This window comes from Syzygium oleosum, unplaced genomic scaffold (genome assembly GCF_021117445.2).
Source record: "Syzygium oleosum isolate NSW1041296 unplaced genomic scaffold, Sole_v2.1 Sole_v2.21, whole genome shotgun sequence".
NCBI lineage: Eukaryota > Viridiplantae > Streptophyta > Magnoliopsida > Myrtales > Myrtaceae > Syzygium > Syzygium oleosum.
Window position 1 is genome coordinate 4,075,141 of NW_026607505.1, and position 137,784 is coordinate 4,212,924.

Below are 137,784 nucleotides of genomic sequence, written 5' to 3' on the forward strand. Positions count from 1 at the left end.
TGCATCCTGGCGGGCCTGAGCACCTTCACCAGGACCACCACCACGAGCAGGACCGCCGCCAAGAGCACTGCAAGCAGCAGACCAATCCTCTGGGGTTTTCTCAGAAACCACTCTGCGACGGCTGTCGCAGTGCCCATCTTCAAAAAAGCACACGGCCGTCTAGCGCCCCTCTGCGAAAAAAGTTCAGTCCCAGGAGTCCAACGGGAGGCTTTTTATACGTGAACAGGTGGAGAAAATATTGGTTGCAAGTGGGATTCCGCTTGCGAGCTGGCTTTCTCCTCATGGGGGAGTCTTCTTGACGCACTCGAAGATATATTCGGCCGAATCTCCATTCGGCTGTTATCTTTGATTTCCTTATCGGAGTCGTTGAATTGAGTCTCCCTTTCGATTTCCTTGGACTGAACTCTTTTTGCAGAGGGGCGCTAGACGGCCGCGTGCTTTTTCGAAGATGCACTGCGAGAGGGGCGCTAAACGGCCGCGTGGTTTTTTGGTTTTTCGAAGATGCACTGCGAGAGGGGCGCTAAACGGCCGCGTGTTTTTTTCGAAGATGCACTGCGACAGCTCGGTTCAAGTGGTAGTACTTTTTGTTTTTGGTCAGACAAGTGGTAGTACTTCGAAGGGGACAAAGGAAGCGCATTAGTAAAAAAAAGGAAAAATCTATAATAATATCTCAAGGGCTTTTCTTCTTCTTCTTTTCCCTTTTTTTTGTTCCCTTCTTTCTCTAATAGAGTAAAATCTATAATCTTATAGTTCTATAATTAGGATCTGCAATTCAATTTTGAGAATTTAATGTTGGTTTCTTTAATGCAACTGCAAGTAAAACACTATCCTACAACAATAGTGGGCTGATTGATCCAACCAAATTTTAGATTTATGATAGTCATATTTATTGTCTACGTATAAAATTAAATTTCCGAACCGTATATTGAAGTTAAATATGTCATCCAATAGGTTTTGATTAATTATGGATTGGACTTGGTGGAATATTCATGTATTGTGGTAGAGGAACATTGATGAAAAGTTTTTGAAAAGGCTTGAAATGTCTCGATGAATTTCGACATTTGAAGATACGATAACAACAATAGCAATCAAACTTATCACATTATGTAGGGTCGACTATGTGAATCCTATCACGTCACTGCATTGGCCTAGTTATTTTCTTTTCACTAATCTTAATTAATTGCTTTTTTTTTCTTCTTTTAGAGTCGACATTGCCCTTAGGCATGCAAAGTTTTCTTTTGAGGCGGTGAAAACGCACCATTTCAACCATACAAATTTTGTGCTGCGTCACGTTAGAATTGAACTCAATTTCGTAATTTTTTTTTAAGAAATCGAAGGGTCAATCCCAGCCTTTGTCGAGAGATTTATCCTCTCAATTTTGTTGATGATAGAGCAACAATAAGGAATGCGAGGCATCCATGTCTTAAGCCATTCCAACAACTAATAACACAGACAAACACGATTGAGATCTTTCTTCCCTTTTTTGTATTTTTGGCCCACCGTCTCCCATAATAAAGCTTATCAACACATTAGCACGAGAGATAATAATATAAATGGTTACTGAACTTTGAATTAATGTATAATGTTATCCCTAAATTGTTAATTTATTCAACGTGATCCCTCACCTTTAACTCAATATGCAATGTGGTCAATAAATATTTAATTTGTTCAATATAGTCCCAGAACATTTGAATTTAGTCCCTAAACTATATTAAAAAAAAGAAGCCGATGTCATTCTTCTATTAGTTGAAGTAACATTGAACATTTACCTATAGTTTAGAGACTAAATTGAATATATTCAAAAAGTTCAGGAACTCAGATACGACGTTGCATATTAGACTAAAGTTTAGGGACCACATTGAATAAATCAAAAGTTCAAGTACTGCATTGAGTCAAAATTTAGGGGCCATTTGTCTCATTTTTCCAATCATCTGAATATGGATGGGGACGTGTAGTTTCAGATGTGAGTTTCGATTCCCACATCTTGTAAGAGGCTGGGCAAAAGTCTGAGAGTGAGATGAGAGTCAGAGTAAGACAGACAAAACAAAAAATGAGAATGGTACGTGCAATGCGCGCACCCGCAAACTAGTCTACTGAAAATACCTGTTCGTCGTCGTCGTCCTCCTAATCCTCTGCCGCCGCCGTCGTCTTCCGCCTCCGCTTCCTTTCCCATGGGCTATTACAGGCGAGCTTCTTCGCATGCCCTAAAATTACTGGGATGCCCCTCTCTCCTATCTAGGCTCTCCCCGTCACCTGCCAAATTCGACTCGCTCTACCGCCCCCGCCCCCGCCGCCGCCTTCGCCCCTGGTCTCGGCTTCGGCTATGGCTACAGCTACGGCTTCTGTTCCCACTCTCGCTCGAACCTCAGGGAGAACGCCATCGACTTGGGCCAGTACCCTCCGGAGAGGATCAGGAACTTCCCCATAATCGCGCATTAGTAAAAAGAAAAGAAAACTCTATAATAATATCTCCATAAATGGCTTGTCGCAAGGCAGGAGAGGGGTGGGGACAGCCACTCCTGCGTTTTTTCCTGGACAGGCGGGTGGGCCCCGCCTCACGCCACTTTTTCGGTTGGCGTGTGGAGCGGGAGTTCACTGGAGTCCTGCGTGTCGGAATCTGAGCGGTTACATCGGAATCTGAGCAATTACGTCGGCGCGTAGGTAGGTTGAGCTGTTTGGATAACGAAAGTTGTTTGGGACGAGAAAACGCGACGACCAACACGTGAGGAATGATGAATGACGGTGGTCGGTGAGGATCGCCTCTTGAGGACTTGTTCGGGCCAACTTTTCGGCCCTCTGGAAATAAGCAGCAAATCCTTGGGCCGAAGTGCGTTGTTTTCCCTCTTAACAGGCGAGCGTCTCCGAAAGTACGTCTTTATTTCAATTGGGGCTTGGCCCTCTCAGATCATCATCGCTCTCTCTTCAAGCTTCGACCCTTTCTATTCCCTCCTCTGAATTCCAACACCTCATGTTCGATCACCAAGCCTCGCATTCCAACTCGGAATCGCAGTCCTCGGGCCCAAGTTTCAGTCTTTTCTCAGGAGGACGACCCGTTCTTGCCGGTAGTTCGTTTGAGCAAGAGGGCGGCGAGCCTCTCGATTCTTGCAATCCTGCTAAATGGGCGTGGCTCGAGCGCGTCGATGGCGACGTTGCCTCAAGAAGTGGAGCTGGAGAGGTACACTGACTCCGTGGAGGGCGTCACTCTCCTCAAACCTTCTTCTTGGGTTAAGGTACACATCTGTATGTACAATGTACGATGTATAATGAATATCAGACTCGCAAAAATGCCATGGCTGTCCAAGTAATTGGAGTTGTTTATTGTTGGAACTGAAGGTGGATAAAGCAGGAGCACGGTGCTGTTTGAGGAGCCAACCAAGGGGAGCAACAACGTGGGAGTGGTGGTGAGTCCAGTTCGTCTTGCAAGCCTCGGCGAATTTGGGAGTCCTCAGTTTGTTGCGGACAAGCTCGTACAAGCCGAAAAGCGCAAAGTAGGCGCTTGTTCAATTGCTTGCTTCGTTCTAAATGAGGAATGTCTTATGAGCATGGTGTCCGAAGCCTCTTTGTAGAATATATGATGACATGATGATGATGTCCAAGATTTAACTTTACACAACGTAAAAATGAATTTCTTATCTAATCAATCATGCTAAAAAAATCTCTAATTAATTCGAGCATATATATGTACCAATAATTAAGCTAATTATGTCAAAAGAAAGAAATCTACTAGAAAGTTACGAATCAGTCTTTACGAGGTATTGCATGATTGTAGAGCAACACGAGGGAAAGTCATATATGTAATGCGACATTAATTATCAGTGAGAAACGTGAGCATAATACATTAGATTTTTAAAAAAAATCGCATTTAGGTAGTGGGTTATGTAAGCATTTTGATTTACTTAGGTTAAGCTAAAGAAAAGATGGCAACGAGGTCAAGACGTAAGGATTCCGAATTGCCTACCTCAATGATTCTCAAGTAGTTTTAGTCTGAAATTCTGGTGAGTAAAAAAGCAACCTGGACAACTTTGTGCCAGTAATTCTGACCAAAAAAAAAAAAGCTTTGTGCCTGCTACAGATCTCTTCTTTATCGAACGGGAGACTCTACTGTTGGTTTTCTGAGTAGAGAATCCAGATGGAATTCCACTGTGCCCGTCCACATGTTCTTTGACAAACAGTGCAATGAAAAAACCCTCTTTGTCCTCTACGGGATCGGTCCGCAGTAACTTTTCAGCTGCATGACAAGGAACATTGATTTAGCAGGAAAACGGGTAAAACTGGCTTTCAAAGAGCATTGCAAAGAAAGAGTCCTCCTGGAGGTTAAAATCAAATGACACAGCACTTACCGCCTTCGAATACTGGGAGACCCTGGCGAATCCACTGGGGGAAAGGAAGCTTCCAGGCGAAAGCCAAGAGAAGCAGCAAGAGGGAGGATAGACTGTACTACATCTTCGTTTTCGATTTGGTGGACGGAGCATATACTATAGACGGCTCTTTCTACAGCTAGAACTGTACAGAGAAAAATACATGAGATCTTCCGATGCATTACTATTGGTCTAAGAATCGATCAACAATCTTACAAGATAATGCATGTGTCAGGGCCTTCTTCTGAAAAGCTGCAAGTTTATTGAGCCTCGCCATTTCTGTACCATCAGCTGCATGACCTGGATAACCGAGATTGCAAAGGGGTTTGGACATTATGAATATAATGAAATGCAAAAGATGCATATATATATATATAATACAAGACATTGATGGTAGTCCATAACTCCTGAAAAAAGAAAGCCATTGGATACCATTTAAAGAAACACTTAAGAGGTTAATTAAGGCATAAATAATAGATAATTACCAGTCGTGTAAGAAGGCAGCAGATGATCCAATCTCTCGGCAGATGTCCCAGATCCTGAGCAGGACGGATCTAAAAGAATTGCTCGGACATGCAAACATGAACTTTCTCGTGACCATGTGGAGAAACACACATGGAAGATAGATGACCCACCCTACATCCCCGAAGAAAATGGCAAGAATAATTTTCTGGTGGTGAGGTGCCATAAATGACTGTTGCAAAGCACCATGACAAGAACACCACGGAATGCATGTCTCGAAAACTAAGCCGCCATATCTCGAAAACTAAGCCAAGTTTTGATGGATTGAGATTACACGTCATTCTAATCTCGTACTTAACTCCTATACAACATGATCACCTAGAGACGATTCACAAGGATTCTTGATAGATCCCTCAATTCCGGCATGCTTCTTCCTGTCTTTGATAGATTTATGAATAATGCGGAAAATAAAGTTCTGGAATTTCTGTGTATATTTTTATATTTATATTAATGATGAATACATCATTTTTATTAGATAACTAATCTAAGATAATATCATCTTAATCAATATATGCACAATCAAAGAGAGATATATATGCAATATTCGTGCAATGTACGTGCAATGATGTGCAATGTCCGTGCAATTCTCATGTCTCTAGAGGTGCCAATCAATAGAGAAGCACGACATTTTGTATTAGACAACCAATCAGCATCCTGATCCAAATGCCACGTGCACCGAGCTTGAACTTGTATCCAAATAAGGTTCAGATTGGAAGCTTGAAAATATAGTAGTTCACTATGGCAATAAAGAATTGCCAACCTGCACCGACTGCCACCCCTGGACAAGTATTTACGGTTCGCCCAAATGCTCAATCAAGATAAGCAAAAGCCAAATCTTACAATTGTGACATTTCAAATTATGCTAGTAAGGCATTACGAGGAGTACTATGAAGAACCGGTTGGATACTATTGAGGAAGATTGTAAGCGCGAGATGATAATCGACCTTTGACGTTTCTGTCATGACTTCTCTTTGGTTCGTAAGCATCTCGGGAACTCACTCGTTGTTGCAACTAGTACTGCTGTGAAGAGAATTCCTATTGCTGTGGATGTCAAAACCACTAATCGCCACCGAAAAGTTTGCTGCTTTGGCATATTCTGGCGCCTGAGTTCGTTGGACACTCACACGCCGCAGGAATGCAAAAGCATGGGTGAAGCTAACAGGAGTAAGTAAAGAAGACATGTTATCTAAAACTCACCCTGCTTTAGGGAAACATTGCTATTGTCCTGGTCTGTATGTTGCGTTGTCCAACGTTGGTGTAAATAATTAGATTTACGTGTGTTTATCGTATAGATAGGCGTGGATAGGCAAACATATATTTATAAACAGAATAACGTATTATATTGTGTTGACACCCGACAAGGTAACATGTTTGAAAATTATGCTAATTGCGTCACATGACCCGCTTTATGGGAAAATTGTCAAATCAGTCCTAAATCTATTGTACGGCGGCCAATTCAATCCTAAATCTTTTAATGTTACCAATTCAGTCATAAACCTTTTAAATTCTTACCAATTGAGTCCTTCCGGCCAATTTTGGCCGGCCGGCGCTGACGTGGCTGCCGGCCGGCGCCGGCCGTCCTGTCAACGCTGACGTGGCAATTTTTAATTATTTTTTTTCAATTTTTTAATCTTTTTTTTTCTTTTTCTTTTTTTTTTTTCTGCTTTGTCCCTTCTGGCCGGTCCGGCGACTGGCGGCCGGCCAGAGGGGAGGGCCGGCGAGGCCTCTGGCGAAGCTCGCCCTCGCCCTCACCGGCCACCGGCGAGGGCGAGCCTCGCCGGCCACTGGTTGGGCGAGGCGAGGTCGAGCCTCGCCGTCGCCTGGGTCGCGACGGCAAGGATCGCCCTCGCCGGTGGCCAGCGGGGCGAGCTTCGCCAGAGGCCTCGCCGACCCTCCCCTCTGGCCGGCCGCCGGTCGCCGGACCGGCTAGAGGGGACAAAGCAGAAAAAAAAAGATTAAAAAATTGAAAAAAAATAATTAAAAATTACCACGTCAGCGTTGACCGGACGGCTAGCATCGGCCGGCGGCCACGTCAGCGCCGGACGGCCAAAATTGGCCGGAAGGACTCAATTAGCAAGAATTTAAAAGGTTTAGGACTGAATTGACAAAATTAAAAGGTTTAGGACTGAATTGGCTGCCGTACAATCGGTTTAGGACTGATTTGACAATTTTCCCCCCGCTTTATTAGTTCTGTCGTACTTGTGTCGAATCAGTTTGGCATGCTTATAAAATGTGTCGTGCTTAGATTAACCATATCTATACTATGTAGCTATTTTGAAGCATAGATTAACACGATGTAATACGAATTACTAATTCCCAGTCCTAATTAATATCTTGAATGTTTTCTTATGAAACATGCCTAACAGGTACATTTGTGACACTCACTTATAAAAGTGAGAAAACTTGGTTATCCCTAATTAAAGAACCGTATCTATGTATTTAACCAGAAGCATGCCCAACATTATCTAATTATATTATTGAAAGATATATAATTGTTTCTATGCATATACCTGCATAGCTCCTCAACTTGAATTAATGAAATAACTACATTATATATTTTCATATAATTAAGAGATTAAATTGAACATGTACTAAAAGTTAGAAAAAATTAAAAGTTCAGGAACCGTATTAAATAAATTAATAATTTAGGAATCACATTGCATATTGACCCAAAATTATGAGATTATTTGAGTTATTTCCCCTCGCCATTTCGTAAGCAAATCCAGATGGCGGCTAGACGGCGTCGTTAAGCCGAAGCCCACAGGCTCGCTTCCCCACCCCCCCCCCAAGGGGCTCAGCTGCAGCTCGGAGCAGAGCAAAGCAAAGCGGAGCATCTCTTCCCTCTCCGGCAATGGCGATTGCGCTGCGAAGTCGCCTCTTCACCCTGCACTCCACCTCCCTTCTTCTTCTTCCACCGTCGCTCCGGCCATCTCCGAACGCCCCGCTCTTCTCGCTCCCTCTCAGGAGCCCTCCTCTCTCGCACTCCGGCCTGAGCTTCCACGCCTCCGCTTCCAGGAACGCGAGCCCGCCGGCCTCGGCCTCGGACTCGGCCGGGATCTTCCGGAAGGTGTTCTTCGTCCCGCCCGGGGTTGACCCGGCCGAGGTATCCGAAGACATGGTGCTCCCCGGGTCGAACATCGTCGCCGGGCCCTACGCGGGTCACGCCCAGGTCAAGGAGGTGGAGTTCGTGAAGAGCAGCGGGAGGGCCAAGGACTGTCCCAAAGACGGGAGGCCCGAGTTTGCGATTCTGGGTCGGTCGAATGTGGGCAAGTCTTCGCTTATCAATGCTCTGGTGCGGAAGAAGGAAGTTGCGCTTACATCCAAGAAACCAGGTCTTCTTTTTTTCCGTCGTCAAATGATGTTTTGTGTCTTTTTATAGTGGTCGTCAAATGACGTTGTTTCGTGTGGTTTGACTTTGTTGGCGAGGGATGAGCTGATTGATTGATTGATGTGATGATTTATGTTGCAGGCAAGACTCAGCTTATAAATCACTTCTTGGTGAACAAGAGTTGGTATATTGTGGATTTGCCGGGTTATGGGTGAGCTTTAAGCACCTGTCTTTTGACTTGCTCGAACTTCTTATGTCGTGTGGCAGCTTATAAATGCAAAAAAAATCACAGAATGTGAGCTAATATGTAAGTTTTGTTTCTGCAATGCTGCAACTAATTGAGTGAGGTGAGTCGATTCGAAGTTGTTAGAGTGGGAAAGTGAAAAACCATTAGATCGCAACTTTTTGACGAGCTTCTGAAACTTGATTAATCAGGCTTAAATGGTTTGAGCATATTTGATTCGTCGCTTTGGATATGCCGAGGCGGTAATTCTTTTAGCTAAGATGTACATGCTGGGAATTCCGTCTTCAATTTTGGGTCTTTCTGTTCTTCACGTAATGGACCCTTTGACAAGCGGCGAAGGAGTAGTTTCCATCTTTTGCCATGAATCCTGATGCAGAAGAAGTAAATTTGTATATCCATAAAAGTAATCATACCTGGCTTTTCATTTCTGCTTTTGTAACTTGACAGTTTCGTCGAATGCCTGATGTATATCTTTCTAGAAGCGCATAAGTTGTTATGGATGTCTGCAGATATGTGAATATATATAAATGCAAAATATATTGCACTTCCTAGAATTGATCCTGCGTTGTGTCAGATTTTGTGCTATAAACTCTGCTTTTAGCGTTTACAATAGTTCCTTTCATCTTTTGTGATTTTGTTTCTAGGTTATCTGACTAATGGAAACTGCTTAAACGTTGTAGGCTTCCTTTTTGCTTCCTAGAATTCCAGCTTGTCTTTCTAGGGTAGTATCATGTTATGATTTACCTGCAGGCGCTGAGCTATTAACCTTGCAATAGATTTAGCTTTTGGTGTCTTACTGCAGTTTGGGACCTGCCTTTGATATACCCGCTTCCAGTTATAGGTTGTGATCTGCAATCATTAATCACAGTCCTTTGGCAGTAGATTTGTAGATTCCAACCAAGTGTTTATATTGTGTGGTACCCTTGCAATTAGTTAATTCTTATCGTTAATACTCTTGAGATTGACCGTGGTTTAATTTCCACATTTGAGCATGTCGGGGTCGAGGCAAGGTGACCATGGACATGCTATATTATCTGTTTATTAACCATCTTGACCTTGTCTTTGGATGAGATATTCTGATGCGTTAGGTTCTTGAACATGAGATTAAGTCATTTGCTCTGTGGATTTCTTGCTCATTCATAGGTTTGCTAAGGCCCCGGGATCTGTTCGAATGGATTGGTCAGCATTTACAAAGGGCTACTTTTTGAACAGAGATACGCTAGTTGCCGTCTTACTTCTTATCGATGCGAGTGTTCCTCCTCAAAAGATTGACCTTGATTGTGCAAATTGGCTGGGACGCAACAAAGTACACTGCTTTCTTAGTTTCTTAGTTGTAGAATCAACATTCAACAGTGGCTGAACGTACTGATGATGTTACTCTTCTCCACTTGTTCAGATACCTCTAACCTTCGTTTTCACAAAATGCGACAAGATGAAGGGAGGGAAGAGGCCTGATGAGAACATAAGGAGCTTCCAGGAAGTGATTAGGGAAAGCTACCGGGAGCATCCTCCGTGGATCATGACTAGCAGCGTCACCGGTTTAGGAAGAGACGAGCTTCTCTTGCACATGTCCCAGCTCAGGAACTACTGGGACCAATAGAAGGGACGAAGCACTTCCATATAATACCCTCATAAAGTTGAGTTCAACTCTCATTTGCAGGCCTTGGCTATTATCCGCATTCTTGAGATAACAATTGAATTTGTACCTCTCAGTGTGTATAGACAACACATGTACAGAATAAGATGTTTTCTATAATTTTAAACCTCCTTTTTATGGTATTGGTGTACTCTTAATTCTTTTGCTACATATAATTCATTCATTCGTGAATGATCCTTCTTAAGTCCGCTCTCATTCAAGACTTTTATTACTTTGGTCAACACAGATCCAGAGTGGTCAGTTTTTACCCTTCTTAGTGTTCTGCTTAGGCGTCGAGTGATATTTGAAAAGGTGATGTGCAATCAGACCGGTGCTTACAATTTGCTGCTTCTCCCTACTGTTTAAATGCTTAAAATCGGATCGTGGCCAAGACAGATGGAACAGATAAGTGAAGAATAATGCTTGGGTTGCAATTAGCAACCCCTGTTATTCATCGTTTTAAGATAATGACATCATAGGAACTAAATATCACCAGATGTGGAGTGTGCCACATTGGCAACTTATATACATTGAGGGATTGCTTCTTTTTGGCAGAGAGAGAGAGAGATTCTAGGCGGTAGCCGCTGCTTGCTCCTCAACAACTTGTGATGTTGGCTGGAGAGTGCAGATGAGGTTGCGGTCACCATACACATTGTCAATGCGTCCTGGTAGAATGTTGAGCAGCACACAAGAAGAATAATTAGTTTCTTTTGTATTCTTTTCTTTGGCAGGGAAGCACTTGAAACAGACATGAATAAAACATTCTAAATAGCTGCCACCCCAGACTTCACTATACCCAAACTCACACTCTACAAGTTCTATACCCATCTTTGAAAATACCAGTAGTTGAAAATAGATAGCATACATATCATGATCATCAAACAGAATTTCAAATCTAAGCTTTAAACAAAATTTTGGAAAGAAATGTATCCCTTGAATCATGCTTGGAGAAAAGATTAAATGGAAAACTTCTGGGGTTGCAAAGGAGGCGAAATAAGAAGATCATGGTAGCTGTTCACTATGAACATGCAATGCGGTAGCAGCTACATATAGTATCTACTGATATCCACAGCATAAGCTATTATTTTAGTTTAACTTTGTGGTAACACGAAGATGATGTTCCGGGTACGTAACAACGAACCATATTTTAAAATTTGAAAACCCATACTTTCCATTTAAGGAGGTGTCATACTTCAAAATTCAATGGATATGCAATATTTTAAGTCAACATTCCGGAGTATAGCCTAAATCTCATGATGAAAGCAGCATCAGTCGAAACAACCATTTGCATATAACGTTGCACATGGTCGAATAAGATAAGGTAGACATACCCGTGGATGGCCAGAACTTTGCGGTACGGAGCCAGGAAGCTGGAAAAGCTGCATATTCCCGAGAATACGGCTTTGTCCATGAGTCTCCCATAAGCAATGATGGTGGGTGGGGAGCAGACTAAAATATATCCAAAATTAGAAGTTCCACAGAAGATCATCAAGTAAAAAAGTTCAGTCGAAGCATTTATATATCCAACCTTGATTGTGTAAAAGAAATCGATAGGAGAATGGATGAGTGTCCTAAACTTGTCTAAATATATTTCTTGTGCATTTGAACATTAGATCGTTTTGAAGTGACGACTTTTCAACTGATGTGAAAAAAATACTCTGTATTGCACTTGTTGTACTTTTAATTTTTATTCGCCAAAGCTTATTAACAAGTACTCTAGAAGCTCCCCGTAAAGATACCATTCTTCTCATACCTTCAAGACATTGTTGTGGACATCAGCTTTTCCCTTTTCGATTTGTGCAATTTCTTCTCTAATGGAGATGAGAGCATCGCAGAATCTGTCCAACTCAGCCTGCAACAAATGATCCGTTACTGCTAAGTTGTTTCAAAGACCTTGGACAAAAGAAAACTGAAAAGATCGTGTTCTTGCTTGTCATTACCTTGCTTTCACTTTCAGTGGGTTCAATCATCAGTGTGCCAGGGACTGGCCATGACATGGTTGGTCCATGGAATCCATAGTCCATTAGACGTTTTGCGACATCTTCAGGCTCGATTCCAGCAGTATTCTGCAATAGAATAGCTTGCCCAGTTGATTAAAAACCAACAAAAGGCAAACATATAAGACATTAACTGAATACACACTACCTTAAAGCCCCTTAGGTCAACAATGAATTCATGGGCAACTGTCCCATTGGCTCCACGGAACAAGATGGGGTAGTAGTTCTGCAAACCAGAGTACAGACGATGAGATGACAAATTAGGCCATAGTTGTTTCCCACAAGATTACGAGATCCTCATTTCTGCAACTTTGTTACATTCTCTTCCAGTGAGAAGACAACCACTAAAGAAAAAGAAATATTCTTCGGAAGTTTGGCAACAAAGCCAAGATGGAACATGCACCTATTGCACTGCACTACACTGAGATTTATGACGAATCAAGTATACAAAGGAGCAAGAGCAACAAAAAGATAATTAAAGGACAAAAAGGACAAACCTCCAAACGTTTTGCCATGTAGTTTGCATTCAAAATTGCTATCTTTGATGCTTCAGTGAGTCCCTTAGATCCCATCATGGCTATGTAAGTGTATGATATCGGCAAGATAAGTGCCGAGCCCCATGGAGCAGCGGAAATTGTACCCAATGGCTGGGACTTATCTGGGGCTGGTATACCACCCGTAGAAACCTTTAAGACAAAAGTATAAAAGATTAATAACTTAATTAGACAGGCCTCTATGCAGCAGAATTTCGGTAGCATACACCGATGACACAACGTCTATTTGGTCCAATTACCATCACGGAGGATCATAATGTGATGACAGAGAAAAAACAGTAAATTATTTTCATGTCTGAAAAGTACATACTACTGGATGCGAAGGCAGAAAAGGTGCCAAGTGCTTCTTCACACCAATAGGACCCATGCCTGGACCACCGCCTCCATGTGGAATGCAAAATGTTTTGTGGAGATTGAGATGACAAACATCGGCTCCAATAAATCCTGGGCTTGTCAAACCCACCTACAAGAACCAAATATATTAAATTAGATTTAATATGCTGAAAGATACCTCGCACACCAGGCATTGAACTTGAATTTTTCTCAGGACGAAGAACTACTGCACACTAATCAACTACTCCTCTTTCATAACCTGACTGCGCACTAACAATTATAATCTGGATCATATGTCAAGGTGCATCTCTGACTAATTTGAGCATTTCAAGTGTTATCAAGTAAAACGCTAATGATTGGACAGTTGAGAATAGTAGCTATGAACCACACCTCTCAGGTGTCCGAGAAATAGAATCAATATAGCTTGAGTAGAATCAATATTGCTCGAGTGCAGCAAAAAGGAAAAAACAAACCTGTGCATTCATGTTTGCTCCATCCATGTACACTTGACCTCCATTGTCGTGAATTATCTTGCATATCTCATCTATGCCTTCCTCATACACTCCATGGGTTGAAGGATATGTGACCTGAAGTTCGCATTGAAACAAGATAAATAACAAGGTCCTGATTATATCACCAGTCTGAAATCTATGAAAAATTATTTTCCAGTTAATGAGAAATTAGGCTCACCATAAGGGCAGACAAGTTATCTCTATTTGCTTCTGCTGCTTTTCTCAGCTCCTCAATGTTGATATTACCCTTGGCGTCAGTTCCAACAGCAACGATTTTCATACCACACATAGCAGCACTGGCAGGATTTGTCCCATGAGCAGAGACAGGAATGATGCACACATTGCGATCATGGTCCCCTCTCGCCTAAGGCACCAAATCAGTAACCAAAATAAGCAGACTAATTAAAATGCAGCACCAGGATGGGTTTAGTTAAGAAAGTACTGTGAAGGAGAATGCAATTAATTGAATGAACTGCCACACGTGCCAATAATTGGAAGAGTAAGAAACAGACAATCAGCAGGCATATCACAACAGTCTGAAAATCTGAATACTTTGAAGATAAAACATCTGGTCATGCTCTGTAAATGTCAAACTACATTATTCTTCTGCCACATCAGAAACTCTTACAGATCTTTCTATATGAAAGTACTTGAAGAAAAAGTGTTAATAGTAGCCGTTGCCAAAGGCATGTCTGCATTTTTCTTTTCTGTTTCTAGAAAAAGTTCACAACTTAAGCATTTAATGCTGCTTTCACACCAATCATTGACTGAGAGAGGAAGCAACCAGTAAATATATGGCTTTTCTGTCACCATACCAAGTGATACGCGCGGATGACCATGAGACCTGCATATTCTCCAGCTGCACCAGCATTGGGTTGCAAAGAGAAAGAATCAAACCCGGTAATCGTACACAGCAGTTTGCCCAAATCATTGAACATTTCCTGAAAGATTGAGACCAATCTCATTCTTGCATTAGCTTGTATTCAAATGAATCTGGCCTTAACGACATCTACTATATTTGTAAAATTCATATAAAGATTCACAGCAAATTACCTGATAACCCTCAGCCTGCTCAGCTGGGGCGAAAGGATGTATGTCTGTAAAGTTGGGCCATGTCACAGGCATCATCTCCGTGGTAGCGTTCAATTTCATCGTGCAAGATCCCAATGGAATCATACTATGGCACAGAGACAAATCCTTGGACTGCAGCCTATGGATGTATCTGAGCAGCTCGTGCTCGGTGTGATACCTATTAGAACCAATATAAGAGTCAGAGTCGGGCACATTAGCAGACAGATGGAAACCAAATCATCTCAAAGGCAATTACGTGTTAAAGATCGGATGCGTCAGATATGGAGTCTCCCTTATAAGCCCAGTTGGAATCAAGGAAACAACCTCTGGTGCAAGTGATGCGGCAGTGAATGGGACCTGCATATAATTTTTTCCCTGAGGAACCAGTCAAAAAATGGAATTACTGCAGCAGTTAATCAACTCATAGCCCAAGAAAGACTGCTTGCACTCACAGGCTTGCCACATGCAAATACTGAGAAAAGCTTGTCGACATCCTCCAAAGTGGTAGTCTCATCGAATGAGACAGTGATCTGCCAGCAGCAATTAATCTCAAATCATTTCGTGCCAGAAAATTTACATACTTCAACAGAGTGACAAGCAGAACAGATACGAATGATGCTTACGGTGTTTTTGTCCACAACCCTCAAGTTCATCTCTTTCTTGTAAGCAGCATCAGCAATTGCATGTGCATCGGGACACTTAACCTTCACAGTATCAAAGAAAGGAAGCCCCTGGACTTCCACAATCCCAAGTTTCTTCAATCCCAGAGCTAAGGCTCCAGCTAGACCGTGAACACGTTGAGAAACTGTTTTAAGACCTTCAGGGCCATGATAAACAGCAAACATGGCAGCCATGTTTGCAAGTAATGCCTACACAGACAAGAATAAGTCAAAGTCAAAACAAGTCATCACAGGCACTCACTATCAAGAGCTCTGAATAAAAAATCTGCCCTCTCACAAAACTAGAACTAAATCAGTTCCAATCCAATAGTCTTGAGCTCCATGAAATGAGCATAACTACCTCTACTAATTCTATAAAACATACAAAATAAAAAGCAAAAAAGGAAAAAGGATAACGCACTGAACCTATGAGTGAGGTTATATACCTGTGCAGTGCAGATGTTGCTTGTAGCCTTGTCTCTGCGGATATGTTGCTCTCTCGTTTGCATTGCCATACGCAGAGCAGGCTTCCCTGAGGAATCAACACTCACGCCAATAATCCGTCCGGGCATCAACCTCTTGTACTCTTGAGAGGTTGCAAGGAAAGCGGCATGAGGACCTCCATATCCCATTGGCACACCAAACCTCTGTGCGGAACCCACAACAATATCTGCCCCAAATTCACCCGGAGGCTTCAACATTGTCAATGCCAACAAATCGGTCGCCATAACAACCTTAACCCCATGAGAATGTGCATTCTTGACAAACTCCCCATAATCCAACACCTCACCTTCAGTTCCAGGGTACTGTACAAGGACCCCACAAACGTCGCCGGACTTGTAATCAATATCCTTAAGATCGGCTGTAATAACCTTAAGATCGAAACCGTCTGCTCTAGTCTTGCATATGTCAATGGTTTGTGGGTGACAATTGTTCGCGATCACAAAAGTCTTCTTCTTTCCGTTCAGAATATTGTTACACATTGCCATCGCCTCAGCGGCAGCGGTTCCCTCATCGAGCAAGGAAGCATTTGACATGGGCAGGCCGGTGAGATCGGTGATCATGGTCTGGAAATTGAGCAGAGACTCCAAACGGCCCTGCGATATCTCAGCTTGGTAGGGCGTGTACTGAGTATACCAACCTGGGTTTTCCATGATGTTCCTCAATATAACCGGTGGAACAGAGGTGTTATGGTACCCCATACCAATAAATGACTTAAAGACCTTGTTTTTCGATGCCAGATTCTTCATGTGCTCAATCATTTGGCTCTCTGTCAACCCTCCATCAAACTTAGAGAACCTCATGGATTCTATACGGATCGATTTAGGCACGGTGGCATTGATCAGAGCATCAAGACTACCGAACCCACAGGACTCGGCCATTTTCGCCTGCTCTTCCGGAGTCGCTGAGTTGTGTCGGCGAGCGAAAGTATCACTCGGTTTCAATGCCTCGAGAGAGATCGTTCTTATTTGTGACCCAATACCATGACCAACATTATACGACACATTTCTACCCAGCAACATCCCTGATCTCGAGTTCTTGTGCATTGAGCTACATGCAGACAGCGAAGATACATACCTTGAAGGGGCATACATTGCAGGGGATGAAGAATCCAACACAGATTCATGGTGGCGATGTTGCTTCGACTCCGAGACGATCCGTTTCAAGATCGCCCGGTTCGCCAAACGCCTTGCACGTTCCATAGCGCCCAAAACCGAAAGAAAGAGAGAAGGGAAGGAGTTTTGGTAAGGAAAAGGAAGGAGATTTAGCAGAAGCTAATGTTGCTGTTGAAGAAGAAGAACAACAATGGTTTCAAGTTGCAGTTTTTTTTGACATTCCATTGGAGTAAGTGGGGTGGTGGGTTGTTGAGGCGTAGTGTCGTTTATTTTCACAACCCAAAAGGGACGAGGATTCATATATTTCTGGGTATCTGGGAAACAGTATCTTTGAATAAAAAAAAAACCAAGAATTTGTGACTTCGAGATCTGGTGGAAATGGTTGGTGGCTGGTGGCTGCACTCCAATGGAAGAAAAGGACAGCTTTTTAACTGTTCTTTTTTCCTGAATGACATGAACAAAGATCCAAAGCCTCGACCGAACGAATGGAAGGAATTGAAGGGAACAAGATTGAGTTCTAATGGATCAAAATGGTTAGCAGAAGTTCCTTCCCAATTTCTGGATCCCCAAAGAAGGACTGATCTTTCCCTGTTTTCCTTGTTGGGAAATCTGTGAATCTTTGTTGGCAGATTCTCTTTCACAATGGGCTCATCTCTTTTAAGGAATGAAGATGTTCCTCACATTAGATCCTAAAAAATATAGTGATTATATTTCAAGACAAGTAATGATTCTCCCAAAGAAGGGTGATTTCTGATCTAATTGAGAATTGTAACCAAAAAAAAAAAGTGAACTTTTAGAGGTGGACAGAATATAGTGATGTTCCAACTCATCAACCTAATAAGGTTAAACCAACCTTCGTTTTGCTTGTTTCTTTGTAGGGATGCAATGAGTGGGGGAAACCAAAAAGAAATTCTCTGTGGAATCAATTCATAGAATCTACTATGTGGGATATTCATCTTCAAATTGACATGGCAATTGCCTTGGATTGTGGATGTAGCACAGTTTGGGGAACAAATTTAATTTAGGCTCCATTTGTTTTTGTAAAAAATGAATAATTTAAAAAAATATATTTTCTTAAAAATGATCGATTGCATTACTTATAGAAATGAATGACCGAAAAATATTTTCATCGCCTACAAAAATATTTAGACATAAATTGTTGTTTTTTGCCGTCCGGAAATTTTTTTGGCAGCATTTAGAAACATTAAAAAAAATTAAGAGAAACTGATTTCAAAACACTAAAAAGATTTTTTTTTTGTTAGCAAAAAGTTCTGGAAAATAAGCCTCTTCTATAGATCCATTGAGATATAAATCCCTATAATAACAATAGAAGTCGTCACCTCCTCTCCTCTTTTCAATTTTATCTCCACATTTTTTAGATTATCAACATAAATTATAAGAAAGTATATTTCAGTATCCATATTGCCCTTATCAGCATTACGTTTTTGCAAAGTTCCCATAAAGGCCAAAATTTCTATGAAAGAAAAAGCGATAATTTTTAATATTCTATTCATTTAGATAATCTTACAATAACTCTGATAAACAAAAATGATCTATATAAAGCCGGATATATTCCGATTTAAAAGATAAAATCAAAAAAAGAGTGGAAGGAAATTACAAAAACTAACCGTACGAGTAAAATTGGAATTTGATAGGAAATCCAATGAAATATTCCCTCTGACAAATAGTGTTGAAGGACAGAGGGTAGATTTGAAACAAACTTAAAAGGCTAAGTACTTTTCCGATAAGATCATGAGGTCACGATAAAATTGAAAGATCATGAAATTTGATGCGATTTATATTTACTGGTCGAATTAATTTTCGAGTAAATACAAAATCAAAAAACTATTTTCGCTTTCATTTTTAATGAAAATTGGGAACTCTTCTATAAGATCAAAGACCACATATTTTGTCAGATAAAAAAACTTTTTTCTGATGAAAATCTAAAAAATAGGACAGAGAAATAGAAGTGACCTGGATTTAAGCTCGCGTGTTGGCGACTTGGTCTTTGTCAACATCTGGTTTGGGTCCTCACATGTTTGGTATCTGCTAAGAAAATCCGACGTGGTCCCCCATAAAATCACTGTATTCACGCTGTCACCTCCCTGTCACCAACTCTGATTCATGGACTGATTCAGACACAGATACCAAAAGATTCAAGAGGGTTCATATAAGTTTCTCAAATTACTTACAGTCCTTATTCATCCTGCTCTTAGCTGTAATTACAATTATTTTCCTCACTTTGGATCACCTGCAAACCATGCCCATTTTTCCGGGCTCACCCGAAGCTAGCCGACGTCGGGACCAACGAATTCGTCGCGAATGACTGCCTCGATACCTGGTCCCGAGAAGTTTGGTCAAGCGAAAACCAAACTCCGAGATTCAGAATTTAATTAACTCGCTAATTACCTAATCATGACTAGAACCTAACAGGGTTCACTTGCTCATGCACAAGGTCAAGTCTTTTCTACTTACTACTGATGCTGACAGGTAAGAGAATCAAGGACCAGAGTCTACCTACAAATGAGATGCATATGCATGTTGGAATTCACTGAGAAAATTCTGCACTTTGACCTATAAGTTGAATTCCTTTGGAAAGGAAGATATATGTCTTATGTAGAATATTAAGAAGCAACGAAATTCATTGGAAGAACTTGGCCAAACCAGACAAAGAACTGTGAAATTTCTTGGAAAAGTAGGTATAATAAGCCACAACTGAAGTACTTGAAAAATATTTTACCTACTTATGAAAGTACTTTCAAAAGGGAAAAGGAGGTTAAAAGTTCAGAAAGAAAAAAGGTTAAGCAAATGAAAAGGAAAGCACACCATGTTGTCGCTGATAAATCACATCTCACCAAACACCATATCATAAAACAAAGACTGGGTTTTAATTGGTATTGGCAAGTGCTGAGAAATTATCTTGGAGCATAAAGTATATGAAATTGTGGATGCCAGGAACTGGTAAACATATGATAATATCAATATGAACCAATCTCTCTCTCGTCAATGGCATAGTTTGAGGAGATTATGTTTAGTTTCCGGCATGGTATCTGGGTTTCGTGACTTCGACCCGTTGATTAAGACCACAGGAAGCACCAAAGAAAACTCGATATGGTTCGTTACATAATCCTTCATCGGGTCAAGATTATCTATTTCGCGAGGGAAAAGATCCTAGCTTGTTATCTTGGATCTGGCGCTGCGTTTCGTTATAGCAGTGGAAGAACAGGTGAGTAAGAATTCAGATTTAAACTTTGGACGATGATAGCCCGGTGAAAATGATATAGAGTCATAGGTATTCAATAATTCAATAAACCTTATAAAATGTAAGTTCCAACAATGGAAGGACTAGATTCTTTCAAGGTGTGCCATATGCACTTCAACCAAACTTCACCATAATTCTTTAAACAAACAGAAGAAACTGATATCAGGATTCCAACAAACAACTGTTGTGATTTCATTCAAATTTGATTCGTCACTTGGTAAGTAGGTTGGTCATCGTATGTTTTAACGTTATTAGAGTGTGCCAGATGGAAAAAGTGAACTTCCCTGATGTGCCCTGTCGATCCTGTATGGAATGAACCTTCCTTACGGACCAGAAGCAAGAATAAAAACCAACGGCGCTGGTCACAACGAAGATTGCATAGGAGGCAATCAGCATGTATCCGAAGTAGAGGATGGTCTGAACTGGCTATGCCATCTTTAACTGCACAAAGAAGTAGACCATGGAGTACAGGAAGACATCTAGCGTGGAGGAGCCGGCACTTAAGAATGAATTCCCCACCACCGGTGATCCTTATTTCGCAGCTGGAAATAGCATAGCACGATCAACATGTTGGCGCTGAGGAGTAGGAAGAGAGTGAGTACTATGAAGCAGGAATCTGAGGCAATGTGAAGCTGTCTTGTCCAAACAGCAACCAACACAAGGCGAAGTTCTTTCGCGGTGACTGCAAAGGACTGATTCCTCCTATGAGAATTAAGAAGGCCGGTTTCTTGTACCACGCTTCCTTCGGTTTCTTGTACCACGCTCCCTTCGGCGCCTCGATGGCTGTCTAGTTCATCCACGATGAATCTTCCATCAGAGAATCTTTGGAGCCCAGATAGCTTCCCACGCCAACCAATGGAACAGAGATTCCCATCCCCAGGAGAATCAGTACTAACATGGCAAGGTGTGAAATTGCACCGGAAGAATGCTCAGCTTGGATCAATTCATTTAAACAGAAGAAAGTGGTCAAGAAAATGCACGGAAGGGCAAATCCTACATGCAAAGCATTCTTAATCCATCCGGTTTTTCCAAAGATTCTTTGTAAACTGGCTGAGGAGTAGCCTGCGATTAGTGCCATCAAGGCCCAGGAAAGTATCATCATGGACACAAGTCCTCGTTGATTGATGGGCAAACTTACATGCTCTCCTTCGAAATCAAAGTTTCTTCTAACTATTACCACAACTATAGCGATTAACATCATCCCAACCACTTGGACCCCCGCCGCTGTGTGAACACACAGTGAAGTTACATTTGAAGGCGGCCTAAAAACGTATTGTAATACAATTCCCCATCTGGTTTCTCCCTGAAGGTCCTCTTCAGGCTGGGAGTTCAACAGATCATATTCATCATCTTCTTTGTAAAAGAAGCTTATGAAGATTCCCGCGATGATGCAAGAGAGGAGGAGGAGAGCCGCTAGAGCAGAGGAGATGGAGGATCAATGAATAGTTGCTCGTCGTCGTACCAATGGGTACCACTTTCAACCCTGCCACACTGCCAACACAACTTACTTCAGATACTGATATGCAATTCTTGTGTTTTCTGTGTGCTAAGACTAAGCATTCAGGCTCACCTCGTAGACGATATTGTATGTGAACATGATCTCAGTGGTCGAGTCAAGGTCCAGCGGGACTTCTTTGGCTAAGAGCTGTTCTGTGGTGTTTGCTTGGCATGTGGTTTATTTTGTGTGCTCATGATCCCATACCTCGTACTCATGCTTGACACTGGCAATGAGAATGCAATGCTTTTATAAGAATGGATGGAAAATTCAGAAGCCCTAATATTTCATTTTCGATAAATATCTAGGAATGTGATTGGGCTGGTAAAATTCACTTTGTTGGTTCGATCTTGAGACATATTGAGGCTTAATAGGAAAAGAAAAGTTAAAATAGGTCCACTTTATGTGAGGGGCTACAACAGGATGAGGAATGACAAAGTTCTGAAGCCACTGATCGCCGTCGCTGCGTTCAAGTCTAGCATGAAATACACTGGCATATTCAATACTCCAGGGAGAATATTTTGCTGATTGATCCTAAAGATTTGGCTGTGAGCCGAAAGCAGCAACAGCATAAACGGAGCATGAGGTCGAACGTAGAACTGTGACATAACTTCCAAATTCACCAGGTTAATGGGAAAGCAGCCAAAGGAAAGGGCTGATGAAGGAGTAAAGCTGTTCTCACAATAGAAATTCACCAGGTTAGAAGCTTACCTTATCCGCAGTAGAAGCTCCTGATGTTACACCAATTGCTATGGGACTCTCTGGAAGCCAATTTTCTTTCTCCGCTAATTCTCCATGCTATCGCGACAAAAAGCACAAAAGTCAGTAAAAGAAGGCATAAACACTAAAATCTGCTGAAGGAGTGCAACTTCGAAGTACAGACTTACGCTCAATTTGTAGGCTATTCTGTTTCCAGGACCTATTCTCTGCTCACTGTCAACCCAACAAGAGGGCATCCCACGTTCTTCAGCCATCTCTTGTAGGTGAGATGTGTTGCTTGAGTTCCACCCACCAACGACTAGCATAAGATCCACCTTCTCCTCTACTAACTTACACATAGCATCTTGGCGTTCCTTCCTCTCCCACTGTCTTGTTATTTAGCTCCAGTCCAACTGCTCAGTGATTTTCTCTCACACAAGAGCAGTGCAATAAGGGATGGCAAGAGATTGATGCTATCTAAGACAATCGCCCATGGAAACAGTGGGAGCTAATTTCAGAGCGAATGCAATGTTGAAAAATCTCATTGTAGGCTTATGAAGGTTGATGACCCTACATATCAAACTCTAACAAATGGTTACTAAATAAACAAATAAAGCACAAACTAGAAGCTAGAACCCCGAAGCAAAGCTTGAGTGTTCCTCAATCCCAACATTAAGCCGGTCAAAGACTCAGGATGTCAGCCAAAAAACATTTAACCCAGCAGAGCCTCCCCCAGCAGAAAATCACACAATAACCCAGCAAGTATAAGGCATCCTAACTGGATTGTAGAGGATTGCCCATCATATTCTGCTACCAAAAAAGCTCGCCTGTTCTTTTCACATTATATAAGGGACCACTCCCGCAACAAGTGAAGGTAATTGTAAATTTCAGGATGTGACAAACTTCAAAGCAAATTATCAACCGTGCCTCACGGATGCACTGCCAGAATGGCTACACAAGTAGAAATCATGGAAAGGATTTAAGCACCAACACCAATCTGCTGGGACAGATAAACAGCTTCTGCAACTAAAGATTTCATTGATGAGCTATTATTAGTGGCCATATGATTCTCACTGAATGCACTATGAATATTCTGTATGTTAAGGAGACCATTCATGTACAAATTGAGTAACTATGACTTACGAATGGGCAAAGTAAACAGAGAATTCATGATTCATATTAGTGTCATAAATGACCTACGAATAGGAAGAATCCTAGAACAAAATGAGAGGTAGCTAACCAACTTCTAGGAGAGACATAATTGACTGCATTGATATGGGTAGCGACACCACCCACAGAATTTAAAGAACCCAAAGGAGCATGAGATGGCCGAAAAGATATTTGCAATGCGCCATATATTGGAGAAAAAAAGTTTATCCGTGACCGGAACACAAATGACAAATCACTTTGTTTCAAATGTTCCTGCATGAAAAATCACTGCTAGTCAGGTGAGAAACCGAAAGGAAAATTGACATGCAATACACAGAAAGATATAATCATAGCACCATGCAGGAAAATTATTGTAAGAAATAAATTACGCTATTATATAGAGATTAAAGTTGCCCAGCAAATATGTGATTCATCAAGGGCTCTAAGTTATACATCTCAGATAAGAATATGATCAGGGAATACATCATCAGTCTCTTCAGCTGAGTAAAGGGCTCCTAATATGACTATAGAAGTAACCTACGCATAATCTTCTTTTGCTACCTTTCTACTTTGGCTCTCATTAGGTGCAGGCTCTGAAGGCCGAGAACGCAGAACATGGGTGGACCATCGGAACCTCTACATTAGAACCCAATGACATTGAAAACATATACTTACACATGCACATAGTCATACCATAGTGATATTTATATTGATCATTCGTATTTCTCAAGATTGCACGTATGTTGCACGGATGTTGCATGTACATTGCACGTATGTTGCACGGATTTTGCATGTACATTGCACTTATGTTGCACGGATTTTGCACATAGATCTCTCTATTTGATATATCTTGACATTGCACGGACATTGCATGAATATAGAAGGTTAACAACGTTAAAAGCGCAAAGAAGAAAGCGTTTGTTTCTCGTATTCTTTCGAAGTAGTAGCTATTGATACGATAAACACCGCCTGATTATCTATTGATGTTATCTTACCCTACTGTCTGATTATCATCCACTGGATCTGGAGATTATGTTGCCAATTTAGGTTTTCATGCATTCATTGGGGTTCAAAAAATTATAGCGATAGTAAGACAGCCTTTGATGTTCCAGTAAGTCAAGTAGAAGCTTTATGATTCCCTCTGAATGGTAATCCTCTTGCAGGTCACCTCTACAATTACCAGACCAAGGAGTTCTTCAATCTTACTTACGCGCACGAACCTCCGGAAGGTCCAACGAGATTTGGAGGTTAGATTATTTTTTTTCCCCTTTCTGTGTCTATGATTGTAGCTAAATGGCAATAAAGGAGCATTTTGTGAAAGAAAAATAAAACCTTCTAGTGCTCCATTTTTCACATATATTCCTACAGCATATAAATAGTCTGAGGTCATTAGGAGCATGTTGGATCTGGTTGGATTAGTGAGCATTATATTCGCTATATCCCTTGGACTTTGGAGTTTTTAATCTACAGATTTTTGGCAAAAGAACCCATCAGTAAATTTGATGCCAAACCACCTAGGTGGCAGGAATAGTTTAGTGTATGTGGCTGTGGCTTTTAACTTGGCTTTAGATATTTACATTTGAAATTTGACTCTTACTATGAAATATTGTGAATTGAACATTTCAAAATTTAATTGGAAAACGCATAAATATTTATGGAAACAGGTTGCATTTGATTTTTCTGTTATTTACCTTTAATCTTATTCATGTCTTTTATGTGTCACGTTAGACTCCAACTCTCGTTAAACTCCGAATAACTCTCCCAATTGTACTTTTAATTTTAAAGGAGTTTAACGGCCGTGTGTTTTTTTTGAAGATGGGCAATGTGACAGATGCCGCAAAGTGGTTTCTGAGAAAACCCCGGAGGGTTGGTCTGCTGGTTGTGGTGCTCCTGGCAGCAGTGCTCCTGGTGGTGGTGGTCCTGGTGAAGGTGCTGAAGCCCACCAGGATGCACTGCAACCCAAACCCGTGGGGGTTTGGGTTCTCCTTCAGTTTTGCGGGTCGGGTTCCCGTGAAGATACAGAAGGACATGAAGGTGAAGGTGGGCATCAGAGTGAGATGCAAAGGGTTCAAAGGGGTTGACCGACCACAGTGAGCGATTCCCAAAAACTGTAGGAATTTGCTTTAGTAGCCCTTATACCGGCCCCAGTCATACAAGTCAAAATACCTTTATTAGTATCCATCATATGTCGATATGACCGTGTCGGATCACTACAAAAAAATAAGGATTTAGCCACGGAAAATTAGTGACGAAAAATTATTCGTCGCTAAATTTGTTTTTGCGACGAAAACTAAATTCGTCGCTAATTCGACAATTTCGACGAAAAAAAAATTCGTCGCTAATTTGAGACAAAAAAATTCTTCGCTAATTTGCGATGGAATTTGCGATGAAAATTCGTCGCTAATTTGCGATGGAATTTGCGACGAAATATTTTCCGTGGCTAATTTGCGACGAAATATTTTCCGTGGCTAATTTGCGATGAAAATTTTTCGTCCCTAATTTGTGACGGAATTTGCGACAAAAAATTTTCCGTGGCTAATTTGCGACGGAATTAGCGACGAAAAAAATTCGTCGCTAATTTTGCGACGAATACACTTCGTGGCAAATTAGCCACGAATTTTTTTTTATAAAAAAATAGAATACTTTTTTTTATTTTTTCGAGGCAAATTAGCGACGAATTTTCCGACGAATACACTTCGTGGCAAATTATGTTGCACGGATGTTGCATGCACATTGCACGTATGTTGCACGGATTTTGCATGTACATTGCACGTATATTGCACGGATGTTGCATGTACATTGTACGTATGTTGCACGGACATTGCACAGATATTGCACATAGATCTCTCTATTTGATATATCTTGACATTGCACGGACATTGCATGAATATAGAAGGTTAACAACGTTAAAAGCGCAAAGAAGAAAGCGTTTGTTTCTCGTATTCTTTCGAAGTAGTAGCTATTGATACGATAAACACTGCCAGTTGATATTAGTGTAATCTGAGTGTGCAACGGTGAAAGACACCACGCACAGCAGCTTTCAATAGAAAGCTATAAGAAGCCATCCTGCCCTCTTCTCCGTTTTCCGGCTAACTGGTTTCTGAGAAAACCGATCCTCCTGAGGATTGCTCTGCTGCTTTTTGTGTTCTTAGCAGCGGTCCTGATCGTGTTGGTGATCATGGTGGTCCCGGTGAAAGTGCTCAAGCCCGCCAGAATGCATTGCAACTGGCATGCGATGGTGAAACATATTTCATCGTGGGAGCAATTCCGGCCAAACAGATTCTTAATATGCCCTTCAATTTCATTGTAATTAAATTATGTCCCCTTGCGTTTGGACTTTTCTATTTCGACATTTTTTACCTCGTTGCCATCTTTCCTTTATCTAAACCTAAGTAAATCAAAATGCTTACATAACCCACTACGGAAATGCGATTTTTTTTAAAAATTTAATATATTATGCTCACATTTCTCACTGATAATTAATGTCACATTAGATATATGACGTTCCCTCATATTGCTCTACAATCATGCAATACCTAGTAAAGATTAATACGTAACTTTCTAGTAGATTTCTTTCTTTCGAGATAATTAGCTCAACTACTGGTACATATAATATATGCTTGAATTAATTAGAGATTTGTTTAGCATGATTGATTAGATGAGAAATTCATTTTTACGCCGTATAAAGTTTAATCTTGAACATGATTTTCATGTCATCATATATTCTACAAATTAGATAGAACAACATTGAACGGATGAAAATAATTATACCTAAAATTTCTTTTATGTTTTGTAATTTGAGGAGCATAAACTTTATTCTGCAACGGCATCACTTTATATATGGTGTTTATTGGTGGTGGTATACATTTGGTTTACGTGCAAGAACTCGTGGTCTTACCATTCGAGCAATGGTGGCCGGCCAAAAAGCCTTTTTTTCGAGAAATGACAATGGCACGGATAAAAGAAAAATTCACTTGATATAATGTCCATGGTAAATGCCTTCTACTCTAATCACTTCTGATCGTCTCCTCACGCTGTCCTTTTCTTCTCCAAACCAGCCGTGGACAAGCGACATCAACCAACCTCCATTTCCGGCCACTCTTGGCCCTCGTCGAAGCACGGCCATCGTCAACAGCCACCACCGGTCATTAAAACACCAACGTCATTAGCAGCCACCGCCTGCCAGGACTGTTGGCCATCATCTCTCAAACTTCAGTCATTCAATGTTTATGAACACAAATATCACAAGAAGGCATAGCAAATGAACAAGAAAACGTGTGACAGTAAGAGGAGTTCACTCACGAACACGCATTTCTGGAAATTTTCAAGCACGACATCTTTGATCGAGCATTTGAGCAAACCATGAATACTTGTCCAGGGCAAACCATACATTTGTTTATCTTGTTCGCACATATATTATATGTATGTTGCACGTAAATCTCCTTTTGATTGTGCATATATTGCCCAACAGATAGTGGATAAAGAAACAAAAGCACACAACAAATGGGGGTGTTCTAGACAGCACAGTCAAGATTCCAATTCACGGAACTAAACAATCAATCTAAAGAAAATCCTTCACACGATCCACACAAGCTCTTGAAATCAGCTCGTGGAGAAAGTAATTGAGCTTTCAAGAAAAGGAGGAGCTCAGAAACTTCACAAACGACCCGCCAGAACAACAATTCAAGCGGAGGATAAGCTGCCACAGAAAAAGGAACATCTGAAAAAGCAGCTAAGGCATGAAAGAACAGACGGAAACCGAAATGGGAATTGAATTTCATCCATCTTTGGAAGCTGAACCGAAATCAATCGCAGGCACAGGACCTTCAAAAATAAAAACTTTTTTCATCGCTCGCCCTAGTCTCCCGCCGCACGTGGCCGCCGCCACGTTTCCACCGGTGAATGGACGTGCACCGCTGATAGAGCATGACCGTGTATGCAATATTTTCTCGAAAAGCTTTTCTCCAAAGGATCACGTCCTCGTAATTACCATCCCCGTTCTCTGTATCATGCTCTTTCTCTGTCTCTCTCCACTGTCTTTTTCTATTTTCCGGCGTCTTTTCCCTTCGAAACAGACGTGCTTCAAGTCAATTTGCCATATAGGGCCTGGACATGCATGTGCTCGCACACGCGCAGGTTCCAATGCCCAAACTTAGCTTACCTAAAGTGAGAAAGAGGGCTCTGCTTTGCTTTATTGGAATGTTTGCTTTGGCTTACTTCCTAGAGTACCATGTCGGAACAATCCATGCCCTTCGGCAGCTGGAGGTCTTTTTTTCAAGAAGAAAGGTTACTGGATTGGGGCTTTCCCCCTATAGGATTAGTAATTCTTCGTCCGTCTCGGCAGCAACTTGACCCGATTCTCTATTCAATTCATCCCTATCCCTATACGAGTTGATGTCAGGTGGAACCCTGAACTCTCAGGCGATGGCTTCAATTTCAAAGACAATATATGCGGAAATTCCGTTTCCGCATGGTGTCACGGCATCAAGCTATATTTAAGAAGAAGCAGGGGTCGTCGAACCAACATCTCCTCTCTCTCCCCTTACCCTGTTTCAAGATGAATCCCATGACAGAGTTTCTAAAGTCGCCATTGCTGGTTAAGTTCGGACTGCTGCTTTTGGGGTGCCTGGCGATAGTTGTGATCGCGGTAGTCCTGGTGAAAATCCTGAAGCCCTCCCGATATACCTGTAATCTAACTTCAGTTTTGGTGGCCAGCCGGTAATATCATCGTCTCTCTTGACTCTTGATTCGGATATTAAATTAATCTCTCTTTTTTCTTTTTTTTATTCCCTAGGCCGGGCGGATGGTGACACGAACTGAGGAGGAGTGAAGCAAAGATGAAGAATATTTGAATTTTGTGATTGTAATCTTGTGATTCAATTGCAAGGTTGATTATTGATTTTCTGAATATCATTACTATGTTCACTAGAGTGATTTTTTCCTTTTTTTTCACGTCACTTTCCTAAACCAAAGTTGTTGGTCCGCCATGTATTGATCTGGTACAGAACTGCAAACTGAGTTCAGATTCTCGTTCCTGTTTAAGCCGAGGCACTGATACTAAACTCTCTTCGCATTAGGAGAAGTAAGGGATAATCCTTCCTGTCACTTCGTCTCTCTCATGCGTCAACTCAAGTTAATATTGGTGTAATCTGAGTGTGTGCAACGGTGAAAGACGCCACGCACAGCAGCTTTCAATGGAACCCTATAAGAAGCCAACCTGCACAAGTTGTGCACGAAGCCCGCACGAGTTGTGCACGAATCCCGCACCAGTTGTGCACGAGTTGTGCTACCAAAGTCCCGAAACTAGCACCGATTCATTCTAGCGTGCTTAGCATTAGTTGTGATCTTGGTGGTGCTCGTGAAATCCGTCAAGCCCTCCAGAATGACCTGTAACCAAAATCCGTGGAAACTCGGGTTCTCCTTCAGTTTTGGCGATCTAGGAGGCCAGCGGGTGAGTAATTTCATCATCTCGCTTGATTCTTTGAATGGAACTTGATTTATTCTCTCTTTTTTTGTATTCCCTAGGCGGAGGACGAACTGAGGAGGAGTGGAGCAAGATGAATAGTAGATACATGTTATATCCACTATGTACGGATTTTCATTTTCTGAATGTCATTCAGCTTGGGTGATTGCTGAGTAACAGGAAAAGATGCCTAGTGTTTATCGTATCCATGGCTACTACTTGGAAAGAAAACGAGAAACAAGCGCTTTCTTATTTGCGCTTTTAACATTGTTGACCTTTTATAAAATCTTTCTCATGACTCGCATGTCATTGGAAATTGTAAAATTGATTACGATGATTGGGATAGAAACTTTGGAACCATATTGCATTGGTTTTGCTAAGGTCAGCTCACTGGGTGATTCCCTAGTAAAACCTTCACGTAGAGGTGATTAGCAGTCAACAGATAGAAAGCATGCATCAACCAATTCTTTGTACCAACTGGGGATCCAGTCATACACCATACTGATGTATAAATCTTTGATCGGACAGAACACAGTCCGATTGCACAGCACCAAATATAATTTAAACAACCTACCGGCATGAACTCACTAGGAGAGGATCTTATGAAGAACAAGTATAGAACACAGAAAAGAAGGGCCACGACGAAGTAGAAGGAGGCAAACTGACCGTGGATCTTCATTTCCCTAGAGCTAAAACAGATGAAAGAAGAGAGAAAATGGTAGGGAATGCAAATGTTTCTCGCTCCTTGGGAATTATATGCAAATGATTAGGCGGAGCAACTGAGGCTGACTGGGATCTCAACACAAGGAATAAAGAATTGGCTTGTTTCAATGTCTTTATTATCTTGTCTCTAACTTACATTGTCATGGCTTTCTTGTCTCAAGCAAAATTTTCCTTCGTAAAAATTTTCGGTGAATTGCCGCTGAATGTAGTTCAATGGAAGCATACTCCTGCGGATGAAATAGGAGACATCAAATGAGCTAATTATTAATGACTTAGGCGACAACTTTTAAGTTAGAGCAGTCTCTTGTACGGCGTTTTAGTGATGACTTTCTTGTTTCTTTTCCTTGATGAATTGCAAAACCAGATGGACCTGTTATGCTTGTGCTTCAGCTGCTAAAAGTTACTCTATTCTAGAGCCATGGGCTAACATCACATCTACCTCTCTCTCCACTGGATCAACGTCTCAATCCTTCCCCCAACAAGACCTGGGATAACTTGAAGGTTGCATGATAAGCAAGTTCTGCATGCGAAGTAGTAATAGCCTCATTAGGCTCTGTCCTGTTCTCCTGAACATATGCAGCGACTTGCTTTCTCATCATCGTTTCGCTATAGTTGCCCAAAATGTTAATCAAATTGAGAACGGGGTCAGGCCCTTCAGGTCTTAGACTCTCAGCACTTCAAGGTCAAAGAGAAAAGACCGTTCAAGTTCAATCTACCGATAAAGTTGACATGGTAGGCCAAGCAGACAGAAAATAGGACATATTCGTGATCCGCATTCTTTTTGGTAAGGTCTAAGTTACGTTCTACTGTACAAGGTTCATTGAAGTGATTTTATTCTCAATGACTAAAGAAATTGAAAGCCAGATAAAGACTCTCATCTAAATTGGCAAAAGTATAATAGGTTTAGGACTTTTTAAACAATTTTGGGAAAATTGCTTCTGGTTTAGATGAGTCTTCATCTAGCTTTCAATTTCTTTAGTCATTGACAATTTTCCCCGATTTAGACACACATCTAAATGCTCATTAAGAAACAGAGGACGGTGGGCACCGGCTTTGTGATCTCCAACTGAGTGAAAGGTAGTATACGGAGTAGCAGAATTACTATAGCGCGGAAGAGCCCGCTTTCAGGAACGAACTCCACCACCACCGGTGATCTTTGCACCGTAGCTGGACATAGCACAGGATGATCGATATTTTGGCATTGAGGAGGAGAAAGCAGAGGAAGACCAAGAATGTAAAGCTCTTTCTTCGAGATAGCGTCCAAAAGGGGGTCAAATTCCATTACATTGGCGAGAAACGAAAGAATGCCTCCGGTTAATGCCAAGATCGAGAACACAGTGTCTCGTACCATGGCTGCTTGGGGACTTTGCTTTTCTTTTCGCTGTCATACATGGAAGTCCTTATCTATAGAACTTCTCGAACCTAATAGCATGGCACAGTACGAAATTGCACTGGAGGATTTGCAGCTCAGATCAGTTCATTCAGCACGAAGAGGATGGGTCAAGACAACGTAATTAAAGATGAATCCTACTTGCGAAGCATTCTTCTTCCATTAAGTACTCGCCGAGCATTCTCAACGAGCACACTCTTCATGATATTTACTTTAGAGTCAGCATAAGAAGCAAATGACAGTTAAAGTCCGTTTTCTGCATCATAACGAGAATTCACACCCGCAGGAAGGATTCACCCGACGTAGAAGCATGGATCATACTCTCTTGTCTCAACATGGTCAAGTGAATTTGTCTTGCTCTTGATAAGTTCAGTAGAAGTATTTCTTGAGTAGCATCTGTGAGGAACAACGAAGGGCCTGGGCGACATGATGATTTACGTTCAGATTCAAGAAAAGGCTCACGACCGACACTTTTTGGTTTTCATTTTTGCTTTCTTTTCCCATTTCCTTAGTTGCAAAATCCAATGCGATTCTAAATTTTGCATCATCTGCTAGGACCCTAGATTCCTACCCCCAAATTGTCATCTTCACGAGTTCTTGGTGGAGATAATGTATGGGTTCATAGAGCATAGAATTGCTGAACTCGATGAGTCAGTGTTTCCACCAGGACAAATGGCACGCTTACCTTCTCATCGACTCTCTCCAAATTCAAAACAATTTGAAACACATAAGGACCAACTTTGCAGAGAGAGGGGAAGACGGGAGGAAGTGAAGAAAGAAGAGAAAATGAGGGCAAAAAATAATTAGCAGTAATCTTAATGAAATCAAGCCCAGATGGCAAGTAAAGACATCAATCCCGCACCAAGAAAGAGCATTAAATAAGACACTACTTGAAGTCTAAAGTTGCAGCTCATCCTTTTACTCAAAAAGTCGGCAGCAATCAGGTCGACCAAGGCCATGTACACCAAGATGCCGGCTGACATGCAGTCCAATATACCTTCGGTGATCAGCGCTCCGACGCTGTAGGGATTGTAGGATGAAGCGATCGCGGTTCCCGCAGCGATCCCTGCAGGAGTTGTTATGGCAAAGAAACAGGCCATAATAGTGGCCGGGAGAGTTTTAAATTGGGCTTGGGAAATGCAACCTCCGAGTGCAAATCCTTCAAAGAACTGATGAAAAGAAAGTGCCGCTATCAGTGGTCTTATAGTACATGGGCTCTGCGAAACACCGAGGGATATACCGATAATTACTGAGTGTGACACTATTCCAAGCTCCAAAACCTACAGAACAGAGGCGGGGAAATTCAAAAAGAATTAAGCGCACCGTTAATATTTTTTTCTGGGCGAAGGCTGGAGGGATAATACCAAAAATAGCATAAATTAGTCATCTGGAGATGATATGTAAACTTGTAAAAGCATAAAACAACGTCTATCGTGACATTTGCAGAGAGTATCTGACGTGATCATTCACTTCTCTTCCAATAATACCCTGTCCAATCGCCATGTTTACAAGTCAAGTCTACTTCCATTTGATTATCTATTAACTTTGATGCTCGATCTAAATGCTAAGTTTTCAACAATTGCAAAGTAGTTCGGTGGAGAGTACAGTTTAATTGTGGCAAATCAACTCTGTAATCTCCAATCAGTCAAGCTCACAAGTCACAATTCAAGCCTGTTTGGTCATTAGTACAAAGGCTTCTTGAAATTCAACAACTCCTAGCTAATAGGAGCAAAAAGAGCCACCCAAGTCACCTACCCCACAATTCATTGCATTATGTGGGACATACCGAATGATTGAATATGTTACTCCTTTTTTGCCTAAAATTGAAGGACTGCAAGTTCAACCCTTCATCCAAAACCACCACCATCATGTCTAATTCGCCAATACCAAAATTACCTTCACATGATAACAAAACCACAGAGTTTGACCTAAACAGGATGGCCAAAAGCTGCCAAATTAAACAGCCCTAATTAATCATTCCGGTTTCTCAAGAAAATTAATGGCAGACAAATTACCCACTAACATTATGGATCACATCAAGCACAAAATCTGTGTTGTCCCAATTTGTTTATCTTTTATTATCTTTCGTCAGGGGCTAATTCTAAAGTTCAATATGACTTGAGACAGGAGAAAAACATGAAACTCGTGAAATATTCCAAACATACCACATTATGATCTAGCAAGGAAAGCTCCGAGACACCCGTAGACCAGCAATAATGAGCTCTAAAACAACCATCAACAAATGCTAAAGCCAAACCCTCCATCCAAACAACACATGGAACATAAGAGATTTACCTGAGAAACGACGACATGCCGGGCATGACCATCCCCTTCTCCATCCCCCAGTCCATGTGAGTGCCCGTGCCCATGACCATGATCATGAGAGTGTAAGGGTTCCGTCAGGTTCCCATCACATGCGCCCTGTCCCTGAGAATGGTTATGTCTGTGGTGAGCTGCATGCGCATGCATTCCCACGATGTGCATTCCACCGCCTTCTTCTTCTCCAAATACCTTCCCCTCAACTGCAAGTAGACCTGACTCGAGACTTGTATCCACAGATCCAACTCGACCTTGTTCCTCACTTGTTTGAGTCAAACCCTGTTTTTACATTGTTCAAAGAAGGATGTCAGATACTATCGATGAGCCATGAACGCAATTCTAAGCAATCAAGAGCACGAAGACCCACTGAAACAACACAGACACGTTGATGACGTACTCAGATTGTTACCTTATGAGTCAACCTATGATTTCTTCTTATTAACGAGAATGAATAACTAATGCTTCTTTCTTCCTTCGTCTAAATATAAGAAATTGACATATCCACGAATCAGAAATTTATATCTGTTAAATGATCACCGATACTTGTCTGAAATTGATCTGAACAAGACAAACTTACAAATGAAACGCAAGAAAAGTACCTGCTTTCTCTCATAATACTGAGTCCCCACAAAATCGACAAGAAGGGTTGCTAAGGAGGCCATCATGGCAAAGAACCCAGCAAATGGGAATTTCGACCAAGGGTATTCAGGCAAGCACGGATCTGAGAGTGCTGATGTTCCACCCGACAGCATGTGGACGAATCCCGTGGCAAGAATTACACCAGCAGCAAAGGCCTTGGCTGCCACAAAAATGCTCCCATCGGTGCGGAGAAACTTCCTGCGCTTCCCGACCAGCGGAATCGCAATTCCACAAACGCCAGCCACTAGAATCGATGCCATGGCGACGAATTTGAGCGTGAAGGCAACCGAATCATCGCGGCAAGACTCTAATTCTATCGACTGGCAGCTGGCGTTAAACTTGAAAGGAGCTAGAGAATGGAAAAGGAAATCTGTTTTGAAACCAAAGCAAACAATTTCAGTCCCCTAGATTGTATACTAGAGGCAATACCGATTTACAAATCATATTCGAGTTTCCAGCGTGTTTTTACATCTCACAAGATGCAAAAATCCAGTCAGACGAACAAATTCAGTCACGGGTATTCATAAAAGAACTGCCTTTGGGGCAACCAACTCCAGTCCAATGAGAGCACTCGGCCCAATCAACATATACACACACCCAACAAAAGCTAAAAAGACAGGGCACGGCAATAAAAGCTCGCGAATTTCCCAACTAAACAGCCTCAAAATCCCGAAATTCACCTGTATAAGCCCTAGGCTTCGACATCGGACGATCGAGGAACAGCATCTCCGAGAGTTCCTGACAAAAGGGGGCCGAATTGAATTCAGTCAAACGACACCCAGAACACACGAACCACGAATTGCGCATTACACACGCGCGCGCACGTACCCAGGAAACAGAACTAGGTTCCCCCCACCCCATACATACCTCGAAGGAAAGCATGGACCGGAAGACGCGTTCCCGGGCGGCTTCACCCGAGCCGGGTATCGATCGCCGCGGGACGCGATCGATGCGCAAGCGGGAGGAGAGCCCGGTGCCGGCGCCGCGATGACAGGGGGAAGGAGGAGGAGGAGGAGCATGGGGGAGAGGAGCTTATATACGTAAGGAAAGACGCGACGGAACTGGGTGGGGGGGGGGGGGGAGACGGCGATGGGGGGAGTGTGTCGACATAGTTGCCGAGGCGTGAGGGCCACGGAGGGGGAAGGGAGGAGGGGAGCGTGCGCTTCTGGGGAGGACAGACAGAGGGCCGATGTCGACACTTTTCGTACATGTTAATGTCATTCGGTCCGAAAAGTCTCTTTTGGGCGGGGGGTGTGTTCTTCTGCGCTTTTTCCTATTTTTATTACCTTTTTTCCATTTTTTTTCTCCTTTTTCTTCTCCTTTCGTGTTTTTTTTTCTTTTTTTTGGTGCTGCGGCATGTTGTTGTTCGTCGGCTCGTGGGTAAATGATAAAAGTTAAACGGAGTAATTGCGCCACGTCAGCCAAAGGCGTAGTGTGGGCCCACCCCCCCCCCCCCCTCCGGGGTTGCCTTTTTTCCATAGCGGGGATTTGGCAATTGATCCTCCAATGCTTTTCGCAAGGAAATCTTTTTTGGCATTCGTATCTGGAATTTTCTTTTTGGTAAGGAACTGAAATGCAGATGAATCTCTAGAAATCAAACGCCCCAATTTTGCCACCTAACAAAGTACGTTAGTAAGTACGTTAGGAAGTGGCCGTGAATAGAACGCGGGGGGTTCTTATTTATTCCAAGATTGGCAAGCTAATCGGCAAGACTATTTCCTCTCCCGAAGCGCTTTAAATTGAAAATAATAACTCCAGGATGTTCCGATATCTTTTAGTAAAATGGGGCATTACCGTCTTTTTGATTGACAAGTTCAGTTATCACTTTCGAGTCCATCTCAATGATGATCTTATGAAAACCGTGTTGCTTGGCAAAGTTAAGTCCCAATCATAGTGTCAAGAGTTCTGATTCATATGACGAACGTGTTCCAACGAAAGAGACAAAAACCTCCTAGCCAATTGCCCCTTTCATTTCTGAATAAATAAACATCCTGCGCTTTTAAATCCAGGGTTTTATGTATAGTTCTAATCCATTGTTTTTTTTTTTAAATTCAAGTCCTTACGAAAGATGTCTAGATTCTATGAGTTGAGATGATTTACTTCTTGAGTCAATTCACACTTCATCGAGTCTCGTGTGTGGTTCTAGTCCATTATTAGATATCGATACGACTTTCGATCAAATATTATGGGAAATGCGGGATTTGACTTTTACACCGGAGGTGATCAGATCCCGAGTCTAACGACCCGTGACGTCTACCCAAGCCGAGCTGTCTCAAAGGGCGAATCATGTGTGTCCGACCGAGCAATTCTCTTATGTACTTCCCTCGAACACTCACCCATTCATCCCAAAACAATAAGAAAAAAAATAAACAGGTGCTTCTCTCGTTCTACCAAGCTTTTCCAAGCCGTTCGTGTTTATCTGGGGCTGCAAAATGACTCACACCCGACACGCCCTTTTTCCATGGTCATCTCCTTTTGCTTTGTAATAACCTTGAATACCTTGAGCAATTCAGCTTAACAAATCCCATCAATCCATGCAAATCGCAATAAGTCTCCGCCGGACGAGGTGGTTGATGACCCACGAGACGGCCCCGGGTCTCGCGGCGCCCAAGCCCCAACCGGATGCCGGTTCTGCCTTCAAAGAGGGAATAGGCACATGATGTGCCGTACAAGAAGGTTTAGTCGATGAAGTGCAAGCAAACTATCTCGCCTGCAACCTGCAGGGCAAGTACTCCTTAAGGCGGGCCATCGGATCGGACGAGGAACTTGCAACGTGTTGAGTTCGAGTGCAAGGTCGTCATGCTCATGGAATCGTTAGAGAAAATAAACGAGGAACAATAAAGACACTAGAAATTTATATGGTTCAATCCTTGTATTGATACCTATTTTACAAGAAGAGCTAGTAACAAATAATTCGCTAATGATCGGAAAATCAGAATTACAATCACTCACACGCTCGAGTTGGAGCGCTTCTCACACTTATATTAAGCCTAAATTCATAATATTTACAAATAAATAACTTAATTGGACATAAAATTCACGGCACAAATTACCGTGTGTTCAAGTGCTCCTGTGCGTCTCAAGAGTACTCTCCACACGGTTTCTTCTAGAAACATCCCGTACGTTTCATCTTTTGGTTTTCCCCTTCTTGCGGGTTCCATGTGCGGCCCAAAATGTATGCGGCCAGGAGATGTCCATTTACTATACGTCTTTGAAGAGGTCTACTCTCACATGGTCAAACCTTGTATAAAAAGATTTAGACTTTCTTAACCGACAAACAGAGACTTCCCCTAAACCCAAAAAAACACGTCTTTGTACACATATCATGTTAATATTCCCTTCAAGATAAATTTTCTCGTTCAAATAGGAAAGTGAGATTTCTTTCCTGATAGATTCGGTTTAATAATCAATCTACATCCTTCAATCGAACCGGAATCTCATACTCGCCTCAAACTCGATTTATGATTTGACAATTTTACACATTGGCTCAACATTTAAAGTCAAGTCATAGTACTCATCATCTATGCCGGCTTACCCAATGTCACGACGGGCGGTCGCTCTTTACAGACATCAATTGAAGCTTAAGCTCCGCCCAAGAAACAAGCTTAGTCATCATACCTGTGGTGGAGTTCTCTGCTTAGCACCACTTGCCAGCGTAAACAAGTACCCTACCAAAAACCTACACTCGTCCAAGATCTGAATCCACAAAACCTATGGTCTCACTACGATTGTCGTCCCTCGTAAACACTAGACCAACAACTATTGTCCCCTTTAAATATATGAGGATCCACTTCACAGCTTCCCAATGAGTTTTACCAAGACGCTTCATATAAAAGCTAACTATGCTCATAACTTGTGAAATATCATGCCTAGTATATACCATGGCATACATAATACTACCAATTGCCCTAAAATAAACAACAAGGGACATATGCTCCTCCTCCTTCTCAGTCTGCAGTAGGAGTGTGCAATAGGAACCACCTGAACTGGGAATCGCTTGGACCAGATCGAATCAGCCGATTTTAGGCGGTTCCTAGGGGCGTCGGTTCCGGTTCCCGATTCCATAAAATTGGTATCGATGACGGGTGGTCCGGTTCCCGATTTTGGGGTGGGAACCGAACCGCTCAAACTAGACCGAATTTTCATTTTATTTCTTAAAGAACAGCAGTTTGTAAAGTGTAAATCTAACAATCATCTCTTTCTCTATTTGCCTCTTAGTGTCTCACGCCTCCTCTTTTCCTCTCTTGCCCTCTCGGCTCCTCACTGTCACACTAAAGGAACACATAAACATCCTCTCACTGGTCTATCTTGTTTGCACATTCGTTTCATCGATTTCAAGTCGTCGTAGCCTCCACCGGCCATCGCCATTCACCGATTCGGAGTCGCACAGAAACTACTCTGTCTTGCTCTATTTTTTGCTGAAAGTGTGCGAAGAGTTCTACTTCGACTCGATTCCTTTTTCGCCGACTCCGATTCCAGCTGATTGATACTGTTATAAAGTTCCCATCACCGATTAAGTCGCTGTTCGTGGCCTTCAATTGCATTTCCAAGGTAGCATTCGTGCTTTGTCTCTACTCTTTTACATGCAAAATGGAGGCCGAGCGTTATGGTGGCGTTTACGTGAAAATCGACTACATCTACAGCCTTTTTAATAATCCGAGATTGTATTATTGCTGGTTGTTATGATCTAAAATGTTTAGTTGTTTTACATTTACATCGAAGATCTATGGCTGAGTCGCCCATTATATGTTCGATGATACTCCCGAATGACATTTAAACGCATGTTTGTTGAAAGAATGGAGTTCAATAATCATTCCTTTTAGTATATGGTCTTGTATCATTTAAACACATAGGAATTTAATGTGTTCAACACGTTTGAAGAATGGGAATTATTGTGAATCCACTGGATCTGTAGGACTGCCCGAGAACCAGTCCTCCTGGTCCAATTCCCAGTCATGGGTGGGATTGGACCGGATCAGGAACCGATTATCCTTAGTTTACGGCGATAATTTATCATAAAGTTTAAAGTACTTCACTATACATGTATTCACAGATTTTGCTAACTGCATATTAATGCACGCCACGCCAGCTGGTGAGATGGCACTTGCAAACCACTTAATATTTTCTCCATTCTCTTTCGTTCTTAGCCACGTCTTTCCTAATTTATCTGTTCTTTTTTGTTCTTGCTTGCATTCCACGGGTGCATAACAACCCGCTAGGGTTTCGCGCTGAACAACTATCAATTTTTGTCTTCCACTTCACTGATTGTCCACCTTCATCCCTACTCAGACAATAAGGTTTTGCCGACCCTCGCGGGATGGTCGTGAGGGTTGGTCGGCCAGTACACACTGGCGGCAAGGGTGGCACCCCTTCCACCTAGACCGCGCCACCCGGACGGCAGCAACAGTCGCCGGTAGAACCACCCCTCCACTCACGCTGTCTCTTCGCTCCCTCCCTGTTCTGGTCTCTTCTTCTTTTTACATTTTAATTTTGTTGAGGTGATCGTATCTCATCGACAAATGCGAGTTCAGCGTGATTAAGCTGGATCGCAACGTCAGCTAGAAGGACCAAATGGTTCGATTCACCAAATTCAACGTCGAGTGCGCATTCGAGGACCAATTTCGCCATCACTCCCCAGCTCTTCCCCCTTTCGCACTGTTCCAACTTCAACGAATGAGTGCGGCCCAATTGGATCAAATGAGCCCACGAACTACTTGACTCTTTTTGGTCAACAAGTGCTTTTTATCAGGCCCAGTACAAGGCTCATCGTTCTCGAGACTGTCGAATGGTCCCAAAGGTGTAGTCTCCGTCGCCCCTTACCCAAAGCGCCATCACCAGTTCACCACCACCCTACCTTTTTTCCATCCGCTTCTCCCGCCGTTTCTCTTTTGTCCGCTTCTCCCAGACAACCCCCACTTACGCTCCTCCACGTGTTCCTGCGCACACTGTCGCACGTCAAAGCCACCCCCCAAGCTAAGAGAAATATAGCTGAAATAACTCAAACCCCAAAAGAGGAGAAAGGAGAGTCTCTACTGACCTCTTCACCTTCAATTCAACATCTCTGTGTCTCTCTCTCTCTCTCTCTCTGGAGCCATGCTTGAAGAATCAGTGGCTAGTGCGCCGTCGATCTGGGCGACCATGAACAGCTGGTTCACGCCTAGCGTCTTCTTCGTGCTCCTCAACCTCATGATTGGTACCATTTTCATCACCTCGAGCCTCAGCTCCCACAAGCCCAAGGAAGAAGAGCAGGAGCCGCACCAACAACAACAACATCAGCAGCAACACCAGCAGCATTACGAAGAGAGCCCAAGACCCCAGCAACTCGCCAGATCTCCATCAATGCTGCAGAGGCTCAAGTCCATCAGCTTGTACAGCTACAGATCCCAAGAACCCAACACCCATTTTGGCAAATCCCCTGAAATGGAGACCCATTATGGGTTCTTGCAGCAAAGCCCCGAGCTTGGGCAAGAACAAGAGGCGGAGAGCGAAAAGGAGACGCCTTTCTTGACCAGATCTCCTTCGATGCTGGACAGGCTCAAGTCCTTCAATCTCTACAAGTACGTGTCCCAAGAAGCCAGCTTTTCACCGACCCATCTCAGCTCTGAGCAACCGCATGAGCCAGAACAACACAGAGCCCAAGCTGAGGAGGAAGAACAAGTTGACCCAGCTGGAGATGAAGAACCAGAAGAGCAAGAAGAGCAAGAACTGGAAGAAGTTGAAGAAGAAGAGGAAGAGGAAGAGGTTGAACAGAGTCTTGATAATGTGTACAGTCAGCTGAAGGAGAATCAGGTCGAGAGGACCAAGTCCGACACCCAACCGGCATCAGGCGAGATAATGCCCAAGCTCCCGGCGAAAATATATAAATCCGCGAGCGTCAAGTCCGCTTTCGCGCATTTCGAAGAGGACGACATTGTGGAGGCGCGCCGGCCGGCGACGACGAGGGAAGCGAAGGGCAAGGCGAGCCACGAGGTGGACGAGGAGGTCGATGCCAAGGCCGACGATTTCATCAACAGGTTCAAGCAGCAGCTGAAGCTGCAGAGGCTGGACTCCTTCATGAGGTACAAGGAGATGATCAGCAGAGGGAATGGCAAGTAAGAGCAAAAGGCTGTGTACCTTTCCTTTGAGGGGGGGTTTCAATTCTACGATCCTGGTGATTCTGTATCTTAGGTTGTTTCTTGTTTCATGGGTGGTGGTGGGTGGTGTAGATTGAAGTTTGATTATCATGGTGGTTGTTGAACTTTCCGTTCAAGGACAAGTAAATAGCGCCTGCCTTATATCAGCTTCTTCTTCTTCTTCTTCATCATCATCATCATCATCATCATCATCATATGGTTGGTTTGATTATTCCACTATTAGCATCATTTGTGCTTTAGATTTGGAGGACGGGTGAAAAAGCAGAAGTGGGGGTCTTTCAGAAGTGGGGTCATTCGTCCACTGGTGAACTGGCTCTGCTGTTCCTTCTTTGGATGCTTTGGGAGGGGAGCTGGAAAGGCAATGGTGGATTGGGTTCAAAACCTGAGCCAGTTCCATTCTCGTGTGCATGTTTGTTTTTAATTGCGTTCATGCTCCGCACGGAACTGTAATGTCGTTCATAAATTTTTAATTTATGTAAATATGATCTTAAATTTTGATTAAATGTGTAATGAGATCCCTAAATTTTAATTTGTTCCATGAATTGGTTTGTAGACTATAGAGAATATTTAAGGACGGTTTTGCATGTTGAATCAAAATTTAAAGATTATATTAAATAAATTAAATAATTCATGGGCAACATTATAAATAGGACCAAAATTCATGATTAATTTTGTCGTTTTTCCTAAAAAGAAATAACTTGGTGCGCCTAACGTGTCACATGGTTTCTCCGCTTTTTGTGGGTACTTTTAGAATTACCGGAATTGAATACGAACATGGACCCGTCGGAGCTGTGTAAACCTACCAAGATGCTCACAGATTCTTTTAATCAGTGTATGGGAGCATCAAGCAGTGGGCTCGATGTGTATAACCTACTAACCTTCGGTCTCCGTCAACCTTAAATCCCGTTCAATATGGGATTTATCGAAAGTTACAAAAGATCAGCAAATGGAAATCAAACAAAGTGAAGCCGTTTCGACCACGCGCAGCACGTGGAGGTTTGGACCCGACCAGCGTATCCCACCCGGACCGGTTAATATTGAAAAAGGTTGCGAACGGGATTTAGGGTCGGTTTGTTTCGCAGAAAATAAACGATTTGGAAAATATATTTCTAAAAATATTGGTTATATCACTTGGAATAATTAGCCAACAAAAAATATTTCATGATCGACAATAATTTATGCCCAAATTTTTTCATGGACAATGAAAATATTTTCCGTTCAATACATCTTTTAAACGATACAAGCGGCTGTATTTAGGAGAATGCTTTCGAAAACTTTGAGTTTTTTGCGAAACAAATGGACCTTGTTTCACGGTAAATAAACAATTTTGAAAGACACTTTCGTCAAAACGATCGCATATTTTTTTATTGACTAATTATCCCGAGCGATTATTTTCAAGAAAATATTTTCATGAAACAAATATAGTCTAAAATGCTGATATCATGGTGAATTTGTTTCGATTGAAATCGATTACTAAAAATTGATAACCGCGTCTTAATATCTTCCATGCCACTGTTTCGTGTAGATAATAGCATCCATGTTGCACGACATTATTGATGCGTGGTGCCCCGTCACTATTTGTAAGCACGCGTATCATGCCACATTGCGCAACCACAACACATACCCTTTCAAAATAACGCAAGTTATCTGAATGGTTGCATTGAGCCCTTTGACAGTCGGTACAAAAAAACTTATTCAGATAAATTTTATTTTTTGTCAATACGTTTGTTACCCCAAATTATTCATCCGAAAAAAGAAATCCAATCTAGACTGGTTCGAGTAGATTCCGAGCCATCGAGTTCATTATCAGAATGGGTTCCGGACTCCATTTAGAAATCATCTCACGTTGTGACACGGGACATCCGATAAATACCTAAAAATTTGTCATCTAGAATCTACCCTCCCCGTGATCTTGTGCAAGGAAAAGTCGCCGACGACCTCGTCGACCGATCAAAGCTTGTGAACTCGAATCGTTGAATTGTGAATCCTGTCAGTCATCCGATCTAAGACTTGTCGACCTCGATCATCGGCTTTAAACACGAGAAATGTTTTATTTTATTTTTTTATTTTGCTCACCGCAATATAGACTCAACCCCTAGCATTGGGTAATTGGTACAAAAAAAATGGATTTGGGTAGCTTGCAAGTTGCAAGGAGCTCCACTGGTTCAAATCTTTCCATTCATTTCTGTGGGCGTGGCCGGATCCTGCAGTACGAAATCGGATCCACCGGCCCACCTCCTCAATCATACCCATCCTCCATTTACCCAGAAAAAGAAAAAGAGAAAAACGACAGAGCCGAAAAATCTGCCAATTTCATCTTTTATGTCGCTCTCATGCATCAAACTTGTGGCCACATATATTTGGTTGAGAGGAAATAATATTATCGGTTCTACGCTTAATATGCGGATACTAATTCAACTCTAAACTTTTCATAATCATAAAGATTCATGCGAAATTTCAATCTAATCATCCCAGTCAATTTTCACCAGAAATCGATAGCACGGCGGTGTGTCACGTAGATCGGCCGGCGATAATTGAATTGTCATGTTAGCGATTTCCGGCTAAAATTGATCAGAATGATTATATAAGAATTTCACGCAAAAATTTATGGCTAAATTAATAAATTTAAAAATTTAAGATTAAATTGACATCCGTATAATAAATTTAAAACTGAATTCGTAATTGCGATCGTGCAACTCCCGAAACTCTTAATCAAATTGTACGGCAGAAATTTATTTGAATTGGCTTTGATTAATGGCAGTATCACCATCACGTGAATAGTTTTGATGTTCTGGCTTCCAACCCAACCATCGCGCGTCCCACCGTTCATGATTGCTTGACCAAATTTGGCCGAAGATAGCGCCTCGACTCGACCGTCGCGGATCCCATCTTTTGTCTTGCTACGTTAGAACTGGGCAGCAAAGCGAGCGACATTTGACGGTCCCTGTTTTTTCAAATTGGAAGGCATTAACAACACATGTTAATCGGTCCGTTTTGCTTCCTCTCTATAGTCTAGGGTTCTCCCTTGGACGTATCCATCCGAGCTACTCCTGCTCGGAAAATGGATTTCGCCGCCGCCGCTCGACTGATGGTGATCGTTGACGGTTCCGATTTCATGCGGGCCAATTGTAGTCCGCGACACGAACCCGAATGACGTGAATAGTAATCACACAAAACACAAAATATATCGTTTCGAATTCTTTTGGTGGAAACTTTTCTTTCCTACGTATATGACGATCGCGAAGAGGTAAAAATGTGTACCTCATATTCGTGTTTAAAGAAGTGGTGGTTAGTGGGGTGGGTCCATGAGAGGGTGGAATCTTGGACCGACCTTAATTTATTGCCTAGGTCCCGTCCATTAAAAAAAAAATACCCACGCTATTACGAAAAATCATCTATTTGCTTTTCGAAAATGCTCCAAAAGCCAAAGCGGAGAGAAGGCATTAGGCTTTGTAAAGGCGAAATTTCAACTCGGAGTGAGCAAATTTCCTTCAACCAAAATGCCATTTTCAACAAGGGGACTTTAGAATGTCAATACTGCTTTATAAAGCATTCCCGAATGCTATTCTAAATGCTGTCGCCCGAACTTCATCCAGATTTATCACGAATTGTTGTGGGACGGGTGGGGCTAGGCAGCCTGCCCGCCATCAGGTCATGATTAGGTCTAGTTAGTAGGGATGTGCAATAGGAATCACCTGGACCGGACCGACCAGCTCTGAATGGTTCCCAAGAGCGCTTATTCGATTCTCGATTTCATTCTAAGGTGGGAATTAGACCACTCGGACCGGATCGATTTTTTTTTTTTATTTCTTAAAGAATAGTAGTGTGTAAAATGTAAATCTAACAATCGGCTCTTTCCCTGTTCACCTCTCAATGTCTCACACCTCCTCTTTCCCTTTCGGCTCCCCATAGTGACACTAAGGGAACACGCACTAACATCCTCTCACCAATTTCTCTTGTTTGCGCGTTCCTTTCATCGATTTCAAGCCGCCATAGCCACCTCCAGCCGCTGTCATTCACCGATCCGGAGTCGCACAGAAACTAGTTTGTCTTGCTCTATTTTTTGTTTAAAGTGTGTGTAGAGTTCTGCTCTGGCTCGATTCCTTTTTGCCGGCTTTGTCTCCATGGCCGAGTCCGCATTACATGTTCGATGATATTCCTGAATAACATTTAAACACGCGTTTGTTAAAAAAATGGAGTTCAACCATTATTCCTTTTAAGGCTGTGTTCGTTTGCGAAAAAATATTTTTTCGCAAAATATTTTTTCTTTTTCCGGTGTTTGGGGGCGGAACCCCACCCCCAAATCTTTTATTGTTTTGAGGAAAATAATTTCCAGAGGAAATCATTTTCCTCCTAATTGAAGGCAAAATTACTCACCATTACCATCCTTTTAGTGGATGTCCCGTCGCCGGTGAAAATATTTTCAAACTTTTCTATTGATCGCGAACAGAAAATTATGTTTGAGAAAATATTTTCGAAAATGACTGGAAGAAGAATATTTTCAAACGACGATAGCGTTTGATATTGTATCATTTAAACATACAAGAATTTTACGTGTTTAACACCTTTGAAGAACCGAAATTATTGTGAATTCATTGGTTCCGTTGGACCACCCGGGAACAGACCGTACCGGCTTTGGGATCGGATGGTCCGATTCTCGGTTCTTGGGTGGGACCTGACAAGGCCGGAAACGATGATCCCTACTCAGACCAGATCGAACGGCCACCAGAGGCTGTGAGCAAAGGAACAGCGCGCGACACGTGGAGCTGTAGCAGAACATCCTCCTCCTCCCCGTCAAACAACAGAACGAGAACGTCAACAACATCGTCGAATCGAAAGAATTCATACTAAAAACAAAACACAAAAAAGATTCTAACTTTTGCGGGTCGCGACATTCGAATCTGAGCAGTCAAGAAACCAAAATTGTTAATGCATTTCCCCCTTCTCCGTTGCCGTTTCCCTTTCTTTTCCCGCAGAGAAGATCTCCCAGCGGCGGCGAAACTGAGATGAGCGATGTGGGTGGCGAAGCAACAGATCGCGAGATCAAGGCGGGGCCGCGTCTGGGCAGGAGCGTTCCTCTGCTGGGCCTTCCTCATGTTGGCGACTCCCAAGATCCCTTACTCTCCCAAGCATCACGCCTACGCCGACATGCGTAATTTTCTCGGTGCGGGGGACGGGATTTTGCTTCCCTTTCTTTCGTTCTTGTTGCCTTTGTGTTTGCATGTGTTTTCTCGTGAATGCGCGTGGCGTGCGTTCGTGTGTTGCTCGGTGTTGTCTGATGGATCGTGCCGTGTTGCGATGTGGGTGTTCCGCAGGTGTGCCCAACACGCTCAATGTGATCACCAATTTCCCTTTCTTGATTGTGGGCGTGCTGGGCTTTGTTCTGTGTCTTCAAGGGAGCTATTTTAACGTGAGGTAAATGATTATATTGGTCACCTTTCTCGACCTTTTCAGTGCCAATGTTCTTCGTTAGTGTAATGGACTTAGGCAATCAGATTTCAGATGTTGGAATCAGTTGAGTTTATCCCATTAGTGGGAGTTCAAGATCAAGTCTACCTACGGCTAAGACTTATTCCCCATGTTTGTTACGTTAGTTTTCGTCCTTTATGTTGATGCTTGATGCCATTTGGGAAATTGGGTGATCGCAGTTTGCAAGGAGAAATTTTGGGTTGGACATTGTTCTACGCGGGAATAGCGGGTGTGGCTTTTGGTTCGGCATATTATCACCTGAAGCCTGATGACAGTAGGGTGGTGTGGGATACATTGCCGGTTAGCACAACGTTTCACCTTGACACTGTCGGGTTTTGCTGTTTGTCTCTTAATATAGCTGTAACTGCTCCGAGGAAAAGTTCGAAGAATGAAGGGAAAGGCCTTTTTAAGCACAAGGTTACACGTTCAATTTAGACAATTTGAGGCATCTACTTTTGGCTGAATGTTGTCGGATCATTTAGAATTATCAAATATCTCCCACTTCTGCATGGTGGTTTGTTTAGCTCTATTTGGATGCCCTCCCTCATGCCATGAACCGGGTTAATGTCAATGGCAAAAGGACAGTAATTGACTCTAATGTGCGACGGTGAAATTAATGTATTGTGAAGCTCAAACTTGTACCCGAAGTTTAGAAATTCAGCAACAGAAATCTATGAATATACTCGACATTGAAGCCTAGGATAGAGAATTGCACACATGTCTATGCAATATCTTCCTTTACACTGCTTGTGCTTATTGGCATTTTGCCTTAATATTCTAACTGTTTAATTCACACCTTTTGACATAGTTTGATGTTCATTGTCAACTGCAGATGATGATAGCATATTCCTCTCTATTTTCCAGTTTTTTGGTGGAGAGAGTGGGGAAAAGGACTGGTTTATGCTTTTTGTCTCTGCTCCTTTCCTTTTCCTTTCTCAGCGTAGCTTATGAAAGGTTAGACTCTGGTTTCTGGATTTCAGCACTGCCATTAGATGACTGAACCTCTTGTTTGAGTGATTGGACGTTGGACTATGCCTAAGTCGAGCTGCTTGCAGAACATTTAATGATCTCCGGTTGCGCATGATGTTTCAGTTGATTCCGTGTGTTGTGATCCCATTTACGACGCTTTTGTTCCCACCAAAATATACTCACTCGAGATATTGGCTTTGGGCAGCAGGTATGGCACATTTCCTGTTTGTGTCTCTGTTTCATGTCCTCTCTGAGTAACTTTTCACGGGCCACACAATCTTGTTGCTGTTGCATATGTGTTTCTTCTGCATAAAAAGAGGGTAGTGGGTGCCAAAGAAAGTATATTTGGGGGAGATTCACCCCAAAGCTAATCCTTGCATATAAATGCTACACTTTAGTGTCGACTATTTTTTCTTTGATTATTCATACCCACTTTCTAGAAATTTTATGAGTCACCTGAAGAGGAAAACTTTCTCGGTAGTTAATACAGTATGCTCATGGATTGCCATAAATTTGTACAGGACATCATCGATGAAAGAGTTAGGAGAACAAGAATTTTTACTTTTGCGCAAAAAGAAAGCAAGATTTGAAGTCCTATGTTTTTGCTTGTCACTATAATCTAAATTTGGATGAAAGGAAAGTTTAATGATAAAAAAAAAATTGATTTGAGCGTGGATTTTAGAGCCTTCTAGTTTACTTTCCTCTCTAAGTTACCAAATGAAAGTTGACCGCAGCATAGAATGTGTTTATACTTAGTTTGTTGTGCTGTGAATTAAAGAGGCTTTGGGTTCTGTGCCTGTTTCACTGATCTGCTTATCTCTTACTTTTAAGGAGATTCAACAGTGTGATGTGGACTGCTGGCAATCATCACATGTACCAAACTTTTTACAATTTCGAATCATGAGACCATGTTTCAAGAGTGTTTTGGAGTACTTTGTTGAACATCATTTGCAAGAAGATAAGGAGCATGTGAACCTCATACGTTTGAGATCAGGATTTGGGTATCATTGCACCAGCAAGAGTTCTTTTAGACTCTCAAGTTTCTTTATTAAGCATGATTGCAAGAAAACCTAAATCATTTGACCTCATAATTTGATTCCGGAGGAGTTAATTTTGTGCGGCCAAGTGCCTCACGGTTTCTAATTGTTGCTTTATCAATTGCATATCACACAAATCAATAGAATATTGCTGTCTGAAGTGAAACTAATGTACTGTCAAAACTAGGTTTTGCTTTGCCACGCCCCTTTCCAAACTCTCGTCATTTATTTCTAAAAATAGAGATTGCAAAGGTGGCAGTTACAACTGAAGTTATCAGAAATTTGAAATTCACCTTATCTCTCCAAAGGATAAGCGATTGTAAATTTACTCTCATCAGTTGTATGTTCCTTCCTTATGATTGGTATTTCTTGATTTATGTTGGAGCACAGAAAGGATTTATAGTGTGTCCTTGTCTTTGCACTGGTCGATATGTATTTTGAAGCTATCAGTTTGATCTCAGCTTGCCTGTTTTTTTCAGTTTGCTTTTGCCTATATCTATTAGTTCATCAATAGGGGATGCAATGTGCAAAATTTTATTCTTATGCACACACTGGAAATGTACAGTGAACCATTCAAAGTGCCATGCTAAAAGTGGTCTGCTTCAGAATCCTGAGTTTTCTGGTGCAGGCATCTACCTTCTCTCCAAATTTGAAGCTTTTGCTGACCGGAGGATATACTATGCTAATAGTTACATCATCAGCGGGCATTCCCTGGAGCACTTATGTTTAGCGATGTTGCCTGTTCTGCTTACGATGATGCTCCTGAATAGAACCTTGAGGTTCCAAAGGTACTCATATTCTGAGAGGAATGATCAAAGTTTTTCTCCTCCCAATTCTGTGATATATCGTTACATGCTTTTACCGCGGTAATTTGTCTCGACAGTTCATTTAGATTCTGCAAGGAAAATGAAGGACTGAAATGGGTTTTCCACATTCGTTCTGCAGATGACATCTTGCTTTCAGTTGCTTATCATTCATTCTTGCCATGATTTTCGTTTCTCAACTGTTTAATGGAGAGTTTGTTCGTTATCATATGATTTGGCTGCACAATCCATCTCTTTCTGTTCCCTCTGAATTCATGCAGATGGGATGAAAATATATAGCGAATCGAAAAAAGAATGTCGTGCTTATTCAAGTTGTTTTGTCTTGGAGAGAGTGCCTAAGCAATAATGTTTGCACTTACATGCTAATTTGTCTGATAACAGGTTGGGCAGCTTAAAAGAGAGGCTTTAGAAAGCATGTTTGGGTGATGGAGCCAAATTTTGAGTGTAAGTGTGACTAAGGAGCGCGTGTGAAGTTTCTTTTGAGGCACTATTTGCTAGTTGCTTACTCTTATACTAGGCATCCTGCAGTTACTGCATCCTGCTTGGTTGAGAAAATCTTTTACGGCGACACTTTCTTCCATCACAAGTTGAAGGACTTCTAAGGCCGCAAGAATGAAAAACATGCCCATTCATCACACTGTCAGTGGCTTTCTTTCTGTTCCTAAATTCAAAATTTATCTGTTGCCATCGTAAATATTCTGGCTTGAACGGACCGGAGAAACAATGGTCTCAGAATTTCTCTGTGTAGACGTTCATTATGAAGATATACATTGTACAGTGAGATACGAGCAGATTCATATAAACTTTTCCTTGCTAAATTGTTCGGGGTAATTGGATTCCCGTTGGTTGTTGACAACCAGTCACTTGTACTGGTGCATTTTGAAAGCTTTGTGAAGAAAGACGATGGCCCTTCTGTGATTTGATGTAGCGATTCTACCTGATCTTTGGAATTTCTCTCAACATTCATTTCCCGTTCCTACGAGTGAGTGAATGAGCATAATTGCCTCTTTCGTTGAAATTCAAACCTTTTGAAGCAAGGTCTCCTAATAGAGATTCGATGGCTCCCGATGCGAATGTGAATCGTCGAATTACTTATTTTCTCGGCGCATGACGTGCATTATGCATCTGTCTCGAGTGTGAATGTGTATCGAGCCTGTCTTTCCCCATTTTCATGGTTCGGTCCTCTGTTTTCTTGACAACATGCTCATTCCTTCACATGCCCTCATCTTTGTCCTTTGAACAAACCAAGAGATGTCTTGTATGCATTTAACTGCAACTCACATGCTTGCGCATGTGCTCACGGACAGAGATTTCATATCCAGGTATGATGTCTCTCTCTTTTCTGCTCCAAAGCCCATGTCATCATATTATAACATAAACATTCGAAAACCACAACTAATGATCTTGCTTGTCTCTGTGGGGAATTCCTTCTTAGGTTGTTGGATTTTCCTCTCTGCCGTTTAACTCGAGATCTGTACATATTTCACTTATTGAAAAGTAACATCAGCACAATGAATCACTGCAGTTCCAATCCACTTTATATATCTGCTCGAGATGGGGGTCAATGTGAGATCCAGGAGCAATGCTGAAACAGATGAAGAGCCGTTAAAAAATCTCGTCATATAGCGATACTTAAACAAATCGGTCGAACGACGATACTAATAACTACTGCTAAACCATCTTCTTGCACAAAGTGGCATAACGTTGATGAGCGTCTAGCGGGCAAATCATTTTTGCCCACGGGTCTCACTTGCATCATCCCCGTGTTCGAAATTACCATAATAGACAAGATCAATGCCCGTAAAGACTCTTAGCACAAATGGCTTCGCTTAGCAACGAATTGTAAGAATTTTCTGAATGTACATTTGTCATTATGTAATGCAAAAGAGGCACCTTGACCCCATTCATTTTAGGATTTTTCTTTGGGAACTCCCCAAACAGAACTAGCAGTCAAATAATGCGTGGCCAAATCCATTACGTTAGCATATGTTCCTCAGTCTATTCGTTGTCCTAGACCATGATCACATTTCATGGTGTGGGCTAATCAAAGTAGGAACCCATGTCTAGAACAGGATACATAGATTTGTACTTGGAAAAAAGCACCCCGGCCTATTATGAGTGGCTCTTCTACTGGGGTGCCATTTCCTGATCATCTTCTTTCTGTCGGTGGTCCAATTATAAGATCCATCATGCGACTTTTTAAGGTTCTCCCATCCACCGATGTCCCTCTCATTATTGTCTTTCTGGTTTTCTGTTCCCTTCCAATTAGGTTAAATTAAGCTTTTCTCCACCTAGAAAACAACATTAATCAATGAACCTGAGTTTTTTGACTTCAACAGGAAGTTAATGCGGGGAGGTGCAAATCGAAGCAATACCCCCCGGTGTTGACGTGCCCCCCAATAAGCTGATCTGATTAAACAATATCCTAAGAGGGTGAAAAAAAGAGATTTTTCTTCGATTGTTTAGCCTAATGATGAGATCCAGCGGGTCAAATTTTGGTGAAAGTCAAGATAGAATGGATTAAAAGAATGACAGAAGCAAGAAACCCACATCACGAAAACTCATGAAAGACTCGCACCAGCGATCCAAACCCATGTTTTCTTGACTGATCTGCAAGAACCCCAGAAGAGAAGAGGAGAGAAATTAGGGAAAATTTTAAGATAAAATAAAAGAAGACAACTATAAAGGACTGAGTGAAGTGGACCCACTTTTTATATTTGTTTATTTTGCTAATTTTTGTTGGTTATTGGGTGCTGACACTTCACCATCGCCTCGTCATCACATGTGAAGCATCAAACAGCAGCAAAGAACCGCATTTTTGGGTGGCTCTCAGGAAGGAAATCTGTCCTTGAAGTTAGAATTTTTCTGGCAGATTTCACAAGCAACCCACCAGAACTCACAGAGAGAGAGAGAGAGAGAGAGAGAGAGAGAGAGTCTGTGTTGTGGAAGAAGCTCCGCTTCTGCTCAGGTGTATCCATCTCTGTTGTTGTTGGTGCTCAGTCCTCTCTCTCTCTCGTGACGTTCGTCTTCTTCTTCTTCTCCTCCTCCTCTCACTCTCTGATCTACATTCTCTCACTACTCTCCAAACGATCACCACCTCTGTCTCTCTCTTTCTCTCTCCTAGATTGCCTCGCCGGAGCTCAGAATTCATCCTCAGACATTCGAAAGCATGGCGGACAGAGTCTACCCGGCTAGCAAGCCCGCCGCCAACGGCGGCACGGCCCCCGCCGCGGCCAATCCTCCGGCGGCGGCCGCGAAGCCCCAGCTCTACCGCCCCTACCGCCCGCAACCCGCCGGCCACAGCCGCCGCCGCCGCCACTACGACCGCCGGCGGTGCAGCGTCTGCTGCTGCTGCTTCTGGACGGTCCTCCTCGTGCTCGGGCTGTGCCTCCTGGCGGCCATCGCCGGCGCCGCCCTCTACGTGCTCTACCGCCCGCACCGCCCCGAGTTCTCCGTCTCCTCCCTCAGGACCGCCACCCTCAACCTGACCGCCGCCGCCGACGGCTCCACCACCCGCCTCATCACCCTGTTCAACCTCACCCTCACCTCCAAGAACCCGAACAGCCACTTCACCTTCGCCTACGACTCCTTCGCCGTCGCGCTCTCGTCGTCCTCGTCCTACTCGGTGTTCCTCGGAAACGGGTCGCTCCCGGCGTTCACGAGCAGCGAAAAGAGCGTGACCCCATTGCGGGCAATCGTGTCACTGAGCTCCCAAGATCTCGACGCCGAGTCCGTCACCTCACTGAGGTCAGATCTGAAGAAGAAAAATGGAGTCCCCGTGAAGATTCAGATGGACACGAAGGTGATGGTGAGCGCAGGCAAGCTGAAGAGCAAGAAGGTGGGCATTAGAGTGAGCTGCGAAGGGTTCAAAGGGGTGGTCCCCCCGGAAGGTAAGTCGCCATCGGTGGCCACGGTGAGCGATTCCCAGTGCAATGTCGATCTCAGGATCAAGATCTGGAAGCTCACTTTCTGATTCGTCCACGGAACCTGGTAATACATTTGTCTCTTTGGCTTTGTAATATCTCTCTCCTACAAATTTTTCCTTGCTTCTGCTTTTGGTTTCTGGGTTTGTGAAATACTGTGGAAGGATTCGTGGAGTTACTGCTTGTGGGTTGAAAGAAACGGATGACACGGCCAGTTCTAGCTATCAAGAAAAGGAATATGTTGTAGTCTTATTTTTTTTTTGGTTTTTTGTCAGTTTCTTGTTTACCATTTTCAAGTAATGAAACATTAGCTTGAAAATGGGGTCATGGAAGAATCGATGACAGATTTTGTTGTTATATAAAGTGGTCAAATTGCCCCATTCAATGGTCGTGTTTTCTTCGCGTTGATAAGCAAACATGTTTCTTTCATTGTTGATGAGCATAGATCGAGGAGAGGTTGTATATAAGGACTTCATTTGGTGATCTGAGTTTAGGTCAGATGCCATGGGATTGGAATTTTGGAGTGGTGATGACAGAATGCTTCAGAAATTTCTTACCAGATGCGTTCAGCAATTATTGCCAAAATTCGATAACGGAAAAAGGGATCGACGGCAAAGGCGATGCCTCGGCCTTGGACCGTGTCGTGACGGTTGGGACGTGACCGGCGATGACGACCGTGTGAAACTCTACAGGAAAGCTAATGAGCGGAGACCGGACTCCATGCTCGGGTTATCTGCAGGCTTATATTGTCCTGGCCGACTGAGTTCGGAGATCAGAAGTTTCTGTCATATGCATGGACCAGCGAAGGTCGCCAAAGTGTCAGCCTCGTATTTTAGGGTCGTCTCGCGCTTGGCCGAGGTACAAGGTCCACTCTAAGCCGCCAGTCGTGATGCCGGCCGGCCTAGCTGACTTCAAGATGAATCACAGGCGTTGCTCGAAAGGTCAATGGCACTCCTTGATGCTCCTTTTCGCGAGTCGTCACGTTTCACAGGTCGCAACATGGCTTCATTTTATTATACGAATCGAGCACAATCGAAGTCGATGAATCGCAACCGGAAACATGCTCGCCGGTCTTGTTTCCGGCATCCGCGAGTCCCCACATCCCTCTCTCGCTGCTCTAATTCTACTTCCCTCCGATCAACTCCATGTCATCTACTGAAATGGGGAGGAAAAATCCCTCCTAAACTACTGTTTTTACAAAGTCTGATACAGCTCGGGAGAAGCAACGACTTATGTTGAATATTGTTGATTCAACGACTTAGAAGATGAGTCTCGATCTGGACATTCTCTATTTGATGGAAACAGATGGATGAATCGGGTGAATTTAGTCTAGCGCACCAAATTTTACCTTCTACTCACGAGAACATAAAATTGTTAGTGCCGGTCGTGTCACATAAGATGGCTGGCGTCAACGTCGGTGAATTTCGATCAAAACTGACCGGAAAGACTATATTAGCTAATCCTTAAAAGGGTCGGAGCCAATTTGCCAAATTGAAAAGGTTTTGATCGAATTGGAATCCACACAATAGGTTCGGGACTTTTTTTTTGTAATTATCCCCCTATTCTTATGCCCTCTTCATACAAGATTTCTAGATTTAAATCAGTTTAGGTTTCTAGATTTAAATAAGGCTAGGGCGCTAAAATATTGGTAAGTTTAATTGTAACCGCCTATTCGAAGGAATAATCGCTCAAAACGCTCATGAATTTTTGGCACTAGAGATGGGCACAGGGCGACCCAGAAATGTGGATCACGTCCCTTCCTTGCTCCGTGGGTGGTGGAAAACCCGCCGCACCCTCGGCCCGCGAGAGGGCTATCACGTCATTTCATAAATCAGTCCCGTTGTCTCTAACATTAATTTGCATATTCAAATTTGTATTATAGCTCACCAATCTGCTCTAACTCATGTATTCGAGGTAATTTCTAATTTGTTTCTCGAAATGTGATCGATCTGGTCGAACTAAATAAATTTATGTGAAAATAGAGAGAGAAGTGCCATCCCACTTTGTTATAGTGAATAGCGAGAGCATTTAATGCCTTCAACTCCCAAGTTACCAACCCAAATCGAGCTCCACGAAAGGAACTGTTCCAGCTCAATGGGGGAGCTGGAGACTTCGAGAGCGAGAGTAATGAGCATGGCTTTCAAACATCAATATGACCACGCTCCACAAGTATTTGAATTGGTCCTCCCTATTGATAGCTCCATCTACCTTTGCCTTCGTAATCCATATGCATCTTTGCTAAACTAATCTTTAATGCATTCCCATTGTTCCATTGCCAAATTTAGCCCAACCCAAACCAAAATTAGGGCTTTTCGCAATGTGGATTTGGTATGAATATGCGCTAAAAGACAAAGTAGAACAGGTATGGGCATTGAGGTTCAGGATGACTTCAGGAATTTGAAGAGATTTTCCTGTTAATTACATTTTCTTTTAAACGCGAGTAAGCGTCGAAACGCGTGTATGTTCAAAGCAAATGGCAAATGGAAAGATCGCGAACGTAGAACTTACATGAATTGAGTCGATCGCTTATGTGGGTATCTATATGAGCTGCCAAATTGGGCGGTTTCGTACGTTAAAAACTGGTCGACCTAGTGGACTCAGCAATATTAACAGGCTCAATGTGCATGCGCTCGATTCTTGTAATGAAGACGGCTTTTTAGAGATGTTAAAGAGATTTAGATCACAAGAAAATTACCCTTCTTGCGAATATTCTAGCCTTGAAAGGAGCAACGACGTTGCTTATTCCTTTAGGGATGTTAAATAGATGGTATCATCTTATCTCAACCTACAAGTAGTTAATCTTGCCTAATGTCTTTTAACCATTGATTATATTCTATCCGAGGGTTGGAGGATATTTTCGTGAACGATGAGATATAGAGCAAATCAAGAATTGATACGTTTACCCACCGGCAAAGGTGGACTGGTGGTACGGGCCAATATTCGAAATCATGGTGCCGCTTGTCCGAATTCACTTTTAGAGATTGTGCTTCTATCTTATTGTCGCCGAACATGAATGATTTGGAGAAATATTTTTTCCTAAAGATGATTTTCTATATCGCTTGAAATAATTAGTTAATAGAAAATGTTTTCATTCCCAATAACAATTTATATCTAAATATTTCGTAGACGACGAAAATATTTTTTGTTTATCCATTTTTGTAAGCGATCATTTTCAAGAAAATATTTTTTAAATCATTCATTTTTCACAAAACAAATAAAACCTTAGTCTTTGATTTAAATGTTCCGTGACGAGTCCGACGTCTTCACGATAGGACTCGTATGGAGTCTCTTCACGAACAAGCTTTTACATTAGAATAAGTGGGTCCGCACCCATTACTCACCTATAACCATAGTTATGGATTTGAAGCCACGGAGGCAGCATCCTAATCTCGGGTCGATCGACGTCTATTGATGCCAATCCTTGCGGCGACGGCAAAGCCTCCGTCCTCGGCTTCCCAAAGGAGAAGAAATAGATTTCGACGAAGCGAGAGCACTTATAGTAGAAGTGATTATAATGTCACTAGCATATTATAACGTTATTTCGATGAATAGGAATCGACTTACACTTACGTGAAAATAAATTCCTAGCGCTGCCACTGAGCACTTACCATTGTCACAATCCCTATCACTTTCATACATAAAAGGTGGAATGAGATACATTATGATAAGATTTATCGCCTTAGGCCGAAGTGAAAGGTAGGAAAAATTACCAAAAAAGTACTAAACCTATTGCAATTATGTCAATTCAATCTTAAACTTTTTTTTGACCAATTGAGTTATAAACCCTTTGTATTTGTGTCAATTCAATCAATCGGGCAATTTTTGCCCGGAAATTGCTAACATAGATAGCGGCCGTCCTACGTGGTGTGACTGACGTTGACATGGATAATTTTTAATAATAATTTTTCGATTTTTCTTTTCTTTTCTTTCTCTTTCGTTTTTTTTTCTTCCCTTCTTCCTTTGGCCGATCGCCGAGGCCAGAAGCAAGGGCCGACGAGGGCGAGCCTCGCCTGCCCCTGGTGAGGTGGAGCCGCGCCAGTTGCCCTCGCTAGTGACCTCCCCGGCCAGAGGAAGAAGACAAGAAAGAGAAAGAAAGAGAAAAAAAGGAAAAAAATATTATTAAAAATTCTTTAAATCAGAGTCGGTCGCGTCACATAGAACAACCGGTATCCATGTCAGCAATTTCCGGGCAAAATTGGCCGGATTGACTGAATTGACACAAATGCATAGGGTTTATGACTCAATTGGCAAAAAAAAAATATTTTTAAATTGGCACTGTTATAATAGGTTTAACACTTTTTCGGTAATTTTACCGTGAAAAGCATAAGTTCTTGCTGCACCAACTTTTGCTTTATTAGAATCTCCCAGAGGCTTTGCTTCCAAGTAAAGTGTAATGACTTTGACAATCCCACAAGAATTGAATCTTTTGTGGAGCATAACTTACCAATTGATTTTCTTGAAACCTCAATGATTTGATTTCATTCGGCTGCTTTATGTGCTTAGAAACTTTAGCAACTCCAATGTGGAGATTAGAACGTTGTGGTAATGATTGAGAGCTATTTTTTATAGTACTTGCCCCTTTGTTTTATATGGAAACCTAATTAAAATGACAATAGTAACCCTTGTTCTATAAGTTTATTGATAAAATTATTATATATCCTTCATTTTACTAGAAGTATACACAAGCCCATGTTACTAAAGCCAATCACAATCTTCTTAATTCGCATGAATGGGGTTGAATTTCCAATTTATTCATTCAAGAAAAAGGGATAGTAACACAAACGGCCCTTGAACTTTGGTCCAATGTGTAAAGTTGTCCTTGAACTTTTTATTTGTGCAATGTGATCCCCGGACTTTGACCCGACGTGCAATATCGTCCTTAAACTTTTGATTTGTTCAATATGATCCCTGAATTATTTGTAAATGTTTAATGCAATCCTTACACTATATGAAAATATTTAATAATTCAGTGACTACAATACCATTGAATCAAAATTCTGGAGTTACGTTGAACAAATTAAAAGTTCGGGGGCGACATCGCACATCGGATCAAAATTCACGGACCACATTGAGCAAATTAAAAGTTCATGGAGGACAACACACATCAGATCACGATTAGGGACCATTCATGTCATTTTCCCTCGCGAAAATGGAAAAAGGAAATTTCCCATTTTTTTTTTCTTTTACATGTACTGTCGCGGGATACATCCATTCTTCTCCGGCTGCTTTAGTTTTGCCATTCATCCAAAGCGATGACATTGACAAAGCCAATCTTGAGTCTCTCTCGTTTGCAAACTGTAAGGCTTTGGCTGCCTCTTCACGCCACCATTCAAATCATCTCGTGGGCAACATCATGAACACCCCCCAAAGTGACAAATTCCCATTCTCGCAGAATGGGGGAGACCCCACTCCCTTTGAGAAAGTATCTTAGGTGGTTCCAAAGCATCACTTCACTTTCCACCCCAGATTTAGTGCATCTGGCAAACGATGGTTGAATTGAGTGAATAGCAATGTACTACTCCTGGAGCACTTACATGCCCCTGCATTTCTTGAATTGAGGGGTCGGTTTGTTAACTGTTTTCGAGAAATTGTTTTCCGACTCTTTTTGTATTCGAATGACCGAAAGCTAATCGATTTATGGAAAACGTTTTTCGTAAACTAAAAACAAGTTTAGATTAGGAAAAAAACAACTTTCTCTTATGGAGAAGGAGAAAATACTCTCCCTATATCACTAAACGAATGAAAACTAACCCTTTTCCTTGACAATGATTCCCATGGAAAATATTTTCCTTTATCAGACTTATAATGTGACCGGACTTGACTTACCTTAGATATTGTTCACTTTCTCATCTCATATTGAGCCATACGGTTTTGTCCATTTGTTACTGCTTTGATTCCGAGCACTCTTAATATTAGGATTCCTATATTGAACCGAGTCTTCCCTCCAGAATGCGTTTCTAGTTGATCAATTTCAGTCTCACGTATATTATCCACCGGCACTCTTTCCGTTCAACCATGATTTAGCTTATTCCTATCTCCTCCAAGATCATCGTTCTAAAAACTTTCCGGGAGCCACGTCTTGTCTAACCTCTAGCCCCAATGCTTGTTTTTCATCTAAGTCGGGTTGGACAGACGGACGCTCACCAAAACCCGAACTTCTATTGCATAGACAATGCCGATGCGAGCTCGGTATGCCACAACCGTTTAACTCACTCGATCCTCATGTGAGGCCCGTTAAAATCAAAGGCTGTCATGCACTGGACTCACAAGAACCCGATCCCGACCCCGACCCCAACCCCTTCCGATGATTTTTCCAAACTGTAGCTCCGGCCTGGCCATAAATGGACCACGCGCTCCAGGACACGTTATTCTCCGTCGAGCATTCATTAGCCCCCCGCTTCCAAACACTCCCAGTCTCTCGTCCCCCTTCCAACGGCTATGCGAGATAAGAAGAACGCCACTCGCATTTTCCCTCATTTTCTTCCCGAAACTTTCCCGAGAAAGTAGCGTCAGGGAAAAAGAGAACAGAAGAAGAGAGAAAGAAAATGTCCGCAGCGCCGCGATTCCTCTTCGCTCTCGTATCGTCCCTCTTCCTCTTCTCGGCCTCCCTCTCCGGCTCGCCGGACTCCGCCGCGCTGCTGGCCTTCAAGGTGTCGACGGGCGGCTCCGGCTCCGGGCTCGCTCGCCGGCTGGGCGGCCAACTCGTCGGATCCGTGCCTCGGCCCGTGGCTCGGCGTCACCTGCAGCGCGAGGACCGGCCGCGTCACGAAGCTCGTCCTGGAGGGCCTCAACCTGAGCGGCTACGTCCAGCCGCTGAGCCAGCTGGCCGAGCTGAGAGTCCTGAGCCTGAAGCGCAACCGGTTCGCGTCGCTCGCCGTCGACCTCTCCTCGTGGCCGAACCTCAAGCAGCTCCACCTCTCGGGCAACGGGCTCTCCGGCGAGTTCCCCTCCGGGATATCGGCGCTCCGGCGCCTCCGGCGGCTCGACCTCTCCCGCAACAACTTCACCGGCGTGATTCCGCTGGCCGAGCTGGCTCGGTTGCCGCGCTTGCTCACCCTCCGGCTCGAGGCTAACTCGTTCACCGGAACTCTCGGCTCGGCCGTTGACTCGTTCCCTTCGCTTTCGGACGCCAACTTCTCGTACAACGAGCTCTCGGGGCGAATTCCGACATCCCTGTCGCGCTTCCCGGCGACGGCCTTCTCCGGAAACAAAAACCTCTGCGGAAAGCCGTTGTCATCCGTTTGCTCCAACCACACAGCAGCGATCGACTCTGTGCAGCCTGAGGCGATCGCTCCGAAACCAAGGCGTCTGAACGATCGCGCGTTGCTGTCAATCGTCGCCGTCGACGCAGTCGCAATCGTGGCGGCGCTCACGACCGTCACGTGGTGCTGTTACAGGAAGAAACGCCGCCGCAGCGAGAACCCCAGCGAGGCCAAAGCCGGAGCTCAGAAGCAAACGTACGGGATCAGTGGCGGTGGCAGCGGAAGTGGAGGCGAACTGGTGGTTTTTGGCGGGTGCAGGGGGTTCGACAAGGTGGACGATCTGCTGCGATCGTCGGCGGAGCTGTTGGGGAAGGGGAGCGTGGGGACCACTTACAAGGTGGCGATGGCCGACGGCAGCACGGTGGTGGTGGTGAAGAGGGTGAGGGAGGCGCTGAGGAGGAGGAGGAAGGAGGTTGATGTGAGACTGAGAGAGATTGGGGGTTTGAGGCATCCCAATGTGGTGAGCCTGAGGGCTTTCTATCATTCCCAGGATGAAATGCTCTTGGTCTATGACTATTTGCCCAGAGGAAGCCTGCACTCCCTGCTTCATGGTTTGTGCTTATTACCTCATGAATTCATCTTAACATGGTCTCTGTTTTGTGCTTGGAAATGGTTCTTTCTTTGTTGCAGATTGTGCAATTTTGCAGTATGAATCACTTTGACATGTTGATTGATTGGGGTACTTCGCATTTGCAAATTTTCTGCATTTCTTGTGCAAATTGTGGCTATACTATTCACGTGCTGTTGTTCTTCCTTGTTTTGTTTCTTGGCATAGAAGTGGCAAGTGTTTATTGGTTAATACTTCATCAGAGAATAGATAATCTTTGTGGTTAGCCTACGAATGCCCAGTTTTTTTTAAGAGGTTAATCTTTTCAACTTCTAAATTCATCGGAAGATTCAAAGCACAATTTAGAGAGAGCGGCTCTTTAAACTTCTTTCTTTCAAGTGCAAATTGTATCGAGTTCTAGGTTGACCAGTTAGATATTCTTTTAACACTAATTGTTGTTGCAATTTGCAAGTGCCTTTTTGTGACTGATGAACTGCAAATGTTTCAGAAAATAGAGGACCAGGGAGAACTCCATTGGATTGGACCACCAGGATAAAGCTAGCTGCAGGTGCCGCGAGTGGCCTAGCTTACCTTCATGAGTATAGCAATGCGAAGCTCGTCCATGGACACCTCACATCATCGAACATTATAGTTGATAACTCAGGAAGCGCCTGTATTTCCGACATCGGTCTCCACCAACTCTTGCTTTCGCCATCGTTATCAGACAACACCCATACAGCTCCGGAGCTGATGCTCAACAACAGTCATGGAAGCACTCAGAGGAAATATACTCAAAAGTGCGACATTTACAGTTTTGGGGTTGTCATCCTTGAAATTCTGACAGGGAAAATGGCGAATGGAGAGGGAGAGACGAGTTTGGTGAAGTGGGTTCAGCGTGTGCCCCAGGAAGAGTGGAAAAGGGAAGTGTTCGATTTCGAATTGTTGGGTTACAAGGAAATGGAAGAAGACATGGCAGCTCTTCTGCAAGTGGCTTTGCTCTGTTTGGCTACATTGCCGAGGGATCGTCCCAAAATGAGCGTGGTTCGCAATATGATTGAAGATATCAGGACCAAGGGTGGAAGTGAAGGCCCGACGAATTGTTCGGTGAACAATCTGTCTTCCGATTCTTCGCCTTCTCGGTCTGAAAGAACTTAAAACTGCGTTAGCAGCTACTTTATGAAGTGATGAGTACCGGCGAAATAAATCTTGTTTAATGTCAACAGAAAGGCGAGGGAAGCAGGATCTGCAATCATCTCCACCCTCCAATAAACGATAAGCGCAAGGAAAACCGGAGCTCCTCTCTTTCAGAGTTACGGGGTACATACTAAACTAGTGTAGCTGATCAGTAATACACATGCATATTTGATTATATTCTTTGTTCTAAATTGCACATATAATTATCATGTTCTGATTATGTTGGTGCCATTGCTGAGAGATTGACTACCCGTGATACCGAGCTTCCCTTCTCTCCCACCCTTCGTTTTTCTGTCCTGTCATGAGATAACAGAGCATAATTATAGAATCCTGCATCTTTATTCCCATTTCTGGTATGCATGTATTTGACCACAAAGAAGTCTAATGCAAGAGTCAATCTTTTTCTTCCACTCAAGGAATGCAAGTTTTTTCACAGACAAGGTGGTCTAAGTGTAACAGATCACATATTGTAATGGAATTTGCTGTGGTCAAATCTTCTTCCTAGGACAAAAAAGTGGTCTGATTCCGGCCTTAATGCAACATGGATGCAGAAAACGGGAGCCCCAAATACAATTGTTAGCCTGCTGGCCAGTCAAGTTCTATTCATAAAGTAAGCAAGCTCGAGGTTTTAGCCCAGCACGAAATATGCATCTTCGATACGTCTTCTCATGCATTGCTGGGTTCCGAACGCATGGATTGATCCTGGAAATGTGAAAGTTGCATTCACAAAAAGTCTTCTCGTGCAAACCAGTTCATACCAACTAAAATGAGACGCACAACCCAGCTATCCTTGCTTGTCGATGCGCTCTGTGATGGAACGACGCGCATAAGACTGAGGTCCACATAACATGTGACGGGTGGGTCCGATGCAACTCCAGCGTCCTAAAAGTTTCCCCAAGCGAAATCGCAGCTTGCAGGGAAAGCGCCCTTAGACTTAGTCCTCACTACAACAGCATTTTCCAGGAAATATCCAGCCCGAAACAGCTCAATTGCAGCTGTAAGTAGGCAAAACAACACAGGTTTTCACAGAACTAGTATCGTCGACCAGAAGCCGATGGTCCAGCAGTTTACACCGCCTAGCGCCTCAATGACGCTGGTTGTGTATCCAGGTAGGGTCATATTACAACAGACAACCACAATCAGGTTCTCATTGCTATACATACACCACGATCTATTCATGTGGGATCCATATGTACTGTCCGGACTCGGACCACTTGCACCTGTCCCTTTGAAGTGGCATTAAGGGCATAAAACAGAAGGGTTCATTAAGAGATACTGCGTTTGAGAGAGACAGAGGAAGCAGAACAGCATTGAGCTTTCTTCCATATTATGGAATTCACAGGGATCATTAAATCGACATTCAACCTGCTTCTAGTCTTGAGTTTCAGCAAGCGGGCTCAATACGCGTAAGAAGCATTGTTTGTGCATCAGAATTCTAAGAGGTAAGCAAGGAGCACAGGTTGAAGTGGAAGGATAAAAGTTAGATGAACACGGTATGCAGATGGAAAAGTATTGGTGCTACACAAATGAAGACAGGTGAATGAAATTCTCTTCATAAAAGAAGTAAGAAAACACATTGTTTCGAATGCTTCAATGCATCAATCTCCAAAACAGCGAATATCCAGATAAAAGCCACATGAATGTGCATCAGCTCTATGAACCAAACAGATACAAAACTAATGAAGCTTAGCACTGCACAAATTTCTCATCAGCAACAGATGCTGGAAACCGAATGAGGAGAAAGAATTTTGCCAGCCTGAAGATCATCTTCATCGATGTTTAAACACCCATCAGAAACAAGATGAGTCGACCACACAAACTTGCAGATCGAAAACAACAAACTAAACACTCCAATCAACGAGAGATATGGATTATTTTGCAACCATGAATGATCAAACATCAGTAAATGATCCTATCAAAATCATCAGCTGATCAGCAGGCATAGATGGCGGCACTTCAGCCAAATTTAAACTAGTCAATTGAATTCATCCGAAGGTATTGACAGCTTCCCACACCAAGTTCTTTGGGACGGGACTAGCGAGATCTCTAGCCTGCAACGCAGCCGCCCTAAGCGTCCCGATAGTCATGGCATTCGCCTTCCAGAAAGACGCGCTATTGTAAGGCAAACTGTGCTTCTTGCAGAGTTCCTCCACGAAAGGGGAAATCTTCCTGAGATGGCACCGGGGCAATCGAGGAAACAGATGGTGCTCGATCTGGAACTGCAATCCGCCGTGAAACCAATCCATCCACGGCGAACACTGGATGTTGAGAGTCCCGGCAGTCTGCTTCTCGAACCAGTCGTTCCCGCTGGGCGGACCGACGTACACGCTCGACGCGAAGTGATTCAAGCAGAACTGAACGTGCTGGATTCCGGTGACGGCAAAGCTCGCCATGACGAACATTATCCTCTCCCCCCAATTCGGGAGGCACGAAACGAGGAGCGGGTACCAAACCCAATACGCGAGGAGCCCCAACATCTCCTGACCCCTGCTGGGCACCTTCTGCTTGGACAGCAGCAATGCGAAGGACTGGGCGAACAGATTGATCCGCGCGAAGCACATGACGGGGTAGAACGTCCAGTGCTGGTGACTGACCAAGAACCTGCAGACGGCATCGAAGTTCATCTTCCTCTCGTAGTAGTACGAGGTGAGGGAGCCGAAGAACTTGGAGGACACCACGAAGAAGGGCATGTGCTGGAGATCCGGATCGAAGTCGAGGCTGTTGCAGGCAATGTGGTGGGCGTTGTGGTTCCGCTTCCACCAGGCGATGCTGATCCCGGCGAGGCAGTTCCCGGTGAGGACCTGCGCGAACCGGTTGAGACCGGGCGCGGACATGATCTGGTAGTGGCCCGAATCGTGCCCCATCCACCCGCTCTGAATCCACAGGAACCCCATCATCCCACCGCAGAGCAGATGGACCCACATGCTCTCGGACCGCAGCACGCCCAGAACGCTAGCGCCGAACAGCAGCGCGATGAACCACATCGACACGAGCGTGACGTGGCCCTTCTTGTCGTACAGCCCCATCTTCACGAACTCGGACACCAGCCTGCGGTAGTCCTTGGACACCTCGGAAACGGAGTAGTCCCGCAGGTAGCACCCGTTGAAGAACCTGTCGAGGTGCTGCCACGCGGCGGCCGGGTGGAAGGCGACGAACGCGTCGGTGGCGTCCTGGCCGGCGAGGTCGCGGAGCGGGAGGTCGCCGCCGGGGTGGTCGTTGATCCACTCGGAGACGTCGTAGATCTTGCCCTGGATGGAGATCCAGAGGTCGCCGGGCTTGTTGTGGGCGGCCAGCTCCTCGAGCGAGATGGAGCGGCGAGGTGCCGAGTCCGCCATCGGAGGCAGGGGAGGAGGTCAGTCTCTCTCTCTCTCTCTTCTTCGTTTCTGTGATTGAAAGAGAGAGAGGGGATACGTTGGAGAAGATGGGTTGTGTTTTTTTTATTTTGGGTGCTGCTGTGCTGGGGGAGTTGGGGGGGGGGGAGGTTGCCGGATTAGTTTCTTAATCGGGTGATTAGGAGTAATTAATTCACGCGATTAAGGAGCTAAAGCAAGCGCTTTTAGCCTGCGGAAATATCTTCTTTGCTGTTCCAAGGCGCGGGGGGGGGGGCCGCCTGTGTTTGGCCGTACGCTTTTTGCGAATCGCGGCTCCCTCGTGACTTTCGCATCGGCACGAAAACGAAAGTCATTTTTTTTAAGGGTTTCCGAGATTTTTTGATATTTTGGATGATGAGGAATTGATTGATGTACCGAAAATGTTTTTCATAGACTAAACACAACAAGTTTATATAGGAGGATTTCGCCTTCTCTAAATCACCAAACAGGTGAAAATTACTTTATGATCCTTGAAAAACGAATTTCATAGAAAATATTTTCGTTTATCATAGAATTTTTAGTGAAACAAATGCACTGCTCTTAGACCTTGTGAATACGTAAGTTTAATGCTATGTTTTAGAAATGGGAAAATGGGGAATGTATAGGTATTTGAAAAGTAGAGGTGTTCGATATGAAAATAGAATCGAATCTCGAGTCACGAAAAATAATAAGATGAGAATCGAAAGCTTGATGGGAAAATCGATTCGCTCAAGCCTGTTTGTTATACTGGTGGTGGATTGTAGCCGTGGCTTATTGTGGTTGTGAAGTGTTGAGATTTGTGTGTCTGTCGATGCATGTTTTGAAGCTACAATGTCCAAATATTCGGCAAAGGCGGCTCTTTGAATTGCCGGAAGCGGTTGTAGCCATAAACGACTTTGCGGTGGTAAAGTGTTTGAAAAAAAAAATAAAACAACCATTTTCACAGTTGAATCTGTTGCGGATAAATTGTACCAAACGAACCCTTAATCAAAGTTAAAGCGCCATGTTTAAGAAAGCTTCTTTTAGTGTCGCTAAGTCGAATTCTGAATTTTTTGTTAGTATGTAACGAAATCAATCTTTAGAAACAATTACAACTATTTTGCGTAAATATACCAATTTTTTAGGAGGAACTTTAATGTTATTTTTCATACGATAGAATGGAATGTAAAAAAAAATTGGAATGCCGAGGATATTGATTTGCGTAATAAGATTGTTTAACTTATGATTTACACTATATTTTCATCTAATTAAAATGAAAGTACTATTATAATCATGTATATGATGGATAAAAGATGATCTCCGAAATATTCTTTTGAAGTCAATAATTAATCAAATGCTGATGGTGATAGTAATTATTAAATTGAAGCATGGAAAACAAATTGATTTGCACAAACGAGTGCAATGTTTTCAATTTATAATTCTCGAATCTTAATTTCCATAACTAATCTACACTCATAACCAGAAATTACCATATAATTGATCGCCTAATCACGAATAACAATTTCGTAACATATAATAATGCATCACAAAGATTCCCGGCTGACTTTTTTTAAGTTAAAAAATACGTTAACTGGTATTTCATTAATGTAAGTTATATTAATCAATAATTGATTTTTTTGGATAATTATTTTCGTGAAAAATAGTATATATCCCACCAACAAATTTGGGCCGTTCCTTCCGACCGCATAAGAGTCGATCCGTAAGTACGATATGTAGGTTGTTAAATAAATTAGTTTTTTTTTTTTTTTAGATTTGCTAATTAAATTACTGGCTGTTTGGGATCTCTCTCGTTCTCGTCCTGGATATTGTTTTTTGGGGGAAGGAAAGCTCGTGAGGTCTTGTTGGTGTCGGAGGACGAGGACAGCGGACAATCGGACATGGCATCTTTCCAGCCAGGCATGGATGAATGAGTGCTGCACGACGATTCGTACTAACAAAAAGAGAGTGAGGAAATGGCTATTTCGAAATCTAGTGGCTCGCCAAATCATGAGGTCAGAATTTCAGGAAATTGCGGTTTTTTTTTCTTTTGAGAAGACTTCTATTTTAAATGCTTTTCGGCTTGCTAGACAGTTCAACAAAGAGAGAATCACGAATATTCCGTTACGGGAAAAATAATATAAATGATTCATAAACTTCGACAGTAACGTGATTTATGAACTTTTAATTTATTCGATCACAGAACTTTACCCTCAATGTGTAGTGTGGTCCCTGAACTTTTAATTTGCTCAATGTGACTTCTGAACTTTTGGTACATGTTCAATCTAGTGTCAGCATTTTATGAAAATGTTCAATGTTGTCGATATGCTTGAATTAATGGAAGGACAATACTAAAAATTTTCATACAGTTTGTGGAGTAAATTGAACATGTAAATTAAGAGTTCGGGGATCATATTACACATTAGGCCAATATTCAATGACCATTTGTGTCATTATCCCTATAGCATATCATTCAAGAGGATTGTAATTAAGGGTGAGCATGGTTCGGGTGGGCGGTTCCCGCATTAGAACCGAGAACCGTCCACTAAGGACCGGTTCCGAAAAATTAGAACTGGGAACCTCTCATTGGTTCGATCGATCCACCCGGAAACCGGACCAATTGGACCGGCGGTCCTATCCGGTTCCCGGATGGGTCCATGGAATCGGTCCCACTAGCCAAGAACGGAGACGGAAAGACGAAGATGGAGACGGAGATGGAGAGTCGAAGACGGTGAGGTAAGCATCGACCGAGAAGAGTGAGAAAGTGAGAGTGAGCGTGAGCGTGAGACGAAAGAGATAGAAGGTGTTTCTCGGCTCAATGTGAGGCTGTGAACGTCAAGCGAGTTAGGTTTAATTTAGGGATTTATGATTTTTCTTTTTTAAAAAAATTTAAAATTTTAATGAATATTATATATTATATTTATTATTATATTACCAGTCCGGTCCGGATGGACAAGCCGGCGGTTCCACGCCTAGAAACGGAAATCAGACAGGTACCCACCGGTTCCCAAAAATTGGAACCGGGAACCAGATCAGCTCCCTTAGGAACAACCAGTTTTGGGCGGTCCCAGCGGTTCCCAATTCTTTTGCACACCCCTAATTGTAATCAAAAGAAAAAAAAATAAATTATGGAAAGAATATACAAATGATGGTTAATTAAGCTTTTTTTACCCTCTCCGATGGCAATGGATGTGGTCCTCTCTAGGGGCAAGCGTCGGTCGAGATTCAATATAGGAATCGGCCGAACTAATTTAGGCTCCATTGGTTCCATAGAAAATGAATAACCTGGAAACCATTTTCTTAAAAATGATTGCTCGTAGTGCTTACAAAAATGAATGAACAAAAAATATTTTCATCATTCACGAAAATGTTTAGACATTAATTGCTGTCCATAAATAAAATATTTTCCATCAACTAATTATTTCAAGCGATATAAACGATCATCGTTTTCATTTTTCGTGAAGCCAACGGAGCCTTTGATTCCGTTTGTTTGAAAAAAAAAAAGTGTTTTTAGGAAATTGTTTTGCGATTTCCAGTATTTTGATGACGGAGAACTAATCGATCTATAGAATACATTTTCCATGGATTGAAAAGTGTAAGCTTAGATTGAAGGAAAATGAGTTCATTTTCTGGTAAGAAGGAAATCAATTTCTCTAAACCACCAGATAAATGAAGGTTAACAAATTTCCTTGAAAATGATATCCATGGAAAACAATTTCCCTGTATTACGAACTTTTTCAACGAAGCAAAACACACTTTCAAATTCGGTTTTTCAGATAACCGGGTATGTTCATGGGTTAAAAAAACCTGGAACCGGCAAGATCTGGTTCGGTTGCTCCGTTCAGGCCTCGAAGCCACCGCCCATTCTACGGAGGAATCGAACCGACTGGGGCCGTTCTCGGACCAGTGAAGGCGGTGCGTTTGTCTCCTGCTTTCCAAAGATTCCCACTCCATTGGACGGACGCCCAAAAAGTGAAACGGGAATGGCGGGCTCCTCCTCGAATTCTACACTCGAGTGCACCGAATACACATGATGTTCCAAGCGCCCCATTGCATCACAAGAAAAGGAATAAAAAGGCCAAAGTCGCAATTATTAGTCCATCAAATCTAACAAGGACTTGTTAACGAGTGATTTTTAGACACTTGTTTAAATATGCTTGATAAAAATTTATATCTATTCTGATACTCTGAGTTACACATAACACGAGGGAGGCAATACACCGAAAATTTTTAAGTTTTCCTGAAGTGGGTATTCAACAAGTGCCCACAAGTCACTCAATTCATTAATTAATTTTCGTATCATAAGAAGTTGCAAACGGGTACATCTGTACCATACTCACCCAAATTAATCTTCGTGTCATAAAATATCACAGCTTAGTAAATTCGTGCCACATTTACCCCTAATAGCTCGGTGTGCATGACTTGACCATTCGATCATTTCTTTCTTTCTAGTGTGAGATATAAAACATGATTAGCATGTAGCTGTATGGTGGTCATATGATGTGGTCACCTCCAATCGATGCCGTGGGCCGTGCGCATAGTCTACTTCATTTGCTGTGCCACTCGCAGTAGTGGGTGATACTATCAAAGAGACAAGGTTCCTAAAACTTGAAAAAGAGATAGAATTCCGCAAAACACACCGTACGAAAGTATGTAATTTTTCAATGAGACAATATCTATTAAGTATATTTGATTCATGAATTTGTTAAAGCAATGCAATTCATGAACGCAAGAGATGAATGATCATTAAATTGAAATAATAGAACTCCCAAAGCATAAACCTGAACCTTCTCAGCTAGATATTCTTCGGGAAGAACAAAAAGAAAAAGAAATTATACATGAACAGATTCAGAGCAATCGCCGGATTGTCACTTCCTCTTGGGAGGAGAGTCGTCGATCCCCACTCGTGACAGTGAGCACATAAAAAGAGATTCAGACACTGGCACTCCCCACTCACGCACCAAGAGAGAGAACACCGGCAGCAAGGGGGCGAGAACCTTTGCAACACATTCACGGTGACGGATGACCGGAGAGTTAGCCGGCGACCGCGATGGTGATCAGGCAAGCGCTGAGCCAATGCGGGTGGCACAGCTGAAACTTGAGTACCCAAGAGTTCGCTTTGCGAGCTTTTGTGGTGAAGAAGTAACGAGAGATAGAGATAGAGATAGAGAGTGATTCGAAGAAGATTGAGAGAGCGAATTTTAAGGCTTCTTAAGTTAGGGTTTGAGAAACCATTAGCGACTAAGTGTGATTTTATATTTCGATGATTCGATTTTCAAACCGAATCGAACTGATAAAATCCGAACCGGCGAAAAGAAAGGTGGTTTTTTTTTTTTCCATTATCCGAACTGAAAACCGAACCGAACCGAATCGAAAATGCATGAAATTTAGGTTCACTTCGGTTTTCGATTCGGTTTTCCAGTTTGGTTCCAACACCCCTAAGATTTAGTGATAGCAAAATGATCAAATCTAATCTGTTATTATTCCATAATATATATATATATATATATATACTTTTGTTTCCCCCTGTTATTTGGGAGAGGGATGATTATTAAGGCATTCGATGCCCATGAACTCTCGATGCGATTGGATTCAATTTGTTAGGTACGCAGTTTTCATTTCGATCTCCTGTTTAAGTGGATCTTGAATGGTAGGTAGTTCATCAAGCGAGCATCTTGGGAATGCTAGGTGCAAAACCAGGATTCATTTTTTTAAAAGAAACCAAAAGCATTATATCATAATTTGTTAATAGTCAATTGGGCCATCCCCGGTTTGCTTCCACGGAATCAAGATGAAATCGAACCCTACGTTATTTTTACACGACCCAAAAGTGTATTGACGGTGTATCCTTTGGTGCGCAAGTTTAGAATATGCTGAACCACCACATGGATATGCCCCCAAAATATCCTACTATCTTTATTGGTCGATTCTCATCTTGTTTTATGCTTTGAGTTCAGATGTGAATCTCTCCATTTGAGTCCCTTCTTAGCTTTAGGTGCATGAAGAGTAGCCAAAGCTATGTTTTGAGTTTTCTAAAATTTTTATTGAGTTGTAGTTGGCGAGTTCGCCGAGCACCTGTGATCTCCCTCCAGCATGACCCTCGATGATTTCTCGAATCGATGTCCAACTACCGTGAGTCGTGGAAATGATGTTTTTCGGATTAAGATGCATTGATTCATCTCTTTCGGGGTTGGTCAGTGTCCGTCGCGAGATTTGATTAACTATTAAGATCGATTTGAACAAAGCTTTTCATGACTTTTTACGTGACTTTCGATTCACCATATTTTAACCTTTTATTTTATTTTTTGTGATCATTATGAATGCGATAAAATGCCTCAAAAAATACAAGCAAGTCAAATGACAAAACGGGACGGTACGAGCAACTAGCCAATCAATAAATCATCTTTCAAGATCGCTTTCCACTCCTCTATGCTAGTACCGGTAGTGGGAGAAAATTATATGTTATATTATATTAGAGCCATGTCAGATGACCCGATATAACAAAATCAATAACAATTTTTTAACGCGAGATACTAATAATAAGCATATCGTTTAATAGAATATGAGAACTATTATCTTGGTGATACCTGTAATTCTCCCCCAATATCGTTATTATCCGTTGGGGAAATTTCAAGGTACCTCCAAATTGAATGCATTTTATGAAAAGAGTCTCCAAAGTAATAATTGTCTCAAATGACCTCCCGATTGAACCACCGTATTCAAAATGACCCTTGCCTCATCACCGGTGATTAAAAAAGCACCTCTCGGCGATCAAGTGCCGATCAAGTGCCCCTTTCTTATCACACGACGGGGGCATTTTTATCCCAGAAATACATTTCCCCCCAATTAAACCCCAAAAACAAAACCCTAAAATTCCTCCTAAAATGGGAGCACAACAATAGGAGCAACATGCACAACGACATGAATGTTGCCAATGAAATTGCCCAATCTTTGGATATGGCATGACATTCGATCCCAAATGAATGAAAAGATCGCATGGCCCATATTACGCCCCGAATTGCATTTTTTCTGTGGATCGGGCGTGTTGGGCTCCTGGCATTATTGGGGGCCCGGTCCAATGAACGAGGGCCCATTTGGCCCATCATGAGAATTGCTGCTATTCTAGTTATAGTTATGTATAAAATTACACTCATAATCACGAAACCGAAGTTAAATTGGAACTCAGTTGAATGTGAGGGTGCTGGAGAATGAGTTTGGAATTTAGTTGGTGAGTTCCCCAAAGTTCAAACTCGATTGATTATATCACTAGGAAATCAACTTTCTTCTAAAGTATGCCAAGCTACATAAGCAATCATATGTTAATAGAAAATTAACTTTCTATTAACATATTTAATTAAGATGTTCACGTTGACTCTTACGTGGCAGCACCCTATATTCACCAGCAAGCCCAATTTGAAAAGGAAAAATAGGCTACAAACGGTTTTAACTTGATCGAGCGAAAAGAGCCGAGTTTCATTGTGGCATAATCTATCACCATATCGAGGGTCGTTATTGTTGCCACATAACCAAGGGATGCTGGTAACCCTCGCCGACAAATCTATAGCGAGGATCCTCGTCGACAGATTTGTAACTTTTTGTTTACATCAACAATGTTAAAAAAATCGATTTTTCTTACATTTTTAGGGTAATTTTGTTTATGAGGCCAGCCAAAATATGAAATATTATCCAAATTTCAATGTGTTAAAAATTACATGTGCATTCATGTGTCAAATGATTATATATCGTGAAAATTTCAGACGTTACCCGATAAGAAAATGTTAAATGCATCCGTCATAAGATTTAGATTAAGATTAAGAAAAAAAAAAGCTAAAAAAAAAAGTATGAAATTTAGATATTCTCTTGGTCGGTTATTGCAATTTCTTCACCAAAAGAGGAACCCGATTGCGCTCCTAGGACGACAAGCACCAGAAGTGGTTTTGCAGCATCAGGCGCAACATAGTTGTCGCCAAAAAATTCGAACTTTATACGCTGACAACGAAACCCACCTCTCTCTCTCTCTCTCCTCGCTCCTTCCTTCTTCGTCGATCGGTTCTTCCCCAGTCTCTCTCATCGCAAACCCCACGAGCAGCTGAGCTCGTGATCTGCTGCGACCCCAGCAAATGGCGGAGAAACCCCAGCCCGTCAAAGTCCCGTACTGCGCCGCCTGCTCTATGCCCGCCGAGTACTGCGAATTCGCCCCCGATTTCGAGAAATGCAAGCCCTGGCTCCTCCAGAACGCCCCCGAGCTCTACCCAGATCTTCTCAAAGGTGAAATTGTTGTTGCTGCTCCCAGTTATGATTGCCCTTTTCTTTTCTTTCCTTTCTTTTTAGAGATTGAGTCGTGTTCGTGATCTTGGGTTCTAGGGTTGTGGGTTTTTCGGGGTTGTTTTGCGTCTTTCGTGCGTTTCTTGTTTGATATGAGCTGGGGTACGTGGAATGTCTCGATAGTGATGTGGGTTTTTTTGGGCTTTTGTGTGATGGTGATTGATGTGCAGAGGCTGATGAGAAGGAGGCTGATAAGGTGTCTGAGCAGCTCCAGTCAGTCGGAATCTCCTCTAGCGGCAGTAGAGACGGCGCCGCTTCCACCGCCCCTCGCGGTGAGCTTCTTCTCTTCTTTTCAGATAATTCTTCTGAGGGGGAAAAAAGGTTCGAGGATTATAATCTCCAAGCATTGCTTGACGGATTGGTTTCGAAGGGGCCTAGTAGAAAAAATGTTATGCTTGTGGCTAGCTTAGCTGATTTTTGGATTGATTTGCAAATTCTATTCAAATATGGATGGAAAAACTATTGATTCATTTCGCTCGAAAATATGATTAGTATGCCTGCAAATCTTAAAACTATGAGCATGCTTTGTGTAATCCTGGTTTGTTACGGTTGGTAGATTGCTTTTCTTCAGTAGATTGCAAAGTCTAATTTGGAGGAGTGAACTCATTGAACAATGACAGTGCTGTGGTTATAACCTGCGAGATAAATTCCATCTCCAGGCGGCAGCATCTTTCTCCTTCAAAGAGTGTTATTATTTTAACATGCGTATGTTATCTGGTCGGATAGAGTAATTTGCTGAACTTCATCATATCATTCCCACTTCAGGGGATTCTTCTTCGAATAAGCCAGAAGAAGTGAAACGTCTACCTGGCGGAAAAGTTAAGAAGAAGGTAAGACACTGAATATGGATCTCAGTGCATTGAACCACAATTATGGTGAAGGCGTTTCTCTTGATGATTTATCCCGAATAATTTTGCATAGTGATTACACAGTGAGTCCTTCAGAGATGTTCTTAGAGATGCAACATGTATCTGTTTTCAATTCTTGCAATTCCTTTTAGAGGACGTTTTATTCATTTTCCTGATTAGACATGTCTACCAGTTTGGTTGACATCTCTGTGTTTTTTATTATTACTCTGTTTGCTATAAAGTTTGATCTCATGAGCAGCAACTTGTGATACTTCTCGCAAACTAGGGATGGCATGGGTTGGTTATCAGTTGTGATCTGTACCTATTGCTCTCATGTCTCTTTCTAACAGAGAAGACCTGATTTTATAGCGTGCCTGTGCGCATTGTATGTATGTAAGGGTGGGCATGCGTTTGTGTATTTTTGGCTGTCAATTGTATAGCATATATGAGGTTCAGTACAAATATAGAACAGCAAATCTTGCTTTGCCCGCCCTTTTATCTGAAATATATATTTCTCGTGCCTTAGTTGCTTGCTGGTATTTATCAGTTATACTGTTCCCTTACCTCTTATATAGAACTCTCATAAAGAAGTGCATTAGTAACAACAATGACATTATGTAGGATAAGCAAGAAGTTGTGATCGAAAAGGTCATACGTAACAAGCGCAAATGTATCACTGTTGTCAAAGGACTTGAGCTATTTGGTGAGTAATATGCTTTTCCTTTCACATTCATAGTAGGTGGCTGATAATTCATCGGTAAGTTTAAGCTTGTCAGTCAATTTACCATGTGTCTCATCTCAGGCATTAAACTCAGTGATGCTTCAAAAAAGCTAGGAAAGAAGTTTGCAACCGGAGCATCAGTTGTCAAGGTAAGTGAAATTGCATGCATTGGTGCTTCAATGCTCTTATTAATTCATGTTGATTCTCTGAAGGACTTATTAATTGGCGGTCATTTTAGGGACCGACTGACAAGGAGCAAATTGATGTTCAAGGAGACATATCCCTTGATATTGTGGAGTTCCTCACAGAAACCTGGCCTGATGTAATTCCCTTTGACCATTATCTTTGTTGTAATATGCGACAGCTTCAAGCTATTTCAGAGGAATATAGTTATATTTTTCCTTTTGTCCCTCTTTTCTGGAATCAACGAAAGCACGGTCATCTTAAACATGAAGGTCAGGAATGATCATCAAACTAATGGCTGGTGTTTAGAGAGTTTAATCTTTGCTTTAGCTGCTCCTGGTTGTGTTAAATTGAGAGCTGTGAGAGAGGTAGATTACATTGCTAGTGATACTCCTGGTTATTTGAGCTAGCTAAATCAGCCTGTCTGCTCTTAGCCTCACGATTTGCAACTTATATACCTTCACTGGTTCTGTTGATTTCTGATGATGAAAACGAACTGGCTGCTATGTCTTTATTATATGCTTGTCACATGGTGACGTTATTTGCCTTTTGCCATCTTCGAACCATTCATTAAGCTTTGACTATGCATATTAGCTTACAACCGATATTGGCCCTTTTTTTCTGTGAAATATAGGTGCCTGAGGCTGCTATATACTTCATTGAAGATGGAAAAAAGGTCCCAGTGGTTTGAGTTGAAGTTGTTCCCTGAGTGATCTGGTTGGTTTCGTGACATAAACACAAGCTGGAGAACCGCTGTGCTTGTGATTGGAGCACCTTATGTTGAGCGGCCACAGCTAATTTTAAGGAAGAACTCTGTGCTGGAGATGTTGAATATTTATAGGTGTTGATTCTCCAGCAGCTTTTGAACTTGTCATAGTTATAGTTCTGCAGTTTTATTTTGGGTTATATATATACACGAAAAGGATGAGCTTCTTATCTTACCTTTACTACGCCATACGATCTCGTGTTGGTACTCGCTGCTCAGCTGAGTTATTGAAGGAACATTTCTGTTCCCGTGCTCGAGGAGCTGAGCTGATCTCTGCTGGTTCTTGGTGAAGTCTGAGATCCGATTTGTGGGTACTGTAGAAAAATTGCAGATCATCATCCTGTTATCTTGTGCTTTGCCTCGATATTTCTTAGCATATGGACTTACTAATTAGTAGCATCAACTTGGCGACTATGTAACATGATGGCACATCATGAAACTAATGTCTCTGTGCTCTGCATAGTTATGAGCATAGATTGGACTATGGACCGGCCGATCTATGCATGCAATTTCGCCATCGTTATTCAATATTATAGCATGATCTGTGTAACATTATATGGTGTGGCCTAGGCAATTTCGCAGTGAAATGCAGAGACTAAATCGATGCCAAGCCGGGCCAAGAACTGTGGTTTATCTCGCTTTATCTGTCTGTCTGATTTTGGGGAATTTCAGGCGCTCTTACTGACCCAAAACCTTGTAGATATGGTAGTATTTCTCTATGTGGTTAGATCAAGTGCTGGTAAGTTTCGTAATCGAGATAGCAACATTCTCAACTTTTACGGTACTAAAAAAATATCCTTAGCCACTACGCCCGTGACCCGCCTCGACACTTGTCAACCCTTTTTGCTAGCATGTATTTTGCTCGATTATCAAAGACCGGTCACGGATCGATATGCCATATGAAATGTAGATCATCTAAGTGTTGTCGGATGATCTGATATGAAAATGTAGATCATCTAAGTGTTGTCGGATGATCTGAGGATGCAAAATACCCTTGATCTCTTGCATAGGTACAATGAATGATAGAGGCTCTCTTGCATAGTTACAATGAAGCGTTAGAGGCTTACAATGAACTTGAACGAAATGCATTCACCTTTTCAACGAAGTAGCGGATAGTATAAATAATTTGAAAAATATTTTCTAGAAAATATTTGCTTATATCGTTTACAAAAATGACTAAATGAAAAATATTTTCATCGTGCACGAAATTATTTAAACATAAATTATTATTGATAATGAGAAGATATTTCAATAAATAATTATTTCAAATGATACGAATGGTCATTTTTAAAATTAAATATTTTTTAAATCAATTATTTTTCTCGGGTTTTTCAAGTCCATGTAAAGTATCGGGCTCGACCCGATTCGGGCCTCCGACCCTGGAAAAGACAGCACTAAGGGAAAAAACAAACAGAAAAACTTGTCTGTCATCGGATAAACCGACAGACCAAAAAAAAAAAAAATCGGATAAACCGAATATGCCCCCCTCTTCTTCGTGGGATTCTTCTTCTAGACTTCTTCGTCTTCCTCTCGAGCTCAATGAAAGCCTCAACGCTTGGGGAAAAACCCTATGTAGCATAAGATCCATCGTCATTTCGAAAGGCGGTTGCTTTCTCTATAAGTTCCTGTCTCTTCCTCAAGGTGATCAATCTTTCCTGCTCAAGCTTTAGTCGTAGCCGTTAAAGTCAGAATTTTTTCTTTTCTTTTGATTGATCCCATTAGTTTCTTGATGTTCAGGAGCTTTCGTGTTTGGTATTATGGCCTCTTAGGAGGGCTTAAAGTTTAATATTGGTTTTAATTCGTGTATTGGTGTTCTGGGTAGTCGCGTTTATTGGCTGGGATGGTGACTTCTTTTGTTCATCTGGTGTTGTCAAAGTGATTATCCTGTGCGAGTACAGGATTAGTGTTAGCCCACATCAGGGTGTACATGCTTCGTTTCTCGTTTGGTCTTTCGGTTTCTTTGATTGATGCAAGTTCCAAATTTGCTTGGTTGAGAGTAATGTGGGTGGACATGCTGGAGGCTATTGGATTGCTTAATCCCAAAATGCTGGAGAAAGTCAATTCGGAGCGAGCATCTCAGATGCACTCTCAGAAATGTGAGCTCTGGCGCCAGAACTATGCTAGCATTTAAACAATGCAAACAAAGAATAAGCAATCCTCTGTTCGTTCCAATCAGCCAGGCTAATCACTGGTCATTGGAGTTGTGTAGTTATGGTATATGATGATTGCTTATCCTTTGGTTGCCTTGTTTGAATGTTGACATAGTTCTGGCGCCAGAGCTCGCATTTCTGAGAGTGCATCTGAGATGCTCGCTCCGAATTGACTTTCTCCTGCATTTCAAAATTAACCGGTTTGAATTTCCTGAACTGGAGCTACTTATTCTTTCGGGTATTTGAGTCAGGAGCTAAATTTCGTGGCTCAAGGGGCAGTATTTTGCAGGTTTTGGTGAACTGCAAGTACCGTGGCTTATTTTCTTGCTAATTTGTGTCCTAAAGTTTCAGGTACATGTGCTCAGTAGTGGGAGGAAAATAAGACCAATATGGCTCATCTAGTTTCAACATCATGCTCTTTGAAGATCTCTGCCACTAATAAAGCGTTCCCTCAAAGATCAAATCAGGGTCCAACTGCATTTCCTTCTTCTTGGGCTTTACAAAGTTCAAAAAGTCCATACGAGAGTCTTATTTCTCGACAAGAGAAGCATCAAAGAAAGTTTATTGTTCAAGCGACAGCAGTGCCTCTGAACCAACAGGCACCTACTCAAGCTGGTGCTAGCTCTTATCAGCACTCTAATGGTTCATCCAAGATGCAGCGAGTCATGATTATTGGTGGAGATGGTTACTGTGGCTGGGCCACAGCACTTCATTTATCCAACAAAGGATATCAAGTTGCCATTGTGGATAGCCTTGTTCGTCGTCTGTTTGACCACCAACTTGGTCTTGATTCCCTGACTCCTATTGCCTCAATCCACAACCGTCTTCGACGCTGGAAATCAATCACTGGGAAAGCTATTGAGCTTTACATCGGTGACATATGTGACTTTGAGTTCTTATCAGAGACCTTCAAGTCATTCGAGCCTGATGCTGTTGTCCATTTCGGAGAGCAGAGATCTGCTCCTTACTCCATGATAGATCGGTCAAGAGCTGTTTTTACGCAGCACAACAATGTCATTGGAACTCTTAATGTGCTCTTTGCTATTAAGGAGTTTAGAGAGGAGTGTCATCTGGTGAAGTTGGGCACCATGGGAGAATATGGAACTCCGAATATTGATATCGAGGAGGGTTACATAACTATCACTCATAATGGACGAACGGATACTTTGCCCTATCCAAAACAAGCTAGCTCCTTTTACCATCTAAGTAAGGTCCATGATTCGCACAATATAGCCTTCACTTGCAAGGCTTGGGGGATAAGAGCAACAGATTTAAATCAAGGAGTGGTTTATGGGGTGAGGACAGACGAGACTGAGTTGCATGACGAGCTCAATAACAGATTTGATTATGATGGAGTATTCGGAACTGCATTGAATCGGTTCTGTGTTCAAGCTGCAGTCGGTCATCCACTTACCGTGTATGGCAAAGGGGGCCAGGTAACAATCTTCTGCTTACAAAGAGCGTGGTTGTATCTCTACATGCCGATTTCACATTTCATCTTTTGACTGTTTTCATTCAACATAAGCAACAATAACCCAAATATATAAATTCTAAATGGTAAAGCTTTTACAGTTGCCTATGGACTTATTCATCAAGCTTCAATTGAAAGTACCTTCTCCATATGGCTCTCTTGAACTGTAATTGGTGTCTTTAGCTGTTTTGCGTTAAAAAAGACAAAATATAATGGAATGACGATCCCTATTTTTTTGTTTGGTAAACTGTGGAATGGAATGAAGATTCTTGTGTTTGGTTGTAAGAAAAAAATATTACGGGAATGGAATTGAATGGGATTTTCTAATTAGTTTAAATTGTATCTACTTGCATCAATCGTATAATAATTGAAATTTCTTAAATATAATGTAGAATTATCAAATCTTTAATATTAATCATATTTCATTAGTTATAATCTGATAACTGTAATTTACAATTATTTATCATGAAGTATTGGCATTCCTTTCAATGAAAGGGGCCATTCAAGCATTGCCATAACTTTGTCCGAAAGAAGCTAAAAGTTGGAGCTTTACTTCTCTCAACATTCAATCATTTATAAAGTGACTTTTGGACCTTGGATGTATTGTGGAGTGATCCATGTATTTCCATCTTCATTAATACCTTTTTCTTCATTAATCATTCTCTCTTTTGCGTTTCTTTGACCTTGTCCTTATACTTTGCAGACCAGGGGATACCTTGATATAAGAGATACAGTTCAATGCGTTGAGCTTGCTATTGCAAATCCAGCAAATTCCGGTGAGTTCCGCGTCTTTAATCAATTCACTGAGCAATTTTCTGTCAATCAACTTGCCGCCCTCGTTACAAAAGCTGGAGCCAAGGTTGGGCTTGACGTGCAAACCGTCAATGTCCCAAATCCAAGAGTAGAAGCAGAAGAACATTATTACAATGCCAAGCACACTAAGCTGATTGACTTGGGACTTGAGCCGCACCTTCTTTCGGACTCCCTCTTGGATTCACTGCTTAACTTTGCGATAAAGTACGAGGACCGGGTTGACAAGAAACAGATTATGCCCAGCATATCTTGGAAAAAGATTGGAGTCAAACCAAAAACTGTTGCGGCCTAATTTTCAATAGAGGTGATTTAGGGGGCAGACATGAAACATCAATCATAGATTTCTTCTTCCTTTCCTTTTGCCTTCACAGCTGTTTTCTTTTTTTCTTTATAAGCAGTGTTGTATCTTTCTCTCTTAATGCGGTCCTTATCGACTGTGGTGCAGTTCTCGCTGCCCAAGTCATAGTCGCTTATGTAGAATTATGAATTGGAAATGATTGTATGCCAGTAGTATAATGGGTGGACATATAGAAGAACAGCCTTTTCTCTTGTGCTTAGCGCACTTCTGGCGGGAGAGTTCATCAATATGTTGGGAATTGCAAGGTTCCATCTGACAGAAAGCAAAAACAGCAATCTTGTCCGGATATTCAAGGTTTTTGCTTCTTTGATTATTGGAAAAATTCCAAATAAATGCATGAAGTGCCTTTATTTTCTCAAATAAGGGCCTGAAGAAGTGGACTTTATGCCAAATAAGGACTTGAAGTGTCCTCATTTTCTCAAACAAGGGTTTGAAGTAGATTTTATTTTAAATAAGGATCTGAAGTGGCTATGTTTATTTCAAATAAGGACCCATCTTTCAAGATGGTAAGGGCATTTTTGTCTTTTAACTTTTTTTTGAATTTTTTTCCTTTTTTTTTTTTTCATTTTCTGGTTTCCCTTTGTTCTTGTCGGTGGCCGGCCACTAGCCATCGGCGAAGCCCGAGATGGGCTGGGCTAGGGTTGCCCTTGCCGGCACAGGCGAGGGATGGCCTCGCTCGGGCAAGGCGACCCTCGCCAAATCTGGATGAGGGTCACCTTGCCAGCTGCTGGCGAGGCACGGCCTTGCCTCGATCTCGCCTGTGGCTTTCGAGGGTGGCCTCACGCAGGGCGAGGGTCACCTCGCCGAGGTGAGACTGGCCTCGCCCATGGCCAGCGAGATCGTCCCTCCCTGGTTGCCGGCAAGGGTTCCCACCCCTTCCCGAGCTTCGCCAATGGCTAGCGACCGGCAAGAGCAAAGAGAAAAACAGAAAAAGGAAAAAAAAGAAAAGAAAAAGAAAAAGAAAAATAAAGGAAAAACAAAGAAAATTAAAATTGTCTTTGGACGAAAATGCCCTTGACCGGCCAGCGAACGGCGAGGTTAGGCCCTCATTTGAAACTTTCATGGTCACTTCAGGCTTTTATTTGATACTGGCATGTCACTTTAGGCCCTTATTTGACACTAAGTCCATTTCAGGCTCTTATTTGAGAAAACGAGAGCACTTCAGATCTTTATTTGGAATTTTCCCTTGATTATTTCAATTGCTATGCAGGAATAGATATTGTTCACGTATTTGGTCCAAAGCAGAGGTGTTTCCACAGGTCTAACCCTTATTTTTTTGGAAGGGAGGGGGGAGGGGATGGCTGTTTAGCTGTCTACATTTTCTTTATTCTGCTTCTGGATAAACCGGGGGAAAGGCAACTGATTCTACAACCTAACAAAAATGTCAACAACCATGTTAGGAAGCAGCCTAATTTTATGTAGAATCTCGTAGCTGGAGTTCATTTGTATAAGAAAAACATCATCCATATGTTTACTCAAACTGATCAGCGAAGAAGATGCTGCTTGTTTTCCACATATAATTGAAGAACTTTTGCCAGTTTAACTTCCAGTGCAAGTCTCAATGTTTTCCCAGTTAGATGACATATTGGGGGCGGGCTGCACTTTTCAGATTAGTTCTTCAAGGGTTTTCTTACATCTACACCAAAGAATTAATCCGCCAAAAGTTTCCAGCTGTTTGACAGCCACATTTCTGTTGCCAACTTGCCATTCAATGTGATCTCAATTGCACTTCCTCTTGGTTCTCCACAAACTCGACGATCGCACTTCCTCCTGGTTCTCCACAAACTAGACAAAAGAACTTCGGTCAATAATAGGGTGACCGTGACTAGTTTTGCTGTCAAGAATCATCAGATACACCAGAATAGACTTGCAATGACATCAAAGAATGACCTGCCTGTTACCAGTGCTAAGCTTGGCAGTTCTGTACAGTTGGCTTGAAACTTGACAAGTATTTTAAGGCTGTAATCATGCAAGTTGCGACATTTTTTTCACTGCATGATTTGTTTACTTTGCATTTGACTAGAAACATGATACCAAGTTGCATGATGGGTACATTTTTTCCAACTATGATGTCAATGCGCTTGAATAGCTCGGAAAGGTGAGGACAAGTGAGAGGAGTGCTTGTTTGCATGGCTCTGCCAGTCCTCATATTGGAAGTAAAAAAGGGCAGCAGAAGCGATGATGTTTTCACATCCTTGAATGAGGAGAATTTGCAGGTTTTGGTGGCAGAAATGGATTGACCGTGCTTTTGTTTGGACAACTATCAGTCTTCACAAAATCCAAGACAACAGAAGTTAACTCATCCTGATGCGAGGTGTATTCATGATCAGCTCCTTCTATGATGCACAGCTTGTGATTCGATATCACCTTGGCAAACTCCAGAGAATCTTCCGCCGGTACAATTTTGTCAATAGAACCATGAACAGTCAACACCCTACAATTACCAGCATAAGCACCCGAGTGTCATCGGAAAAATAACAAATTTAGTGACTGCTAGGAAATATCACAAGATTGCTAACTCAGTTCAATCAATTAATGGCCATGATAATCCGTATACTATTTAGCTGGAATAGAGAAAATAAACCAGATGAAGATGCATCGACCTAGCCATTACGAAAAGAAAAATTGTATGGACTTTCTCAGCTCATTAACGTGGGATGTAAAAGCCGGATTTGATTATAAACAGACAACCAAGATTATACACGTTTAAGGGTGTCCACTCTACTAGTCAGAGACAAACTTCCTATGTTAGAGATTGATTCTACCACAATACCAATCTACAGATTGCAAGAGAAAAGAAGAATTGACACCAGCTTTAGCAGATCAGATAAGATGCACCCTACCATACTACCATAATTCTGACCTGCAGTCTCTGGAAATAATTTGGGATGATGTGCAAGTATCAGTTGTAAGGCGGTCAATCAAACTTTCTTCTGTTACTCGATACTCGAACTTTCCTGCAAATGGACAAGAATGCACTACTATCTTTTAACTCTGGATCCTAAATCCTCTACAGCTCCATCAATTAGATGGTGAATATGCATGCGCAATAATAAGCTTCAGGTGGTGAAACCCTTTTCCAAAAGCATTGACTAACAGGTTACAAGCACAACAAAAGATTTCCACACTGCAATTAGAAACTCGACGACTTTAATAACAATACAAGTAGACTGAGTTGATAAGATAATTTACCTCTTTTATTCTTCACATCAATGAATCCATTCTTCTTGATCCTTTGCAGAAAATCTTTACCTAATCGACCTTCAATGCCTCTCTCCAGATTGAAACGTCCAGATATGTTGACTACAATATTTACGTCACTATATTTTGATGCATACAAGAGCACTACATTTCCTCCTGCAAACCCACCAGAAACGTAATGCTTTACTGAGGTTACTTCAGAATTACTGGAGGTTCATGTTTTCAAATATCCCAAAATACAGATAAAGTCAACCTTTGCTGTGTCCAATAATTGCCTTTATAAAACGTTTCTGCCCCAAGAAATGTTCGATTACAGCCCGTAAGTCATCAGCTTCTCTCCAATAGTTACCATACTGAAATGAACCTTCGCTTTCCCTGAGAGAGAGAGAGAGAGAGAGAGAGAGAGAGAGAGAGAGAGAGAGAGAGAGAGAGAGATGAATCAAAAGCACTTTAAGCACAAGATGAATTAAAGAAACCTTGCAAGAGCACTGATTTAGAGAAGCCAACTGCAGATAAACTATTGAATGTTCTCCAGCTTCAATATGAGCAACTAAAAATACAGATAACAGATAAATCAGTCCTTTTCAGCTGAACCCTGATCAAAGGAACTGCTTCAGTAAACTGATTATGGAGTTAGCAGATACTCAGCTAGTCAAAGATCAAGACGACTGTATATTTGGTGAATAACAGTAGCATATTTCCATGCAGGTCTTACCAAAAAAGGATTAAGTTATTTCAGTAAATACATTCGACCAACTCCAATAATTTTAACCATTAAGATCTTAGAAGATTTCTCAAAACCTTTATCACTTAGTTTTCGACTTTTCGGAAATATATTAGCCGATGAATTAGTAGTTGTTGTTCTTGTTTCTTTAGTACCTCGTCCTAAATAAGGATGGATGTCTTGAGCGTGACAACTGCTGGTGACAACAATCTGACATTGGAATGAAAATCCTCAATAAGCATTATGACATGAACTTGCAGAAATGAACCACATCATCTTTATGGGACTTTCTAATTCAATACTTAGATGACATGGGTTATAGAAAAATCAAGGAGCTTGAAACTTCAATACTCTGTCGATCAAATAATTCAAAAGTATTTATATATTTCAACCGTTATAAAGAATAAGATTTCAAAGCACAGCTAGGCTTCTTGTCGAAGAATCTCTAATGAGATCTGCGAAACCTTTTCTACTGGTCACAAAGCGCATAGCAGTGGGATAACCGCCTCTTTTGACACCATGGCATCCTCCGGAGAAAAATTATAAACTACTTAGCTCACCCATATCCTTATTTATCAAGAAATGACTCACCCGTTTCCTGCAAAGTCAAAACGGAAAGCGCTGATTCCCTCCCTCTCCAAAGCGCCGGCAAGGTTTACCATAGGAATGCGCTCCTGCGAAATAATCAGCATCACACAACATGATCAGCGTCGCATATGTTTTAAGAGAGTAAGTTCTTTGCAACCCACATTCAGCTGGAGAGTGTGATGACAATTTTATGGAAGGATTAATATACTGAAAACCAAGACATTCTCGGAAACTTTTACTTTGCAGAATGAAGGCGTAGATCTCTAAAAAGCAGAGGAAGAGCAATGTGGGACAAAGCATAATTGTATTATCAACTAATGATGTTGATGATGTTGCGGCTCGCATAAAGCATTGCATCCTATCCAAGGACTTCAAAAGTTTTAAAAGTCAATGTTAATTTAGGAGAATGTGTGCATCTACAAGACATCACCACACGTAGAAATCGCAACCAAATGCGGAAATATCGCCAATCTCATTTGTCTATCAACAAATTTCATAGAAGGAAGCTACAAAATGTAATTTTTCAGAACCAGTGGTCATCTTAGTCAGACTGGGATTGCAGCAAAAGTCAACATGACCAACCTTTGAAGACTGGAACCCATGACACAACACAACGAGCTCCTTCGACCCTGTCTCGTGCAATATGCCCACAAGATTCTCGCCGTGCCTGTTCGGTATAACGATTCTCCGTTCATGCATAACTACACAGAGAGAGACAACGACCCGAAACGATTCAAGCCAAGAGCTTTTCGAATACCCATCACAGCCCTCGCTTTTCTAAACGATGGGCAAGGACTCAAAATCACTAAGAACTCATCATGAATCCGAACTCGAGAAATTCAAAGAGAGAAGAGCTTCATCAGAATTCGCTCGCCGGGCTGAATTACTTGGTGAAGATGAGGAGCTGCCATTACCAGGATTGCCGACTCGTTCGGCTCGGAGCTGACTCGGCCGGGCCCGCGACATGGAGGAGGGAGCTTTCAGCTTGGAGCCCTCGGTGAATCCGATCCCGGCGAAAATGGAGAATGTATGGTGGGAAGTTGGAAAAATGGAACATTTAATTGAGGTCGTATGTGTAATTTCTCTCTCAGAGTCATACACAGCTTATGAATTTATGATCTACCTACGACAATGAAAGAATTGTTGGTTTCGAAACCTTATTATATTTTTAATAATTCGAGCTTAATTTGAGTTCAGATTATAAAGTTCAGAAGCCGACCTTGAGGAGTCAATCGCGATCGAGGTTGAGGAAGCGGTAGCGATCGAGATCAAGGTTACTTATCATAGGACGCTCGATGGACCTTCAAATGATTAAACTGCAAGTAGGACTCGAAATATAAAAAGGGTTTGAAGGCATGCATATTGGATGGAATTTCAAAGTGCTCTTACCACAAGTCCTAAATATTTTTTTGTTTTTTTTTGTAATCGAGAATTCGCCACCATTCCCCAGGGATGAGCCCGCACAGGTAATCGGGGCGCCTATACCTCGGGGGAGACTAGCCCAGCAACCCACCGCCAGGGCCCCCACTTAAATTACGGAACCGAGCGGGGATTCAAACCCAGAACCTCTGAGGAGGGAAGGAAAGCGCCTACCAACTCGGCTATGCTCATGTGGGTAAAAATATTTTATAATTATGTCAATTTAATCTTAAATATTTCAGTCGTATCAATCAAATCATAAACCTTTGGAAAATTTATCAATCTAGTCTTTCCGATCAAGTTTAGCTAGAAAATTGCTAACTAGAACCTTATCGTCCTACATGACACAACCTACATTCGTGAATAATTTTTACGATTTAAAAAAAATATTTCGATTTTCTTATTTTATTCTTTTATTTGTTTTTCTTTTGCCTTCTTCCTATGTTGGTTGCTAGGTCTCAACGGCCTGCCACATGAGAGAGCCAGTGAGGGCCGACCTCGAACGAGGCTTAAGCTTGCCAGATCCATCGAGGTTAAGCTCGCCGGTAGGTCGTCAAGGCTCCACGTCACCTGATCCCACAAGCTTGAGCCTAGCCAGCCTCGATCGAGGCTACGCCTTGTCAGACGTCGGTGACGTCAGTGAGGAGCAGACGAAGGAGGAAAATAAAATAAAATAAAATAAAATGTTAAATATTAATTTTTTTAAAATCATAAAAATTATGCACATCTACGTCAATTATGTCACGTAAGACGGCCGGCGTCCACGTCAACAATTTCCAACCAAAATTAGCCGGAAAAACTAAATTGACAACTTGTCAAATAATCTAGAACTTAATTAACATAGTTGAAAAATTTAACACTGAACTAGCACAAACGCAAAAAGTTTATGACCTTCTTGATACCGTTCAAAGTAAGTTATTAACAATACATACCCTGTTTTTCTTGTGTCAGTCGACGCTCTAGAAACCGAATTGTTCCATATTAAGCATATTTAATCAATATAACAGAGGCACTCGTCGACAAGGATCCATATTAAACTATAAAAAGAAGAGAAGAATAATCAAATTGTCTTCCAAATCTCATGTGAGAAAAAGAGGAAGACTAGTTCTAGACATGAACTATTTGTACAGAGACAGCCTAGCCAAGAAAACAATGTCCTAAGAGATTACAAAGAAAATCCCAATCCGCTGTCTACACAGATCGTACTGATATAGACAGAGAGGCAGTAGAAGAAGTCATATGACGTTTATTGGGGGCTTTCTATCTTGCGGGTGAAATTCGCAAATGGTATGCCAAGCACGTGTACACAAATCGCAAATTAGAAACTTCCCTGAATTGAGAGATCATTGGTCTCTCGTGTACCTTGAGAGGTCAATTGCAGTTCCGGTCATATACTCGAAATGCTATCAATCTCTGGGCAAAGCATGATTTCCCTACCCTTCTAGTCTCTACCATTATGGAGCATCATATAAATGCAGAACCTACAGAAATGTTGATCAACATCCAAAAACAGAGAGTATGAAAAAAATCAAAGTGACTTGCTTTGCCGCAATGCAGTCGGCAACTACGGTACCGAGGGATGAGTGGTGCACAAAATCTGGAGAAGTCCTTCGGCATGAACCCTTGAGAAATGACCACACGAGGATCTTAATTTTATTCTGTCGTACATACCACTTGCTAATCTTTCTGCAGTACCGAAATGGAGCTTCTCTGCATACAATGAGAACTCACAATTGGCAGCTGATTGAAACATAGAAAAGCAAGAGTTCGGTTATTTTCTCTCTCCTAAAGAAAATAATGGGTGAAAGGAACATGATGTTGCAATCGGTTGCTGCTACTGCTAGTATAATAAAGAGGTAGGCGGCTCAACATACAAGCTTAAACCAGAGTCATCTACTGCACAAGTTCTCGATTCTCTCATAATTTTCTTTGTTGCCCCGCATCAGTCTATAAAAAACAGACTCTGAATAATCCTTGACCTCGGTACTCTATTATATCGTTTAAAGCACTACATGCCAGTTCCCATTTAATTCAATATATGTACAGTCAAATGTCATATACAGACTCTGCATTAGAACATTAGCCAATAGTTGAGACCAGAAAGCATCCCTCATTAGTAGACTTAACAGGAGCGTCGGTGCCTACAATTATACCATAAAGTTATTGCAAAACAACAAGAACTAAAGTAAACATAAACACTATCAATAACTCTTAGGGCACTTGAATCAATGGCCTTTCCACCTCCATACAGTGCATCCATCAGAAAGCTACAAATGAACAAAATTTGCACGTTGGCATCACCTGCGACAATATTTGCCAAATTATGAGTTAAGGTGACAGTGGACCAGACTGGCAGCAACCAAACTGCAAGATTTTAGACTAGACTTACATTATACAATATTAAGTTTTTTTTAAATTTTTTTTTTATCTTTGGCAATCAATAGGCCTTCTAAAAAAGGCGTAAAAGTATATATATATAAAAACTAGATTCACCATGCAGTCATAGATGACAGCTTACCAACCTCCTTCCTGCTATGATCCCACAGGAGCAATGCCCTTTGCTTTTGCAGCAGCAGTGGCGGCTGCAGCTGCGGCAGCAGCTGCAGCGGCAGCAGATGCAGCCGGATTTGGCGTTGAAGGAGGCACTGGGTTGGACTGGGAGCTGTTCTGTTGTGAAACTACCTGCTGTTGCTGTTGCAAATGCGGCTGCTCAGAATTGACTTGGGCAAGTAGAGCCTTTATCTGGCTTCCTGAGAGCGTTTCAAACTCAAGCAAAGCATTAGCAAGTGCATGGAGTTCCTTGCTATTTGTTGTAAGGATGGCCTTGGCGTTGTTGTAAGCCCTGTCAAGAAGCCGCTGCACTTCTTTCTCAATAAGAAGTCGAGTCTCGGTGCTCATGCTCTTGCCATAGTAGTTATAAGTTACAAGCCCGGCTTCATTGCTCATACCATATTTTGTAACCATTGTTCTGGCAAGGTTAGTAGCTTGCTGAAGGTCAGAGGATGCACCAGCAGTCACTTCATTCTCTCCAAAAATGAGCTCCTCTGCAACTCGCCCGCCCATGAAAACATCAAGTCTAGCAAGCATCTGCTTACGGGAGACACTTGTCTCATCCTTATCAGGCAGCTGGGAAACCATGCCCAGAGCCATGCCTCGGGGAACAATTGTGGCCTTGTGAACTGGAAGAGCTCCATCCGTATGAATAGCCACAAGGGCATGTCCACCCTCATGAAAAGCTGTAAGTTTTCTTGATTCATCAGAGATGACAGCGGATTTTCTTTCACTTCCCATCATGATCTTGTCCTTTGCATGCTCAAGATCTGCCATGCTGACAGCTTTGGAACCATCCATCGCAGCCTTCAGAGCAGCCATGTTGACTAAATTTGCCAGATCAGCACCCGAAAATCCAGGTGTTCCTCTCGCAATAATCTTTAGATCAACATCCTCTGCCTTCAGTACCTGTTAACAGCATTCACTTAGTTAGGCTTTGTCCTATATAGTAAATATTTGTCCAAGAATCAAGGAGAATGAATACCCGGATTCCTGCCTTTTCTACGCATATAGAGTTAGCAGCACTAAACCACCACCCAACAGCTAAGAGCACAACATAGATGTAACTTGACAGGCATCAAACGCATGTTGATTTCTTGTGATAAAGCAAAATCATGATGCTGAAAAAACTCGGTTTGAACCAAAGGGCTTGTATATATTGGCTATTGTGAAAGCATGTGTAAATAGGAGAGTAGTGCTATCCGGGATCAAGTCTCATGGTAAGATAAAGAATATGCTAAAAGCAAATGGATAAATGGATAAGAGAATAAAGAGCCCATGAGCAAGACATAATAAGCTTATTTCCCCAAGAACAATATAGATTAACCGAGCTTTTAGCTGTTGACTATGAAAATAGATATAGGTCAAAAGAGACAAATCCTCCTAATATGTAGTAGAAACAAAATATGTTCCTGAAGTATAGTACCTTTGACATATGGGACTCCAAAATCTGTCTCCGCCCTTCAACATCGGGATTGGGGACAACAATATGTCGATCAAACCGTCCAGGTCTCACCAGTGCCTTGTCCAATGACTCGGGAAAGTTTGTCGCAGCGATCACAATAATCCCTTCATTTTGTTTGAAACCGTCCAACTCAACAAGTAGCTGATTCAAAGTCATCTTCATGTATTGCTGATCCTTCGGGTTGCGGCTTCCACCAATTGCATCTATCTCGTCTATGAATATAATACAAGGAGACCGTTTCTTTGCAGCAGAAAAAAGATCTCTTACCCTCCGAGCTCCAACACCAACAAACATTTCTTCAAACTCACTTCCACTGCATGAAAAAAAAGGCACTCCAGCTTCTCCGGCAATAGCTCTTGCTAGCATAGTCTTACCAGTACCAGGTGGTCCAACAAGTAAAACACCTTTTGGGAGCTTACCACCGAGACGTGTGAAACGCTGTAACAGAAAAGCAGCAAAACATATTTTAGCGCAGCAAAAACAAAGTAAATTTAAACATGATGTGAAGGACTACATCAGAATACATAGGTGAGCCAATTGAAATTTGGTGAAAAAGAGCCAAACAAACCACAAACCTTAGAAGTAGACAGAGCACTAAGTGGGTAGGGAAACATAAAAGAGAAAGTTATGCCCAGCAACTCGTAAAGATAATAAAAGCCAACAAGAGCGGACAACCATTACCGAAATAACTTATAGAGTGTGAAAAATTGATCCTGCATTGTCTAGATAGAAAAACTCATCGATGCTTCTCAACCAGTTAAAATGAATTAAGTATCATAAAGCATAAACATATATCCTCTTCTCCACAAATCAATCAGATGCGAAGAGAAAAGAATTCAACCGGACATATATCAGAAACTAAATAAAGCAAGACCAATCAAGTTAGTAAATCAGCCACCCAGGTTAGGAGAGCACTAGCATGTCTTTTAAATTGACCACCATGTCTCATTAGATAATTCCCGACTTATATTTGTATATCGTTCTGCCAAATTTAGAAAAGTTGACTGCATTCATGAATGAAAGAAGCCCAAATTGAGTATTCTGAAATTCCTGATTCTCTTTCACTGAAAATATTGGCTCAACATGTCCATTTCCGCTTGGAATCAGAGCACAATCCCTTAGGTGGGTGGCGAGAGAGAGAGAGAGAGAGAGAGAGAGAGGGGGGGGGGGGGTGCGGTTAGAGAGAGAACCTTTGGATCTCGAAGATAGTGAACAATTTCTTCTAACTCAGCCTTTGCCTCATCAACACCCTTTACATCACTAAACTTTGTGCTGGATTCCATGCTTGGTTGCACCTCTTCATGAAGACCGAGTCCTGCTAAGGAAAAAATTAAACCTTTCAATTTACCTTGATAACTCTAGAAGTGATACAATGTCTTCTCCCCCTTCATGAGTAGATAATGCAGATCATATCAGGACCTTCACATACCTTTACTTATACCCCTATCCTCAATAAGAGCTCCAACACCAGAAATCAAGAGAAAGGCCAACGCAATCGTACGTATTGTACGCCACAGCTGCTCTTTAAAATGCCCTCCTTCTGCAGCCACCATGTGTATAGGAGCACTTGCCGTCCCAAGAACACCATCTTTTGCAGATTTCCCGACATTCTTGAAAGCTGAAAATGCACCGATACCTTCTTCGTCCCTAGCAGAAGTACTAATACCTGCCATTGCATCCACAAACATAGCTTGAAAACCTAACTTCGCATAAAGAGATTACAAAAGTGAAAGACCGAGAAAGAAGGTACAGACAACAAAAAGTGAACAGCAGATATTTTACTAGGTTAAACAAATTGCAGAATGAAGAACACTTGAAGACTAATATATCAAAATTGAATAAGAGAGGAATCTACCAAGATAACGATAATCCAACAATTACACGTATAAAGTAACAGAGATCCAACATTTACCTCTCTGCAGAGTCTTCAATAACTCACTCTCGTTAAGCCTGTCAACTTTAACTAATGCTTTAACATATTCAGCTAGTGCTGAGGGGTTGGAGTGCAAAGATGGTTGACTTTCGAAAAGTCTAATAACTGATTCAGGATCGTTCCTGTGGTAAAGTTCTTTAAGATGGGCAACCTCACTTGCTTCATCTACATCACGTACTCTACGCGCTAAATGACCAACATAGCTTGACTGAAACCTCCCTTGTACTCCCACAGGCAAATTTCCTGCACCAACAGGAATATTACATGCCAATCATCACATTTTCAGAAACCTGACAAAATTATTCATGGGTGGGGAGAATGATTGGCCTGTGGGTGCTTTTGAAGTACCTCCTTGATACTATTTGAGAATACCACAGAAATAACCCCCTGTATTTAAACTTTACTAAGATAATCGACTCAACAACTTTAGACTTACATTTACCACCACAGTCAGAGTTGCCATGTCCGCTTTTATTACCAAACAATGCTAACACGGCATCATTAGTGATTAATTTAGGATGTGGTTACCGTGTCAACATTTCACTTAGTAGTTAGTGATGCCACGGAAGCATTCTCCAAACAATGGGCCTGACAAGTCTGACGGATGCTTGGCATTTCTTCAAGCTTGCAGGAGTTGTCTTTATTATAGCTGTAGAACGGTCCTCGTAGCATACCCATACCCTCAATGTTGATTTGCTTTTTTTCTTTTCAAACTCTTATAAGCAATATATGAGAAACTTGTGATTACAAAATCCAAAAATCCACTATATCAGCATTTGCATGTGGTTGATGGATCAAAATACTGCATGTAAATGATAACAACAAAAAGAACTCATAAATATCCGACAGGCATACCTCTAACAACTCTCGATGCTGTGACAGAATAGTTTGGTCTAACGAGTGAATATTTAAGCTTCCCAAACCCTGATTCATGCCTTAAAACCTGTTACAAGACAAAAGATAAAGTAAAGCAATTGACCACGATGGCCATGACCCACATGCTCAGTTAAAGTAAAATGTCACCAGCAGTCATCACATGCAGTAGCAAAGTAACAAATTACCAAAACTAGGCACTCTAAAACCTGCTGGTTTAGTGAAAACAAATCTCATATATAAGTCGATTGGAAGAAGTCCCCCAAGCTTGTATTATTACACAAGTTCACACTGGCTCTTGCTCCTTTGTATCTCTCACAATTAACCAGAGGCAGTCCAGAGCCACTTTCACTAGGGTTAACAGATACATATTTGATTAAAATTAAACTAAAAATGAAAAGAAACGATCAAGATACTTGAACAGAAAATGTAACATAATGAGTTTACACTCTTCTGAGAAAATTAGCCACAGAAAACCAAATAAATGCTGGAATACTCCATATCATTGTCCGATCAGAACAATCCGTTTTTCTAAAGTAACAGTAACAACCCAGAAAAAGCACGTTCCGGTAACGTGGCTTAGGAATGTAGCACTAAAAGGCCAAAATGGCTCAACAAACAGGAAGATGAAATTAAAAAAAAAAAAAACTTCGCAAAAGAGAGCTACTCAAATTTACGTGATTCAGCCACTAGCCAATGACATAGGCAAGGGATATGCATGAAAATGTATGGACAAAAGGAGATAAAAAATGCATTCTCCAAACCCTACGGCGTGCAACACCCACTCGCACCCCCAAACAACAATCCCCTCCCCCAACCCCCACTCGGGTTTAAGCACCAGAGAAAACCTAACCGGACTCACATTTATCATCCTCAAAATTCATGGATCGGGTCACAAATTAGACCATGTTCAGAAATAAGTTCAAGTCACAATCATCGCATGTTATTAAAAGGTTAGAAAGGAATAAACTTGAATGCACCAGCAGTTACCCAACAGGCCTTTTCTCATTCTAGATGAGCTTCCCGTTTGCCAACTCAAGAAACGGGTAAAATTCCAGGAAACAAAGAAGAAGGTCCTGATATAGCTAATATAGAGTGAAAATCATGCGCCGTGTGAGACGCTGCCTATATAACTTCCGATAGTTCGTAATGTGTCCTACTTATCGCCACCCCCCCTACTACACAAAGAAATGGGCACACAATATCGTCATCAGTCTAGCCAAGCACCATCACCTCTCGCTCAATTCATCGCCTTTAGTCAATCCTCAACACTAGCGAGCACAATCTACCAAGCAACGCGCCCTCCACTATCCCGCTAAACCCCACCGGCGAAATATTATATAAAAAAAAAAAATCCAATCTTTCATTCCATCACAAGCCACCGGATATGATCCCACAAATCATCACCCAATCGCGCAGCAAGTTCCCATCAACCCCGACCCAAAGTCAAGGAACCCTAACCCGAACCCCTCACGCGGCACGAAAGACAACCGCGGACACGACGGCGGCGGCGGCGACGAATCGGATGGAAAGAGCAATTCCGACGAAGCGAGAAGAGAGCGAGGCGCGGCTGACCTGGGTGAGCAGGCGCCTCCAAGCCATCGGCCCGAGCGAGAAACGGCGGCAGGTCCCCCGATTCCGATCCCTCTCGCTCCGTCCCCTCCGGGGAGCTGCTGCTCACGAGCTGATCGCCGCGGGCCCGGCTCGGCTCGGCTCGGCTCGGCGACTACGGCGTTCCGGTGAGGATTGCGAGAGAGAGAGGGGAAGGACCTAGAGGAGTTCGGGGAGGAAGTTGGAGGGCGAGGGCGAGCGACTGATGAATGGATGGATTTGGTGGAAGACGAAAATGGTAACGGGAGCTGATTTTTTGTTATTGTTAATTATCCTTCGGTTTCGGCTGCTGCGGAGGAAGGGAAAGGGCGAGAGAGAAGAAGATCGTGCGGCCCGGCGGACCGATCCTATTGTGCGCCGGGTGCGGCGGTGCGCACCTGATGTTTGCCCTCTACCTTTCTAGGCCCTAAGCGCTCTTGCCCCCGACCGGGCTTGCACCGGAGGCGAGAAATCGGGCCGGGCTTTGTCGCGCCCGGCCCGGTTTTTTCGTAGCATCGGGCGGGCCAACGGGCCAGCACAGAACGGGCCGTGGAATGGCCTTTGGGGCCTTAAGTTTAGGCCCGTCATGGGGGACAACGCTCACGGGGAGGGCAAATTGAAGATATTCTTATAGAGAATGGAAAATGATACGAATGGTCCCTGAAACTTTGAAGCGCAATGGTGATCCCTGAACTTTTAACTTGTTCAATGTGGTCCATGAACTATCGATACATGTTCTATCTAGTCCCTAGACTATATAAAAATGTTCAATATTGTCATTCTATTAAATCTTTTCATATTGTCCAGGGACTAACTTGAATATTTACCAAAAGTTTAGGGACTACATTGAACAAATTATAAGTTTAGGGACTAAATTGCACATTTGGCTAAAGTTCACCACATTGAACAAATTAAAAGTTCAGGGATCACGTTGCACGTTGGGTTAAAGTTTAGGAACTATTTGTGTCGTTGTCCCTATAGAGAAAGTATAGAATGGCAACGACAAGAAGTTTTCGAGGCACAATAAGCTGAGGAGATAGCCACAAGGACCAAGCGACTTTTGAAGTTTTTAGAGATTTAGGGTTTCATGGGTACTCTATAAAATATTCCTAAGGGCAATTGTTGGAAGTGTATCGTTGTATTCAAGAGTATTCTTGTATTTTATTGGGGTAGATGACAAATAAGGAAATTGGATCGACACCGTTAGATAATTACAGGAACTCGTGTATAAATGGGGTCCCCTCGCTCGTATTTACATTAATGCCCATGCACAATCCAAATTCACCCAGCCACTATCAGTCCACATAATCAAATTATACATGCACGCGTGGAGGACGAGTTCATAAATTCGTGGGGTTCTCATTTTTTGAGGTAATTGCTTACTCTCTTGTCCTTGTGCAATGTTCTCAACTTCTTGGTCAAAACGTGTTGTGTGTGTATGGACAAGGATGGAGTGTAATTCGATGTTCTCCAAAAAAAAAAAACAGAGAAAGAAAGGGAGAGATCGAACCTATGCACATAATTTACACTTTATATATGCTACTTCCAAAACAATCAGTAAATATTACGAAACAAGGAAACTTAAGTTGAGTCCCACAACAAAAACAAAAACAAAAGTACAAGATCTTACATATTTTCCGTACTTTGATTCTCTCTATCCGTTTATTCAATGAGACGAATGTAATTGAAAAAGCATAGCTCGAAGTTCTTCTTTCTCTGGATTCCCTCTTTTCGAATCATTTAGATGGGCATGGCTTAGGAGACACGTTCATGAGTCAAACTGAAGATCCAAATCATGCCGAAGAACTCCACGAGAGAGCAGTGAAGGGTTTGCTCTCCTTGACATCCTTGTAAAGTTCCCATCAATGCGTCCTCTTCCTCTCTCTCTCTCTCTCTCGCTAAGCAGGCCGAAAGCTGCGCAGGTTGAAGTTGACTGAACATGGAAAGAAAAGCTTTAGCGGTGTCAAAGTGCTCGGTTCTTGCTTTTACTCTGAAGCAGCCCATCATTCTCTGTGCTGCCACGCTAATCCATTGGGTCAAACCCAGCAACTTTGTGCTTGAGGAAATCCTTAGGCGAGAATGCCCTCAGACCCAAGAAGTCTCTGGTCGCCATGTGATCTTTATTGCCCTCGAGACGGAACCTTTTTGCTGATTCCAAGGTCGCCGCTTCCTTGTAAACATCACCCCCGAGATCCGATGAGGGTCTTTCTGAAATATCATTGTTGTAATCGTTATTCAAGATCATCTCACTCAGATCATCATCAGCCCCGTCCAAAGATGACAGCGGATGCATCATCATCATCGCATTCATGTCTTGTTGAAGAAGAGCGAGAGGACCTGGTTCATCAGCTCCTCCTGAAACGCCTGCAGGAGTGACGACAGCTTTATTCCCAAAGGACGACAAGCCCTGATCAACAAACCGACTTGTCCCCATCTGATGATCTTGAGGACGATGACGAAGATGGTCACGTGAACCCAAGTTCACCAGATTATTATCATGCATGCGACTGTGTGTTTGTGGGGTACGACAGTCGATTCCAAGTGATGAGCCGGGCTGGTTGCTCATGGCCACCCCCATTTGTGCCGCTTTTTGCAACAGCGCGGTTGCCGACATGTGAGGTGAGGAAGAAGATGAACAAAAAGTACTCACGGTGTTCTGTGCGTGAGGAAGAGAGATGCGAATGCCGGAGGAAGGATTATCAGAGTTAGGGTTTTCTAGAACCTGCGGTGATGGGTCGAACAAAGAAGATGGGGATGACAAGGTTCCATGTGAGCTATAAGGTGGTGGTGTCCACAAGGGACCAATGATTTCTTGTCTGGGGTTGAAAATGTGAACCTGTTGATGCTGCTGCTGTTCTTGCTCTCTTTTGATGGAGAGAGAGCTGACGTTTTGGAGATTGATGTGGGAAGTAATGAGTGAAGTGGTGGGAGGTTGTGAGGAGGAGATCAAGAAGTTGGGCGGGTTTGAAGGAGTGGCTTTTGCGCCCTCTTCTGCTAAGGCATCACAGAAGGCTCTATGAGTGATGAAGCTGTCCCTCCTGCCAAATTAGAAACATCGAACATTGTTATCGCTATTGTTATCAAGGAAAAATTCTCGAAACTTATCGGCCAGTGAATCTAAGCCGTTGAATCGTGCAAGATCCATGTGATCCAAGGGCTGTTATCCAATTGGGCTCGTGTGTGCCCGATTCACGCTAGTATCGCTCCGAGTAGAGGATGTAAAACTAAGCAAAAGCAAACAAAAAGAGATGAAGCCCACAATTTTGTTGCGAGTATGAATAGCTTTGAAAATATTTTTAGTATAGGTAGTACTCTCTCTCTCTCTCTCTCTTTCTCTCCACTCATACTAGCTTTTTTAATTGTCTTTTTTCATCCCTAGGACAAAAGGCATTATTGTCATAAACATTTGAAGATTCCTAATCTAAATCACTTCCCCCCCGCAGCAACCACTAACATCTCTCTCTCTCTCTCTCTCTCTGGAACATGGGAACTCTTGTAGCCACTACTTGCTGTCTTCTGTACATGAGATCACAACATGAACAATAAGCTCGTCGAGACTAAGAGTTTAGATAGCAAACAAATCTACTGATCATTCACGGCGTGCAGAGCAGAAGCACTAAACAATAGCAATAGGAAGCCGTATTTGGTTGGAAACATAATGCATGGTGGCTAATGATTAACAATTCAGGATTGTTCAAAGTGTGTATGTGCATTTTCTTTACCTAGAGAAGAGGGTTCCACAGTCACATCTGTACTCTTTCGTACCACACACCTTGGAGTGAGCCTTCCAATCTGACCGAACCGCATAGCGCTTCGAACACTTGTCGCACTTCCACTTCTTCTCGCCGTGCTTTCGGAAGAAGTGTTTCTTGATGCCGGTGAGATCACCCAGTGCTCTTGACGGGTCATGGTGCACGCACGTTGGCTCGGGGCAAACGTACACCTTCTTCCTAATCGGTTCTTGCTTTGCTCTTTGCTTCAGCTTCCAAGGCAGGTTGTGCCCTCTCCTGTGGAGCTGGAGGTTCTGGTCCCTCTGAAACCCTTTGTTGCAGATCTCGCATATGAATCGGTTGGTCGCCATGAGCGTTCTCGGCGACAAGGCTATCACTTCCGCATCTGGGTCTGATTGAAACAGCATAATATCAATAAGCCACAACTTTTAGAAAGTCTGATAAAAAGGAAGCAATCCCAAAATATTGTGTTCGAATCACAGCATCTTCTACTCAAAATAATATTAGAGGCAAGTTCACCATTTTACAAATGGAGCTTTCCTCCACACACATGAACTGAGAGATTTACGTGCGACAGTGCGGATTAACCGAGCATCAAAATTCAAAAAGCAATTAGTGAATCAAGAGACCTGGATTGCCTGGGAGGCTTCTCTTCTTCTTTGGAGGAGGAGGTGGTTGATGATTTGTGGAAGCAAAGGAGTGATGAGAATACAAATTGTTGGTATTGCCATAAATTTCACTTCCGGAACCTGAAGAAGCACAGATCTCACCGGATGCAGTGGAGGTCAAATTAGACATACTGTTGTCATTCACCGCCAACAGGCCTTTCATTTCCATTGCTGCTTCTAATTTCCATTACACAACAAAGAACTGCCTCAAAAGATGACTGATGAACAATACACAAGGATTCATGGGTGCGTGTGCAGATATCTGAGCCCCCCCCAACAGAAACCCTAATTTGGAAAGGCCAAAAAAGTTGAAAAGAAAGATAACCCAGAAAGGAAAGGGGATTTTTTTCCCATGAGCTTCTTACAAGCTTCATTAAATGCACACATGGCTCCAATAAGTACTACCAACCCTTTTTCTTCTTCAATTCTCTTTCAGAATTATTCCTTTTGCTCTCTTCACTACACCAAGTTTTTGAAAAAATTTGAAGGGGAGAAGAAGTGAACTTTTATTGTGAGTAGACTTGTGCACCAAACCTCTCAGCCACCAGTCTTCAGTATGTGTTTGAACAACCACCACCTCCCTCATGCACTCGCAGCTTTGCTGCTGATAAAAACACACCCAGAGAAAGCTCAACAGAAAGCCACACAAAGTAGTACTAACGAGAGAGAAAACTGTGGAATCGTTTGCTCAAGTCTCTGGAGAGCTTTGCAAAGAGAGAGAGAGAGAGAGAGAGAGAGAGAGAGAGAGATGGGGATAAGGAAGTGACATTAAGAGGAAAGGCTTTTAGGCTTTTAGTTTTCTCTCCAACACCAAAATTCAATGGACTGTGAGCCCAAGCCGAACAGCTAGGCTTGTGTCGTTTGTTTTCTGAGGCTGCACTTTCTGTCTTTTCCTTTGTTCTCATTCACTCACAGTCTCATCAAGAGAGAGAGGGAGAGCGAGAGAGAGATTTCACTCTTTAATAATTGTCGGTCACTTTACCATATATTTTCTTGCTTTTACAAGCATTGGTTTTTCCACGCCACCTTTTCCCCTCCTGAGGCCATGTAAAGTAGACATAAAGCAAAACCAAGTGGAAAGATGAGGCAAACATTTTACACTCTTGTAGAGAGAGAGCGAGAGAGAGCGAAAGAGAGAGAGAGATGATAAGAAGTTGATTATGAACTTTTAACCTGATGGTGGTGATAAGAGTTTCGAAAAGCATGGTCTCTTTTTACCTATATACATTGCCACTCATAGTAGCATGATTGGTTTAAAGTGATTATAATTCCAGCAAACATGCTACTCCAGGACAGAATACTTAGCACTACTTCACATGTGTTCATTTTGGGGTGCTTGATGAAATATTTGTCTATGTTGATAAACAGATACAAATGTCCTATAATAAAAGCAACAATCAGGCTCACTAAAATAACGAGGAACGCTGAATAATTCAGTTTGTTTATTATGGAATTCTTGAACTGATAGAGATACGAGGGGCCGCTCTGCTGCCTATCATCAACCCTAATTTTCTTATTCTATTTGTGAGAGAGAGACATGCTCATAAATAAATACGAAACATGTAACCAAAAAGTCTTGTGTGGTGAGGATTTACATGGTGTAGATGTGGATGTATTTGAGTTTCAAAAATAAACCAAATGAAGCCTTATTAATTTAATTGTTCGAGATGTAGTTGGGTTCATGCAAATGTTATATACAGTTAAGATGTGTGTGAAGCCCTAGAGAACGATGAGTATTTGGCGAAGTTGTGACACTTCTGGATTAACTCACTCGAAGCGTTGTCTGCATTGGCCCGTCCTGTACCAAGCCTCATAGTTTCGTTTGTTAACATGCAGATAAGCTTTTATACATGATTACCCATCTAGATCTTGAGCACGCTTAGCATTGGAGCTCCAACAATAAACGTTGCAGTTATGTCAAAATGCGTCTTTGGCGAGTTAATTTCAATTTCGTATATACAATCCAAGAACACTCTATCTTTGTTCGGTGTGTAATTCGGTTTATACCTGTCTCCTTCGCCATCTTAAAAGCCTCTCGAGAGTCGGTCCTTATTTGGGCCTTCTCGCCCCGGTGATCACTTTCCATCCTCATCAGATCGGGTGGTTACAAAAGTCTTCCGGCCAAAAAGAGACATTAAATGGCTTCTAGATTATTTTAAGGATGCACGCGTTTTCTTGGCGATGGATACAACAAGAATCCACTCTCAAATTACAGATCCCTATGACAATGAGATTTGATTTTCTAGACTTCAATATTCGCAATCGTCAAGATTCGTTTCTTTCTAAGTTGAAACAAGGATGAGATGAGGGTGGGGATTCGGGCAGACTACTTCGATTTTAATCATTTGCATAAGCTAATCATAATGATGATGAAGTGCAGTATTTCCTCTATTCACATCAATTAACATGATATAAGTCGCATCAAATTCAACACAAGTCAATATTGATACGCGTATTGATTTTTTCATGAGGTTGAGCTGTGTGTGGTGGCCTTGTGTTTGAAAACTGCAGAGGGTCAAGCCGCCCATCATGTGCAAAGACAATGACTGATCAAATTCTTAGAAGAGAAATTTTGCAACGATTGGAATCATTTTGCCAATTCCATTCGTGTTTTATTTCTAGAAACTCTTGTTCCGAGAAAGACCACGGACCATTGAACTCGAAATGATCAGACCCGTCCAATTTTATATTATAAACAGATGCGCACGGATAACTATAATATGGTATTAAAGTCGGAAGTCTCGAATTCATTAATTTCTCACTTTCGCTTTCAAAATATTTATGTAAAGTTTCAAACTTTTCTGGCTTCTGTACGAGACTACAAAACAGTAACATCTTGCATGTACTCCCAATAGTGCCAAGTGACAAAATTTACGGTTTAAGTATAAGTTACATCACGAGTTCTGAAGTCTGAATCTACACTGTCTATGATTTTTGTCTTGAGTGTTCTATCTTATGTTTTTTAGGGTTGTCTCCACAACCTATCATGTATATTATTCTGTGTAAGACAGCAAAAGGGGTGGTTCGATTGGCTTTCATTTGTCATTTTCAGCTTTTTTCAACTTTTTCTATGTTTATTAGGGTGTCTCCCTCATCCATTACGTGGCTCCAGCTCATGTTTTCTTTTATCTGTTCAATCATTTTTATTATTCGGCAACTCACATGATGTGGTCATCCCGATGTGAACCGGAAATGTGTGCATTTCGATTCACTGTAACTATCACATTACATGATTCTCGCATCAGCTCCGTATGATCTAAGGGTTCTAATGCACCTGGAGTATACGCATTGAAATCACTAGAGAAAAATATTAAAGGTAAGCATCGATCTAGGATAGATCTTGAAATTGGATCGAATGACCCTGATTAGCCGATTCTAGTCCGATTCCCTATTCTAAATTTTTTGAACCAACTATTACCAATCCAGTTTCCGAATATGGGTGTGGAATCGAATCGAACCGGAAAACCAAATCAAGAAACCCTAATTCTCTTCTTTCAGTTTTACCTTACATCTTGTAGTCTTTTTATTGCTGCCTCTGCCTTTGATTTCTCTCTCTCTCCTTTGCTTTGCCCACTTCTTTATTTCCTCGACGTGAATCAACCATCCGAGGCTGATGAGCCTCCTATAGATCAGTCGCTTAATTGGCCGTAAAAGAAGAATCGAAGATGCTCGAGCACCATTTCTCCGATTCCAGCAAATACGGTGGTTTTTCGGAGGCATTTGCATTGTACATCTGAAGATGCAACACTCTCGAGGAATAAAAAAAAATGAACAAAAAAAACATAAGAATTGGCCGGTTCGAAAGTAGGCCTTGAAACTTGATTGGACTAGTTTGGTTCCGGAGCCTGCGGGGTATTTTTTCGGTTCTAAAATTTGGAAACCTGTCCCGACATTACGCACTCTAAAACCACTCATCCCTAAAAACGCGTACGTGAATAATATGGGTTTGAGAGTATAATGCCGATTAGCGTGTATATTTTTTCTTGGTTTGCATTTTCACGGTGGGAATGATGAACTAGGGCAAAGATAGTCCACACGGTTTCGTGTCCCTGTCTTTGATTGCTCATTCATTTGATTCGGAAAATATTCTAAAATTAGTCTTCTTCTCTTTTTGGTTTCTTCTGACAGATTGGATTAATTTAGTCGTCGATTTATGCGGGAATGGTGTCTATTCCATACAGCATAGGACCAGCTAAGTAGCTGCAACTGATAGAAATTAACTTGAGGCTTCAAAAATTTCCAGATCGCCTTCTCAAAATCACCAAACAAGCGTCTCCATTTCCTTAATGAACAACAAAAAAGAAAAAAAAGGTTGGGGAGGAGCAACCGATACCGACAATCTCCCTAGGCGGTCTTCACACACGCTACAAAATGTCCGGATTTACAAGCGGGCTTGAGTCCTGATCAAACTTGGCCGACGACCTCGGCGGTCGTGGTGCCGACTAATTTGATTATCGTTATTACATTTTTACCCTTAATGGGCCGGAGCAGACTCGATTAACCGGCAACTTTTAAGCGGGCTTGGAGGATAACCCCGTGAAATCTCTTGGCCCTTACGAAAGGCAGTTTTCACATGCGCTACGAAATGTCTGGTTTTACAAGTGGGTCTAAGTCCTAATCAAACTAGGCCGGCGACCTCAGCGGCCGCGGTGCCGATTAATTTGATTATCATTATTACGTTTTTAACCTTGATGGGCAGGATTAGGCTCGATTAACCGGCAACTTTTAAGCGGGCTTGGAGGATGACCTTGCGAGATTTCTTGGGCCCAAAAGTTTGGGCCGGTGTGGGCCCAAACCCGCTGGGCAGGTGAAAGGTTGCCAAACCATGTTATGAAGTTCGGGCTTTAATTCCGGGTCGGGCCAGGCCCTAAAGCAAGAACCACATTTCCCCGAATGAAACAACGTGGACAGCTCTCAAGCCTATTGGGCCGCTAAGACCGTGGCTAGAAGAAAGTATTTTATCCGACCAATACATACACGCCACGCGTCGCCAATCGGAGTCGATAGAATTTCGAATTCGGAATTAGATTCGTTTCCTTTTATCCCGGCGAGATTGATCTAACCCCTTAGGCCGGTTCGATCTCGATCGGGTTGGTGGGGCGAACCGGAGCAAACTCCCGTCGACCCACTTTTTTAAGTGACGAACATGTTCGAAGGCTTCGATCGATGGAACGAGGCCGAGACTCTTGAACGCGGTTACAGAATTTATACTAAATTCCCGGTGTACTAAATGAGGTGCCAATTGACGCGACGGATGTCATGTCATTTAGTAGATGCCGAGTATCATCGGCCCGAAGAGGGAAATGGCCGAAATTTTTTTTTGCTCTTTTTCCATACGCGAGCTTCACGGTCATAATTTCAATTATCTGACCGATGGGCAAAATGTACAGGGGAAATAGTTGAAATCGAAATACTTGCACGCTTCCGGCGTGCGCGAACCCAAGAGCAGTTGGATCACGAGGGCCCTAGATGGATCCCACGCCGTTCGAGGGCCGAGATGATCCGGGCTCACGTGCACCGGTCGCACGCGAAACGATCTCATCGAAGCGTCGGCATCGCGAGTTGCTTGAATGGCAAGGATTTTTTCCTTTCTTAAGTCGAACGGGGCTTTTACTAATCCAGCTTTTTGACAATTGACATTTCGCCAAACACAAGATGGACAATGACACGGTCATTGTTTATAGCTAGTCTGCAGCGAGCTTTGGCAGCCAGCCTCGATGTCTGGCCTGGTCTTATCCCGACTTCGATGGAACACTACCCCGAACCGCACCGAGATTTTGCTTTATAAAAATTATTCCGCTAAGTAGAAAATTATTGGGTCGGCTTTTCTAAATAAGCGGGTCGTATTCGACGTTATTCTCAAACAATGAACCTGCCCCGTTGGCCAATGAACTTTTCCGAGTTCTTTTCACTTATCGGACACGGTCATGGCGAAGAATAAGGTACGATTTCTCATCTGTTGTTTACGGAGGCAAGGCGGCAGACCAGGAACATATTCCGTTCAAAGTAGAGGCCTCTATTACATCCACAGAAAACTGCGCATCTTTGTGGAAGGATAATGCGTATTTGCTGCAGAGTGGCTTAGGTTTCGTGGAAGACACCAGAAGCTTTGGAGACTTTTATATCGGTAGGGTTTCGACATCGACGTGTTTTTGTTCGAGTTTTGATCGGCCAATTCTTGTAACGACGCGATCTGTTCCACGCGGGTCGAGTCTCTTGGAAAAGTACGCGAGGCAGCCCCGCAAGGTGGCGACCGTTTGGGATGGGCGGTGGCTTGTTCGCCACTCAGCATGGTCTCTTTGGTCCGACGGAACGACGTGGGATGTCGAGCTTTTTTTTTTTTTCCTTTCTTCTTTTCATTTTATTCCCGTCTCACCTCGTGTAACTCGTATTCAAGAATCACCTCTGTACACAAAGTCCTGAATTTTATTATAACAATTCACGCGACGTCGATAATATTACAATTCTATTCACAAGATCGTCATTTTCATCCTCTAAAATGCTCGTCGCCGTACTTTTTGCCACCCGCCAAAGAGGAATTTTCACAAAATCCCGGCCTCCTTGTACTCGCTTTCTTTCTCTTCTCTCTCCTTCCTTTTCACAATTCGTCTCACCACATCACCACGCCCCTTTCGTCGATTGACGGAAAAATCGTCCAAAAAATCATAAATCTATTGCACTTTTATCAATTCAGTTCTAAACCTTTTAAGTTTGTCAATTCAATCCTAAACATTTTCGCTTCTTGCCAATTGAGTCCATCCGGTCAACATTGACTTGGTAATTTTTAAATATTTCATTTCAAATTTTTTAATGTTTTTTTCTTCATCTTTTCTGCCTTCTTCCCTATGGCCTCGATCCGGCGAGGTCGGCCTGGCAGCGGGGGGCAAGGCTCGCCTTTGCCGGTAGCTAGCGGGGGCGAGCTTAACCAGAGTCCGGCGAGGCCGACCTCACCATTTTTGCAGCAAAGAAGAAGAATATTTAGGGCCCGTTTGGTAACGTGCCAAATAGTAAAAATTTCCATTCTTTTGTTCCCAGAAATAGTTTGGGAACAGAAATGCGTTTGGTAAACTTTTTATTCCTTGGCACATTTTTACAAAAATTTGTGCCGAGAAACAGTTTTGGAAGAGAAACAAGAAGTAAAAAAAGTTGCTTCTTGTTTCTAAGCACAATTTTGAGAATCAGTTTTTTTTCTTTTTTTCTTTTCTTATTTTGTGGTGTTGTTCTTCCGGGCCGAGTCTGGCCGCGGCGACCGGCCACAGCCCCAGGCCGCGAGGGCGTCACGGCCCTCGCCGCCGGCGGAGGCGAGGGTCGCCCTTGCCGGCGAGGGCGAGGGCTGGACCCTCGCCGCCGGGCGAGGCGGCCTCGCCCAGATTGAGCGAGGCCGAGCCTCGCCGTCGCGACCGACGGCGAGGCTCGGCCGTCTCTGGGCGAGGTTGTCCTTGCCGGCGAGGGCGACCCTCGCCTCCGCCGGCGGCCGGCAAGGGCCGTGACGCCCTCGCCGGCCCTGGGCTGTGGCTAGTCGCCGATCGCCGGCGACCGGCCATGGCCAAAGAAGAAAATCGGTAAAAAAAAAAAAATTTAACAATTCAAAATATTATTAAAATATTATTTGGGAATAGAAATTTTGTGTAGTTACCAAACGCATTTCTGTTCTTTTCTACTCTAGGAATAAAAATTTTAGACAGTTTATCAAACACCTTCAAATACTCAGAAATTATTTCCGTGCACAGAATAAAAAAAAATCATTTCTGTTCAGAAATAAGTCCCGGACACAGAATGGTATTCATGCGTACCCTTAGAAAAATTCCTTTCACGGTTTTTGACCCTCGCGACGTACACGTGGGACGATGTGAACGGACGGGTCGTACTTATCCCCATATAGCATAGCGTACGCCCCCCACCCATAGAAACTCCCGCACGGAGAGCCTCGCACCCTATAAAAGCCCTCCCCCGCACAACATCCGAAGTCCCCACGTTTTCCGTTCTCTGCGAAACCGCCATTTCCCCAGAGCAGCGGAGGAAGCAGAAGCAGCCGCCACCACGGCCAGCTTTCCAAGAAGAGCAACCGGATTCCTCTGCCGTTCCTGCCGCAAGTAGAAGGTCGAGGAAAAGGGGAAGCGAAAGCAAAGAGGGTGGGAAGCATCTCCCTTTCTTGGCAGTCTTTGAACGGGGAGGGGGTATCGGATTCGTTCGCGTCGTGCGGCGGAGAGTATGACGGCGGGGTCGTCGTTGCGGAAATAGGGGGCGCCGAGGGGAAAAGATATTTTTTGGGGGTGGGGAATGAGGGAAGGCGGCGAGGAGGAGCCGGACGAGGCGAGCTCGGCGGGGGCGGCGGCGGCGGCGGCGGACCTGTTGACCCACTTCCGGCGCGATCTGGCGGCGGGCGCCCTGATGGGGGGCGTGGTGCACACCATCGTGGCTCCCGTCGAGAGGGCGAAGGTGCTGCTGCAGACCCAGGAGAGCAACCCGGCGATCGTGGAAGGCCGGCGCAGGAGGTTCCGGGGGATGTTCGACTGCATCTTCCGCACGGTCCGGGAGGAAGGCGTGCTCTCCCTCTGGAGGGGCAATGGGAGTAGCGTGATCCGTTATTACCCCTCCGTGGCGCTCAATTTCTCTCTCAAGGTACGTTTGGCATTGTGGGTTTAGCGTCTCTGGGTAATCTTGATCATGGACTGGCTGCTCTTGTTGGAGAGGTTAATGTCGAAAGCCGCCTTCTTTTCTTTTCTTTTCTTTTCTTTTTTTCTCTCTCCGGGATGGGTTCGGCGCGAACGTGATTTTATTGGAGGAAGTATGGTTGGGATCGTTGGCCTGTCTTTGTGTGTCCGTGGAATCTTTTGCAGAGATGGTTTGGTGGAGAGGTTAGGTATGGAGAGTGTACTCAAGTATGCACGTGACGTGGTTGATGAAATGCTCCCCTGATGTTGCGGGTGTGATTAGGCAATGGACTTGCCAGGGGAACTTGTTTGATGCGGAGAAGCAATCGATGCATTTGTGCCAGAATCATTTCTTGATGAAAGAGCAACGTATGTTGCATTGATGGGATGGTTCTTTAGAAACTATTGTATGTATGTAGTTAGATGTCGCGTGTTAGGTGATTATGAGAAATACTGCCGTGGTTGTTCAGTGCACCTCCGTATTGTAATGTTAGAGCACTGCTCTGCTTCAAATGCTTTTCATGAATGGTAAGCTGAATTAGTTTTCACAAACTCTTGGTAAGAAGAAATCCTGGCTAGTGGCTAATATACGAAGAAGAGCTGGTGGGCATGCTAGCAATTCAAATGAAGTGAAGCTTAATTTGGTTTCTGACAAATACTTTGGGATCATCTAGTGAGACATGATGTTCGGCAGCTACGGCTTCGAATAATTTACTTCCTGCTACAAGAGGAGCTTTAGAATGGAAAAGTGACTTAAATGTGATGAAACGGGATACAGTTTTACAACAGAGAATACCATATCAAGAAACTTTTGGTTCCTTCCAAATATCTTTGTTGTTGTCCTGTACAATATTCGGTTCTGCTTGAAAGAGCTCTGAACGTGCAAATTGTTTGAGATTGTCATGCTTTGTATATGACAGTCTACACGATCTTTTGATAATTTGACTTAATTGGAGCTGTATGACAACTTCACTGAAGCCAGTGGTTTTTAGGTGAAACCCTTGATAGTCTCTAGTAATACGCCCTTCGTCCAGGATTACTAGACAGGCGTCGTTAGCTTCCATAGTGTTTTGTTACGTGAATAATGTGAAGAGATGAAGTCTCAGAAGCATGATCAGCAGGACCAAATTGTTTCTGGTCTTACTTTGGTCTGTTTTGTTTGTTCAAATTTTAGCTGGTCTAAAGCATGCTGTTGAAAAGGATGTTACTGCAGTATTGTCAGATTCTTTGACAGAGTAACCAAATAGAAATGAATGGAAAAGTCCAATACCATCGCATTGATTGAGTGCGTTAGTATATGTTCCTCCAATTACCTTAATGGTTTGTGTCGTTTCATTACTTAGTATATGTTCAGATATTCAAGTGATGTAGAGATACCGTGGATGATCTATGCACTCTCTTGGACTGCTCATGTGGTGGCCAACTTACGGTGCTCGTTTATTTTGCAGGATTTGTACAGAAACATGTTAAGGAGGGGTGATTCTCTGAATGGTCACTTCATTTCAGGTGCACCAGCCAACTTCATTGCTGGGGCTGCTGCTGGTTGTACAACTTTGGTCTTGATATACCCACTTGATATTGCTCACACCCGTTTAGCCGCTGATCTTGGGAGAACAGAGGTTCGTCAGTTTCAAGGGATTTATCATTTCTTGGTCACCATATGCAAGAAGGACGGCATCCGAGGGATTTATAGAGGACTTCCTGCATCACTTCATGGAATGGTGATTCACCGTGGCTTATATTTTGGTGGATTTGATACAATGAAGGAAGTATTGTCCGAGGAATCAAAGACTGAATTGGCACTGTGGAAGCGCTGGTTGGTGGCTCAGGCAGTCACAACATCAGCCGGTTTGGTGTCTTATCCTCTTGACACAGTCCGGAGGCGGATGATGATGCAATCTGGATTGGAGAAGCCGATGTACAGCAGCACATTTGATTGCTGGAGAAAGATTTATAGAATGGAGGGAGTAGCTTCTTTTTACCGTGGAGCAGCTTCAAATGTGTTCAGAAGCACGGGTTCAGCTGCAATTTTGGTTTTGTATGATGAGGCCAAGAAGTTTTTGAATAGGAGCAGATTATAGTGGAAATTACTTTGACAGCATCGATTCTTTCCTTTTCTTTTCGTGAAATGGTAGAAGGAAATCCAGTCAAGCAAACCCTTGATTGTCTCTAGTAATCGGAGCTGTCTAAACTGACCCATTTTCTTTCCTTTTCTTTTCGTGAAATGGGTCAGTTTATACCACTTGTGCGGCTCACATAATTGATATCTCCAAAACTACACTACAGTTGCCATTCAGTTTTTGAGGCTATGGCAAATTAAGTCTCGATATTTTGTTACCAAATAAAGAGGTCGAGGTTCCCATTTTGCTAGAAATCTTGTTTCGAGTTTGAGTACCGTGCATGTGTTTGAATACTCTGAATTTCGACGCTTTATGACTTGTTCTATGTCGACAACTCAGTCGAAACGTTGTCAGTTATCACAGTGAGGAAGACACTCCACGACATCGGGATGAATTTCCTTCTACTGATAACTGTCCCATTGCCATCGCTAAAATCTATTCCGTTGACATTGGGCCACTTTGCCTGTCCATGCGCCAGTTTTTTATGGTAAGCTTCGGATGGTGCTTCTTGATGAAAAATGACATGGGTTTCTGAACCCATCAGGCATTTGCTTAATGCTGCTTCAACTCAGAGGGATGAAGGTAATAGAAGGAGGCATTTATATGCTGCTTTTTTGTTTTTGTTTTTGGTCAAGCATGCCAAACGAACTTCGTGATTTTCGCTTGCCTGTTCTTTATTCAATTTCCACTTGAGCAAACATAGATTTGATTGGGCTAGTCTATCGTTGCCGAAGGAGACTGTCGTCACAATAATTTATGCTTGTACACATATGGACTTCATGTATGCATTTATAATGAGCTTTGGTTGAACTCTCACTCGATTCTTGCTATCGAAATTCATAAGTGGCGTGCGGGCGCAGAGACAAGGTCTCTGACCAACAGCTAGCAATGGACTTCGATTTGGTGATGATTGGCCGGCCACAAGCGAAAGCTAGAGACGTAGATCCATTTCGGTCTTGAATCACTTCTGCTTTCTTACATTCAAGCATCATTGTCAAATCCGTATGCCTGGTAATATCCAGCCTAACCGATAGCACACAGCAAGCCGCAACCCGGAAGATTTTCCGTGAACAAATCCAGCCGCTCCTATTCGAATTTTTCATGGGAACTTCCCCTGAAAACGATTGTCCACAACAGAAGCGAACGCCAACACAGACTAGGTCCAAAGCTCAATTCATCTGTCTCTAGTGCTCGCAAGTCACAAGCAACCCCTCACCATCAAAACCCCGCATTAATATGCTTTGGCACCATCCTTTGTGCGGGGGAATTTAAAAAGACGAAAAGGAAAAGACCCGAAACATTAAAATATAGCAAGAGAATGATACCATGAGTCCATGACTCACTTAGCTCCTCTTTCCTTCTTCCCCAAGTGATGTGCGGCTTGACCTTGGAATATGTCCTTTTTGGCTGCATGTACAGCTTTTTTCCTGCGGTTTTGGCACAGCGCACGCGATCCAGGGGAGGTGGCAAGCCTCTAATCAGCGTGGTGGAAAAGGCTTAAACAATGGGCTTCCAGAGTTTTTCTTTTTCCCTAATTAGGTGGATTGGATGCGTGCAGACATTTTAGAAATACACCCAAATGGAAAAAGCAAAGTGGGGGGAGCCCCCCACAACGAAAGCCAAAAGCAGCCAAAATATGAATTCACCTCCCCTGGAAAAAGTGGTGCTTAGAATAAAGAGGAATAAAACAGGGTGGAGCCCTGAAAACCCCTGCCACGAAGGAACTCTGTGTGCGTGTGTGCTGAGTGAGACCCAATTCCATTCTCTACTCTCTTCAAGCCAGCCAGCCAGCCAGCCAGACACACACCTTGGAATAAGCCAAACATGTATGGGGATGCAGCAGGTGTATAAGCCTTTTGTATGATGATGGACGCGCCATGGACACGGCCAGACGTGAACGGGTACTGTGTTACTACGATTCGTTGCTGCGGTGAGAGAATTGACGGTTGGGGAGATTCTTATCTTTTGCTCGGGCACTCGAGATTCGTCGCGGGTCCCGACCTTTTCTGCCGTCGAATGGAAGCCACCGCTTGGATGACACGTTCGAATCGCTGCAAAAGGCAAAAAAAGAGGAGAGTGATGCTGGGGGCGTACCTTAAATCAGTTTATAAAATACATGTAATCATGAGACGGGGCCTATCATTGGAGATGCTTTAAACACTTTATCACGTCACTGGTTCCTTTTGTTTCGCAAAATACATCTTCTTTATTTTCCGACCTTTGATTCGAGACGGGACCTATTATTAGAAACGTTTTAAATAATTTGTCACATCACTAATTTTGTTTGTTTCACGAAAAACATTTTCTTCATTTTCCGGTATTTGATTCGCTTAGGAAAATTAGTCAACAGAAAATGTTTTCCTAATCGACGGATAAAATTTTCCCACCGACACTTAAATTCGAGAAAATGATTTTTGATTTTTGAATCGTAAATCATTTTCCCGAGACATCAGTGCTTTGGATGCTAGGCCCGAAAATAGCCATCCTATGTCGCATGACCAACGCTGACGTGGGCAAAATTTACAATTTAAAAAAAAATCGAATTTTTTAATAATTTTTTCTTTTCTTTTTATTTTTTTTCTTCCTCCACCAGTCTCCAAGCCTCGGTAGCTAGCCACAGGAGAGGGCTGGCCTCGAGCAAGGCTCCACCTCACCGGGATCTGGCAAACTCGAGCCTCGCCAGCCTCAGGCGAGGCTTGACCTCGTTCAGATATGGCGAGGTCAAGCTCGCTCGGGGCCAGTCGCCGGCCGTCACTAAGGCCTAGAACCCAGCGAAGGAAGAAAGAAAAAAAAATGAAAATTTTGAATTTTTTAAATATATATCAACCATGCCATGTAAGATGGCTGGCGTTCACGTTAGTAATTTCCAACCAAATGAGATTTTCCTTATCAAACAACATAAAATATTTTCTAGTTCATTTTCATGACTCAATCAAACATCAGAAAATATTGTTGTTTTCCTTAAAGATAATTTCTTGGAAAACATTTCCCAGAAATGCCACATTTTCTGCGAAATAAATGGAGTTTTAATGTATTCACTTTAGGGAAAAAGCCACAAAAACCCTAACAATGTAGCGCATTTACCCCAAACTTTTTTTATGACACCAAAAACTTCAAACTTATATCAGCCTAACATATTTACCCTAAATTTGTACTCGTGTAAAGTATTTACTCCAAACTTTTTTTGTAATACAAAAGACTACAAATTTGTATCATGTGACACATTTATCACAAACTTATTTTTTTATGACACAAAAAATTCCAAACTTAAACCCGCGCCACACATTTATCCTCTGTGGAGATTTTTTGTTCCCTTTTTTCTTTTTGCCTTCGTCCTTCATCTTCACCGCCACCCTCGCAGCCACCGCCATCCTCACCGTTGCCAAACCAACGAAGAAAACGAAGGAGGAAGTTTAAAAAAAAAGGAAGAAGAAAATAAGAAAAGAAAAACATACAATGAGTTGACATATTTGTATCACGTCAGCATCGATTGTTTTCCATCGTCCATGTAGGCATCTACATAAGAATTTTAGCGGCGTTTGTTGGCGGAATTTTGACGGAGGGTAACAAGGTTTGAATTAATATCTCACAATGATACAAGTTTGAGGTTTTTGATGCAAAAAAAATAAGTTTGGGATAAATGTGTCACATAGGTATAAGTTTGGAGTTTATGGTGTCACAATAAAAATTAGGGTAAATTTGCGACAGTCGACATTATTTGAAGTTTTTTTGACAACTTTTTCCCTTAATTTAATGTATCATTACTAATATTATTTAGCACCATCAAAGAAAATCAAAGGTGAGAAAGCACTCTGGGGGAGATGCTGGTGATGGTCGAAGCTGCTGTCATCATGTCCTTTCCAGGGCCCAAATATAAATAAGAGATGGGTTCCCAACTTCCCATTGATGGAAAGTGGTGGGTTTAATCTAGCTCTTGCCCTTGATTCACCACCACCTCTCCCATCCCATCTTCTTTTTCCTTAAAGTAGGAAAAAAAAATCTTTAAAGTTGATACGGTACTATAGACACTTCATCATCAGACAGGTGGGACGTAAATCATTGGGGCCATGGTCTAGAAGCATACATACTTTTCAATACATTGAGACTTCAAGCGCTCGGTTCATATGGAAAATTACCTAAACCCATTCGAAAACCGAGTGGCGGTAAAGGGGTCGTTGCACCTCCACGTCGGTCTTCTTCGTCCGCACAATTCGTGTCTAGGATTATCGACTAGAGTCGTGACTGATCGCGGGTCATTTGGGAATTAGTCACAGGGGAATGGAGCAAATTTTGAAGAAGGATGAACCATAGCCCGGAGTCAATCTTCCACGCCAGTAAAAAGGGGCAATGAGAAGCAGAAGCATGGCCCTTTTTGGTTCTTTGTTTTCTGAGATCATTCTATATGGGATTCTTCTGAGATGAAGCTCTGCAACTCGCGAGAGTCAATGGAGAGAGAGCGGGGCACGTGCATAGAGGCACTATAGCTGATGAGAACGCAGTTTTTGGCGCTATTAGATTTGGAAGAAGAGGAATTGAGTAAGATGCGCAGGCATGACAGGACACCTGACTTGCTTCCCCCCCTTTGGGCCTTTTCCTTATGGACAAAAGTGAATCCTTTTTTTCGTCGTTTTCTCTCTCGCAATCTTTTAATCGTTCATGGACCACGTTAAAATCGGCCTAGTTGCCTTATAAAGTACCGAATTTTATTTGAATCCCAATTCCGGCTCCAACTTTTTTTTTTTTTTAATTTCTGGTATAAAAAACGTCAACTTAATTCGAGTCCCGATCTTGATCTAAAACCTTTCTGTTGTTGCCTCGTTAAAAAAGCACCGACTTTCGATCGGTACCCAAATCTAGCACCCATCAAGTTTTTTTCCGTCCACTTATGCCGGAAAAGATGCGACATGTCATTTCACGTGTGATCGGCGACTCACAACTGTGTTGACGTGGAAAGATAGCACACATCCTAATTCCTTGACGCCGTCAATCGTGAGTTCAAGGTTTTGTTTTTACCAGTTTTCGGACATATTCGAATTCAGTGAATTGCTCGTTTGTGCCCCGTTTGCCCTTAGGTAAGTCATTTCTTTAATCCATCTTGATTTTTGTCGCCAGAATCCAAACTGTAATGCTCGCGACTCCTCCTCTCGCTTGGTTCGAAACTATTCAGATTCTAGTAGTGGCTCCATAGCCGTGAAACGTCAAGTACATGTAGAATGATAGGACGAATCTTTAACAGTATCGTGGGATAGAACTTTGACGAGGGCCAATTTTGAGTATCAACTGAAAGTTCACGTTTTTTTATGAGACAAAAATAGTTATGACCAAAATTGGTAACCGGGTTTAAGTTTGTACTTTTTTATGATATAAAAAAATTATGTACTGGGATCGGAGCTAAAATTGGTGTTCTTTCAATGAATTGAGCCCATAAAAATATACTACTGCTACTATTTTATTTCTTATTGTTTGATGCACGAGCCCGTAATAATGAACTTATCATGTGTCTGTTGACCTATAAGACACACTTAGATACATTAATTGGATAGGTATGATACATTTAATCAATTTTCCAAGTTTGCATATAAAGATTCTTATATTAAACATATCAAACAACGTAATTCATTTAATAAAATGTGTCATATCTAATCTTCAAAATAGTGTTAGGATTAACATTTTCGTTGTGTTTGGCCTCGATTTAGACTTAAATTCAATGGAACACGGTCACAATACAAAAACACCAATTGTTAGTCTGCTAATCAATCGTTCTTAAATCTATTAAAGTTGGGCTATTGATTGGAGCACCGTAGGATTTCCATCTCGGTAACTAGATGTCACGTGTTCAAATTTCACCAGTTGCATTTAAATGGATCACTTGCGCAAGTCCAAGATCTGAATTTAACTTATTCATGGGACTTGTGGGGCGTTTTATATAGGGTTGAGCAACGACCCAATTTAAATCCTGAAACTGGACTAGATCGACATTGTGTGGTCCAATTTCGGGGTTAAGGTGCCGAACTAGACTGGTGGACTAGCCCTAGTCTAATCATAAATCGAATCCATTTTAGCTATGTTCGTTGTTTGTTTTGTTTTCAGGTTGATAGAATTCGACTCGATCTTTTAATGGATGAATAAGGAATGAAGTTCTATAATTCATGTGTTTACATTACGTGTTTTGAAATTTTTATTATTTATATTATTTTACGCGTTCATATTTTACGGGGTTGTTGCTTTTGGTAAATGGAGATTTATGCTGTCGCTTTAGTTTTCATTTTGTTTGACTAAGAGATAAGTTGGATAACTCGCAGTCATTTTAGATTTCTGTTTGGCTTTTATCGGTATTTTACTTCTCGCCATTTTGTTGCTATGTATCGCAATTCCAAATATTACGTGGTGATGGACATACATGAACTTTGAAAACGTAAGCTTACCCTTTTAAGGAATAAATAAAAAAGAAGAAGTAGAAGAATCAACCGGTTTTCTAGACCGACCCTGGAACCGGACCGAACCAACAGGGTCAGTTCCAAGAACCGAAATCTAGGAACCAATCCTGTACCGGGAGGTTTCAATTTCCAAGGCTGGATTGGCCCATTTCTGGAACCGCTCACCCCCTGATTTTACGGCTCCCTAAGCCGTTCCACAAAGTACACTTCCGCCCTTGTATATATTATAAAGAAAAATTCATTCTAGGGCCATAAATTTCTTGTCAAAAGATGAAATTCCAAATAAAGAATGGGGGGAAAAAAAGTCCTCGGGCGACTGGGGATCGAGGCTTTAACCATTAGAAAAAACAACCCCACTCCCCCCTCGCTCTTTTATTTTAGGAATTGATCAAAGACCCGAATTGAATGGAAACCCGAGAATTTAGAGAACCAATGGGCTCTTTTGTCGTCACTTGCCCAAACTTTATAAAAAAGAAAAAGAACAAAAAAATTGAATAAGTTTGCCGATCCATGCATGAATGAAAGTCTAAATCAACTTTTGCCTTCGTCTCTTTTTTTAAATTGGGCGAGCGATCTCACCACCACCTTCGTACAGTTTCTTTTTAAAGGGGCTGAGCTAAAGTCACCATCTTTCCATCCCTACTGAGACTACCCCCAAACTTGAAGAAGACCTCCTCCTCCTCCTCCTCGAAAGCGAGAGCCGTCGCTTTCCTTCCCTTCCCTTCCCTTCCCTTCCTCCCATTCGTTAGGAAATTAGGAATTCAGAAGAGAGGATGATTACATCGTTTTTTCAAGCAATTCGGTATAACGGACAACTTCGAAAAGGGGGTTTTTGCTGATGCATCACCACGTTCCGTGTAAAAAATCTTCTGAATCAGAAAAGGATCGGAACCCATTCTTAGAGCGGTGGATCCGAACGGGGCTCGTCTTTCCGCCGGTGTTCTAATCGACCGGGGACGAACACGAGCCGCTCGAAATCAACGAGGAACACACGATCCCCTCCTCCGCTTCATCATCGCCATCACCAAAATAATAATAAAAAAACAAAAAAACAAAAAAAAAAAAATCCCCCTCCCATAAATAATTTCATTTTATTTAAAAAAAGGAGGAGGAAGAAGGAGATATTTGTGACGTTAACGGTCCGCAATAAAAACCCTACAAAAGAAAAAAAAAAAAAAGGAGGAGGAGGGCTATCGAAAGAAGAGAAGACCCACGTCATAAAAATCGCTTCATGACCCAATAATTGCCGCCCCTTGTCGTCATCTCGTGGGGCCCCTCCCTCCTCTTCGATTGCGCTGCTTTTAGAGAGTTCGTCACGCAACCGATTCGTTCCGTATGCTCTTGGCTCCCCCTCCCCCCCCTCCCATCCCGTATTCTTCCTTCGGTTTTTTGCAAAACCCAACCCCAATTCATAACTCGCAAGAAGGGTCGAAGTTCCGCGAACCGGAAGGGGGGGGCGGCGAATCGCGACGGTCCCCATCGATGGGAAGAACGACCATACACGATCGGGATCGGGGGGGAGGGGAAATTAGCAATTTTTCCGTGCGTTCGTTCTTCGAGATGCGAGGTCGGGAGATCTCAACACGTTAAGGAGATGTAGATAGAGAAAGATTGGGATTTCAATGAAAAGGGCAGCAAGATTAATAATAATAATGATGCGAATTTTTAGCATTGAATTGACACATTCCAATATCAAAACTATATAGAACAGAGTACTAATAAAGAGCTGATGCACGGTCGGCTATTTTTGCGCATTACGCAAGAGGCGTCCTCCCTCGTCTCGTGGCTCCCGGATGCGCGCGCTTCGCACGCCGTCCTCGAGCGAAAACGGACGGTCGGGATCGCTCGGGCCATTCGCCGGCGGATTGTAATGGGGGGGGCTCGGACCCGCCGGACCAGTGAATGTTGCCCCCGCGGCACACGCGTCGATCGGCTGCAGCGAGTACAAAGGAGGAAGGGAGAAGGGAGAAGGAGGAGGAGATTATTGAGCTAATTTTTTTGGCTTTTGTGCAATTACAGTACAAGAAGAGATGGGAAATCAAGGGGAGAGGTGGTGATGAGCTGAGGGAGCTAGATTAGCTACTTGACGGGTGGAGAACCCCGCCGGGGGTTCAGGAGGGGATGGGGTGGTTGTAGAGGGCGCCGACGGCGACGAGCATGGGGATGAGGCGGCCGGAGAGGTGGAGGGCGAAGAGGGAGTCGAGGCCACCCACGGGGGAGCCGCCGATGAAGGCGGAAGGGGTGGAGGCGCCGTCGCCGAGGGAGCAGATCTCGTCGTCGTCGAGCTCGATGACGGTGGGGTGGACCCCGATGGTGCCCAGGAGCTTCTTCATGACGTGGCACATGCAGCAGGACGACCGGCTGAAGATGATCACCGGGTGCTCCGATATCAGGCGCTGGATCCGGGCCTCCGCCGGCTCCGCCTCGTCGATGGACAGGGACGCCGTGGAGGCGGAGGCGGAGGCCGAGGAGGTGGTGGTGGCCGTGGCCGTGGCGGCCGACAGGTCGAGCCCCGCTGCCTCGTTCGAGCAGCGGCGGCGCTGGACGCCTTGCATCGCGGGCGAGGTAGGCGGCGGCGGCGGCGGCGGCGAGTGGGCGGAGTAAGGCGGAGGAGCTTGGGGCGGAATTCTTCACAATTATGTGAGCGAGAGAGAGAGAGAGAGATTGGACGGAGGAAGGCGGAGGAGCTTGAGACGAATTTTATAATTACGAGAGAGAGAGAGAGAGAAGGGGGGGGGGGGGGGGAGGTTGCGTGTGCTGACGTCACGAAGTGACAGTACAGATTAAAGGTCGCAAAATAAGTCTGTTTCCTCTTCCCCAGATGCGAAGAGCCACCCTTCGGGGGAAAGTGACGTGGCAAGCTGTCTGTGTTTTTTCATTTTTTAATCTTATTTCTAATTTCCTAATTTTTGCTTTATCTCTTATAAAGTGCGGGAGTCGAACTCTACGCCTGTGATACTAGAGTCCACACCCCCAATCCCTTTATTAACTAAACCGCATACCTATTAGCAGTGTTTAAACACGATCCGTCTATTTACATATATATATCTACTTGTAAACATCGTATCACATTTGCTTTACTGCTGTTGCAAACATTGTTGGTGCTAGGAAGAAGTATTTCTTCTTCTTTTTTTTGTCGTAATCAACCGTAACTACGGTACATGTGTCGTGCGCTCGAGAGATGAGCAGTTGAAATTTGCTCTTGGTCGCGACCTCGCCTCGCACGTGACAGCCGCGCGGAAGCAGCAGTTCTCACTCGTCAGGCATATCGATTCCTCTAGTGACGATAAAAGAAATCGGGGCACCAATTATGGAAAAAAAAAAAAAAGGGCGGGGCAGGTATCACCTCCTTCGTTGCGGATCGGGAAAAATTGAAAGAAGGTATGGCGAATAACAGTGTTCGCTAGATAAAAAAGAAAAAAAAAACGCGAACCACGGCGTAAAAAATATGGCTAATACAGGTAATTAAACTGTTTAATCCGTTGTTTACTTTCAACAAGGCAAATTTAAAATATTCGGCGAAAAAGGACAAATTCAAGTTTCAAGCCAAAAATGAGCTTCCGGGGGGGGAGGAGAGAACCAAAGGAGGGTAACTTCCGGGTCGGGTCGGGTCGGCAAAGGGCGCCCGAATCGGTGAGCATTGAATAACTCGAACGAAACGCGATCTCTCTTAATGACGCTTGCGTCACCTCGACGGCCGTCCTGAGCCGTCGGATCGAATCCGTGACGTAACCTGGGGGGGCGCTGGCGTGGAGCACGGATCCTGGGGGGGGGCGCTGGCGCGGCGGGCCCCACATCCCCTCCCGGGCCCGCGTCACCGTGACGTCACCTAAAAGGGACACGTGGCGTGCCGCCGTACCTTCCCTTTCGGCCATGGATGAAGATTGGTTTTCTCGGAGCTGTGGATGACGCGGCTCGCGCGGGCCCCACCACGTTTCGAAGCGAGAAAAACCCTCCGTACGGCGGCAGAAGGCCGGGCCCCACCGCACTTTGGTTTAGCGCAAGCGGTTAAGGAAATCAAATTTTTGTGAACTAATCACAAATGCTAATACGGTCGAAACGAAGCGAGTGACCTCCTCAAAAAGCGACCGGATGTGTCGTATGACGAACGAAATAACCATGAAGTCTAGTGTCGGTCGGACAGATCAACGTTTGGTGGAAATTAATGTACTGATGTACGATCCGGCTTTCCTGTTCCGATAATATGGACGGTTCCGTCGGCCACCTCGCGACGGGTCCCGGATTTTTCCCTTTCCGAGCTTTCGCGGGATCGAATCGAGCTATCGATGGCGTCGTTACGGTGACGAGGCATATCGGTGCTATCGCGGCGGGGGTCTGGACCCCCGGGTCGTCGTGCTCGTCGGCGAGCGATGGGTGGTGGGGGTCATTCGATTTGAGACCACGGGCGTCTCAGGAGGTACGCAGTGTCCCCACATTGCGCGGCGCGGCCGGCGAAGGTCACGAGCCATGTATGCAAAGGGGGATTGATTGCATCATCCTCACCTTCACCTTCGAAGGGACAACGGCCAGCTCGATCCTCTTTTTCTATGGGGTCCTACGTGAATTATTGCACGTCAAAATCGCAGGGCAAAAAACCAAAGAATCTTGGCGATTTGGCTTCACGTTACAACCTAGTCATTATTGCGCACACGGGGTTCCTCTGCATCAGTCGATGAACATTCAGTGCTATCTTGCGCAAGATGTTTTCCCTTTAGGCGTGATTTTCATTTAATGTGTTGATCTTCCCAGCATAGGGAGGTCCAGGTGATTTCATTTAATGTCTTGTCTCGCCCGTTTAAAATTAAGGTAGGAAAACTGCAATTGGAACAGTTTCTGTGGCAAGAGGCAGCAAACAAGAAGAAAAGCAATGAATGATTGACGGCCGGGCACCACCGGGAGTGGAACCCGCGGCTTAATTTGACTCGATACGGGAAAACTTACCAGGTCCAAACATAGCAAGGATTGACGGGAAAATTACCAAAAGAGTCTTAAATATATTACAATTGTACCAATTCGATCCAAAACATTTTTTTTTAATCAATTGAGTTCTAAACATTTTGTATTTGTGCCAATTCAGTCAGTCCGATCAATTTTGGGCGGAAATCACTGACGTGACGCCACTGCGCTGACATGGACAATTTTATAATATTTTAAAAACTTTACGAATCTTTTATTTTATTTAACTTTTCTCGTTTTTCATTGAAGATGACGAGGCCCGACCTCGTCGTCATTGGGCCGGCAAGGGTCGAGCCTTGCCGGCCATGGACGAGGCCTGACAAGGTCCACCTCGCCTAGCGATGGTGAGGTCGAGCAGTGCTGCCGGACATAATGAAAAAACGTAAAAAAAAAAAGAGAGAAAATAAAATAAAGTAGTAATAAAAAAATTCATAAAATCTTCTACGTCAGTACCGACAGCGCCATGTCAATAGCTTCCGGTCAAAATTGATCGGATCGACTGAATTGGCACGTCCCTCAAAGACAGGCGGATAAAGAGCTCTTCCTTAATTCTACGGATGAGGTCACGCCCGACACCAACCCACATCGACCCATGCACGCAATCGGAGCTCACCGAAACCGTCACCGAGCGACGTTACGTCCGCAAGACCTTTCGGCCTGCTCCACGAAATTGCCTCCGGATCGGCCGGCGGGAACCCCAGAAGGAGCGACCCACGCAGCCGAAATCATTGAATGGGTCGACTGCGCAGGGCCCTGGCAAAACCAGCAGCGGCGCTCTGAGTTGACAGTGCCAATTGCCCCTCTCTCTCTCTCTCTCTCTCTCTGTATTTACTCTTTCCTCGAACCCAGCAGCAACGAATGGCAAGAGAAAGCCAAAAAGAAAGAAGCAAAAGATGGAGAAGAGATGACAGCATTGCCTTCACTTCACTTCACTTCTGTCCTTCTGCTCCTGGCGATGTTTTTTTTTACCCGGGCATACGAAAAAGTACCGCCTTCACATCCAAATCCGGACCGCGTCGGCGGCTCCCCCGGCCCGCATCCGCCGACCCGCCCCGCCCCCTGCGGAAGCATAAATTTGGCGGGTCATGCCCCCTGTGGAGCCGCCCGATCGAGCTCGCTTAGGTCCGGTCAATTCCTCAGCAGATATGAACGTAACTTTCGTATATAGGTAGATACCCAATGGAAATCGATGCGGAGATTTTCTGGTACGAGTGGAGCCGCCCGATCGAGCTCGCTTAGGTCCGGTCAATTCCTCAGCAGATATGAACTTGACTTTTGTGCATGGGTAGATACCCAATGGAAATTGGCAGATCTATCTTGGCCTCGCCGCGCGCGCGCGCGCAAACTTCCCCCCGTTTCCTTTCTCGCTCTTTTGCCCGTCGCATCCCTTTCTCTTAATTAATGATCGACCCGTATTTTCCTCCATTCATGACCGAAGAGCTGATCCCGATATCAATCTTCTCCGCGAGTCGCGTGTAAGAACACGAACCTGCGTTTCATAATCCGGCTACATTTATACGCGGGCGAAAATTCTAGTGACTTTATGGTATGAATTTTTTCAAATCAAACATTTTTCGCGGTTACAAACTCCATACGTGCCATGATCGAAACGAACTAAGGTGGAGCGACCTTATGGGTATGAAATTTTTTTTCCCCTGAAATGTCATTTCGGAACTCGAGATTTTTTCAGAGTGCGCAACCGGGCGAGGTGGCGAGGGGGGGGGGGGGGCGTACAAACCTCGGATTTAGCGCCCAATTAGTTCAAAACAAGCCCAACCTAAGCCTCGAATTGCCTCTATCCCGGGGAGTCATTTGATTAACAAAATGTATCTAGCGAGGAGTTAACTTGGGATTAAAGAGATTGAGGGGAAGACTTTTCGGGGGGGATTCGCACGCACCCCCATCGGAAGAGTGGCGCCAGCTCATGGGGGGGGCTTGATCACGGCCTCTCAGCGTGCGTGCGTGTCTTTCCTCGTTTTTGTCCGATACATGACATTATTATATGACCAGCCTCACGTGTACTTAGACCCCCCCGGGGCATGCTTATCGTACCCTGATCGTCTTCAATTACAGAAGATTAGTGACTCGCCCCTCTTGATTAATGAGCTTTGAATTTGATTTATATTCGTTTTCTAGTTTTAGGTGTTGGGACCACCCTCGAGATTGGCCCGTAGCGGAGACAAGGTGAAGTTTGCACGTAATGGTTTTGAGGTCCGGTACCATCTTCTGGTACGGCGCATATTCAGGTTCTGTCATGGACCTTGTTTTGGGACCATTTTTTTTTTGTTGTTTTTTTGTTGTTGCGTTAGAAACATCGGAGTGTTCGGGATCTTTAATGCGGCCCGACTGACCTTCACCTGCTATGACGGTTTGATTCTGGAATGAAGTGAAGAATCGGAACTGAAGAAGGACGGCACGGGCGAACGAAACGCCGGGTTCTCACGAGGTCATAGCGCGTTGTTCGCGCGGATATCCGCCGACCGTTCCTTCGGGATGGGCTGGTCCGGTAATTCACTTGCGGGTACTCCTAAATACAAGGATCTCGACGTGTTTGGCGGCAAACAAAATGTGATCCACGACGCGAGGCGTTTAAGCATGTGGGATTCGTGCAGCTTCCTTCGCTTTTCGTAACGACTTGGAATAATGCTTGGGGGCCATACTAGATTGGGATGCACCCTTTTCGTGTACCTTTCCTTTCTTCTTTCCGATGCGGTCGGGATCCGATGTGGATCGATAATCCACCGAACCCTCTTCCGGGCCGTGTCGCTCCGCTCCCCCGTCGCGTATAGCGGAAAGTAAATAACCGGAGCATACAGATCCGTATTTCTAGTGGTGACCCCAAGAGAATAGAAAAAAGAAAAGGGTCTTTTCGCATAGTTGGTGCGTGTCTAATTGAACAAGAATCATGGACGGGCTCGGTCCACTTTAGCCTACGGACCGGCCATGAACCGGATTCCACTGGCCCAACCCACTGTTTTTCATAGCTGTTTCTCATCATCATCATCATCATCAATTCATCGTTACCAAATCGTTGGTCGTTTGTCATTGCTGTTTCTCGGCAGCTCAACCGGTCGGATCGGTCGGAATTCACGAAACGAACGTATTGGAGACCGGAGGGTACTTCTGCATTTTGGATGGTCGGAAAACAATCCATACACAAGTGATGCAGCCCGCGATTTGCACTTAACTTTTGTCGCTTTACGCTCGGTGTAATTCCCAATTGATGGTTGCGGAAATCAAATCTTTTGCACTTTTTTTGAAATTCAGTGCCAAACAACAGGTCTTGCACATTACTTATCAAAAGTTGTAGGAATTCATCTGAGCAAATTTCGCATGGGAAGGCAACACCCTGATGGTTTGTACCAGTTGCGGAGCTCTGCAAAGAGGTTGGGATGGAGAAGTTCGAGGACATTCCCAACAGAAGCACCCCTTCTCCAATTGCTGCATCTCTCGTTCACAACATTTTCACGAGAAACTTACGTTCTTTTTCCTATGTTAATTTCGTGAAAACACGGCCTAATGCACCGATACAGAAGAGGGTACACTTGCATTAGTTCGGGTTCAAGTTAAATAGACGGAACATTTGACCGCGCCTTACCTTAGACATCTTATAAATGCTACACGGCCATGTTATTCCGATCTTACAAAATAGTGAATGAACTTCATTCCACATGGCATCATATAAAGTATCTACTGCATCTCGAAGTGTTGTTACCAATCAATGCAATAGAATCCTACGCGAATGATCCCCATCGGACATCTTAAAAGGATAGAAAAAGCCACATTATTGGTAAAATTGTTTAGAACGGCGGACGGAATGTTCAAGTTGGTACAATCGTCCACCCTCCCCCCTTCGTGAATAATTTCGATGCGAGCTCCGCGAAATTATCTAAGGCAAAGGACTTTTCGGACATTACAATCTCTCGAATGTGCTTATTTTTCTTAGATATATCAAAGTGTTCGGGACTTTTAAAGCACCCGACCGATTCTAACTGAATATGGTGTGTTTTTTGGAACGAAAAAGAATTGGAACCAAAGATGGAGAACATAGTGTAACAACACACGATGAGACCGCACTACTAGATTACACGAGAAAACATTAGCCTGTATTCTTTTCTCGTCACTAACTTTGGTGATTATGAAGGTCGTGTGAATTTAGCAGGATTTGATGATAGTGATAATTACGCACTCATGAATCGTTCTAAGTGTGCGACATTAATGCTACTTTCTTCACTTTTATAATGACTTGCAATACTTTTGACCCATGGTAGGTTTTTTTCTTCCTGTCATGCCCCGCAGCAAATTGTGATGCACCCCATTCATATATTTAGATTAGCGATCCTTTTTTCTTTCGAGTTAATACGACAAAAAACCTCAAATTAATACGTCAGTGTCGCATGATGTTCATATCACATTTATTCCAAATTGTGGTAAATCTGGAATATGGCTTTTGGGGTAAATGTGGAACTGGTGACCTAGTTTGAGCGAGTGTACCTATTTGAGATTTTTTTAATATAAAAATTAGTATGGAGTAAATATGGCACGAATGTACCGGTTCAGTAGTTTTCGTGATACAAAAAATTAACTTGGGATAAATGTGACAAACATCATGCTAGTTTTGGAAAATTTGGTAACCCCTTTCTTTTTAATGTCATCGGGGTCCGATGTGGATCGATTATCCACTAAACCCTTTTCATCGTGATGTATATACAGATCATATAATCGGAGCATATCATACCAGATAGGGATGAGCATGGTCCGGGTGGACGATTCCCACGATAAAACTGGGAACCGCCCACTAAGGACTGATTCCGAAAAATTGGAACCGAAAATTGCTTGTTGGTTCTATGGACTCACTCGGGAACCGGATTTTCCTGGGTGGGTCCATGAAACCGGTTCCACTAAGCTTCACGCAAATGGAAGTGACCGAGAGCGAGAGCGGGAGGCTATGAATGGCCGGAGGTGTGGCCGTGAGTTGATAGGAATTGAGAGTCGAGGCTGTGAATTAATGGACCGGACCGTTTATATATATAAATATATATAAACGGTCCGGTCCGAATGGGCAGGTGGGCGGTTCCATGCTTAGAACCGGGAACCGGACCGGTACTCACCGGTTCTAGTAAATTGGAATCGGGAACTGGACCGGTCCCCACGGAAACCGTTGGTTCCGGGCCGGTCCGGTCCGATTCCGGGCAGTCTGAACGGTTCTCGATTCCTTTGCATAAACCTAGTACCGGATGCGACCTAAAGAAAAAAAGAAAAAAAAAAGATAGAAAAAAGGGGGTCTTTGGCATAGCGGACACGTGTCTAATTGAAGGAGAATCATCATGATGATGGGAGCGTACTCCTCCACGGACTACGGCCACGGCCCACGGCCCACGTCCTCGTTCTCTAGAACTTTCTCGCTCGCTCCGCCGCTATTGCAACCTCGACTTCATCGAACAAGGTCCTTCTCCTGCAAGAACCATGCGAGGAAGAAGCTACACGAGGGACTGTCAGTAGATAGAGAGAGAGAGAGAGAGAGAGAGAGAGAGAGGGAGGAGCGATCGGTATGGAGGGAGGCGGCGTCTCCAGAGAGGAGGAGGAGGAGGAGGAGGAGGAAGCGGCGTCGTCGAACTCGCGGCGGCGGCCGCCGCAGCCGCGGCCCATGGAGGGGCTGGGCGAGGCGGGGCCGCCGCCCTTCCTGACGAAGACGTTCGAGATCGTGTCGGACCCGGCGACGGACCCGGTCGTGTCGTGGAGCGGGGCGAGGAACAGCTTCATCGTCTGGGACGCCCACCTCTTCTCCACCACCCTGCTGCCCAAGTACTTCAAGCACGCCAACTTCTCCAGCTTCATCCGGCAGCTCAACACCTACGTACGTGACACATCATCTCCGTCCTCTCCATTTGTTTTATCTCGTGTTGGGTTTTATTGCTTCTGGGTGTAGATTTCGAAATGCCCTGTCTTGATTCGCCAAACAGGGTGTGTTCGATGAATGAGGTACTGCAACTGTATTATGGAGTGATGATACCGCAAATGCTTATTCATTCGGGGTTCCGTGCATCAGTTTAGTAAGACCAAACTTGAGAATTCTTGGGATCTTTACCGTTGTTCATCGAAAGAGTTGGCCAAATTGAGTGGGTATTGCATATGTCTGCGACCTCTCTGTCATGGTTGTTCTGGTGATACGTCGGTGGGTATCCTGGGTACTACTGCTAACCTTGCTGACCGATATTTGATTCTCTACTAGATCATCATCGGGAAAAGAAGAAGGTCTTTGAGATTTGACCCGAATTTTGACGTACGTTTTGCTGAATTGAATCCATGCCTGCTCTTCCCGTCGTAGATTGCAATTGATATGTCCAGATATTGCTTACCGCTGTCCTTGGTTTTTGCCGCAAATGGATGCAGGGTTTCAGGAAGGTCGATCCGGATCGGTGGGAGTTTGCCCACGAAGGGTTCTTAGGAGGGCAGAGGCACCTCTTGAAGACCATCAAGAGGAGGCGGCACGTCTTGCAGAGCACCCGCCAGCAAGGAGGGGCGTGCGTCGAGCTGGGTCATTACGGGCTCGACGGCGAGCTCGAGAGGTTGAGGAGAGATAGGGGCTTGCTGGTGGCCGAGGTTGCGAGATTGAGGCGGCAGCAGCAGCAGTCAAGGGACCAGATCTTCGCGATGGAGCAACGGATACAGTGTGCCGAGAGGAAGCAACAACAGATGCTGGCTTTCCTCGCTAAAGCGTGCAGTAGCCCGTGCTTTATTCGGCAACTCGTGCGGAGAAGTGCTCGTGGAAGGGATTTGAGAGGAGTTGAAATTGGACACAAGCGCCGGTTGACTGCTACCCCAAGCCTGGAGAATCTGCAAGATGAAGTCACGGTGGCTGCTATAAGCAGTGGTGGAGCAGGAGATAGCGCGAGCCGCGAGCAAGAGGAAATGGTCACCTTGGAGTCGGAAATGCGGACAATGTTTTCGGCTGCCTTGGATAACGAATCGAGCAGCGACGTGAAGGAACCTTGTATGGCTCCAGCTCCTGCAACAGATGCGGTCAATCAGACGATCCTGGAAGAATTACTGAGTGAAGATCTGATGACCGGGAATCCGGAGGAAGAAATATTGGTTGGCGACCAGCCTGAAATCGACATGGAGGCCGAGGATCTCGTGCCCGGGGGTAGGAATGCTGGCAAGGATTCGCAAGACCTCGCGAATCGATCGGGTTATCTCAGATCGATGCCTTGACTCCATCCAGCTCGTCACAGCAGGATAAATTCATGGAAGATTGGTGAGAGGCTATCAAAACGGATAGACAGAGAACAGTGTCTCCTTTGTACTTCATGTGTGGTGACTCTATCCACCTGAGGTTTTGTATTAGCAGTTGGCACAGGTAGTTGTATGTTTTGTACAGAGCGCTAAGGTACAGCAGTATGTAAAGATTATAGCTTTAGTTAAAGCCATGGCGTGGCTACTGTGAATACGTAAAATTCATGAATGGAGACAAACGTAGAGGACAGAGAATTTCGACTATCGTAACTTGTTGAGCGTCAGAGGCGTGGCAACAATATTGATTTGACGGAAGAAATTTTTAAAGGTGAAACGATCGCAATTCGCGCCTTTCTATTGCATGTCTCAATTACAAGAGAAATAGACTTTATATAAGCCATAGTTTGATTCGAAATAGGAAATAGGAAACCTCTTTCTAGGAAACCTATTCTAATTAGGAAATTTACTCCGATTAGGAAACCATTCAATTAGGAAACCTATTCAAAATAGGAAATCTAATTGACTTAGGAAACTTTCCTCTTTCGGGCTCAAACTATAATTAGCACCTAAAAACACGAAAAATCAAAATATGAAAATACGAATAGACTCAAAAAAGACAAGTATCAACAAATTTGGTTAATTTCTAACACTCCCCCCTAAACCAAATTCTTTTCCATCAATCATTCCAAGCAGGCTCTTGAACTTTCGAAAAGCATCGATATTGAGAGGTTTAGTAAAAATATCTGCTACTTGATCTCCAGTCTTCACATGTAATACTTCAACTTCATTCTCTTTAACATGTTCTCGGATGAAGTGATATCGAACATCGATATGTTTACTTCGTTCATGAAAAACTGGATTTTTCGCCAAAGCAATAGCAGAAACATTATCAATAAAAATCTCCGTTGCTTTCTTCTGCTCCATAAGAATATCTTTGAATAGCCTTCTCAACCATATTGCATGACAAACACATGAAGATGCAGCTACATATTTAGCTTCACATGTCGACAGAGTAACACTTGATTGCTTCTTTGATGACCACGTGAAAGCAGTGTCGCACAAGAAAAATACAAATCCCGTGGTGCTTTTTCGATCGTCGATATCTCCACCATAATCACTATCCGAATAAGCTCTAAGTTTGAAAGATTCAGAGCAATAATAGTGTAAGCCACGAGAAATAGTACCTTTGATGTACCGAAGTATTCTCTTTGCAGCTTTAAGATGAGATGATTTCGGCTTCTCCATGTATCGACTCACAATTCCAACACTATACATAATATCCGGTCTCGTGCATGTCAAGTATCTCAAACTCCCAATCAAGCTTCTATGATATGTCGAATCAACATCGGCACCATCATCAAACTTCGAAAGCTTGGTTCCGCACTCCATTAGTGTATTGACCGGCATACAATTCTTCATGTTGAATTTTTCAAGGATATTTTCTGCGTATCCTTTTTGCGAAATAAAAATCACATCGGCACTTTGCTTCACTTCGATACCAAGGAAATAATTCATGAGACCATTATCGGTCATCTCAAATTCTTTCACCATCGATGCCTTAAAAGCATCAATCATCGCCGAATTATTTTCTGTAAAAACAAGATCATCAACATATAAACAGGCGATCAGAATATCACCTTTTTCTTGCTTCAAATAGAGTGCATGCTCGTATGGACTTTGAGAGAATTCATTCGCCTTGAAATATGCATCAATTCTTGAATTCCATGCTCTCGGTGCTTGTTTAAGCCCATATAGAGCTTTCTTCAACCTTAGCACTTTGCCTTCATAACCTTTCACAACAAACCCCTCGGGTTGTTCAATATAAATTTCTTCTTCAAGGATGCCATTCAAGAATGCTGATTTGACATCCATTTGATAAATTCGCCAATTATTTTGAGCAGTAATGGAAATAATCAATCTAATCGTTTCCATGCGGATGACAGGGGCAAAAACTTCATCATAGTCGATTCCGGCTTTTTGCTTGTACCCCTTCGCGACTAATCTAGCTTTGTATCTTGTCACTTCACCTTTCTCATTCTTCTTGGCCTTGTACACCCATTTAACACCAATCGATTTCTTGTCATTCGGAAGATCAGCAAGCTCCCATGTTTGATTTTTCTCGATGGCTTCAATTTCTTTGTTCATGGCTTTTTTCCACTTTTCTTCTTTGGCCACATCATCATAAGCAAGTGGTTCATAATCTGCAAGAAGACATATAAGATGAAGCTCTTCAGTAGCTTCGTAAATTTCAGACAATCTTCTCGATCTTGGCACTAGCGGTCCATCGACACTATTTGAAGAGGATGGTGTTGATGAACTTGAAGAAGATGTTGAAGAAGAAGGTGAAGGTTGATCCTTCAACTCCGTTTGATCGGAATCACCACGAACATTCGCTTCTTCTTTTAGATTTTCTTCCCACATTCCATCTTCATCGAACTTGACATCTCTACTTACATACACTTTCAAAGTGTTAGGGTCAAATAATCGATAGGCTTTGGATGATGAGTCATACCCAATAAAGATGACCTTTTTGCTCTTGTCTTCAAGTTTCGATCTTTTTTGGTCCGGGACATGAGCATAGGCAATGCTCCCGAAAATTCTCAAGTGCGAAACACTTGGTGTTCTCCCGGTCCATGCCTCTTGTGGAGTTACGCCTTCAAGTCCATATGTGGGACATCTATTTTGAAGATAGACGGCACACGAAACAGCTTCAGCCCAAAGTTCCTTTGACAAATTTTTGCTCTTCAACATGCTTCGAACCATATCAAGAATGGTTCTATTTTTCCGTTCAGCCACATCGTTTTGTTGAGGAGAATACGGGGCCGTCAAGAAACGCCGAATACCATGATTTTCACAGAATTTGTTGAATATGGCTGAGATGAATTCTCCATCACGATCAGTCCTCAAAGCCTTGATAAAATAGCCGCTTTCCTTTTCAGCCAGGTTCTTGAATTGTTTGAAAGTGTCAAACACTTCTGTCTTTTCTTTCAAAAAATACACCCAAGTTTTTCGAGTAAAATCATCAATAAAAGTAACAAAATATCGATGATTACCATATGAGTGAGGATTGATCGGGCCACACAAATCAGAATGAATCAACTCAAGTGGCTTCTTCGCTCGATAAGTCGCCTCCTTCGGAAAGCTAGTTCTGGAATGCTTGCCGATAACACACCCTTCACATAATTGATCGGGATGATCAATATGTGGTAAGCCATAAACCATTTTCTTGCGAGAAAGCAAATTGAGTCCGCCAAAATTGAGATAGCCGAACCTCAAATGCCACAACCATGAAGGATCATCTACGCACGCCTTTAGACATCGAGACATCTCACTCTTTATATTAAGAATAAACATCCTGTTCTTCGACATCTTCACATTTGCAATCAGTTTATTATTCCGATCTTTCAACATAAGATTAAAATCTCTCATATGAACAGTATAACCTTTCTCCAGAAGTTGTTCCAAACTCAATATATTGCTTGACATTTTTGGAACATAATAAACATTAGTAATAAACTGACGTGCACCATTCTTTAAGCGAATCAAAATTGTACATTTCCCTTCAACAAGAATTTTAGAGTTATCACCGAATGAGACAGTCCCTTTAATTGTCTCATCTAACTCGGCAAACATCTCCTTTCTCCCGCACATGTGATTGCCTGCGCCGGTATCCAAATACCACGTATCGCTTTGACCTTCTTCATATTCTTTGAATGCCAATAAGAGAACTTGATCAGCATCATTCACCAAGTTCACCTTTTCGTCTGCTCTGCTACTTTCTTTGTTCCAACAGTTAGAAGCATAATGGCCAAGTTTATTGCAATGATAACATCGGATTTTAGATTTATCATACCATTGGCTTGTCGAGTTCTTTCCTCTTCCACGAACACCTCTTTGGTACTAGTATCCTCCATCACTTCGAGCAGGATCTCCTCTGCTTCGTCCACGACCTCTTCCTCGAAAGTGACCTCGGCCACGACCTCGATCACGATCTTGATTTGTCCCGCGATTTTGTACGGGATCTCTTCTTTGCTCCTTCTCATCTCGAATGGTCAATTGCGTTTGGAGAATTTCCTCCACCGGTTCAATCTTTTTCTTTCTAAACCTTTCTTCATGGGCTTGTAATGAACCCATAAGTTCATCGACCGTCATGGCATCCAAGTCTTTGGATTCTTCAATTGCAACCGCAATATGATCATACTTCTTGTCTAAGGACCGAAGTATTTTCTCAACAACACGAACATCGGAAACGTCTTCTCCGTTTCTTTTCATCTGATTAACAATTGCCAAAATTCTTATGAAATAATCAGCAATCGATTCAGATTCTTTCATATGAATTACCTCGAATTCGCCTCTCAAGATTTGGAGGCGAATCTTATGAACTTTTTGAACTCCTTGGTGTGTGTTTTGAAGAATCTCCCATGCCTCTTTAGCGGTAGTGGCGTTCGAAACTTTTTCGAACATGGAATCATCTAACGCTTGATAGATGATCGACAGGGCATATTGATCTTTTGTTCGAACCTTCTCCAAGGCATTCCTCTGATTCTGGTTCAACGTGGCTTCATCCTCCGGCTCATCATAGCCGGTGTTAACAAGTTCCCACACACCGTAGGCGCCGAGTAGAGCTTTCATTCTAACGCCCGATTACCATAATTTTCTTTGGTAAGACGAGGGTATTGAAGAGGAAGCTGATTGTTCGTTGAGGCCATGATCACGAACCGTAAGCTCTAATACCAATTTGTTGAGCGTCAGAGGCGCGGCAACAATATTGATTTGATGGAAGAAATTTTTGAAGGTGAAACGATCGCAATTCGCGCCTTTCTATTGCATGTTTCAATTACAAGAGAAATAGACTATATATAGGCCATAGTTTGATTCGAAATAGGAAACCTCTTTCTAGGAAACCTGTTCTAATTAGGAAACCTACTCCGATTAGGAAACCATTCAATTAGGAAACCTATTCAAAATAGGAAATCTAATTGACTTAAGAAACTTTCCTCTTTCGGGCTCAAACTATAATTAGCACTTAAAAACACGAAAAATCAAAATATGAAAATACGAATAGACTCAAAAAAGATAAGTATCAACAAATTTGGTTTAATTTCTAACAATTTTTAGGTTATTAACTCTCATTTAGTCGTCGAGTCAACTCAACGATAGAAGATAGGGGGGGTCAATTCACTTACAAGATGCTCGTCGAGATGCCGTCGAGACGGACCAAATTGATGAAGCCAAAGTTGAGAGAGGACTATCAAAAGGGGGAATTATTTTGTTACATGATACTCTCAAGCATCGTTAATGGCCAAGGGAGTATGTATGAAAATTGTGGAAGGAGACAAAACATGCAATGGGGGAATCTTCATCCTGGGATTGCCTTCGCAAACAAGATTATTCCAATGCATGAAGACAAAAAAGAGAATCTCTTTAAGTAGTATCCCCGAACAACGATCGGACACACTCTGATTTTGTAACTAAGGGTGCAATTGTTCGGAGAAAAATTTCATATGATAAAGAAGAATACTTTTCGACTTTTTAAGGTATGAAATTCATTATCCTAACTTTAAGCATGCGTATTTTCTTTAACCGTAAATAGTTTTCCGGTTTGTTGATCGTTTTCAGCAAACCAAACACGTGAAAGTCGAGAAAACTAATTGGCACAAAATCTTTTCACTCAAACGTACACACCTCCAACAGGGCTTTTTTCCAAAATCTGCTGCGGAGGAGCCAAGAAGTGTCTAAAACCAGCTGTAATGTCCCGGTTCTCTTTCCTCAGGTCTCTACCGCCTTATAAATTGCTTCGAAGGGATTTTCTCATTCCAAATAAGGAGATGCTGAGAGGGACAAGAAATGGAGGAAACATTATGAACGTTTGATGTGGATCCAAGGTCGGTGGGATTCCGCTTTCCATACGAGAGAGAGAGAGAGAGGCCTCTAAAGCACCACCGGTAACTCTTTTCGGGACTTGAGCAAGTCGATTCAAGTAGGGGTGAGCAAGATGGGCCCCCCAAACCAGGACCGGACCGGATCGGCCGGTTTGGTCCGATTCTCAAGAATATCAGTCCGGTTCTCGGTTCCTAAAAGTGGAACCGGTTTCGGGGCGGTCCGGTTCCCGGTTCTAGGGTGGGAACCGGACCGGACCGGACCGATAAATATATATTTTTAATTTTTTCATATATATAATATATATGTGAAAAATATTTAATATTGGTCCCATTGGAACCGATTGTTCAATTTTTTCATATATTATATATATTTTTCTAATTTTTTCCATGGCCTTATGGGATCAAATCAGAATTACAAAGGAAAGAACGGAACAATCGATTTCCGGTTCACAAATAATATTTAATATTGGTCCCATTGAAACCGATCAACGATCCCAAAACTAGCCGGTCCGATCCCCGGTCTTAGAAACTGGGAACCGGTCCTCCCGGTCCGGTTCCTGATTCTTGGGTTGGACCGGACCGGACCGGGAACCGCTCACCTCTAGATTCAAGAATTCGATGGAGTCGGCAAAATATCACATAACTAAGCCTAAGAAGTACAGCACCTTAGCCTTCACAATCCCCCTCGACTTCTCGCGGTAAATATGCGCGAAATTCAGATGCCGATGGCTTGCTTCTGACCTGCCTTTCAGTCCCATAATCGTAGTGTGATGGAAAATTAGAACAAGACACAACTTGTAAGCTCGAATCAGTGAATCGATGACCAAAAGGAAAGACACTAAGAATGATCTCACCAACCCAAAAGGTCCAAGAAAAGAAGACCGAGAAGTTATTAATGTATAATTATATGCATTATGGGGTATTTATTTAATTATATTTATATCTATACCCTTTCTGTAATTAGTCACTCCTATAAATACATATCATACAATCCTAATTAGGGTTGAGCCACCATAAACACTTTCTCGTTGTTTTCTCTCATACTTTAAACATCAACAGAAGGAAGCCCCCACTTTCTCCCAATATCATAATCTCATCATGCATGTACCGACAGACGCCAAGCTCCCAATAAGATGCTTCGGTGCTGACACCCCCAACCTCACCCCACTCTAAACCTCCATATAAAATACCAGCGAAAGCTCTCTCTCTCTTTCTAAACCACCATCTCTCTTTCTCTCTGTTTCTGTGAAAACATGTGGGAGTTCAGTTTGCAGAGAGTGATGGAGATAGGAACCACCTTCGTCACAAGCCCTCCTGCTCTGCTGTCAGCGCTTGGGTTCACAGGGTTGGCCATTCTGATGGGCCTCGCGAGCTACTTGTACGCTCCCTACTGGGGAGTGAGGAAGGTCCCGGGCCCGCCCGCCTTCCCTCTTGTGGGACACCTCCCCTTGATGGCCAAGTACGGCCCT

General features: G+C 42.9%; 16 protein-coding genes, 2 long non-coding RNA genes and 1 pseudogene across 28 annotated transcripts in view; 11 read left to right on the forward strand and 8 right to left on the reverse strand.

Annotated features, from left to right (window-relative positions):
- Positions 1-7,670: 7,670 nt before the first annotated feature.
- Positions 7,671-10,231, forward strand: LOC115671055 (GTP-binding protein At2g22870). The gene is made up of 4 exons (XM_056320840.1): positions 7,671-8,212; positions 8,350-8,419; positions 9,596-9,758; positions 9,849-10,231. Exons 1-4 carry the CDS (start codon positions 7,732-7,734, stop codon positions 10,050-10,052), a joined length of 918 nt encoding a protein of 305 aa, XP_056176815.1. The 5' UTR covers positions 7,671-7,731; the 3' UTR covers positions 10,053-10,231.
- A 267-nt stretch (positions 10,232-10,498) lies between these two features.
- LOC115671054 (glycine dehydrogenase (decarboxylating), mitochondrial) lies at positions 10,499-17,490 on the reverse strand. The gene is made up of 15 exons (XM_030592517.2): positions 15,661-17,490; positions 15,179-15,424; positions 15,008-15,085; positions 14,812-14,912; positions 14,538-14,733; positions 14,300-14,425; positions 13,663-13,848; positions 13,446-13,559; positions 12,950-13,102; positions 12,583-12,771; positions 12,234-12,311; positions 12,029-12,154; positions 11,842-11,940; positions 11,420-11,537; positions 10,499-10,753 (listed from the first exon to the last, which is right to left on the reverse strand). Exons 1-15 carry the CDS (start codon positions 16,915-16,917, stop codon positions 10,659-10,661), a joined length of 3,162 nt encoding a protein of 1,053 aa, XP_030448377.2. The 5' UTR covers positions 16,918-17,490; the 3' UTR covers positions 10,499-10,658.
- Positions 17,491-21,185: 3,695 nt separating this feature from the next.
- On the reverse strand, positions 21,186-23,486 carry LOC130140727 (uncharacterized). Of its 2 annotated transcripts, XR_008818717.1 has the most exons (5): positions 23,430-23,486; positions 22,475-22,699; positions 22,299-22,385; positions 21,663-21,813; positions 21,186-21,583 (listed from the first exon to the last, which is right to left on the reverse strand). It is a non-coding gene; the product is annotated as an uncharacterized LOC130140727 (long non-coding RNA). The 2 variants fall into 2 exon arrangements; XR_008818716.1 differs by lacking the exon at positions 23,430-23,486 and having other exon boundaries at positions 22,475-23,423.
- A 4,983-nt stretch (positions 23,487-28,469) lies between these two features.
- LOC130140734 (uncharacterized) lies at positions 28,470-29,346 on the forward strand. 2 transcript variants are annotated; one of them, XR_008818732.1, is made up of 2 exons: positions 28,470-29,122; positions 29,230-29,346. It is a non-coding gene; the product is annotated as an uncharacterized LOC130140734 (long non-coding RNA). The 2 variants fall into 2 exon arrangements; XR_008818733.1 differs by having other exon boundaries at positions 28,470-29,091.
- Positions 29,347-32,798: 3,452 nt separating this feature from the next.
- Positions 32,799-35,992, reverse strand: LOC115671253 (zinc transporter 4, chloroplastic-like). Its single transcript, XM_030592767.2, has 5 exons — positions 35,837-35,992; positions 35,650-35,707; positions 34,930-35,339; positions 34,307-34,609; positions 32,799-33,291 (listed from the first exon to the last, which is right to left on the reverse strand). The coding sequence occupies exons 1-5, from the start codon at positions 35,849-35,851 to the stop codon at positions 32,836-32,838; spliced, it is 1,242 nt and encodes a 413-aa protein (XP_030448627.2). The 5' UTR covers positions 35,852-35,992; the 3' UTR covers positions 32,799-32,835.
- A 5,008-nt stretch (positions 35,993-41,000) lies between these two features.
- On the forward strand, positions 41,001-42,248 carry LOC115671318 (pathogen-associated molecular patterns-induced protein A70-like). Its single transcript, XM_030592855.2, has one exon. The coding sequence runs from the start codon at positions 41,063-41,065 to the stop codon at positions 42,062-42,064; it is 1,002 nt and encodes a 333-aa protein (XP_030448715.2). The 5' UTR covers positions 41,001-41,062; the 3' UTR covers positions 42,065-42,248.
- Positions 42,249-46,938: 4,690 nt separating this feature from the next.
- Positions 46,939-51,475, forward strand: LOC115671193 (uncharacterized). Of its 2 annotated transcripts, XM_056320797.1 has the most exons (8): positions 46,939-47,266; positions 47,418-47,517; positions 47,751-47,871; positions 48,404-48,525; positions 48,627-48,748; positions 50,206-50,365; positions 50,783-50,845; positions 50,930-51,475. In XM_056320797.1, exons 1-7 carry the CDS (start codon positions 47,116-47,118, stop codon positions 50,808-50,810), a joined length of 804 nt encoding a protein of 267 aa, XP_056176772.1. In that variant the 5' UTR covers positions 46,939-47,115; the 3' UTR covers positions 50,811-50,845; positions 50,930-51,475. The 2 variants fall into 2 exon arrangements, with proteins under 2 accessions (XP_056176772.1, XP_030448542.1); XM_030592682.2 differs by having other exon boundaries at positions 46,940-47,266; positions 50,783-51,475.
- Positions 51,476-53,226: 1,751 nt separating this feature from the next.
- Positions 53,227-54,709, forward strand: LOC115671195 (NDR1/HIN1-like protein 6). The gene has a single exon (XM_030592683.2). The coding sequence runs from the start codon at positions 53,571-53,573 to the stop codon at positions 54,372-54,374; it is 804 nt and encodes a 267-aa protein (XP_030448543.2). The 5' UTR covers positions 53,227-53,570; the 3' UTR covers positions 54,375-54,709.
- A 6,021-nt stretch (positions 54,710-60,730) lies between these two features.
- Positions 60,731-63,674, forward strand: LOC115671191 (probable leucine-rich repeat receptor-like protein kinase At1g68400; annotated as a pseudogene).
- Positions 63,675-64,858: 1,184 nt separating this feature from the next.
- LOC115671192 (acyl-lipid (9-3)-desaturase-like) lies at positions 64,859-66,728 on the reverse strand. Its single transcript, XM_056320821.1, has one exon. The coding sequence runs from the start codon at positions 66,660-66,662 to the stop codon at positions 65,313-65,315; it is 1,350 nt and encodes a 449-aa protein (XP_056176796.1). The 5' UTR covers positions 66,663-66,728; the 3' UTR covers positions 64,859-65,312.
- A 7,833-nt stretch (positions 66,729-74,561) lies between these two features.
- Positions 74,562-78,024, forward strand: LOC115671196 (translation machinery-associated protein 22). The gene is made up of 7 exons (XM_030592684.2): positions 74,562-74,921; positions 75,149-75,250; positions 75,744-75,808; positions 76,448-76,529; positions 76,629-76,696; positions 76,786-76,869; positions 77,365-78,024. Exons 1-7 carry the CDS (start codon positions 74,774-74,776, stop codon positions 77,419-77,421), a joined length of 606 nt encoding a protein of 201 aa, XP_030448544.2. The 5' UTR covers positions 74,562-74,773; the 3' UTR covers positions 77,422-78,024.
- A 958-nt stretch (positions 78,025-78,982) lies between these two features.
- Positions 78,983-82,515, forward strand: LOC115671186 (UDP-sulfoquinovose synthase, chloroplastic). Of its 2 annotated transcripts, none has more exons than XM_030592673.2 (3): positions 78,983-79,137; positions 79,998-81,082; positions 81,821-82,515. In XM_030592673.2, the coding sequence occupies exons 2-3, from the start codon at positions 80,036-80,038 to the stop codon at positions 82,220-82,222; spliced, it is 1,449 nt and encodes a 482-aa protein (XP_030448533.1). In that variant the 5' UTR covers positions 78,983-79,137; positions 79,998-80,035; the 3' UTR covers positions 82,223-82,515. The 2 variants fall into 2 exon arrangements, with proteins under 2 accessions (XP_030448533.1, XP_030448531.1); XM_030592671.2 differs by having other exon boundaries at positions 78,993-79,137; positions 79,992-81,082.
- Positions 82,516-84,140: 1,625 nt separating this feature from the next.
- Positions 84,141-87,899, reverse strand: LOC115671346 (uncharacterized). 2 transcript variants are annotated; one of them, XM_030592892.2, is made up of 7 exons: positions 87,716-87,899; positions 87,384-87,502; positions 86,805-86,887; positions 85,743-85,864; positions 85,481-85,645; positions 85,152-85,245; positions 84,141-84,722 (listed from the first exon to the last, which is right to left on the reverse strand). In XM_030592892.2, the coding sequence occupies exons 1-7, from the start codon at positions 87,765-87,767 to the stop codon at positions 84,476-84,478; spliced, it is 882 nt and encodes a 293-aa protein (XP_030448752.2). In that variant the 5' UTR covers positions 87,768-87,899; the 3' UTR covers positions 84,141-84,475. The 2 variants fall into 2 exon arrangements, with proteins under 2 accessions (XP_030448752.2, XP_056176713.1); XM_056320738.1 differs by lacking the exon at positions 87,716-87,899 and having other exon boundaries at positions 86,805-86,968; positions 87,384-87,483.
- Positions 87,900-89,252: 1,353 nt separating this feature from the next.
- Positions 89,253-96,801, reverse strand: LOC115671063 (ATP-dependent zinc metalloprotease FTSH 4, mitochondrial). 5 transcript variants are annotated; one of them, XM_030592531.2, is made up of 8 exons: positions 96,617-96,801; positions 95,024-95,111; positions 94,148-94,411; positions 93,665-93,901; positions 93,426-93,553; positions 92,197-92,673; positions 90,743-91,679; positions 89,253-89,930 (listed from the first exon to the last, which is right to left on the reverse strand). In XM_030592531.2, exons 1-7 carry the CDS (start codon positions 96,641-96,643, stop codon positions 90,753-90,755), a joined length of 2,148 nt encoding a protein of 715 aa, XP_030448391.2. In that variant the 5' UTR covers positions 96,644-96,801; the 3' UTR covers positions 89,253-89,930; positions 90,743-90,752. The 5 variants fall into 5 exon arrangements, with proteins under 5 accessions (XP_030448391.2, XP_030448392.2, XP_030448389.2 ...); XM_030592532.2 differs by having other exon boundaries at positions 90,739-91,679; XM_030592529.2 differs by lacking the exon at positions 89,253-89,930 and adding an exon at positions 90,220-90,521.
- A 1,370-nt stretch (positions 96,802-98,171) lies between these two features.
- On the reverse strand, positions 98,172-101,802 carry LOC115671220 (protein indeterminate-domain 7-like). Of its 2 annotated transcripts, none has more exons than XM_056320886.1 (3): positions 101,565-101,802; positions 100,354-100,753; positions 98,172-99,669 (listed from the first exon to the last, which is right to left on the reverse strand). In XM_056320886.1, the coding sequence occupies exons 1-3, from the start codon at positions 101,614-101,616 to the stop codon at positions 98,655-98,657; spliced, it is 1,467 nt and encodes a 488-aa protein (XP_056176861.1). In that variant the 5' UTR covers positions 101,617-101,802; the 3' UTR covers positions 98,172-98,654. The 2 variants fall into 2 exon arrangements, with proteins under 2 accessions (XP_056176861.1, XP_056176860.1); XM_056320885.1 differs by having other exon boundaries at positions 100,992-101,800.
- Positions 101,803-109,024: 7,222 nt separating this feature from the next.
- LOC115671224 (probable ADP,ATP carrier protein At5g56450) lies at positions 109,025-112,058 on the forward strand. The gene is made up of 2 exons (XM_030592729.2): positions 109,025-109,652; positions 111,133-112,058. The coding sequence occupies exons 1-2, from the start codon at positions 109,311-109,313 to the stop codon at positions 111,763-111,765; spliced, it is 975 nt and encodes a 324-aa protein (XP_030448589.1). The 5' UTR covers positions 109,025-109,310; the 3' UTR covers positions 111,766-112,058.
- Positions 112,059-119,858: 7,800 nt separating this feature from the next.
- Positions 119,859-120,900, reverse strand: LOC115671225 (glutaredoxin-C10-like). The gene has a single exon (XM_030592730.2). The coding sequence runs from the start codon at positions 120,794-120,796 to the stop codon at positions 120,353-120,355; it is 444 nt and encodes a 147-aa protein (XP_030448590.1). The 5' UTR covers positions 120,797-120,900; the 3' UTR covers positions 119,859-120,352.
- Positions 120,901-128,714: 7,814 nt separating this feature from the next.
- LOC115671222 (heat shock factor protein HSF30-like) lies at positions 128,715-130,623 on the forward strand. Its single transcript, XM_030592725.2, has 2 exons — positions 128,715-129,054; positions 129,591-130,623. Exons 1-2 carry the CDS (start codon positions 128,749-128,751, stop codon positions 130,410-130,412), a joined length of 1,128 nt encoding a protein of 375 aa, XP_030448585.1. The 5' UTR covers positions 128,715-128,748; the 3' UTR covers positions 130,413-130,623.
- A 6,777-nt stretch (positions 130,624-137,400) lies between these two features.
- Positions 137,401-137,784, forward strand: part of LOC115671221 (cytochrome P450 711A1) — a 3,472-nt gene continuing 3,088 nt past the window's right edge. The window contains exon 1 of the mRNA XM_030592723.2: positions 137,401-137,784. This exon is cut by the window's right edge and continues 44 nt beyond it. Coding sequence (XP_030448583.1) covers positions 137,569-137,784 — 216 coding nt within the window. The 5' untranslated portion in view covers positions 137,401-137,568.

Excerpts from the sequence above, each read along its gene's own strand:
- LOC115671055 (XM_056320840.1), top strand. The coding sequence starts at position 7,732 with ATGGCGATTGCGCTGCGAAGTCGCCTCTTCACCCTGCACTCCACCTCC. Across the intron at positions 8,213-8,349 it reads GCTTACATCCAAGAAACCAG|GCAAGACTCAGCTTATAAAT; the intron begins GTCTTCTTTTTT and ends TTTATGTTGCAG. Across the intron at positions 9,759-9,848 it reads ATTGGCTGGGACGCAACAAA|ATACCTCTAACCTTCGTTTT; the intron begins GTACACTGCTTT and ends CCACTTGTTCAG.
- LOC115671222 (XM_030592725.2), top strand. The coding sequence starts at position 128,749 with ATGGAGGGAGGCGGCGTCTCCAGAGAGGAGGAGGAGGAGGAGGAGGAG. Across the intron at positions 129,055-129,590 it reads TCCGGCAGCTCAACACCTAC|GGTTTCAGGAAGGTCGATCC; the intron begins GTACGTGACACA and ends AAATGGATGCAG.
- LOC115671196 (XM_030592684.2), top strand. The coding sequence starts at position 74,774 with ATGGCGGAGAAACCCCAGCCCGTCAAAGTCCCGTACTGCGCCGCCTGC. Across the intron at positions 75,809-76,447 it reads GCGGAAAAGTTAAGAAGAAG|GATAAGCAAGAAGTTGTGAT; the intron begins GTAAGACACTGA and ends GACATTATGTAG. Across the intron at positions 76,697-76,785 it reads CCGGAGCATCAGTTGTCAAG|GGACCGACTGACAAGGAGCA; the intron begins GTAAGTGAAATT and ends CGGTCATTTTAG.
- LOC115671220 (XM_056320885.1), bottom strand. The coding sequence starts at position 101,199 with ATGGAAATGAAAGGCCTGTTGGCGGTGAATGACAACAGTATGTCTAAT. Across the intron at positions 100,754-100,991 it reads AAGCCTCCCAGGCAATCCAG|ACCCAGATGCGGAAGTGATA; the intron begins GTCTCTTGATTC and ends TGTTTCAATCAG. Across the intron at positions 99,670-100,353 it reads TGTGGAACCCTCTTCTCTAG|GAGGGACAGCTTCATCACTC; the intron begins GTAAAGAAAATG and ends CTAATTTGGCAG.
- LOC115671063 (XM_030592531.2), bottom strand. The coding sequence starts at position 96,643 with ATGGCTTGGAGGCGCCTGCTCACCCAG. Across the intron at positions 94,412-95,023 it reads AGCATCGAGAGTTGTTAGAG|GAAATTTGCCTGTGGGAGTA; the intron begins GTATGCCTGTCG and ends CTGTTGGTGCAG. Across the intron at positions 91,680-92,196 it reads TGGAGTCCCATATGTCAAAG|GTACTGAAGGCAGAGGATGT; the intron begins GTACTATACTTC and ends TGCTGTTAACAG.
- LOC115671346 (XM_030592892.2), bottom strand. The coding sequence starts at position 87,767 with ATGTCGCGGGCCCGGCCGAGTCAGCTCCGAGCCGAACGAGTCGGCAAT. Across the intron at positions 87,503-87,715 it reads CGAACGAGTCGGCAATCCTG|TTATGCATGAACGGAGAATC; the intron begins GTAATGGCAGCT and ends CTCTCTGTGTAG. Across the intron at positions 86,888-87,383 it reads ATGGGTTCCAGTCTTCAAAG|GAGCGCATTCCTATGGTAAA; the intron begins GTTGGTCATGTT and ends ATTATTTCGCAG.
- LOC115671192 (XM_056320821.1), bottom strand. The coding sequence starts at position 66,662 with ATGGCGGACTCGGCACCTCGCCGCTCCATCTCGCTCGAGGAGCTGGCC.
- LOC115671253 (XM_030592767.2), bottom strand. Across the intron at positions 35,340-35,649 it reads GAAGCCTAGGGCTTATACAG|ATTTCCTTTTCCATTCTCTA; the intron begins GTGAATTTCGGG and ends GTTTCAAAACAG. Across the intron at positions 33,292-34,306 it reads GGCATGTCGTCGTTTCTCAG|GTTTTGGAGCTTGGAATAGT; the intron begins GTAAATCTCTTA and ends TCTGTTCTGTAG.
- LOC115671054 (XM_030592517.2), bottom strand. The coding sequence starts at position 16,917 with ATGGAACGTGCAAGGCGTTTGGCGAACCGGGCGATCTTGAAACGGATC. Across the intron at positions 12,772-12,949 it reads TTCTGCCTTCGCATCCAGTA|GTTTCTACGGGTGGTATACC; the intron begins GTATGTACTTTT and ends TTTGTCTTAAAG. Across the intron at positions 10,754-11,419 it reads AAAGTTCTGGCCATCCACGG|GACGCATTGACAATGTGTAT; the intron begins GTATGTCTACCT and ends ACATTCTACCAG.
- LOC115671195 (XM_030592683.2), top strand. The coding sequence starts at position 53,571 with ATGGCGGACAGAGTCTACCCGGCTAGCAAGCCCGCCGCCAACGGCGGC.
- LOC115671225 (XM_030592730.2), bottom strand. The coding sequence starts at position 120,796 with ATGCAAGGCGTCCAGCGCCGCCGCTGCTCGAACGAGGCAGCGGGGCTC.
- LOC115671193 (XM_056320797.1), top strand. The coding sequence starts at position 47,116 with ATGTGGGTGGCGAAGCAACAGATCGCGAGATCAAGGCGGGGCCGCGTC. Across the intron at positions 47,267-47,417 it reads CGACATGCGTAATTTTCTCG|GTGTGCCCAACACGCTCAAT; the intron begins GTGCGGGGGACG and ends GGTGTTCCGCAG. Across the intron at positions 48,526-48,626 it reads CTCAGCGTAGCTTATGAAAG|AACATTTAATGATCTCCGGT; the intron begins GTTAGACTCTGG and ends AGCTGCTTGCAG.
- LOC115671318 (XM_030592855.2), top strand. The coding sequence starts at position 41,063 with ATGCTTGAAGAATCAGTGGCTAGTGCGCCGTCGATCTGGGCGACCATG.
- LOC115671186 (XM_030592673.2), top strand. The coding sequence starts at position 80,036 with ATGGCTCATCTAGTTTCAACATCATGCTCTTTGAAGATCTCTGCCACT. Across the intron at positions 81,083-81,820 it reads TGTATGGCAAAGGGGGCCAG|ACCAGGGGATACCTTGATAT; the intron begins GTAACAATCTTC and ends TATACTTTGCAG.
- LOC115671224 (XM_030592729.2), top strand. The coding sequence starts at position 109,311 with ATGAGGGAAGGCGGCGAGGAGGAGCCGGACGAGGCGAGCTCGGCGGGG. Across the intron at positions 109,653-111,132 it reads CGCTCAATTTCTCTCTCAAG|GATTTGTACAGAAACATGTT; the intron begins GTACGTTTGGCA and ends TTTATTTTGCAG.